The sequence below is a fragment of the Hyperoodon ampullatus genome (genome assembly GCF_949752795.1).
Source record: "Hyperoodon ampullatus genome assembly, chromosome: 1".
Taxonomy (NCBI): Eukaryota; Metazoa; Chordata; class Mammalia; order Artiodactyla; family Ziphiidae; genus Hyperoodon; species Hyperoodon ampullatus.
Genome location: NC_136914.1, coordinates 1,457,267 through 1,586,657, shown reverse-complemented (window position 1 = coordinate 1,586,657; position 129,391 = coordinate 1,457,267). Strand labels below are relative to the sequence as shown.

The 129,391-nt window shown below is 40.8% G+C and overlaps 3 protein-coding genes across 3 annotated transcripts; 2 read left to right on the top strand and 1 right to left on the bottom strand.

Annotated features, from left to right (window-relative positions):
- Window positions 1-15,897: 15,897 nt before the first annotated feature.
- LOC307070267 (toll-like receptor 2) lies at window positions 15,898-16,667 on the top strand (the record flags this gene model as incomplete). Its single annotated transcript, XM_079728550.1, is given in 2 exon segments — window positions 15,898-16,590; window positions 16,592-16,667. Coding segments are annotated over 2 exon segments (768 nt in total). The 5' UTR covers window position 15,898.
- An 8,820-nt stretch (window positions 16,668-25,487) lies between these two features.
- On the top strand, window positions 25,488-27,851 carry LOC307048161 (toll-like receptor 2; the record flags this gene model as incomplete). The annotated part of the gene is made up of 1 exon (XM_079697101.1): window positions 25,488-27,851. Exon 1 carries the CDS (start codon window positions 25,494-25,496, stop codon window positions 27,849-27,851), a length of 2,358 nt encoding a protein of 785 aa, XP_079553227.1. The 5' UTR covers window positions 25,488-25,493.
- A 4,385-nt stretch (window positions 27,852-32,236) lies between these two features.
- Window positions 32,237-111,455, bottom strand: RNF175 (ring finger protein 175; the record flags this gene model as incomplete). The annotated part of the gene is given in 13 exon segments (XM_079711013.1): window positions 32,237-32,352; window positions 32,355-32,356; window positions 41,711-41,790; window positions 41,794-41,812; window positions 44,841-44,971; window positions 49,606-49,726; window positions 54,119-54,226; window positions 70,081-70,170; window positions 76,140-76,192; window positions 76,196-76,228; window positions 97,740-97,881; window positions 100,631-100,668; window positions 111,405-111,455. Coding segments are annotated over 13 exon segments (984 nt in total).
- Window positions 111,456-129,391: the final 17,936 nt, after the last annotated feature.

Sequence of the window (129,391 nt, the reverse complement as noted above, 5' to 3'; positions counted from 1 at the left end):
CCGAGGTAGATCATATCCACTCTGTCTCTGAACAGCACCCCCTGTGGGTGGGATATACTCCACGCCCCATTGTCAGGCTTGGCCGGGTTTCTTGCTTTGGCTGTGAAATGTGGGCAGAGTGACTGTGCTAGTTTCCAGGAGAAGCTTTAACAGGCGCCGCATGGCCGTTTGTCTCATACTCTTCCCTTGTGCCACCGAAGGGCATATGCTCAAATAGAGGCTCGTCTTTCAGCCTGGGATTCAGAAAGAGACAACCAAATACCTACTCTCTCTGTTTTCTACAGAGCCTCCGAAGCTCATGGTATCGTAAAAAGCACATCATTGAAAGGTGACTATTTGCAAATGGGATCAGATCTCTAAGAATGACTGGATAGGAAGCTTCTGCCCAGTAATTATTCAAGGTGAAATGGAGAATTGATACATTCCGAAAGAGTACCTAAAATAATGCCAAGATCCAATACTCAGAGACCTATTACAAGTGACTTCTGAGAGAGCCAAGCTTTAAGGGAGCTCTGTCTGCCCCACCTACAAAGGTTGGGTTATGGAGTGTGTGGACTTTTGGTTTGAATGACAAAGTGTTGAGATAGTCTATTCTTAACAGAGCAACCGGAGCCGGAACTTTCAATATGTCAGCTCGTGTCACACGTGCACTCCATACCCACCCGTGGCTTTCCATGACACGTGAGAGCCATGACCCCCAAGAGCCTGCGTGACATGATTCCCACCACCCCGTCTCCCACACGGCTCTTCTTTCTCACTTGACTCCAAGCACTGGCCTCCTTACCGTCTCTCAAAGGCACCAAGAAAGCTTCTGCCTCCAAGGCCTTGCACCTGCTGTTCTCACCACCCAAAACACTCACTCCCCACATGTCCCCATGATACTCCCTCTCTCCCCTTAGGCTTCTATCCTGGTCTCACCTTATCGCCCATGTGGAGACTGTACTTCCTTGCCCTTTATCGCTTTTGTTAAAATCGAACACAGATGGAGACTAGACTTGAGAATTTCCTGAGTCATCATACAAGCAAAGCTTAGTTTAACTTAGTTCTGCAAGACAAATGAGGTTACTAATTCCTACTTAAGTTTTGCATTGGTTTTACTTCTGTTTTTTATGAACTTTTGAAGCTTTGGATAATGAATTTGAGCAGAAGTCACGTCGCTCCTGGTTTGAAGCATTTCAGAGTCAATGTATAACATTGATGTTTGCTTTCTTCTGCAGTGAGAGGGAAGACCACATGTTCCAGATGATTTGACCACAGGTTGGTGCAGCTTACATTAGCCTGAAGTGCTGAGTCACTACCTAGAGCAAAATTTCCCTGGAGACTTGTCTGGACCCTCAGTGGTCTCTGTATGTTTGTTACAGCAGCATAACCTGAGCTATCCTGATTGATACCCATTCCCACAGGCCATCAATCCCTCTCCCCTTACACTACTTTATTTTCTCCACAGTATTTATTATCACTTGATATGTTGCATATTTACATGTTTGTTTGTGGAGGTCATTAATGTTGCTCACCAAATATTTCCATCTCTCCGCCCTCTGGACATGTAGGATGGGGCCATGTTCCAGAGTTTCCCTTGTGCACAACAACTGGCCCCTTTGGACTCATCCTGGGTCCCAGTGTGACAGACAGACCCTAGGCTGGTCCCCACGATCCCTAAATCTTGGTGTTCAAGCCCTTGTATAATATTCTCCTCTTGAGTATGGGCAAGAGCTGTGACTTACTTCTCACCAATAGAATGTGGTGAACGTGATGGGGTGTCGGTCCTATAATCATGTCACGTTGTATAAGACCCCTGTCTTGCTAGCAGACTTTGTCTATGCCTCCAGCTTTGAAGAATCAGCTGTCATAAGTAAATTGTTGTATTGGAGACACTCACATGGCTCCTAGGAGCCAACAGTGACCCTGAGCGAGAAACAAATCCTCAACCCACGGCTTCAGGAAATGAATTCAGCCAAAACCCTGAGAAATATTGGAAGTGTCTCTTTTCCTGGTTTAGGCTGTGGTGAGAGCCCCAGTCAGTATCTGAATTTCAGCTTGATGAGACCCTGAGCATAGGACCCAGTGATGCCGCCATGTTGGCCTACCCACCCACCTGACAAGAATTAAGCTCCCTGAGGGCAGAGATTTGTTTTGTTCACTTCTAATTCCCCAGCATTGCTTGGCATATAGTGGGCACTCAATAAATATTTATTGGATGAATGAATAAATGGAAGAGAACTTTGTTTTGTTTAACTTAAGAGAGAAATACTTGCCTATAATAAATTATTCATTAAATATAACATGTTAAATATAATATGTTTTGAAAAGTCTAAAGCAACTAAAACTCTGTCATAAGTTTATTACTGAGTTCCAATTCTCATTATGCACAAGGATGATATGATTTGATCCATGGTAGGAACTAAATTTATGCTAAAACAAAAAATAGGATAATATAAAATGAGTGTTTCTTAATCCAGATAAATACAACAAAACTTTCATTGGTCTTAACCATGTCATGAGAAATTGACTGTTAGCATTTTTGCCAGACTTGGAGAGTATGTCTGGAATAGTCTGGTTTACAACATAGGCTATATAACGAACACAAAGTCACATAGTGGAATCTGGTTGTCAAATAAGAGCTTCAGAATGAAAGCCATGAGGACAGGCATTGATTTACAGTAAAGCCATTTCTCATGTAGGGAACTTCATAAGGATTTATTTCATAGTGATGGTTATAATTGTCCTGAGAAATGCAGGAAATTGGGACAGCCAGACTCGAACATGTGGATATTTTGTGACAGTGTTATACTGCAAAGTGGCTTCCCTTTGTCAACTGTCACACTTGTGGATTCCTTTCCTACTACTTGTGATAGGCACAATAATCGTCTCCCAAAGACGTCCACATTTTAATCCCCAGACCCTGTGAATATGTTATGTTACATGGCAAGGAGGAATTAAGGCTGCAGGTGGAATCAAGGAGGCTAATCAGCTGGTTTTGAAATGGGAAGATTATTCTAGATTCTCTGGGCGGGCCCAATATAACCATAAGTGTGTTAATAAGTGAAAGAAGGAGACCAGAGTGTCAGAGTCAAGGTCATTCCTTGACTGGTTAGCTTGCAATTGAGGTAAAACCTCAGATACGATCACTTCTGGACAGTGCTGTATTAGTTTCCTATTGCCGCTTTAACAAATTACTGCAAATTTAGTGTCTTTAAGACAAGAAAACATTTTTAATCTTATAGTTTTGGAGGTCGGACACTGGGCTAAAATCCTTTCTGGAGAAAAGTCCGTTTCCTTGCCTTTTCCACCTTCCAAAGGCAAGCTAACCAGTTGTCTTGTCACAGTCCCATGGATGCTGGCGGAACACAGGAGACCAGTGACAAAGGATAATTTCTTACAGCAATGGCAGCAGCTGGAGTCTCAGCATTTTGCATGGTTCACTGAGCCCAGATTCCCATGGGGCACGGTGACGAGGGCCCCGTGACACCTGCACACACAGTGGGGTGTATGACAGCAGAGGATCCCTGAGCTTGGGGAACGCAAATCTTTCCAACTGGGCAGTAAGCATGCCTGCTCTTTGCTCCCAAGGTAGGTACTACTGTATCTTCCAAAGCTGAAAAGTAGTAGGTAAGAATAATAAGCATGAGAACAGTGGTTTTAACTTACAAACTACTTTTCACATCCACCATCTAATTTAATCTTCTTAACAACCCCGTAAAAAGGTAACACTCCCAGGAAACTGAGGCCCAGAAACACTGACTGACACGCAGAAGACCACCGACCCAGTGAGGGTGGGGCCACCACTTCCTGTGGCCATTTTTCATGCTACTACTCTTGGCAAATCCACCTATTTGTGTAGCTCTTCACCCTTGGAAGGTATGAAGCTCAGAGTAAATAGTTTTTCAAGCTCTCACCCTGGTGACATGCACGTGGTAGAGACCGAAAGGCAGCTGATAGAAAGAACATGGGCTATGGAATTAGGTGACTGGAGTTCAGATCCTGACTGTGCTTCTTACTAGCTTCTCTGACCTCTATGGGCCTCCGTTTGCCCATCTGCAAAATGGGGTTCATAAATCTGTCACAGGGATGCTGAGAGGCTTCCGCCTTATGTGTGATGTTCATGTTGTCCCTCTTGGAATTACTTGCACAACTTATGTCTTCCCTGTCAGACTGTGAGTTTTTGTTCTCAATCGAAGTATGACGTACAATATTACATTAGTTTCAGGTGTAGGACACAGTGATCTGATATTTTTATAGATTATACTCCATGTAAAGTTCTTTTAGAATATTGGCTATATTCCCTCTGCTGTACAGTACATCCTTGCATCTTATCTATTTTACTCCTACGAGTGTGTACCCCTTAATCTCCCTCACTCATTTTGCCTCTCACTCACACGTCTCCCCTCTGGTAACCACCAGTCTGGTGTCTGTATCTGTAAGTCTGTTTCTGTTTTGTTAAATTTATTCCTTTTTAAAACTGTGAGCTTCTCAAGGGCAGGGGCCATGACTTTCTGCCATTCACCCCAGCAGCTAATTCCACGCCTGACAGAAGAACACGCTGAGTAAACGTTGTCAACACAAAGCCAACGTCTGGCCCCTCGTAGGCGCCTGACAGTCCTGCTCTCTTACCACCCTCCCTTTGCAGGCTGCCCCTTTCTGGGTTGGCTTCCCGCACGATGGCTTGTGCTGGGCATGGGGTGGTTCCAACAGGAAGCTCGGGTCCTCCAGAGCAGTCACTTTCATTTCCTAAAACTGAAATTTCTGGAAACATGTGATGCAAGAGTGGAACGTGACTGAAGTCACTCCCTGGCCAGCCTGCGGCAAGACAGAGTTGTCCTGCTCGCTTCCTGGCACAGCTGGGGTTGGTCCAGTTGCGCAAGTTTCTGAGATTTCAGGCAGAACAAGTCTTCCTGTGTGCCCGCGACGCAGGGAAGCTTCCCCAGCAGAGCTGGCCCGCGGTCTTGGAAGGAGAGCAGCGACCTTCCGCTCCCAGAGCAGTCCTAGGTCTCTCTCCTCCGAAAGGAAAAAGATGCTATTGTTGAGCCTGTGGGTGTGGCCTGGAGCCGTCCCTTGACAAAGAGGCAAAACGTGTTCTCAAATGAGGTTTTCCTGGAGTGGGTTCCTCCCCTCCCCTTTCCTGGACTCTATTCTCTGCTTCTGAGGGGGTCCCCCTCTTCCCTAATACTTTGCCTTCATTGTCTCAGTTGAACCTGTCTGAGGCCACACCCTTTGCTCCCAATTTGCACCTCCACCTGTGTCATCAAACCCTCATTTTCTGAGAGAAACTGAGCTTGCCTGGTTGGTAAGAGGGAAACAATGTTCATCTTAAAGTCGGAAGCCCCATAATATTTACATTCCTTAGTGTATTTACCTTTTATCAAAGGGGCTTATTCGTCCAAGTGAACACTTTCTATGGCATCATTTTCATACAGAATTTCTGGTCCTTTCCAGGTCCCTCGAGGAATAATTCTTTCTTGATAACGCCTGCTTCTTTGAGAGTGACACGGGGGGAGGGTCGGTGACTTTATATTTGGTTGACATTGGATAAGGTCTTTCCTCCCCTATTGGGTCTTCTGTCCTCATTGGACCAGAAGGATAGGTTTGAGATCTGATTATTTGAGTGGCAACAGTTATCTGGTAATTTTCCTGGCCGTCAGCTTAAGATTAGAAACAAATGCTTGTTTAGGAAAGAGTTGGGGGAAAAAAATCTACCCAGATATCCACACCCATTCATATCATTTAATTTTCTCTCGGAATTTTTATTATTTGCCAACACAGCTTTGAGTTCTGCAATTTCACGGGTCTAAGAGTTCCTCAGTCAACAGAGCTACAATCTGCTTTCTCTTCTCATCCACCCCATCACTGTGTACTTTTGTCACCTATTATTATTATTCATATGCTGAATCTTTGTGCACAGATATGGACAGGCAGCTTCATTTCTCCAGTTGATTTTCCACAAAATAAATACAATTATTCTTTTGGCTCTATTGACAAACAACTCATAGCACTCCCAAAGGCCAGGCATTGCTTGTGCTTTGCAGAAGGCACTTTGCCTAATCGTCATAACAACCGTATTAAGTTCATTTTACAGAGATGATAACTGGAGAGGATCACACAGTTAGCAAGAGGGCCCACAACCTCTATCTGTAACCACAGCACACACTGCCTCCCTACTGTACTTTCATGGAAGACCTGTTTTAAAAACACTTTGAAATATTATTTCTCACAACAAACAAGAGTCATAGTATCCTAGCTTTCTAAAAGTCAATCTGGACTGTTGGACAGATGGACAGGTAAGGGAGGACCAGACCCCACTGTAGCAATGGCAGGTTCATGGTTGTCGAGGTGATATTTCTGCTGTCCCTGCAGATTCTGGGGGCTTGGGGCAGGGGCCCCTTGAATCAGGAAATAGAAAGGTGGCCGTGGGCAGAACCAGTGACTGTGTGGGATTCCTTCCCCCGGACGAATGTTCTCATTATTTTTCTCCTGATCCATCAGCAATTGGATTAGACTGGCTGACCTACAGCAAACTAGAGCAGGAACTAAGTTCCCACAGTTTAAATGCCTCTTAAAAAATAATAGCTAACACTGAGCATGTACCAGCTTCTGGACATTATACCCTGGCTAAGAGTTATTCCCCTTTAACAGATGTACAAACTGAGTCTTGTGATCTGCTCAGTCATAATGCTAGCATGTGGAAGAGGTTTGAACCCGAGTCTCTCTGACGACAAAGCTCTGGCCCTTTTGCTCCATTGTCCCCATAACGCTGTGGATGAGGGGCAGGACTCTGTTATGCTGAGCCCTGGAAACCAGTCGGGTTCGGCTTTGGATCTGTGCTCTGTGGTGCATGGGCCACGGTTGGTGGCTGAACTGATTCAGTCCAGAAGCTGATTTATGGCAGCGATTCATGTGAGTCCTTTAGATCTGGAATAGCATATTTTTATGAACCTATATTTTAGTATGTATGCAGGAAATAAGGGAAAAGCTGTTATGAGCCAGGAAGGATAATGATCATGATCATGGTAATACCAGCTAACAGTTATTGATCTCTGTATGCCAGGTTTCTGTTAAGCACATTATATGCATAAACTCACTTAAACAGGAGGGAAAGTCAACTGGTATTGAGAAGGTCCCATACAATCATCATTTAGCTTCCTTCTCAAAATAGTAAATGGTATCATTTCAGACAAGGCTTGTTTTGCTTAAGTGTCTCATATGAGGAAATCACACTTGAATTGTGCAATGCATTTGGGCAACATTTGTATGAAGAAATCTTGCAACAAAATAGGGGCACTTACATACGCACTATGAAAAATCTAGCCTTTTCTATTATTTGAGGGTTCAGTCACATTCTCATTGAATAGTATTATTCTCATTGAGTAAAACTAGCAAGATTATGAAGCACAGGCATTTGTCTATGGAGATCTAGTGAAATGCATGGTGCAGGGGCTTTGAAATCAGACAGAGTGAGCTTCCAATCCTTCCTATGTCACTTGACAAGTCCTGAACCCTTCTGAGCCTCTTTAAATTTAAAATGCAGATAATACCTGCCTCATAGACTTGTTAAGGCATTAAACAAACATACATTAAACTTCAAGTGGAGATATTAACACAAGATCAGTCTTAGTATAAGCATCTACTCCCACTCCTCCATCCCGCTTTGGACCCTACCTGCCAAACTTGACAGTGTTCCCTGACTTCTCCTCCATTCTTCAAGCTCTATTCTGTGCCCCATTTTATGGTTCTTTACTTCCTGATTATCTTGATTTATTCATTTATTTGTTCAAAAGTTTTTATTGAACACATACTATATACAAGTCACTGGGTAAGCACTGAGAATACAATAGTGAGCTAAACAATTCTTTTTATGGCCTCATGAGAGAGGCAGGCACTAATCACACATGTGGGAGGATATAGTCACAAACTAAGCTAAATACTATGAAGGAAAGGAACACATATCTAGGCTGAAGAGTAAGGGAGGTGAAGGTGAGTGGAGACCTGAAGGAGAAGGGAGAGTGTCTATGGCAGGTGGTGATGGTGCAGGTGGAGGTGGTGGTGATGGTGTTGGTGATACTGTAATGATGGAGGTGATGGTGCAGGTGGAGATGGTGGCGATGGTGCAGTGGGGTTGCTGGTACTAGTGGTGGAGATGATGTTGGTGGTGGAGGTGCTGGTGATGGTGGGGGGGATGGTAGTAGAGGATGGTATCCACAGCACAGGGAACAGCATATGCAAAGGATCTGTAGTGGGTGGAAACTCCGTGGGTCTGGAAACCTGAAAGTCTGATGTGGCTGATGATGTGGCAGCACACAGACGGTGAGCGTGAGAAGAGGCAGAGACCAGAAGTTGAAGCACAAGCCACGCCACAGACCCTGCAGGAACTGTAGCATATGTTAAATACGTGGATCTTAATCCTAAGAACAATTTGGAAGCCACAGAAGAATTTTAAATTTGAGGTGGGGTGAAATGATCAGATTTGCATTGTTGAAAGATCATTCTAGATCTCTACTGTCCAGTAATGGTAGCTACTAGCTACACATGGGTATTGAACACTTGAAATATTGCTGGTCTTAGTTGGGAGGTGCTGTGAATGTAAAATACACACTGGATTTCAAAGACAGTGTAAAAAATGAATGTAAAATATCTTGTTACTTTTTGCATAATCTTTACATATTGGAATGGTAATATTTGGGGTTAAATATAATGTAATTAAAATCAGTTTTACCTGTTTCTTGCTTACCTTTTAAAATGTAACTACTAGGACATCTAAAATTACATAAGCAGCTCCCGTGATATTTTCATTAGAGGGGGCTGCTCTAGATGCAGCGTGAAGAAGGAGCTATGGAGAAGGTGAAGCAGGTGAGACCATCAGGAGGTTGTTTTCATAGTCCAGGCAAGAGGTGAAGGTAGCTCTAATTAGGTTGATGGAAGTGGGAGTAAAAGGAGTTGGATGGATTCGAGGTAAAATCAGCAGAACTAAGTCTTGTAGCAGATGCTTCTGGATAGATGGTGGTGCCACATGTTGAAATAAAAAACACTAAGAGAGGACCAGCCTTGGCAAGAAGTATCATGAGCTCAGATTTGGACCTGCTGAGTGGACATGCTCTGAGACAACCACGTGGATGCATGTCTCCAGAAGGCAGTTGTCCATCTAGGTCTGCTGCTCGGATGAGATATCTGCATGGCAGACTTAAATTTGAGAGGTATTGGCATAGAGATGAGCATAAATGAGACTCCTTAGGAAGCAAGCAGCCAGTGAGGAGTGGCCTAGGACCTAGACTTGGGAAACAGGGTAAGGGAGGATAAGTCTGAAAAGGAGCATCGAAAAGGAAGCCTAAGTATGTGGGGTCATGGAAGCCAAGGGAGAAGCAAAGAAGGAAGGAGTGTCAGCAAGGAGATTTGTTCTGACACGTTAGGCAACAGGAAGAATACAATGTATCTGGCAGTTAGCAGTATGGCGGTCATTGATGACCTTTGCAAGTGCTGGTTGGAGTGATAGGGGTGGAAGCCAGCTTGGAATAGACTAAAGACTGGGCAAGAGGTGAGGAAACAGAGACAGGAAGTATAAAGAGCTCTTTCCAGAAGTTACTCTATGAAGGAGGAGAGAGAGAGAAGCTTGAGGGAGATGAGAATTTGTTTTTGTTTGTTTATTTGAAATAAATATGGAAGAGACTTGAGTATGTGTAAATACTGGTAGGGATGATCTGGTTGAGATGGAGCCGTGGAAAATACAGGAGAGAGAAAGGATACTAAGCAGCACATCGTTGCTGAGATGACAGGGAGGGAGCATCTCGACTGAACCAGGTGGAGCTGGCGGCCATTCTAGGAGGGAGCCCTGTCCTACTGCAGCAGGCGGGAAGGGTGGGTGTGGGTAGGAGCTCAGCAGTGAGAAGTTGAGGGGATCTCTGTGGATGGCTTTAATTTCCTCCGCGAAATAAGAGGCAAAGTCATCCCCAAGAGCATGTGGGGAGGCAGAGAATGCCAGTGGCTGGAGGAGGGTGGAGGGTGAGGTGGGTTGGCTAGAAAAGTGTAATAAACGTGCCTGGTCTCCTCTAAGTCCATAGTGACCTTTCAGGTTTAGGACTTTGTCACATAGGAGGAATAGGAACATAAGGAAAAGAGAGTGGTGGCTCTAGAATTTCTATTTAGAAGTGGTGATCTGACTCAGGAGTGAGAGGGCTTGAAGCTTTTTGTACACTATTTTCCATTACATGATAGTGAGAAAACACCAACTGTTCATACGGAAGGGCAGGGAAGGCTTCTGGAGATTGGGGGGAGGGAAAAGCCCTCTCCTTCAACTCCGTGTTTGGTGACACCACTGGCAAGAGGGTTTGCGGGGGTGGTAAGGGTGTCTTGGAGATTCTGAGGTAAGAAAGGCTGCATCATCCCAACTTCCCCAGGACCTCCTGCTGGCACCCCCAGCACCCCTGTGCAACGGGAATGCATATTCAGACCATCTGGTGGCCACACCCAGGCTAGTATTTTCCCTGTAAGAAGGGGAAGAACCCAGCGAACCAGAAATTTGGGGCCAAGTATGACTCTCCACAGAATGCTTAGAGGATGGGAACCCCGGGTTCTGCTGACCCTTCCACCTGTGAGCTCCAGCTTGCACCAGGCATTGGCCTGAATCTACACTAAATAAGGAAGAAAGACAAAGCAAGAGATGACCAATGGGTTGGGGGAAGGGGAGGGACCAGTGGACTCTGAGCAAGATGCAGGAGGCTGAGTTAGTCATTTTGAACTTGGACAACTGTTTGTAATCCCCGGGTCCAGGGAGTGGCCGAGGTAGTGCAGGGGACGATCTCGGGGGACAAGGGGGTATAGGAACCGAGAGGTGACGGGTGGGTCATCTTTGTGAACAGTGAAGCAGCTGGGCTCCTGGAAGATCTTAAGAAGAAGTCTGTGGGCAGATGCCAAAGTCTTCGACAAGTGAGAGGAAGTAGGAGGTCAGCAGACGGTGAGAGACAGAGGAGGGTATGAGGGCAAATGGCGTCTGTGAGCTGGGAGTCTCAGAGGGACTGGTTTTCTTACAAAAGTTTGGGGAGATAAGTCAGTGACTCACACATTTGATCAGGGAGTGGAGTTCCTGGATCTGATGATGCCTTACCCTACCCTACCCTAACCCTAACCCTAACCATGGATCTAATCCCATAGATTTAATCCCATCATAGAAACCAACATTTAGTACAAATCATCTCTTAGTAATCTAAAAGGGCTAGAGCTGGCACATGGTAAATAATGTATACACAGTCAAATCTGTTCGAGTGATTGACAGCTCAAGGAAGCGGTAGCTGAGGGAAGAGCAGAAGGACACTGGCAGGACACACAGGATCAGACCAGAAGATGAGGCCGTAACTGACTCAAGCCGGAGGAAGCCGTGGCCATAGGCAGCAGAAGAGGAAGGAAGGACATAGCAAAGTTTTTCTTTGTTGTGACTCAAATTTAATTTTGTCAATGTTGGCTTTTTTTTTTTTTAAGTCCTCATAATTTTTTGTCTGCAGAAGAGATAATTCAGGAATTTGCTTTGGCTTTATGATTTAATATCTAAATAACTAAATTTGCCAAGTTAAAAATCTTGTCCTTCCTTAAGCTTTTAGGTTTGACTAACTATTCGTAAATCTACTAAATTTAAACATCAGTTTAAAAGGGACTTTGTCTTTTGTTTGGTCCCATTTACAAACTTAGCTAATTAAACTTTTAATTAATTTTAGCAGCATTTATAAATGTAATATATTTGATGTTCTCTTTAAGTGTCAATTGTTTGACTTAGTAAAACTTTCATGAGTTCTTAAACAATTCTAATATAACTAATACACTTATAAATATGGTAAAATTTAAGCTCTCTTAAATGTTTCAATGTATGACAAATGTTTCAATCTGTGTTTCTACAAACAATGAAAAATTTCAACTTAAAATCACAAGTATAAATGAAGTATACATTTTAAGTTGGAATTACAAGCTTGACCTTGACTCTAATAGACCAAATTTTTAAAATGTGACAAGTCTTTAAAACACAAATATTCATAGATTCATTAACACAAAATATTAATATAAATACTAATTATAAGTCTTCCAGAGATTGCATCGAGAAACTTTTTGGGTCAAGTATGACTGTCCATACAATGGCCAAGAAGACAGCAACCTCCAGGCTTTGAAAGATACTTACACACACGTAGGAAACCATTACATCATCATACACAATTTGGGAATTCATTCATAGAGAGGTGGCAAATGATATGGCCTAGGAAGCTGGCAATATTCTTGTCTGTGACCGTGACTAGTACACACTGAACCCTAGTTATGCTTTGTAACAGGACTGAACCTAGAGAAGGCAGTGGTCACACAGCTCATGTCCCTGGCTCTGAGTCATTATCATGAGCTCATTTTTTTCCATCCACATGGAAGACGGCAACTTCTACCCAGACTGACACATCACATGGTTGGATTTAGCAGTTATTTGATTCTTAAGATATTTCAATATATTTCCCAAGGCACTCCAAAGAACTTAGAAATTGATAAAATTCTGCCTTCTTTTCATATTCTTCCTGACTGATGAGGCCATACAGATATTAAAATGACACCAGCTGCTCGCTCATGGTTTTGTCTGACTCTGTGGTTGGAAACAATACACTATATTTCTTCATTCTAGTCTTTAAACAAGGTCAGCTATTGTGTGGCAAGGGTAGGAAGTTGGGGCGAGAAGCCACTGGTCAGACTTCTCTCCCTTGCAGTCCCACCTGTGTCTGCAATGTCCGTACTCCATTCTTCCAGAGCCAACTGTTGTTCTGAAAAGGCATGTCAATCCACCACTCAACAAGTAATATTTGGGACTTCCCTGGTGGTCCAGTGGTTAAGAGTCCACCTTCCAATGCAGGAGACACGGGTTTGATCCCTGGTTGGAGAGCTAAGATCCCACATGCCGCAGGGCAACTAAGCCTGCGCACCACAACTAGAGCCCACATGCTCTAGAGCTCCCGTGCCACAACTAGAGAGCCCTCATGCCACAACAAAAGATCCCACGTGCTGCAACTAAGATCCGAATCGGCCAAATAAATAAATATTTTTTAAAAAAAGCAAGTAATAGTTGATTAGTGCCTACTGTGTTCCCAGGGCTGGGAATACTTCACTGCAAAAGGGAGAACAAAGTCCATGCCCTCATGAAATTTACATCCAGCCATATTCAGCAGCTGTGTGTGAATTTGAAATCTCCTTTTCTATCATCTACTACCAGTCTTGCAACAGATGAAAATTATTTGCATTGTCCTTGAGAGTTTTGTATATTTGGACCTAACCTATACAAACTTACCTCATATATCATCTTCATGGTTTGGCCCTTTGCATCTGGGATAGTGCATCAGAGAACTTGAAGAAAAGTCTTTTTCCCTCTCTTTTTTCATTTTCCCAAGTTTTAGATTCCTGAAATATTCACAGATTCTCTAAATTAAAAAAAAAAACAAGACTTTTATGGACTTTCTGTTCTGAATTAACTTAAGTTTGATGCTTCCAATCCTCGGAGTTAGGTACCAAGAAGTCTGAAATCAATGTAGATCAGTCACTTGGGCTGACAGATGAAGCAGTCAATTTTACTCTAAGAGATTTTATTGGTCTTTGTTTCTTCTTTCTTTTTTTAAAAAATGAACATTTAGACCATTCTTACTAGGAATATCTTAATTTCTGGAATCACTATAGTCTGATGAGTTTAGTCCTGGAATGGACTTTGTAAAATTTGGGTGATGAATCGCTCTGATTACACATGGAGTGGTATTGCAAGGCAGAAAGCTGAAAATAAGCATTCCAGAAGGGATAAAGCCATCTGAATATAATATTAGAAGATTTTATGATATTATATTTCTAGGTAGTTTGGACTTCCTGAGTCACTTAAGAAACAATTTTCTTTCCATCAGGAAATATCTTAGTCAGGTCTCTTTTTGTTGCAAGTGAGAGAAATTAATGTAAACTTATTAAAGTAAAAGGAGATATTTTATAAGCAAGGCAGGATGACCTGCTAGAGAAATTAGGTGTTTTCTCCCTCCTTCTCTATGAGGCAAGCAAAAAGTTTGCTCCTCTATTTTGGAGGCCTGATATATCCATCCTTTGCTCTTGGAGAGAAGAGGATGTTTTAAAGTCGGTTTTATTGAGATAATTTATATATAATAACATTTATCAATATATAAAGTACAGTTTGATGAGCTCGACAAAGAGATACAGTCATGTAACCACCATTGCAATCATGATACAGAACATTTCTATCACCCCCAAAAGTCCCCATATGCCCCTATGCAATCAATCCCCTCCTCAACCCAGCTCCCTGATACCCCTGCTTTCTGTCATAGTTTTGCTTTATGTAGAATTTAAATCTAAATGAATTGTGTAGAATTCATTTAAATGAATTCTATAGTATGTATTTGTTTGTGTCTGACTTCTTTCACTTAGTATAATTCTTTTCAGATCATCCATATTCTTGCATATTTCAGCAGCTCTGCCTTTTTATTGTTGAGTGGTATTCTATTGTATACACATACAACGATTTCTTTATCTGTTCATGAGATGATAGATATTTGGGTCATTTCTAGCTCTGAATAAAGTACATGCTTTTGTGTGGACTTATTTTTCCATTTCTCGTGGGTAATTACCTAAGATTGAGATTGTTGCATCTTTAAATGCATATTTAATTTGATAAGAAACTGTCAAACTTTCCCCAAGTGGGTGTAGCGTTTTGCATTGCCAGCAGCAATGTATGAGAGTTTCAGTTCTTCTACATCCTCGGTATTGTCGGTATTGTCTGTCTTTCATTTTAGCCTTTCTAGTGGGCATGTAGTGGTATCTCAATGTGTACCCCCTGCCCGAGTTTTATTGAGATATGATTGACATGTAGTATTGTATTAGTTTAAGATGTATAACATAATGATTTGATATATGTATATATAGTGTGAAATAATCATCACAATATGTTTAGTTAAAATCCATCATTTCACAGTTATTATTTTTTTCTGGTGATGAGAACTTTTAAGATCTACTCTTAGCAACTTTTGAAGGTATAATAACAGTATTACTAAAACAGTATTACTAACTATAGTCACCATGCTGTACGTTACATTCCCAGAAGTATATATCTTATAACTGGAAATTTGTACTTTTTGACCACATATAAAGAGGTCAATTTCACTCTGAAAGGTTTTGTCAATCTTTCAAGTTTCCAAAATATTTAGAACTTAGAAATACTGCTCTTCATATGAGATCACAAGTAACAAAAGACACTCTTATACTCAGGCCCACAGTGAAAAAACTAATAGTAAAACAAGTTGAAGTAATTAAACAATAAGATTTGAAAATCAGTTATTGAATGTAGAACTGGAAGACTGTACTTCAGGAAAATGGAAAATGGGATGGCTGCGATTCCACGATCAGACCAGGCCCAATAGTAACTGTAATAACAACAGAGCTTAGCTATGAGAATTTTCCACAATGACAGAACTTTAAAAACATGCTTTTATATTAACTAAAGATATTCACAGTTGAAACTGCCAAAGCTTGCTTAATACCATATCTCCCTTCTCAATATTTAAAATCCACAGGATACTCGGATCTCAGTGAACATTTGATGGTTGGAGAATAACTGAAACAGTCAGTTCAAAGGTTCTCCCTACATACTTTGACTTTAAGACAAAATAATCTACAAACTCGGGACAATGTTGCTTTCTCTAGAAAAACCTGACTAACATTGATCTTTGTCAGTGTACACTTGGTTCTTTACTTAACTCTTATCAGTGGCCAGAAAAGGTAACATACTTGAATTTATCCAATGTCAAACTATACAATCTAACACTCAATGTTTCCCAGACACTAGGCATCTTAGATGTTAGCAATGTAGTCTTTTATTTTGTCACATCTTAAAGAACTTTACATTTTCAGGTACATGTCAAAGATGCTCCCAGGTACTTCCTTCTTCTTGGCAAGTAAGCAAGAAAATAAAACTTTCTCTAAGCAGCAACTTGATTCTTTTCAAAAACTGAAGACTTTGGAAGCTGGTGGCAACAGCTTCATTTGCTCCTGTGACTTCCTGTCTTTCACACAGGGGCAGCAGGCCCTGGCCCAGGTCCTGATCGACTGGCCAGAAGAGTACCTGTGTGACTCTCCATCCCCCGTGCGGGGCCAGCGGGTTCAGGACACCCGGCTCTCGCTTTCTGAATGCCACAGGGCAGCCGTGGTGTCTTCCGTGTGCTGCGCCCTTTTCCTGTTGTTCCTGCTCGTGGGGGTTCTGTGCCACCGTTTCCATGGACTGTGGTACATGAAGATGATGTGGGCCTGGCTCCAGGCCAAGAGGAAGCCCAGGAAGGCTCCCCGCAGGGACATCTGCTATGACGCCTTTGTGTCCTACAGTGAACGGGATTCCTACTGGGTGGAGAACCTCATGGTCCAGGAGCTCGAGCACTTCAGACCTCCCTTTAAGTTGTGTCTTCACAAGCGGGACTTCATTCCTGGCAAGTGGATTATCGACAATATCATTGACTCCATTGAAAAGAGCCACAAAACCATCTTTGTGCTTTCTGAGAACTTTGTGAAGAGTGAGTGGTGCAAGTACGAGCTGGACTTCTCCCATTTTCGTCTCTGACGATGCTGCCATACTCGTTCTGCTGGAGCCCATTGAGAAAAAGGCCATCCCCAGCAGGAAGGGTTTCAGTTGAAGAACAATTCTAGTTTTTAAAAGAAAAATATCTATAAAATGAAATATTCTCAGGTTTCAAAACTCAGCTCTATGGTGATTCGGAGTTTTACTATTATCATTTTGCATAGGCACTAATAAATAGTATTCTTCAAAAGTTACAGATGTTATTGAAATCTCTTCAAAGTAGAAAATTTTTGAAGAATGAGCATTTGCATACAACGATCTGTGTATTAGTGCAAGGATTACAGCAGATTTTCATTAAGTGATTTTTGACGGTTATATTTATTATTTTCTCTATTACAAAATATTTTATGTGAACAAGACAGTGTTTTTTGATAACTTCATTTTAGAATTTCAGTCAGATTCTCAAAAAATAGATACCATGAGAGTTACTTTTTACCGAATTATCTTTTCATACTGTGTTCATTTTCTAACTTAAAAAAAAAAAAACAACACGTCGTGTAGGCAGTTAGAGGAGGTCTTATACTGCAAAGAAGCTAAAGGCGTTTGGAGTCTCACCTGGGATTTGCCACTTGGCTCTGAGCCATATGACTTGAGGCAAGTTCTTTAGTCACTTGAACTGAAGGCGTAATAATATCAGAACTATTTATTTCACGTGTTATTATGAGACTCGGGTGAAAAGATTTATGTGAAAGTGCTTCGAAAACGTGAAGAACTGAACACGTATAAGGATGTGCCTGAGGGGCTTCCCTGGTGGTGCAGTGGTTGAGAGTCCGCCTGCCGATGCAGGGGATACGGGTTCGTGCCTCGCTCCGGAAAGATCCCACATGCCGTGTAGCGGCTGGACCTGCGCATCCAGAGCCTGTGCTCCGCAACGGGAGAGGCCTCAACAGTGAGAGCCCACGTACCGCAAAAAAAAAAAAAAAAAAAAAAAGGATGTGCCTGAGTAGAAGGTGCTAATAGCTTTGCTGAGAGTGTAGAGAAAAATTCACTGCATGTAGATGACATTGGTAGTAAGTTGTGGGTAAATACATAATTTGTACTTAACTTTGTCAGAATATTCTAATCAACTTTGGGATTACAAAGCAATAACATCAGTCAATCTAGGCAGCTTATCTAGAAAAGATATATAGAGAAAGAACAGAGGTTTTCAGTTTCAGGGCAAAAAAATGGGAAGAAGTTTTCTGAAGGACACACTTGAGAAATCATGAGGAAGAGAGGGGGAGATTTTGAAGTAATAAGAAGAAAGTGTTTCAGACAGCTGGAGAGTCTGGATGGTCAGGGATGCAGAGAAATGTCTCCACGGTAATCAGTAAACTGTATAGAAAAACAGACTTCATCCCCTCAAGTTCACATTCATGCCTATAGATTAAGTTTGCCTAAGGCTGGAGCCTTTGATGAAGACTAGGCATGTGGAATAGGGTAACACAAAGAACCCTGGGTTTAGGGTAAAATTCTGTTTTCAAATCTCAATTCTGCCACTTAGAATTTGCATGGCATTTCCTCCTGTGTCAAAGAGGAAACAGAATGCTTCTTCAGCCTCCAATCTCAATTTGGGAAGGTCAAATGTAATTATGAAAATAAAATATAGTTTATGAATAGTAAGGCAGCTTAATTTTGAAAAGGGAGCTAGTTTCCCTTAAAAACATGTCTCACTAGTTTCTGTGGCAATGAAGAAAGCCAATCTAAGACCGTTTTGGGAATTACCCACTTTGAGAAACAGGGATGGAAATGCGCAAGGGAAGGACTTAGGTTCAAAACCTTAGACATAAGGGGGAGCCCACGTCTTTTCAGGGTAAGAGCAGGGATGGGAGGTGGGTGCTAGGGAAAGTCAGCGCACCACCAGGGGACCGCCACAAGATTGATTTTTTAAAAAAATCTGGGCTGTCCTTATCTGCTCTTCAGGCAAAATCTTGCTGCGTTGGTTTGCATAGTGACTGGTGAGTTATTTTAATGCAGGAGAGAATAGACTTGCGGGTGGAAGTGGACCCTGGAGATATACTGACCGGGAAATTGTGTTTAAAAGGTCGTGGTGGGGGTGGGAGGTGAATGAGAGGCATGATTCGTGAGCCTGAATTTGGGCGTCCAAGGACGCAGAAGAATGGAGACGGCGTGTTTCAGGGCAGTAAGAGGCTCCGGGTGCCCGAGGCTTCAAGGAAATACTGGTTGGGTAATAAGCCTTCTCGCTGGTTTCGAAATCTAACTCTGTGCTGGGGGAATCCCACACGGAGGCCTTAAGCATCTCCCCACACCCTGGCCCCAGCGCCCGCCTCCGACCCGGGCCGGGCACCAGGCGGCGGTGGGGTAGCACCTGGGTCACGGTCACCCGACGGAGCCCGCGGAAAGGGAGGCGGAGGGCCCCAGGCCACAGGTGCCAGGCGCGCTCCGCGGAACGGGCAGTCCCCGCACCCTGGAGAAGGGGGCGCCGGCCACAGGCAGCGTCCCCGCGCACTCTTCCGGGGCGCGGGCAGGTCCCGGCCGGAGGCGGCAGAAGGCGCGGCCTGGCGGCGGCTGCGCAGTCTCCGGATACATCGGGCCGAAAACACGCTCGGTGGGCTTCCTCACTCCGCAGCCCTTCCCGGACCGGGCGGGCAGGGTCCCAGGGTGGCCGAGGCGCGGACGCGGACGCCGGGCATCCCTGCTTCCCAGTCGGCGGCACCCGGGACCCCAGTCGTGCGGCGCGGGCCCGGGGAAGGGGGGAGTCCCCGGCCCCGAGGCCGTCGACGCTCCTGCAGCCTCGTCTCCTAGGCCCCGCACGGGAATGTGGACACCCGCCCCGCCGAGGTGAGAGAAGCGGGGGCCTCACGGAAAGGGACGGGGGTGTGGTCGAGGTTCGCCCAGCCCTTGGCGTCCCGGTGCCCGCGGGCCGTGGCGGGGCCGTCCAGCCTCCGAGGGGGCGCCGCGGGGAGCTTCCGCGGGCTCCGCGCTGCGGGCGGCCACGTTCCGGGAGGCTCGGTGGCCGGTGGCTCCGGTTCCCGAAGGGTCGCCCTCTCGCCGGAGGCTCAGGGCGCCCCGGTCGCCCCCGCCCCTTCACTCGGAGCGGCGGTGACGAGGTTCAGGTAGAGGCTTTCAAGGTTGCATAGGTGCGTCCTGCTGGCGGTGCGTCTGCGCTCACTGCTTACCGCTGGGACCCGACTTCCAAAGATGGGATTTCGGCCACCAGGGCTCAGCAATGGGACGGGGTCAGGACTCGCATCTGCCTAGGACTCTCGCTCCCCAACCCCGAGCCTGGTCTCTGCTCTGGGGTGGGCTTCACGCCATTAAGACTTCGTCAACGTCTATAAATGGCAACTTGTGCTTGGAACTTGGTTGTCAGCCAGGATAGTGTTTTTCCTGTTTGGAAAAAAAAAAGGGGGGGCTGGGAGAGAGAGAGAGAAATTGTTCCGGGTGTAAACAATTCAGCCGGGTGAGATGCTTGTAATCTTGCGGAAGGTCTTGTCTGCACTGTTACTAACTCAGATCTTTACCAAAAAGCAGCTGGGAGATAGGATGGCTGACTTGAAAGTAGACACCAAAAAAAAAAAAAAAAAAAAAAAAAAGGCAAATATCCTGACCTGATTATTTGAAAATGACTTATTCACCAATATTTAAGTTTCTTCTTCCTGTTCTAAGCAGAGAACCTTTGTGTCTTCTTTAAACTTTTTATAATGTATCAATTTTATGAAAATTACCTGAAGTTGACAACATGTTTTGGAAGTTTCTAAGCCATCAGTTATTTTTTTCCATTGCTTTACTTAAGAATTTGGCTTGGTTAGTTAAATATCTTGTTTTGATTTCAGTGATTGAGCATAATTTATTGTATGTGGCACCTTGAGTGTGACCTTATAAAGATATTTCAGTAAATCTAAGTTGTACTTACTCCTCCCAAATAGGTTTGCTTGTCAAAAAAAAATTTTTTTTTTATCTCCACAATGTCATTTAAAATTTACATTACTTTTTCCTCATACAGGAAACCCATGTCTGAGTTTCTGAGTGCTGTCTTTCTTATCTGTCGTTACACTAAAAAAATCCACTTGTTGCTTCTTGTTGCCTACTCTTACCTGGTTTATTTTCCATGTGTTGAAGAACATTTGTTTTTGGGTACTTCTTTCAATGAAGGTCTACAAATGTCTGAAAATGTCTTATCTTTACTCTTGGATGATTATTTAAATGGGTATAGATGTCTAGACTAACAGGTATGTTTTCTCAGCCCTTTGAGGCTATTATTCCATCGTTTTGGGGCTAGATGAGGAATTTCTATTCTTTGGGATTCAATATGCATTTATAATTTGTAAATTTATGTTTTTCTTCAGTTCTGAAGAATTCTTAGTTATTATATCTTTGAATATTTGGATCCACACCAGCATATGTGGCAGGCCTGGGTTTTGATTTCTTATGGGAGATTTCTAGGAGGCTAGCTTCTAGCCAGGTGGCGACCCTGGGTCAGAGGGCAGAGATTTTTGAGGCCCCTGTTCACATATGGCGTAGCCTTTTCTCTGCGCTTGGCTTTATGGAGAGCCCACTGTCACTTCTCTACCATGCACTGCGCCACGAGTCCTTCTCCAGTCTGGCTTCACCCAGGCATCTCAGCCCTTGCCCTAAAGTGGGCGTCTGTCCCTGGTTTCACTCTGGGCCACAGGGCTTCAACTTCCTCTCAGCTCAGTCGGCTCTAACACCAGGTTTACTCCTCAGACTTCCATCCTATCCCGAGTCTTGGACTAATAATTCCTCAGCACTCTGGCAACTTTCTGAATTCTTTAAGCAGATGATTTTTATACTTTGTGCAGATCCACAGCCTTTGTTAGATCTGACTCCACTCCATCTAACTTGAGCCATCGCCTTCCCTTTCTCAGTGTCTTACATTGAGGAGTTCTCTGCCCCCTCCTATAGTGTATTGGGGAAATGGGAGGAGAGACAAGTAATTCTGACCTGAAGTGTCAAATTGTTAACTGTAGTTTTAGCATCATCCATAATTATTATTTGTTGAAAACCGACCATGTAATAGGTATCATATAATATGTATATGAAATAGCCCAAGATCTCTGCTCTTATAAATTTTACGTTTTAAAGAGAAAAAACCAGGAAAAATAAAAAATGAACGTATTTGACCTTAAATCTTAGCCAAAAATTGGTATAGATTTCTTAAGATTTGTGCAATATGTTACAAAGTGGAAAAAATCAAGTAAATTTTGGTTCTCCAGTACAATTATACTAAGAGGATTTTTTTTTTCAACAACCGATTAAGCAGAAAGACAGTGGGATAGACATAGTGCCAAATAGTAATAGCCATTTCATCTTAACCCTGTCAGTTTTAGAGGTGGGACAATGCTAGATCTGTGGCCTCTGTGGGTTAGTTTCTGTTGTCTGCTGTTTCTGCTTTTCTCATGCTTATCACCTTGCTTTCGTTAGTGCCCAGTTGTTTTTCATTTTTTACTGGACATTCTATTTGAAAAACTGTTTCTAGAAAGAAATCTAAAGGCTAGGATGATGTTTTATTCTTCTGGAGAACATTTTCCTTTGCTTCTGTAGGTACCCATGAGCACTAGCGTTCCAGAAATAATCTTAGTCCATATTCAGAGATCGAGGCTGCCCGAGCCATCCAGATAAATCAAAGCTGTGCTGCAACCTGTGAGGACTTACTTTCCTTTAGTTCAGCCTTCTCTATCCCGTCCATGACTGCCCCAGACCTGAACATTTAACTCCCTGCTTCCTAAGGCTGTCAAACGTGCTCTGCAGCCTGTCAGACTGTGCTTACTGTGTTCAACGCAAGAAAAGACAAAACTGAAAATTCTGGCAGAGAATTTGAAACTATAAAAATGTCATAGCAGAAGTGGAAAGGAACCAAATAGGAATTATATAGATGAAAACTGTAATAATCAAAAAATTTAAAAGCAGTGGATGGATTTAACAGTACATTAAACATAGCTGAAGAAAGGAAAATAAACTAGAAAATAGACAGAAGAAAATACCTCGATTGAAACTTCACGAGACAAAAGTATGGAAAGAATAGAAGAGAAAGAGACATGGACAATACAGCTAAACTAGGGTTTAGATGAAAATTCATGACCTGAAATGGATATATTAGAAATGAAGAATGGCTGAAAATTAATGAGGAAGCATCTATCTCAGGAAATTAGAATGAGAACCGTAAAATAAATCTAGAGAAAGCAGAAGGAAGTAAATAGTAATATGAGTAGAAATTAATGAAATAGAAAATAAATAGAGGCTCTATAGAGTGAGAAGTTGTTTATTCAAAAATGCTGATAGGACTTTCCTGGTGGTGCAGTGGTTGCGAATCTGGCTGCTAATGCAAGGGACACAGGTTTGATCCCTGGTCCGGGAAGATCCCTCCCACATACCATGGAGCAACTAAGCCTGTGCGCTGCAACTACTGAAGCCATGCACCGCAACTGCTGAAGCCCGTTCGCCACAACTACTGAAGCCTGTGTGCCTAGAGCCCGTGCTCCACAACAAGAGAAGCCACTGCAATGAGAAGCCCGTGCACCGCAACGAAGAGTAGCCCCTGCTCGCTGCAACTAGAGAAAGCCTGCGCGTAGCAACGAGGACCCAATACAGCCAAAAATAAATGGATAAAATAAATAAATTTTTAAAAATGCTAATGAAAATGATAAACCTCTGGCAAGACAATTGAGAAAGAAAGCAGGCACAAATATCATCTAAGGAATAGAATAGAGGTGCTGCAGACATTAAAACAATAAGAGGATGTAAGCAACTATGTCAGTAAATTTGAAAATTTGGAAGAAAATGATAAATTCTTTGAAAAACACAACTGACAAAAGAATAAAAAGAAAATCTGAATCATTCCGTAGCTGTTAAATTAATGTATTTAACAAAAACAAACAACAACAAAAACTGTATGAGGACATTAGGAGAAAGAAATTTGTAGGGCAATTTTACTTCTGAATATAGATTCAAAAATTCTAAACAAAATATTATAGATAAAATCCAGCAATATATAAAAAGGATAATACATCCAGACGAATGTGGGTTTATTCTAAAAATGCAACGTTGCTTTAACACAGACATTTATCCATTGTAGTCACCAATATTTATTAACAAAGTGAAGGAGGAAATGTTCTTATCTCAGTAGTTACAGGAAGAAAAAAAAAATTGATAAAATTCAACATTCACTAATCAAGACAATGAAGTAAAGGTATAAGGATTGGAAAAAGTAAATAAAGCCATCATTATACCTGGATGATATGATTGTGTATGTAAAAAATTAAAAGGAATCTACAAACTGTGAAATTACTGAATTAGTTTTGCAAGGTTGCTCAATGCATGATAGATATGTAAAGCTTAATTGGATTTCTCTCTCTGTATATATAGGTATATGCCACATATAAGTAATAATACTATTTTCAAAACTTCAAAAGTATCAGATGCCTAGAAATAAACCTCACAAAATATACTCAAGTCCTCTGTGTAGAAAATCATAAGACATTATTGTGATAATGAAGACCCAAATAAATGGAAAGATATATCATGCTCATGGATTGAGAGATTCAATATTGTAGTGATGTCAATAATTCCAAAATATCTATAGATTCATGGCATTGCCAGTTAAAATCAATGGGTTTGAGCTTCCCTGGTGGCTCAGTGGTTAAGAATCCACCTGCCAATACAGGGAACATGGGTTCAAGCCCTGGTCCGGGAAGATCCCACATGCCACGGAGCAACTAAGCCCGTGAGCCACAATTACTGAGCCCGAGTGCCACAACTACTGAAGCCCGTGCACGTAGAGCCCGTGCTCTGCAACAAGAGAAGCCACTGCAATGAGAAGCCTGTGCACTGCAGTGAAAAGTAGCCCCTGCTCACCACAACTAGAGAAAGCCCACGTGCAGCAACGAAGTCCCAACGCAGCCAAAAATAAGATAAATAAATGTATTTTTTAAAAATCAGTGGGTTTTGTTTTTGAAACTGATAAGCTGATTCTGTAATTTATAAGAATATGCAAAGCACCAAGACTAACTAAGACTCACTTAAAAGAAGAACAAGGAGGAAGGCCTTGCTCTCCTGGATATGAAGATATGTCATATATTTAATATAGTGTGTTACCTGTACAAGGATAGACAAATAGACATTGGATCAGATTAGAGATCCCTGAAACAGACTGACCCTTAGATGGACACATGAGTATTGGCAAAGGTAATACTGTTGATTGTTTCCCCAAAATGATCTTTTGAAAAATGTGCTGAGTCAAACACTGCTTCCTACACTTAGTTCACGGCAAATGAGAAGGTTCTGATGGTCTGATTGTCCCTCCGCCCAACAAACCACTTTGCTCTGCCTGGGGTTCTCAGCACCCCTTCCACCTGCTAGTGCCAAGTGCAAGACAGGTTGACAAGCATGGGACCTTTTTCTTTTGGTTAAAGAGCATGCTCCTCCTGGAGCTGTATTCAGTGAAAGTTGTTCAAGGAGAGCTGTGGTTTGGCACTGTGAGATCTCTAACGGGGGCATCAGGACAGGCAAGGGGCATGCTCCAATATAAGATCTGAAGTATACAAATACGAGGTTGTAAATCCATATGGTTAAGCCTAGCCCTTTGCTTAAACTGCTTGCTTTTTCATCCTCCCTCATTCATTTACTTTCATCTTTCAACCCACGTTTGGTCCTGCTGCATACTCCTAGATGGTACTGTGCCTTTAAGTCATTGTTCAGTGGCGGTCTGTTGCTGGATGAGTCAGGGAATTCATTTTTTATCCTTATTCATACATTCCATTTCCCTGTCAGTTATTTCTTGGTGTGTGTGTGTGTGTGTGTGTGTGTGTGTACGCTCGTGCTACATCTTACAAAACGTTTCTCAAGAACTGGAATTAAGCTATGTTGTCAAACACAATCACTCATTTGAGCCTCTTTTCTTTGTAGGTGAGATCACTGGACAATGCCACCTGCTTTGTGGACAGTGTGGGTCTTGGGGTCTGTAATCAGCCTCCCCAAGGAAGGAGCCTCTGACCAGGCTTCTTCTCTGTCCTGTGACCCCACTGGTGTCTGCGATGGCCACTCCAGATCTTTAAACTCCATCCCCTCAGGGCTCACGGCAGCTGTGAAAAGCCTTGACCTGTCCAGCAATGAGATCACCTATGTCAGCAACAGCGACCTGCGGAGGTGTGTGAACCTCAGGACTCTGAGGCTGGGGGCCAATGAAATTCACACAGTGGAGGAAGATTCTTTTTTTTCCCTGAGGAGTCTTGAATATTTGGACTTATCCTATAATCGTTTATCTTACTTCTCATCCTCCTGGTTCAGATCCCTTTCTGCCTTGAAATTCTTAAACTTACTGGGAAATTTATACAAAACACTCGGGGAAAGACCTCTTTTTCCTCATCTCCCAAATCTGCGAATCCTGAAAGTAGGAAATAGTAACAGCTTCACTGAGATTCAGGAAAAGGATTTCACTGGGCTAACTCTTCTTGAGAAACTTGAGATTAATGCTCCAAATCTGCAGACGTATGCACCAAAGAGTTTAAAGTCAATCCAGAACATCAGCCATCTGATTCTTCATCTGAAGCAGCCTGTTTTACTGTTGGAGATTTTTGTAGATATTTTAAGTTCCTTAGAATATTTAGAACTGAGAGATACTAATTTGAACACTTTTCATTTTTCAGAGGTATCCATCAATGAAACGAATACATCCATTAAAAAGTTTACATTTAGAAATGTGCAAATCAATGATGAAAGTTTTATTGAAGTTGTGAAACTGTTTAATTATGTTTCTGGAGTCTTAGAAGTAGAGTTTGATGACTGTACCCATGATGGAGTTGGTGATTTTAAGACATTGACTCTGGACACAATTAAATGCCTAGGTGACGTGGAGACATTAACAATACGGAAGTTGCATATTCCACAGTTTTTCTTATATCATGATCTGAGTAATATATATTCACTCACAGGAAAAGTTAAAAGAATCACAATAGAAAACAGTAAGGTTTTTCTGGTTCCTTGTTTACTTTCACAACATTTAAAATCATTAGAATATTTGGATCTCAGTGAAAACTTAATGTCTGAAGAAACCTTGAAAAACTCAGCCTGCGAGCATGCCTGGCCCTTCCTAAAAACCTTAGTTTTAAGGCAGAATCGTTTGAAATCATTAGAAAAAACTGGAGAAATTTTGCTTACTCTGAAAAACCTGACTAACCTTGATATCAGTAAGAATAATTTTCATTCAATGCCTGAAACTTGTCAGTGGCCAGGAAAAATGAAATATTTGAACTTATCCAGCACAAGAATACAAAGTTTAACCCATTGCATTCCCCAGACACTGGAAATTTTAGATATTAGCAATAACAATCTCGATTCATTTTCTTTGATTTTGCCAGAACTCAAAGAACTTTATATTTCCAGAAATAAGTTGAAGACTCTACCAGATGCCTCCTTCTTACCTGTGTTATTAGTTATGAGAATCAGCAGAAATATAATAAATACTTTCTCTAAGGAGCAACTTGATTCTTTTCAAAAACTGAAGACTTTGGAAGCTGGTGGCAACAGCTTCATTTGCTCCTGTGACTTCCTGTCTTTCACACAGGGGCAGCAGGCCCTGGCCCAGGTCCTGATCGACTGGCCAGAAGAGTACCTGTGTGACTCTCCATCCCCCGTGCGGGGCCAGCGGGTTCAGGACACCCGGCTCTCGCTTTCTGAATGCCACAGGGCAGCCGTGGTGTCTTCCGTGTGCTGCGCCCTTTTCCTGTTGTTCCTGCTCGTGGGGGTTCTGTGCCACCGTTTCCATGGACTGTGGTACATGAAGATGATGTGGGCCTGGCTCCAGGCCAAGAGGAAGCCCAGGAAGGCTCCCCGCAGGGACATCTGCTATGACGCCTTTGTGTCCTACAGTGAACGGGATTCCTACTGGGTGGAGAACCTCATGGTCCAGGAGCTCGAGCACTTCAGACCTCCCTTTAAGTTGTGTCTTCACAAGCGGGACTTCATTCCTGGCAAGTGGATTATCGACAATATCATTGACTCCATTGAAAAGAGCCACAAAACCATCTTTGTGCTTTCTGAGAACTTTGTGAAGAGTGAGTGGTGCAAGTACGAGCTGGACTTCTCCCATTTTCGTCTCTTTGATGAGAACGACGATGCTGCCATACTCATTCTGCTAGAGCCCATTGAGAAAAAGGCCATCCCCAAGCGTTTCTGTAAGTTGCGGAAGATCATGAACACCAAGACCTACTTGGAGTGGCCTGCTGATGAGACGCAGCAGGAAGGGTTTTGGTTAAATTTGAGAGCTGCAATAAAGTCCTAGGATCCTTCATTAATGGTCAGGCTTGGTCTGGTGATGATCTATCACTAGTTATAACTAAGTCCATTCTGACCCCATTATATGTAAACTATATGAATGAGGACTTGCTTACTGAAACAACTAAAACTGTTCAAAAACTATCAGATTGGAAAAACATGGTTCTGGGCTTTTCTTTATCCTATGAGAGAATCATGATCTCACTGCATTATTGATATCTGAATTATCTGTACCAATTGACTTAGTTCATTAGGAAACAGCAGAAATGAGCAGAAGATTTCAAATGACTGTGTCCGTCAGCTTTCTGCCAGGAGACTCATCCATGTCTGTAGAGGTCGTTCTCCATCTCCCCAGCTATCCCTTCTGTGCCTGACTGCTCTCAAGAGCAGTAAGGCAAAATGTTATTGCTGTTCTTAGAAAAAAAGTGCTGTGTGTCCCCAGTAAGCTTCACAGGATACAGAAAAACCTAGAAGGTGTATTTTCATATGAACTGGATCTGTCTTTCTCAGTATTTGATAAGTTTCTCCAGCCATAGTTGCTTGAGAGAGGGTATATAACCCCAGATGCAGTAAATTATGTATTTCTATGAAAATGAAACTATTGAAATAAATACTCTGTTTTGAAGAATTTGAAAGAAGCCCCCTATATCCCTGACTCAGATCTTCAGCCTTTAACTATGTGTGAAGTTCTAATTAGTGTCTGGTTACTCTGCTTTCAGCCCCATCTTCTAGTCGGCTTCCCTTGCATCATGTTGCTTTTTCCTTCTTTGAAAAGTCTTGTTTCTGATTTTTTCTCTTTCTGAAACATTATGAAAGTACGTATGAGCTAAATAGATTTTTAAGCAAGTATAGACCTAGAGGTTCCTCACAATGACTCAGAAATATTTGATACACAATAATTTAAAAGATAGATACTACTTCCATGTGTTAATTTTTAGAATCTAGATAATAAGACATTAAATTTAAAAGTGAGGAGCTATTTATGGACTTCATGCAACTCACTCCTTAAGCTGGGAACCACATGTGAATGGAAGGGACCTTGCTCAGTCTTCATCCAGAACTGGTCTCTGTGGTTAGTTGGGGTCTGGAATCAGAAGGACCTGGGTTAGTACGCATGTATCTTTGCGCAACTCAATCTGATCCCAAATATTGTCCTGTCCTTAAGATAAGGATAATAATAAATACATCGTAGGGTCTGATGTAGATGTCAATGTACAGTAATATCAGTAAAGCGCTGGCATGTGCCCCTGGATGAGGACCAACCCTATAAGAATGGGTACCATGGGGTACTCGCACAGGGTGACAGGTGCCTGTGGTAGGTGTTAGCTATTATTATTATTTTCCAAGAAGGAATTCCTCTTATATATTATGGTTTGTAAATGAATGTTTTTGTGTTACGGGTACTAGCAGGGATCTAGGGTATATTTTCTGTCGTTTGCAGAAAGTTATCCCAAAGAAATAAGTTCATTAAGTGCAGGACAGGCTTTAGTCCTTGGGAAACCCAAACAGTGGGTTCTTCTATCTCACACAAACTCCTGGGAGAGTGTAATGGAGTACCCAGCCTAAGAAAAAAATAGACAAGTTCAGGAGAAGGAGACTTGAGATGCCACAGAAACCAAACACAAAATGGACTTTTTGCTTTAGTCCTCTATTTCCTTCCTACATTAAGCACAACATTAATTGTCATGAGAACCAGACAAATTTAACGTGGACTTGACCTGTAGATTTAATTTCAATAATTTAAACAGCAATAGAAAAGCTTCATAATTAATTGATAGATTTAAAATAATATTTTTAAAATAATCTATTTTTCTCATTGCAAATGTTAAATTGTAGAAAATTTGGACAAGAAACAAAAGCATATAAAAGAAATTAAGAATCAGCTCTTATCCCTTTACCTTGAGATAACCACTGGTAACTGGGTAGTATATACATATTACTTCACAAAACTGAAACTAGATTTAATTAATTTATTTATTTAAAATTAATTTATTTAATTTATTTTTTTGGCTGCGTTGGGTCCTCATTGCTGTGCGCGGGCTTTCTCTAGTTGTGGCAAGCAGGGGCTAGTCTTCACTGTGGTGTGTGGGCTTCTCGTTGCAGTGGCTTCTTTTTGTGGAGCACGGGCTCTAGGCACGTGGGCTTCAGTAGTCATGTTATGTGAGCTCAGTAGTTGTGGTTCACGGGCTCTAGAGTGCAGGCTCAGTAGTTGTGGCGCACGGGCTTAGTTGCTCCGCGGCATGTGGGATCTTCCCGGACCAGGGCTCGAACCTGTGTCCCCACATTGTCAAGTGGATTCTTAACCACTGTGCCACCAGGGAAGCCCCTGAGATTAGAGTTTAAATGCCTAAACTGTGTAAAAGAAATAGCATCTTTATTTTTTTCTGATATTGCTTAGTAATTATCTAACATTTCTGAGGGTCATTCAGAATTCCATGAAGACACGTGCTGGTTTACTTGCCCAGAGTCCTAAAGGGTCTTCACTCAGCTCTCCATAAAAGGCAGATGGCAAATACATCAGAGGTGAATTTAAGGGCTCTGCTACAAAAGAAAAACTAATTTTTAGTTGGTGCTTTATCCAGCTGTGAGGTCTTTTATTTGTCTGTAGCCTGTAAGTTCAAGAATCTCGATTTATCTCTTTAATCCTTGCACATGCCTGATACGTAATAAATATTGAATTGTTGAAATGTTTGCTGAGTAGAGAAATAAAGCAGAGTTAAGTCTTCTAATAATCTGGATGATGAGCCAGTTGTAATACTGAAGCACTGAGCAGTTTCAAGAAAGAAAATTACCAACCAGAAAAATCTTAATGTGAGTTATTGTCATTACAACTACAATGGAATTTTATATAGCATTAAGTACGTTGCTGATATTTTTAAAAAGTTTATTGAGGTATAGTTGATTTACAATGTTGAGTTAATTTCTGCTGTACAGCAAAGTGATTCAGTTATACATATATAAATTCTTTTTCATATTCTTTTCCATTATGGTTTATCACAGGATATTGAATATAGTTCCCTGTGCTATACCGTAGGACCTTGTTGTTTATCCATTCTATATATAATAGTTTGCATCTGCTCACCCAAACTTCCAATCCAACCTGTCCCCACTTCCCCTCCCTACTGGTAACCACAAGTCAGTTCTCTATGTCTGTGAGTCTGTTTCTGTTTCATAGATAAGTTCATTTGTGTCATATTTTAGATTCCACATATAAGTGATATCATGTGGTATTTGTCTTTCTGTTTCTGACTGACTTCACTCAGTATGATAATTTCTAGGTCCATCCAAGTTTCTGCAGTGCGTCGCCAATGTTTCTGACAATAGATTTGTTTCTTTTCTACTTCATACAAGTGTAATGTCTTCAGGTATTGCAGAGTAGATGTCTGGTGTGATTTAGACAGTGTTAGCTGTTTAACAAATGACCAGTAGTTAAAAATGAATTAATTTTGGGGAGTTCAACATATTCTTGGGTTAATTTGTTCTGACTGGTCTTCCCAATTCTGTTAATTTTTTCTTTCTTGCTGGATTAATTCATTTGTTCAGCAAATATTTATTGAGTGCCTGTTATGTGCCAGGTGCTGCTCCAAGTGCTGGAGAGATAGTAGGGAACAAAACAGATAAAATTCCAGTCTTCATGGAGGTGAAGACAAACAGTAAACAAATGAGTCTATGATATGATTTCAGGAAGTCCTGTGAAGAAAACAAAAGTAGAGTATGGCCATGGATTGTGTGTGTGTGTGTGTGAACAGAGTGGCACAGAAGAAGAGAGTGCTTCTCTACCCTTTAGTGCAGCCCTTGGGTGGGCTGAGTGCATGGGGCAGCCCCAGGAAACCCGGTGTAGCTCTGGCCCATTGAGTGGGCTGCAACACACTGGTGCTAGAGGCTTCAGGAGTGATCTCTACACAGAAGGGCTCTGTGGTGCCAAAGCTGCCACGTGGTAACAAGCACAAAGAACAGAAAAGTTGTCCTTAAACCATAGATTTAACAACTCTGCCTACTTCTTTGAAGATGTTGAACTGATAAGAAGGTATTTGCTGTAACTCAATGTTGTACGTGAGGAGTACTTTGCAAACCTCTGAAACACGCCTCAGATGAGATCACTGTAAGCCAAAGTAGAGGTGGGATGTCCTCAGTGTGTTGTACCAAATGTGTCAGATGCTATGATTAGAAAATGATTGTAATTGGAGGGATGCAAAGCACGCTTTGTTTGTTTATTCCATTGCTCAGCTTCACTTTAAATTCTTTCCACACAAAGTGCCAGTTGTTATTCAGTTCTCTAAATTCTTGGGGTCATCTCTAAAATTAGAAAAGAATATCAATATTAAATGTAGGATTAAGGATTAGAAAATATTTCAACATGCAATACATTGCTTCCGGGTTAGGTGTGCCATGCTACTCCAGCCCTAGTGAATAATTAATGCCTTGGACGATTCCTATCGCCACGGGTTGCCAGGCCACCAGACAATGAAGCCAGCCCGGGATTTGTCCATATGAAAAGTGTGTGTGGAGGAGCTTCAAGACGGCAGAAGAGTAAGAGGCGGAGATCACCTTCCTCCCCACAAATACATCAGAAATACATCTACACGTGGAACAACTCCTACAGAACACCTACTGAATGCTGACAGAAGACCTCAGACCCCCCAAAAGGCAAGAAACTCCCCACATACCTGGGTAGGACAAAAGAAAAAAGAAGAAACAGAGACAAAAGGATAGGGACGGGACCCGCACCAGTGGGAGGGAGCTGTGAAGGAGGAAAGGTTTCCACACACTAGGAGCCCCTTCACTGGCGGAGACTGCGGGGGGAGGGGGCGGAAAGCTTCGGAGTAGCGGAGGAGAGCGCAGCAACAGGGGTGCGGAGGGCAAAGTGGAGAGATTCCCGCACAGAGGATCGGTGCCCTCAGGCACACACCAGCCCGAGAGCTGGTGAGGTCAGATCCCAGGGAGGGGACTGGGGCTGGCGGCGTGAACACAGACTGAAGGGGTTAGTGCACCACGGCTGTCCGGGAGGGAGTCCGGGGAAAAGTATGGACCTGCCGAAGAGGCAAGACACTTCTTCTTGCCTCTGTGTTTTCTGGTGCGCGAGGAGAGGGGATTAAGAGCGCTGCTTAAAGGAGCTCCAGAGACGGGCGCGAGCCACGGCTAAAAGCGCGGACCCCAGAGATGGGCGTGGGACGCTGGGGCTGCTGCTGCCACCACCAAGAAGCCTGTGTGCAAGCACAGCTCACTATCCACACCTCCCCTCCCTGGAGCCTCTGCAGCCCGCCACTGCCAGGGTCCTGTGATCCAGGGACAACTTCCCCAGGAGGATGCACAGCGTGCCTCAGGCTGTTGCAACATCACGCTGGGCTCTGCTGCCGCAGGCTTGCCCCGCATCCATACCCCTCCCTCCCCCCGGCCTGAGTGAGCCAGAGCCCCCGAATCAGCTGCTCCTTTAACCCCGTCCTGTCTGAGCAAAGAACAGACGCCCTCCGGCGACCTACACGCAGAGGCGGGTCCACATCCAAAGCTGAACCCCAGGAGCTGTGCGAACAAAGAAGAGAAAGGGAAATCTCTCCTAGCAGCCTCAGGAGCAGCAGATTAAATCTCCATAATCAACTTGAGGTACCCTGCATCTGTGGAATGCCTGAATAGACAACGAATCATCCCAAATAGAGGAGGTGGACTTTGGGAGCAACGATATATATATTTTTTCCCTTTTGCTCTTTTTGTGAGTGTGTATGTGTATGCTTCTGTGTGTGATTTTGTCTGTATAGCTTTGCTTTTACCATTTGTCCTAGGGTTCAGTCTGTTTGTCTTTTTTAGTTTTGTTTTGTTTTTAGTATAGTTTTTAGCCCTTGTTATCATTGGTGGATTTGTTTTTTGGTTTGGTTGCTCACTCCTTTCTTTTTTTTTAATACTTAAATTTTTTTTAAAAATAATTTTTATTTTAATAACTTAAATTAAATTAAATTTAATTTTATTTTATCTTCTTTCTTTCTTTCTTTCTTTCTTTTTCTCCCTTTTATTCTGAGCCATGTGGATGACAGGCTCTTGGTGCTCCAGCCAGGCATCAGGACTGTGCCTCTCAGGTGGGAGAGCCAAGTTCAGGACATTCATCCGCAAGAGACCTCCCAGCTCCACGTAATATCAAACGGTGAAAATCGCCCAGACATCTCCATCTCAATGCCAAGACCCTACTCCACTCAATGACCAGCAAGCTCCAGTGCTGGACACCCTTGGCCAAACAACTAGAAGATAGGAACACAACCCCATCCATTAGCACAGAGGCTGCCTAAAATCATAATAAGGCCACAGACAACCCAAAATGCACCACAAGATGTGGACCTGCCCACCAGAAAGACAAGCTTCAGCCTCATCCCCCAGAACACAGGCACTAGTCCCCTCCACCAGGAAGCCTACACAACCCACTGAAACAACCTTAGCCACTGGGGACAGATACCAAAAACAACGGAAACTATGAACCTGCAGCCTGCGAAAAGGAGACCCCAAACAGTAAGTTAAGCAAAATTAGAAGACAGAAAACCACACAGCAGATGAAGGAGTAAGGCAAAACCCAGCCAGACCTAACAAATGAAGAGGAAATAGGCAGTCTACCTGAAAAAGGAATTCAGAATAATGATAGTAAAGATGATACAAAATCTTGGAAATAGAATAGTAAAGATGATACAAAATCTTGGAAATACAAGAAACGTTTAAAAAGGACCTAGAAGAACTGAAGAGCAAACAAACAGAGATGAACAACAAAATAAATGAAATTAAAAATTCTCTAGAAGGGATCAATAGCAAAATAACTGAGGCAGAAGAACAGATAAGTGACCTGGAAGATAAAATAGTGGAAATAACTACTGCAGAGCAGAATAAAGAAAAAAGAATGAAAAGAATTGAGGACAGACTCAGAGACCTCTGGGACAACATTAAACATGGGAACATTCGATTTATAGGGGTCCCAGAGGAGAAGAGAAAATGAAAGGGACTGAGAAAATATTTGAAGAGATTATAGTTGAAAACTTCCCTAACATGGGAAAGGAAATAGTTAATCACGTCCAGGAAGCACAGAGAATCCCATACAGGATAAATCCAAGGAGAAACACACCAAGACACATATGACTCAAACTATTAAAAATTAAATACAGGGCTTCCCTGGTGGCACAGTGGTTAAGAGTCCTCCTGCTGATGTAGGGGACGTGGGTTCGTGCCCCGGTCCAGGAGGAACCCACATGCTATGGAGCGGTTGGGCCCATGAGCCATGGCTGCTGAACCTGTGCATCCAGAGCCTGTGCTCTGCAACAGGAGAGGCCACAACAGTGAGAGGCCTGCGTACCGCAAAAAAAAAAAAAAAAAAAAAAAGAAGAAATACTAAAAGCAGAAAGGGAAAAACAACAAGTAACACATAAGGGAATCCACATAAGGTTAACAGCTGATCTTTCAGCAGAAACTCTGCAAGCCAGAAGGGAGTGGCAGGACATATTTAAAGTGATGAAGGAGAAAAACCTAAAACCAAGATTACTCTAACCAGCAAGGATCTCATTCAGATTTGATGGAGAAATTAAAAGCTTTACAGACAAGCAAAAGCTAACAGAATTCAGCACCAGCAAACCAGCTTTACAACAAATGCTAAAGGAACTTCTCTAGGCAGGAAACACAAGAGAAGGAAAAGAGCTACAATAATAAACCGGAAACAATTAAGAAAATGGTAATAGGAACATACATATCAATAATTACCTTAAATGTAAATGGATTAAATGCTCCAACCAAAAGACTTAGACTGGCTGAATGGATCCAAAAACAGGACCCATATATATGCTGTCTACAACAGACGCACTTCAGACCTAGGGACACATACAGACTGAAAGTGTGGGGATGGAAAAAGATATTCCATGCAAGTGGAAAGCAAAAGAAAGCTGGAGTAGCAATTCTCATATCAGACAAAATAGAATTTAAAATAAAGACTATTACAAGAGACAAAGAAGGACACTACAAAATGATAAAGGGATCAATCCAAGAAGAAGATATAACAATTGTAAATATTTATGCACCCAACATAGAAGCACCTCAATACATAAGGCAAATACAAACAGCCATAAAAGGGGAAATCGACAGTAACACAATCATAGTAGGGGACTTTAACACCCCACTTTCAGCAATGGATGGATCATCCACAATGAAAATAAATAAGGAAACACAAGCTTTAAATGATACATTAAACAAGATGGACTTAATTGATATTTCTAGGACATTCCATCCAAAATCAACAGAATACACATTCTTCTCAAGTGCTCATGGAACATTCTCCAAGATAGGTCATATCGTGGGTCACAAATCAAGCCTTGATAAATTTAAGAAAATTGAAATCATATCAAGTATCTTTTCCGACCACAGCACTATGAGACTAGATATCAATTACAGGAAAAAATCTGTAAGAAATACAAACACATGGAGGCTAAACAACACACTACTTAATAATCAAGAGGCCACTGAAGAAATCAAAGAGGAAATGAAAAAATACCTAGAATCAAATGACAATGAAAACACAATGACCCAAAACCTATGGGATGCAGCAGAAGCAGTTCTAAGAGGGAAGTTTATAGCTATACAAGCCTACCTAAGAAACACGAAACATCTCAAATAAACAACCTACCCTTACACCTAAAGCAATTAGAGAAAGAAGAATAAAAAACCCCCAAAGTTAGCAGAAGGAAAGAAATCATAAAGATCAGATCAGAAATAAATGAAAAAGAAAGGAAGGAAATGATAGCAAAGATCAATAAAACTAAAAGCTGGTTCTTTGAGAAGATAAACAAAATTGATAAACCACTAGGCACACTTATCAAGAAAAAAAGGGAGATGAGTCAAATCAATAGAATTAGAAATGAAAAAGGAGAAGTAACAACTGACATTGCAGAAATACAAAGGATCACGAGAGATTTCTACAAGCAACTCTATGCCAATAAAATGGACAACCTGGAAGAAATGGACAAATTCTTAGAAATGCACAACCTTCCGAGACTGAACCAGGAAGAAATAGAAACTATGAACAGACCAATGACAAGCACTGAAATTGAAACTGTGATTAAAAATCTTCCAACAAACAAAAGCCCAGGACCAGATGGCTTCACAGGAGAATTCTATCAAACATTTAGAGAAGAGCTAACACCTATCCTTCTCAAACTCTTCCAAAATATAGCAGAGGGAGGAACACTCCCAAACTCATTCTACGAGGCCACCATCACCTTGATACCAAAACCAGGCAAGGATGTCACAAAGAAAGAAAACTACAGGCCAATATCACTGATGAACATAGATGCAAAAATCCTCAACAAAATACTAGCAAACAGAATCCAACAGCACACTAAAAGGATCATACATTATGATCAAGTGGGGTTTATCCCAGGAATGCAAGCATTCTTCAATATACGCAAATCAATGTGATACACAATATTAACAAATTGAAGGAGAAAAACCATCTGATCATCTCAATAGATGCAGAGAAAGGTTTTGACAAAATTCAATACTGATTTATGATACAAACCCTCCAGAAAGTAGGCATAGAGGGATCGTATCTGAACATAATAAAGGTCACATATGACAAACCCACAGCCAATATCGTCCTCAATGGTGAAAAAGTGAAACCATTTCCACTAAGATCAGGAGCAAGACAAGGTTGCCCATTCTTACCACTATTATTCAACATAGTTTTGGAAGTTTTAGCCATATCAATCAGAGAAGAAAAAAATAAAAGGAATCCAAATTGGAAAAGAAGAAATAAAGCTGTCACTGTTTGCAGATGACATGATACTATACATAGAGAATCCTAAAGATGCTACCAGAAAACTACTAGAGCTAATCAATGAATTTGGTAAAGTAGCAGGATACAAAATTAATGCACAGAAATTTCTGGCATTCCTATACACTAATGATGAAAAATCTGAAAGTGAAATTAGGAAAACACTCCCATTTACCACTGCAATAAAAAGAATCAAATATCTAAGAATAAACCTACTTAAGGAGACAAAAGACCTGTATGCAGAAAATTATAAGACACTGATGAAAGAAATTAAAGATGATACAAATAGATGGAGAGATATACCATGTTCTTGGATTGGAAGAATCAACATTGTGAAAATGACTCTACTACCCAAAGCAATCTGCAGATTCAATGCAATCCCTATCAAACTACCACTGGCATTTTTCACAGAACTAGAACAAAAAATTTCACCATTTGTATGGAAACACAAAAGACCCCGAATAGCCAAAGCAATCTTGAGAAAGAAAAACGGAGCTGGAGGCATCAGGCTCTTGGACTTCAGACTATACTACAAAGCTACCATAATCAAGACAGTATGGTACTGGCACAAAAACAGAAATATAGATCAATGGAACAGGATAGAAAGCCCAGAGATAAACCCACGCACATATGGTCACCTTATCTTCATAAATAAAGCAAGAATATACAATGGAGAAAAGACAGCGTCTTCAATAAGCGGTGTTGGGAAAACTGGACAGCTACATATAAAAGAATGAAATTAGAAGGCTTCCTAACACCATATACAGAAATAAACTCAAAATGGATTAAAGACCTAAATGTTAGGCCAGACACGATGAAACTCTTAGCGGAAAACATAGGCAGAACACTCTATGACATAAATCACAGCAAGATCCTTTTTGACCCAACTCCTAGAGAATTGGAAATAAAAACAAAAATAAACAAATGGAACCTATTGTAACTTAAACCTTTTGCGCAGCAAAGGAAACCATAAACAAGATCAAAAGACAACCCTCAGAATGGGAGAAAATATTTGCAAATGAAGCAACTGATGAAGTATTAATCTCCAAAATTTACAAGCAGCTCATGCAGCTCAATATCAAAAAAATAAACAACCCAATCCAAAAATGGGCAGAGACCTAAATAGACATTTCTCCAAAGAAGATGTACAGATAGCCAGCAAACACATGAAAGAATGCTCAAGACCACTAATTTTTCGAGAAATGCAAATCAAAACTTCAGTGAGGTATCACCTCACACAAGTCAGAATGGCCATCATCAAAAAATCTACAAGCAAGAAATGCTGGAGAGGGTGTGGAGAAAAGGGAACACTCTTGCACTGTTGGTGGGAATGTAAATTGATACAGCCACTATGGAGAACAGTATGGAGGTTCCTTAAAAAATTACAAATAGAACTACCCTATGACCCAGCAATCCCACTACTGGGCATATACCCTAAGAAAACCATAATTCAAAAAAGAGTCATGTAGCACAATGTTCATTGCAGCTTTATTTACAATAACCAAGACATGGAAGCAACCTAAGTGTCCATCAAGAGGTGAATGGATAAAGAAGATGTGGCACATATATACAATGGAATGTTACTCAGCCATAAAAAGAAACGAAATTGAGTTATCTGTAGTCAGGTGGATGGACTAGAGTTTGTCATACAGAGTGAAGTAAGTTAGAAAGAAGAAAACAAGTACTGTATGCTAACACATATATATGGAGTCTAAAAAACAAACCAAAAGATGGTCATGAAGAACTTAGGGGCAAGATGGGAATAAAGATGTAGACCTACTAGAGAATGGACTTGAGGATACGGAAAGAGGGAAGGGTAAGCTGGGACAAAGTGAGAGAGTGGCATGGACATATATACACTACCAAATGTAAAATAGATAGCTAGTGGGAAGCAGCTGCAGAGCACAGGGAGGTCAGCTCGGTGCTTTGTGACCACCTGGAGCGGTGGGATAGGGAGGGTGGGAGGGAGGGAGACGCAAGAGGGAAGAGATATAGGGATATATGTATATGTATAACTGATTCACTTTGTTATAAAGCAGAAAGTAACACACCATTGTAAAGCAGTTATACTCCAATAAAGATGTTAAAAAAAAAAAAGCATGTGCGCTCCGAGCTGAATCTCAGTTAAGTAGGTTGCTCTACCTACAGCCATGTAGCAGAGTCATTGTCATTTACACTACACCGAATTTCCAAAAATAAATCGAATCCATCCACGTTAAAATCCGCAAATATCATAATCCCAAGCAAGAATAAAAGGCAAGGGTCACATACTAAAAGAAAGAGGAAAGCGGGGAATGCTTACAGTGGAGAACCAAGAATAATGGGAACTACCGTCATGAGCAAAAACAGCTCTGGGTTCTCCTGCCTTCAGCTCATCGGAGGGAACTCATTGTATATTACAAAGGAAAACATTAGTTCATAGATAATACGTACGTTATCCTGGTATCTTTGATAAATTGTACTAAGGGAACTTAATACCTGGTATCTCTGTTAGCAATGTTCCACACAGAAAGGCAGATTTTTCACATGTAGCTTTTCTCTTACACTGAGTCTCAATAAAGAGTACATGTATTTCTTTAGCTGCCTTAGAAGAATGACGATTGTTGTTAGGATGTTACATTCAGAAATAAAGTTCTGTATCTCATAGGGAGAAAAAAAGAGTACATGTAGTATTCAAACGTTTCTTCTCTCAAGATCATTTCTTCCTCTCAGAGAAACCAATTGTCCTTTGTTATTTAAATGATGGTTAAGGTGACGTTTATGATCATACCACCAATTTTATAACACAGATTTATGTACTGCAGTTTCATGAGTAAGTTATTAACCAAAAGCTGTTCTGGACTCGTGTTACGATGAGTGGAGGGGAGGAAGGCACATGACGGGCCGTCAGCCTCGCCTGTGCCCGCCTCGCACGGGCTCTGCGAGGAAGGCCAGGCCTGGGACGGGAGCTGGCGGCCGCAGAGGGTGCTCTCTGCTGAGATCCAGGGGCCCACGCACGCTGCCTCCTCCACTGCCCTGCTTGCAAGTCGTTCCTTGGTTCGCAGTCCCCAGAGATGGGGGCGTTGCTGCCAACGCTGCCGGTTCAAACTAAACACTTAGGGTTTGAAGAGTCGGCGGGGCAGGGAGCAGGGTGGGGGTCTCCGTTAGCACTGTGAACGCAGGTGACTGGAACTCAGGAGGAACAGCAAGGCTGTCACTTAGGAGAAGAGCGAGTACTTGGCAGGCGGAAACCATCCCCTCAGTGCTCTTCTGCTTAAGGGGGGATAGGTTTTAGTTCCATTTACGCCCCTGGAAGATATACACGATGGTCTTGGGCCAGTGGGGGGTTGAGGGCTTGTAGTCAGCTCTGGATGGGGACGTTCCCTTCCTGTGACCTTAAGGAGATTTGGGTTTATTCAGTTGGGGATCCCTGCTGTCTATAAAAATCCTTTTGCTGCCATTTGTCGAGCAAATCTGTAGTAGGTCTTCACTCCTTTCAATATTATTATTACTTAGGTTAGCCTAAGAAAAGATGAGCTGTAGCAAGGAATTAAAAAAGCCAATAGTCAGGGGAAAAAACCCCTACTCATGTCTGGAAATAAAACAATTTGGTACACCTTCAAAATACTTTTCTATTCTAGCTCACGTTTGGGGTCTTTACAATTTCAATTCTAATCTATTTGTCTCCCCACCCACTCGTCCCATCCACGTGTTACCTATCATCTCTCTATCTGTTTGCCTATCTATCTATTATCTATCTATCTATATCTATGTCTATCTCTCTGTCTACCTACCTACCTATCTTTTCCTTCCATATATTCACCTATCTTTTGTAATGTCCCATCACATTTCCACTAAAGCCCTAATAGTGGAATATGTGGAATATAAAGAGTAGAATGTATCTTTTTGGCATTTAACTTCCTAACTAGAATGGTAATGTAGGCACAGGGGAGAAAAGAAACCAGAAAGTTGTTTTGAAATAGGTGGTTAGGGAGAACAGAATGTTTTCTGCTGTACCTATAATGAAGATAAGGAAAGTTTAAAGAATACATCACCAGAAAAACATTTAAGATAATATTTCATAACTTTATAAAAAAGGATACGGGTTATTGATCATCCTCTTCAAATCGACCGTCTCTTTGCAGTAAGGGCACGTCTGCTTTTTACCAACAATACACCAACCTCAGATGCAGAATTCATGAAACCTTAGGGATCTTGTTAGGGAAGCTTCTGGATATTAAAGGGCAAGGTCTGCTTCATCATGATGTAATGGAAGTGATCCCACCTGTAGGGCGGAGTGGTGGAGGTGGGAATGGCTCTCGGTTATGACTCAGTTGTGTCCATCACTCTGTTAGGGAGATTCTGCAGGACAAGGGAACCACCAAGTCCCAGAGGAGCCTGGAGTCAGAGCTGCAATAGCTTATGACCCTGAGGAATTTACTGATCTTCTTGGCCTTACGTGTTCTTACCTCACTCGATTCTTGTGATTAAATTAGATAAAGAATGTGGACATGCTTTTTTACAGGAATGTCTTACGTAAACATATCATTGTATTTCTCTGTCTCGCTTATCATGCATTTTTCTGTGTTTACCGTAACATCTCTCCATTCAGCTTTTTGTGCACCTCCTCACTACCTACTATGTATGTAACCAGACTTGTCTTAGGCGCTAGACAAGTTTAAATTATTTGTGGGCAAGAATTTGTACAAATATTTCTGTTAGCTTCATAAGTTTTTTCTCAACTTTTTATTACTGATAAGGGGCCAGTTATTTTTAATAGAATATAAACCTATAATGAACATCGAAAACTCTAGGCATTTACAGATTCAGTTGTATACAACCCCTTGTCTAGAAAGTTTGACCCTTTGGCCCCAAAATTGCCAGTGAACTGTATGTTTTTCTGCAGCACCAGGGACGGAGTCTTACAGAGCACAAGTCACTCTGTGCCATGACTTTCTGTGTATTTACATGTCTCTCCTGGGCAATATGTTACCTGTGGGACCATGACTCATTCATCTCTGTGCTCAGCACCTTAAGCAGTGCCTAAGGGCCTATTTATTGAACATATATTTGAATGAATCATTCAAAACCGATTACTTTTGCAAATTTATTTCCCCCAGGTTCCACAGCTTATAGATTTGGGTAAAATGATTAACTATAATGAGATCCATCATGTTGATTTATTTCTATAGTCGTTGACCCCAGTGTGGCTTTCTGGATCAAGATCACACGATGTTCTCTCTGGCCTGCTATGCACCTGTGTGAACAACAATGATGTTCCCTCTCTAACAGACGGAGGGTATGAAGGTGGAGGCAAGTCAAGGCCATGTAGATGATTCCTCAATATTAGATCTGTGTGCAACTAAGGGTTCCCACTCTTTTATGTTCTTGGCGTAGGGGTCACTTTTGCAACATGCTTGGGTTAACATACAGTGTGTTATAACAAAGATTCTGAATCAAAACCCATACAGCTCTTCATTCAAAAGGGCTGGAGTACAGCCCCATCTTCCAGATAGGTATGGAGTTCAGGGGTCATCGAGCCAGCATCGAAATGTCCATCTCCTCTTTAATATTCTCTTTTATCTTCAAAATCTCATCTGCAAAGCTTCCACACTGGCAGAATTGCCGCAGAGCAAGACTCAGATTCCTGCCCCCTTGTTAATATGATTCCGGTTTGCCCACTCCTTGTTAATATGACTCATGCTAAAATGGAGCATTAATAATACTCCCTGCAAAGCAAATTTAAAGGTGACTGCATTTTCGATTACATATGCACACGTGTACAACAATCCCTAAGGGCTTTTAAAGGTGAAGAGAGAGAAAATACTTCCACTTGCAAATGGCAGAAGGGGCTCTGTTCCAACATTTGAAAAGTAAATCGTATTTAAAACTAGGACCAGACTTGGAAAATTTCTACTAAGAATGATAGTTTTTTTGGGAAAAGTATCACACTGAGAAACCACATAGACTTCCACATGGAGTATCTTCGTGTTTCTCACCTTAAAATGTTAAGACTTAAATGTTGGAATAATACATTTCAGATGCATTTGGTCCAGTTTTTGACTCTCAGGATTGAATAAATGGAATCTGTCCAGATTAAACAGAATCAAATCATGAGTGCTGCACATCTAGGGTATTACTGATTGAGTTAGGTGGGCTTCAGAGGAAAAAGACAGATGGTTTAACCACCTCATAATGCCAGAGCTTTGAACTGAGTGCATAGCAATATTATAAAATTGATATTGTACTATAAAATAAAGATAAACGATGCCTTCTTTTCCCTCTCTTAAAAAAACAATTAAAATACTGATTGTTGGCCAATGCAAACACAACTCTGCTATCCAGAGTTACTTGCTCAGGCAGGGCAGGATGCTGGGCTCTTGACCTCAGCATCTTTCAGCACAGTGGAGATCTTCCTCATGGTTACTGGAGTCCCAGAGGATGCTGGTTTCCAGGCCCAGGCTGGTCTGGTCCCTAATACCTAAAGATCCCTCAGCCAGTAGATAGCGATTTGGGGTACAGCCCATAGGCAGAGGAACCAAATAGTCCAAGAATTGGATGCTCACGTTTTGGTCCCTCCTTGTGTATCTTAAGGTGTCCTGCTGCCTATGACGTTATCCTCTTTTCGAGACCAAAGCTGATACTTGGCTTCCCCCATCACCACTGTTGACACAAGCAGGTTCCTAAGGATTATTTCCAGGCAAAGAACACCACTTTGTCATTCTTGTTCCTCTGAGACTCAGACACAGGCTCCACCTGGAGAGTCCTGAGTTCCTCCCTGCACCTGAAACTTCACTCTGTTTTTCACTCCCCAACCCTTTCTTTCTCTTGTCCTTCTTGGCTACCTGTTCGCTTATAGCTTTGCCAGCTTTCCCAGCCAGCCTCTGCACAGATGCTGCAGCCCTCCTGTCTGTGTGGCATAAAGATTCCTTTAAAAAAAAGAAGTTACTGGATGGGGAGGAGGTTCACCTCCTGCTAATTAAGAGCAGTTCATTATTCAGCAGGGATTCCCAGAAAGTCTCAAAAAAAGATGAGTGGGAGGATAAAGGCTTGGGGTTTGGGTATGAGCATTAAGCAAGGCAGAGGGTGGGGGTAAGGGGAGGAAAGGAAGGAAGGAAGTGATGAGACAATCTTCCCTGACTGGCTATCTTCCACGTCTGACACAGATTATCTAAAAATTGCCTCCTGGCACTGGCTTGATGAAGACCAAAGGGTCTCCCGTGGAAAGGATACACATGCTTGCACGAAAGCTGGTAAGTGTTTTCAGTGAGTCCTTCTTCATTGAGCACCACGATGATCTGCCCACAGGTGGCACAGATGTTGTCTGACAAGCTCCTGGTGGGCATCCCACTGACTCTGTAGAACTGTTGGAGGAAAGGCCCAGAGCACCACCATTCTCGGAGCACAGGGAAGCCACTGCCAGGCTTGGGAACATAGTCTTTACTGTTTCTCTGTTGGTTTAGAACTTGAAACACTTTTTCCCATAGGGACAATGCTACTGTGGGGTAAAGGTTTCTAGGCAAAACCCCGCTGAACCCCAAATGGACCCAAAGCACATCGCTAATTATAACTACCTAACCTCCCCACCAAGGAATCCTTTGAGAGGAACAGTTTTTATCCAGAGCTGTAAGTTCAGACTCACACGGGAAGCTTTTTCAGCTCACCCAGAGCCTGACCCTTCCCTTTATTTTCCTGGAGACTCTGATTCATAGATCTGGAGTAAACCCAGGCATCTATGTATCTTTTAATTAATTTTAATGTAATTAAAATTTTAATATAATCCCAAGTGATTATACGGAGCACACAGACTAATCCCATTAGAAGGCAATGCATCCAGAACCCTAATTTAAGACACTGCGTCTCCCCAGGGCTGCGGATGAGGAGTGATTCTCAACATTAGCAGCACATTAGAATGTCTCAGAAGCTTTTTTAAAAATAAAATATTTATTTTATAATAGCTTTAAACTTAAAGATATGAAGATAGTACAGAGTTCCCATACCAAGTTTCCCCTATCAGTAACATCTTACATCAGTATGGTACATTTGTCACAATTAATGAGCCAACATTGATACATTATTATGAAATAAAGTTTATACTTTATTCAGATTACTTGATTTTCCCTTAATGTCCTTATTTTATTTCAAAACCCCACCTAGGATACCATTAATTTTCGTGTCTCCTTAGGCTCCTCTTGGCTTTGGCAGTTTCTCAGACTTTGTTTTTTTTCTGACTTTGACAGTTTTGGAGGCAGGTATTTTGTAGAATGTCCTTCAATTGGAATTTAGCTGATGTTTATTCTCTTGATTACGCTGGGGTTATGGTTTTAGGGAGGAAGATAACAGAGGTGAAGTGCCATTCTTACCACACTGTAGCAAGGGTACATGCAGTCAACATGACGTCACTGTTGATGTTGACCTTGATCACCTAGGCTGAGGTAGTGGTTGTCAAATTTCTCCACTATAAAGCTACTCGTTCTTTTTTTTTTTTTTTTTTTTTTTTGCTATATGCGGGCCTCTCAGTGTTGTGGCCTCTCCTGTTGTGGAGCACGGGCTCTGGACGCGCAGGCTCAGCGGCCATGGCTCACGGGCCCAGCCGCTCCACGGCATGTGGGATCTTCCCAGACCAGGGCACGAACCCGTGTCCCCTGCATCGGCAGGCGGACTCCCAACCACTGCGCCACCAGGGAAGCCCAAGCTACTCGTTCTTTTACTTCTTTTTATACTGTACTCTTTGGAAGGAAATCATCATCACCATGAGCAGCCCACACTTAAGGAGTGGGAAGTTATAAGTTATGCTCCACCTCTGTATTAGTCAGCGTTCTCCAGAGAAATGGAACTGATAGGATATGCATGAGTGTGTGTGTGTGGAGAGAGAGAGAGAGAGAGAGAGGGAGGGAGAGACAGAGGGAGGGAGGGCAGGGAGGGAGGGAGAGGGAGAGAGAGACTCATTTTAAAGACTTGGGGCTGGGAAGTCTGAAACCTGGAGGGCAGGCTAGCAGGCTGTAAACTCTGCAAAGAGTTATTTCAGACTTAAGGCAGTATTCCTTCTTCTCTAGGAAACTTCAGTTTTTGCCCTTAAGGCCTTCGACTGATTGGCTAAGACCCATCCATATTTTCAAGGGTATTTTCTTTCCCTTAAAGTTAATCATATCTACAAAATGCATTCAAAGCAACACGTAGACTGGTGTTTGATCAAACAACTGGACACCAGAGCCTAGTCAAGTTGACATATAACATTTAACCACACAACCTTCTTAAGGGTGGAATATCTACATAAATTATGTGGAATTCTTCTACATAGGAGATTTGTCTATTCTCCTCTATTTATCTATCTATCTATTTATTTATTTATTTAATTTATCTATCCAATCATTTATTTATGTCACTATGGACTCATGGATATTTATTCTATACTTTGAGTTATAACCCAATACTATTACTACTACTACTATCTACTATTGTGTTGCTCAAATTGTTTCAGCTTTGGCCATTGGGATCTCTTTCAGTTGGCTTCTGTGTCTTTTTGACATATCCCCATCATTGTGGGTTTTGTCTTGTGTGGGTTTTTTTTTGAGCACTTCCTTACTTTCTGACACTACAATATACTCCAGGCTCATATTGTATATTCCCTGCCAAGATCAGAGTCAGCCATTTTTCCAAGAAACACTGCTTCCCCTTATTATAGAATGGTATTAGAAACCAAGATCTGGGTACTCGGTGTGACTCGGTGTGTCATTGCTTCTATGGCTTCGTAGCTGACAGAGCAAGGAAATATGTCTGTATATACTAACCCATGTGTATACACATATCTATAAATATTTCTATATGTATCATCTACATTAAGATACATTAAGCTAAACATGAGTTCAGACTGATGACTTTGACTCATCCATTACTACATAGATAATTCTAGCTTTTTCTCCTTGCTTGTATGTAAGCTTCTGAGAGTAAGACATGTAGCTCCCACAATCGGTCTTCCATTTACTTGGTAATCCAATTCCAGAATACATGTATAGTGGTATCAAAATTGTTAACCCATAGCCCTGAGGGAAACTACTTTATGAACTAGCATACAGTGCTTATGTATATTTCCTTTTGCTTTTAATCTTAGATCTCCACTCATTTCAAAGTGACTTAGGTCAGCACTTTCTCCCCACCCCCTTCAGTGAGGTTATTTCATACATTTGTAATACAGTTAAACTCTTTTGTCACAGTCTACATTCTATCCTGGCATTCCCTGACATCTTAAATGATTTTTTAAGATTGGCATACATTAAGGTTTACCCTTTCCACTATAAAATACTGTTGATTTTGACAAAGGCATAGTGTCACGTATTCACCATTAGAGTATCATACAGAATAACTTCACCACCCTAACAAATTACCTGTGCTTCACACATTCAACCCTGCTCCCTCCCTAACGCCCTGGCAACCACAGATCTCTTTAGCATCTCCATAGCTGTACCTTTTTCAAATTGTCATAGAAGTGGAATCGTGTAGTATGTAGCCTTTTCAGGCTGGCTTCTTTCACTTAGCAATATATATTTACAATTCATCCAAGTTTGGCATGGCTTAATAGCTCATTCCTTTTCCTAGGGAGCTTTTAAAACAAAGCAGATGCATTGGCTCCACTCCCAGAGTCTGACAATTAGTGTGGGGCTTGGGCGCTGGGGTGAGAATGGAGAGTGCTCATCCTTTGCTTCCTCTTTACCTCTGTCACATGTGTGCATGCACACACACACACACACACACACACACACACACACCATCAGTTTAAGTCAAAGATGGCTGTGCCAATGGCTTGAGGCAAGGGTTTTTATGTATCTGGTGGTTGGAAAGAGGATGACAGGAGATGACAAGATGTTGAAGACTGGTGGGATGGGGTCAGGTGAGAAATCTCCAGGATGTTGGTGCTTAAAGACTTGGTTGTCTTGCCAGGTTAAGTCTCTTCTTCCTGGTCCACTGGAGAACAGAGGACATACAACTCTTCTCTTCCTCTCCTGTCCCTAAACAAGCACAAGAGAGTTTGGGAATTTTTTAAAGGGGGGATGGCTCTGGTTTTTGTTGGAGGAAGTAGGAGTGAAAATGCTCCCTCCTGTGTTCACCTTAAACCTTATAAGAAAAGCTGTTGTCTCAGAGATTACACATGGCAGGTCGATTCCAGAATTTCACTATAGAAGTTGGATTCCAGGCTCTAGGAAAGGAGTAAGATGGAGCCTACAGAGATGGGGGATGAAGTCAAGGTCTTGTTTACTCAGTCCTGTCCCATAAAGAGAGGGAGAACAACAGTCCAGAAGTTCACTCTTCTCTTGCCACTCACACTGGTTTTTCCATTTTACATCTGGCTGTGTACCAAAAGACTGGTAGAGGGCAGAGATGTGGAATTTCTGAAACCACTGGGTCTTCCCTGGAGCCCTTAGTATGCAAGTTTTTAAGAGATGTGCATGTGTTAGACACAGATGGATACTCCTAATATCTGAATTTGGAATCCATCTAACCAGAAAGTATGTCCATTCTGAGTTTTATTTTTAAGAGAGTTAAAAAAAAACTATTAGGGATTTTTTTAAATTCCAGGGAAGAATATTACAGTTAGAATACATTTAGCACACTTTTTTGTCTTCTACTTCTTCAAATGCTGTATAATGATAACTGCTGCATAATAATAATGATAACATCATATCTTTATGATGAGTATTACTCTGAGGCATTGGTTGATTCTAAAGTGTTTTATGTGCATCAGATATGACTTTTATTTGCATTAACAGAGATCAAGTGTTTTTGTTATCGCTGAATTTTTACTAATCCTTTATATGTTGGCAATTGGAGTATGCTAGACATGGTTACTTCCAGATAATCTGATGCCATGAGAATCCAGGGAGCAGTTGGGCTGACAGAACCAAAAAAGACTTATCTATTTTTGAAAATGGATGCAAATGTGTAAGATGAGACCATTTCTCCATGTACCATAGATGATTTCAAAGAATGAAAGCAATGCTTCCCCTATAGTAGAAGCCATGTAATCTGAGCAGATCTCTGCAAAGTCTCTCCCCATTACTCCATAGTAGAGGCCATAGAACAAGGGCACGATGCCCAAATCCATGGAATCTCTAGCCTTGATTCTATTGAAAACAACAGTGAAGGGAAGTAGGGATGTGGCATTTGTGGGGATGGATGAGGGCTGCAGCTTGGAAAGTATTCGGTTGGCCAAAAAGTTCATTTGGTTTGGTCAAATACCCCGAACGAATTTTTTGGCCAATGCAGTATTTCCTGCCATGGTATCTAACAGAGCCTTGGTGATATTTCCCCCCACTTATTTGTTTAATTTTTTTTTTAAATGAAAGATTTTAAAATTCTCTCAATTCCATTCAAATTTTACTACTCAGGGCTAAGTGGACAAAGTCATTATTGAGAGTGTTTAAAGGCTTCTTAGGACTGCAGTGCTGAGACAAGCCAACTCTAACCAGCAGTTCTCAAGCTTGGCTGCGTGTAGAAAAACCTGGGCAGCTTGTAAAAACCTCCATCCCCAGGCTGCACCCTGGGCCAATTACATCAGGCTTTCTGGGGTTGGGGCCTGTGCAGCAATATTTTTGGAGGCTCTCCAGACACCAGGTGATTGCAGTGGTCCACTAACATTAGGAACCTCTTTAATAGTCCAGTGGTTTTCAGCCCTAACTGTAGATTGCAATCACCTGAGGGAGATTTAAACATATACTGATACACGAGCCCACTTTCAGGGGCTGTAATTTAAGTGGCCTGAGGTGAGGTCGGGACAGCAGCTAGGGTTGAGAATCCCTGCTATCAAACTTAGATTTTACAGAATGCTTTCAAATACTTTATCTTTCCTAAAAATATTTGAGATAGATATTATTATCCCCAATTTACCTTTGAAAAAACGGAGACTTAGAAAAAATGATTTGCTTAACATGACAATTGGTACAAAATGAAACCAGGAATTAAGTGCAAATTTTGAGGCCCTTTGCTGCCCTGCCGTGGTTGCCGTGTGTTAATAAAAAAAACCTTTTGCAAGTTGGATCATATTTCAAATGCACTAGGATTCTCTATGGAAACCCCTATTTCTTTTTTAAAGGTAAAGGTTTCTTTAAAAAGTAAATGATTAGTATCACCTCACACCAGTTAGAATGGGCATCACCAGAAAATCTACAAACAACAAATGCTGGAGAAGGTGTGGAGAAAAGGGAACCCTCACTCATTGTTGGTGAGAATGTAAATTGATACAGCCACTATGGAGAACAGTATGGAGGTTCCTTAAAAAACTAAAAACAGAATTACCATTTGACCCAGCAATCCCACTATTGGGCATATACCCAGAGAAAACCATAATTCAAAAAGACACATGCACCCCAATGTTCACTGCAACACTATTTACAATAGCCAGGCCATGGAAGCAACCTAAATGCCCATTGACAGACGAATGGATAAAGAAGATATGGTACATATATACAATGGAATATTACTCAGCCATAAAAAGGAATGAAATTGGGTCATTTGTAGAGACGTGGATGGACCTAGAGACTGTCATACAGAGTGAAGTAAGTCAGAAAGAGAAAAACAAATATTGTACATTAATGCATATATGTGGAATCTAGAAAAATGGTGCAGATGAACAGTTTTGCAGGGCAGAAATAGAGACACAGATGTAGAGAACAAACGTACGGACACCAAGGGGGGAAAGCGGGGGCGGGGGGGCGATTGGTGGTGTTGGGATGAATTGGGAGATTGGGATTGACCTATATACACTAATACATATAAAATAGATAACTAATAAGAACCTGCTGTATCAAAAAAAATAAAAATTCAAAAAGAAAGTAAATGATTATCTTCTAATGTAATGTCTGGACCTTAATCATTGCACTTTTGATGTGCTATCTCTGTAAGCAGTCTCAAATACTAGCAATGGATGTAGGTGGGTCTGATTGAGTTGGGAAGGAAGTGGAGAGAGGAGAGGCGTTGGGTAGTCTGTCTCTGGAACCTTCTTCTGATAGTTTTTGTACTCTTAATTTGAGGAAGAAATGGTAAAGGCAGAGAGCTGTGTAGACCTAGAGGGCAGCCATCTTTTGGTAATGTGAACCGGGAATTCCAACACAGTGGGTGGTTTCATCCTTTCAATATTTGAGAATAGGGGCAGTGAGGAAGAATGAAGATGACCTTCCCTCCATACCCAGAGGAGCAAGTATTTATAATCTAATTGATAAAAAGTGTAGCAATGAACTCGTTTTTCCACAGAAAAGAATCTTAATACCATAATGCTCAACAAAAATTAATAGTGAAAAAATAGTTCCTTCCCATCTGAAGGGTTAGATTCTTTGAATGCCTCACTATAGGAGAATTCCTGGTTAAGGATCTTAAAATTGTATGGATAATAATCTTGGGGAAACTCTATTCCCAAGTAACTTCATAAAAGTCCTTATGAATACTTTTATGTTCATTAAAGTAATACAGACAGTGTGCTGAAAAAATAAATCAGTGTCTTTCTACAGCTTAAACTAATAATAATAGATCTGTACAGTTATTTTCTATCCCTTTCCTGCTAGAGAATGGTAGGAGTTCCCACTCTGAAAGTTTCATGAAATACTTATAAAATCAGATTGCTATGTTGCCATAGGAAGAGGCTTTCCTCCCAGGGCTGGTTCTCCGTCTGATTGTCTTCCTTATTTTATTTATTTATTATTATTATTTTTTAAAGTAGTTTTTAAAATTTATTTTATTTTTGGCTGCGTTGGGTCTTCATTGTTGCACGCGGGCTTTCTCTAGTTGCAGCGAGCTGGGGCTATTCTTCGTTGCGGTGCACGGGCTTCTCATTGTGGTGGCTTCTCTTGTTGCAGAACATAGGCTTTAGGTGTGCAGGCTTCAGTAGTTGGGACATGTGGGCTCAGTAGTTGTGGTCCATGGGCTCTAGAGCACAGGCTCAGTAGTTGTGGAACATGGGCTTAGTTGCTCCACGGCATGTGGGATCTTCCTGGACCAGGGCTCGAACCCATGTCACCTGCATTGGCAGGCAGATTCTTAACCACTGCACAACCAGGGAAGCCCTGTCTTCCTTATTTTATGAGTTAAGGGTTGCTGACCTCTGCCTCTGAATTTCTGTTAAGGTCCTAGAGATTTAGAGTAACTTTGATGTGACAGATCTTCCAGGCAATTTTTCATTTGAGATGTTTTCCATGGCTGTGCGGTATGTCTTACATTCCCTTTCTAGGACATAGGTTGATTACACAGCCTCAGCTCTGCCCGTGAGACCCTCACCCATAGCACATCTCAGCAACCATCTTCGCAATGGGAGCACGGTTCTGAGTCATAGATATTATTCCAATTTCCTTTATTTCTCCTTAGACTTTCTTGTTTTTTTATCTCTTCACCTCTCTTTCAGTGAAAGTTTCAGTACTCAGTTTCCTCTTTTCCTAACTGCTCCCAGCAAAAGGGATTTCATGGATACCAGAAACAAAATTCTAGAGCAGTGCTGTCCAGTGGAAATATAGATTGGACAAAATTAAAAGTTTTCTTGTAGCCACACTAAAAAGGTAAAAAGAAACACATGAAATAATTTCACCAATACAAACAGAGCACTATCATCTCAGCATGTAATCGATAGAAAAATTATTTTCTTATGCTGTCTTTGAATTCCAATGTGTATTTTAGACTTACAGCACCTCTTATGAAATCCAATGTGTATTTTAGACTTACAGAACCTCTTATGTCATAATTTAAGTGCCCTGTAGTTACATAGGCTAGTTGCTACGGTATTGGATAGCATACTTCTAGAGGTTTTAAGGAAGAAGATCTATAGAAGGAAATGACACTTCAGAAATTTGTGGAAGGGAAATTTGTAGTTCAGTAAGAACTACTCTACCATAAATGTCAGCCGACTTTTTTTTTGTTTGCTTGTTTAAATTTATTTATTTATTTATTTATTTATTGGCTGCATTGGGTCTTTGTTGCTGCGCGCGGGCTTTTCTCTAGTTGTGGCGATCAAGGGCTACTCTTCGTTGCAGTGCGTGGGCTTCTCATTGGGTGGCTTCTCTTGCTGCAGAGCAGGGGCTCTAGGCATGTGGGCTTCAGTAGTTGTGGCTCATGGGCTTTAGAGCACAGTCTCTGTAGTTGTGGCACACAGGCTTAGTTACTCAGCGGCATACGAGATCTTCCCGGACCAGGGCTCGAACCCATGTCCCCTGCATTGGCAGGCGGATTCTTAACCACTGTGCCACCAGGGAAGCCCTGTCAGTCTGCTTTTAATGGTGATCTTTTAAACTTATAGACCACGTATAGATTCTCCTTAAAGCTTATAATTTTGGGAAAACTTTTAAATCTGTGGGTTTTCTCTTCCTTTTCTCCTGGTTTTCCCCAGTGATATCTACGATACCAATGATAGGCCTATAAACAACGTGTGCATGGAAAAGTATAGGGCCAAACGTGGCTTCCAGAGACAGAGAACTTGACCAGGTGAATGTTATAAGCAAGTGCTTGGAGATATGAATGTCTTAATTGGAGATACTTACTTGAAAAATAAATTGAATCCACACATTGTAAACATGATAGCCAAATAACCCACAGCACCAAATGCACAGCTGACTTTTTGGATAAGAAGAAACCATTTGTAGAGCAATCTGTGGAGTAAAAAATAGGGAGAAGCACAAAACACGATGTACTATAAAATATTTTACCTTTTTAGAACATTGTTATAAGTCAATTTTTAGTTTCTAAAATTCTATTCATTATGCAATATACAGAACATGAGTATATTATATCAGCTAAACCCCGTAATAATCTCTTTTAATCCACTATCAACAAGCAGTATATAAAGAGTACTATCATGCACATGTGTTTCTGTGTATATGCATATGTAAATTCACTGTGACTTATTTATGTTCCTCATGTAAAAATGGCCTTCAGGACTGGTTATTCTATATGGGACCTTGCCTACCTTCCTCTCCTCCTTTTCTCATTTGGCCCTAGGTTAACTTAGAGTGGTTTTGGCAGGAGTACCTTGGGGGCAAGCAAAAGATGGGAAGAGAAGTCTAGAGGGGAGACCTCCAGGAGTTTCTCTTCCCTCCTGCTGCCCCAGCCCAAGGGCAGGCATCACCAGCCCTCACCCCATCACCTCTCCACTCAAACAGCACCCCACCCCCCAGTCCTGGAGCAAGAGTGCTTCAGACTTGTTTTTCTGCTATGTGGATGGGTCTTTTGTGTGTCCCACACTCACCATGATGACTTCTAAGGCCTTTCCCTCTTCCCACAGGGTCCAAGTGGAGAAGGAAGAGTATGGAGATGGAGGGCAAGAGTGGAGATGATCTAGAAGGAGCCATGTACCCTGTTCATCTCATTCCAGGCAGTAAAAGCACTTAGAAAAACTACAGAAAGGCCACACGGCTGCTTTGTGCCTGAGAGAATGTGGGAAGAGGATGGGGGCACAGCTCCATTCCTGGGACACTGTGGTACAAGGACCCTACCCACTGGAACAAGAAAAGAGGGTGGAAGGAGGAGACCTGAGGGGCCCAGGCTTGGTGCCCAGAGAAGATAGGGGGTGCTGGCACATTGCACACAAGGGTGAACAATGGCAGGGGACCCTGTTCGCCCTCAGCCCTTTCCCTCCTCATCCTCCTGAAGCCCCTCTCCTGTATTTCACCCCAAACTTCATTCAGAGTTTCCCTCGAAAGACCTGGCTCCCCCTTTTACCTCTGACCCCTGGAGCCCTGTCCCCAACTCACACCTTCCCCAACTTCCTCCCTGTTGGAGACATTGCACCAAATGCTTATGTTCTATGGTATTACTGATGCAATGTTTCAGCATTATTTAATTTATTTTTAAAAAATTTTTATTGAAGTATAGTTGACTTATGATATTATATTAGTTTCAGGTGTACAACATAGTGAGTTGACATTTTTATGCATTACGAAATGATCACCCCTATGAGTCTGGTTACCATCTATCACAATACAAAGTTATTACTATATTATCAACTATACAGGCAGACCTCGCTTTATTGCACTTTGTAGATACTGCGGGGTTTGTTTTGTTTGTTTGTTTTTTACAATTTGAAGGCTTGTGTCAACCCTTCGTCGAGCAAGTCTATATGCGCCATTTTTTCCAACAGCATTTGCTCACTTTTTGTCTCTGTGTCCCATTTTGGTAATTCTTGCAAGATTTCAAACTTCATTATTATTATATTTGTTATGATGACCTGTGATCAGTGATCTTTGATGTTACTATTGTCATTGTTTTGGGGTACCACAAACCACACCCATGTAAGATGGCAAATTTAATTGATAAATAGTGTGTGTGTTCTGACTGCTCCATCCACTGGCCATTCCCCCATCTCTCTCCCTTTCCTCAGCCCTCTCTATTTCCTGAGACACAACAATATTGAAATCAGGCCAATTAATAACCCTACAGTGGTCCCAGTGTTCAAGTGAAAGGAAGAGTTGCGTGTCTCTCACTTTAAATCAGAAGCTAGAAATGATTAAGCATAGTAAGGAAGGCATGTCAAAAGCAGAAGTAGGCTGAAAGCTAGGCCTCTTGCACCAAACAGTGAGCCAAGTTGTGGATGCAAAGGAAAAGTACTTGAAGGAATTTAAAAGTGCTGCTCCAGTGAACACAGAAATGAAAGTGAGACAGCCTTATTGCTGATGTGGAGAAAGTTTTAGTGGTCTGGTTAGAGGATCAAACCAGCCACTACATTCTCTTAAGCCAAAGCCTAATCCAGAGCAAGGCCCTAACTCCCTTCAATTCCCTGAAGGCTGAAAGAGGTGAAGAAGCTACAGAAGAAAAGTTTGAAGCTAGCAGAGATTGGTTCATAAGATTTAAAGAAAGACGCTCTCTCTGTAACACAAAAGTGCAAGGTGAGTCAGCAAGTGCTGCTGCACCAAGAAGCTGCAGCAAGTTACCCAGAAGATCTAGCTAAGATAATTAATGATGGTGGCTGCACTAAATGACAGATTTTTCAATGTAGACAAAACAGCTTTCTATTGGAAGATGCCTTCTAGGACTTTCACAGCTAGAGAAGAGAAGTCAGTGCCTGGCTTCAAAGCTTCAAAGGACAGGCTGATGCTCTTGTTAGGGTTTAATGTAGCTGGTGACTTTAAGTCGAAGCCAATGCTCATCTACCATTCTGAAAATCCTAGGGCCCTGAAGAATTATGCTCAGTCTATTCTGCCTCTGCTCTATAAATGGAACAACAAAGCCTACATGGCAGCACATCTGATTGCAACACAGTTTACTGAATACTTAGTACTCCTCAGAAAAAAAGATTCAAAATATTACTGCTCATTGACAATTCACCTGGTCACTCAAGAGCTCTGATGGAGATGGACAATGAGATTAATGCTTTTATGCCTACTAATACAGTATCGATTCTGCAGCCCATGAATCAAGGACCAATTTCAATCTTCAATTCTTATTATTTAAGAAATACATTCCATAAGGCTATAGCTGTCATAAATAGTGATTCCTCTGATGGATCTGGGCAAAGTAAATAAAAAACTTTATGCAAAGGATTCACCATTCTAAATGCCATTAAGAATACTTGTGATTCATGGGAACAGGTAAAAATATCAGCATTGACAGGAGTTTGGAAGAAGCTGATTCCAACCCTCATGATGACTTTGAGGAGTTCAAGACTTCAGTGGAAGAAGGAACTGCAGAGGTGGTGGAAATAGCAAGAGAACTAGAGTTTGATGTGGAACCTGAAAATGCGACCAAATTGCTGCAATCTCCTGATAAAATTTGAACAAATGAGGAATTGCTTCATATGGATGAGCAAAGAAAGTGGTTTCTTGAGATGGAAACTTCTCCTGGTGAAGATGCTGTGAAGACTGTTCAAATGACAACAAAGGATTTGGAATATTACATAAACTCAGTTGATAAAGCAGCAGCAAAGGTGTGAGAGGACTGACTCCAATTTTATGTGTTTGTTTTTTTTGCGGTGCGCGGGCCTCTCACTGTGTGGCCTCTCCTGTTGCGGATCACAGGCTCCGGACGTGCAGGCTCAGTGGCCATGGCTCACGGACCCAGCCACTCCGTGGCACGTGGGATCTTCCCGGACCCGGGCATGAACCCGTGTCTCCTGCATCGGCAGGCGGACTCTCAAGCACTGCGCCACCAGGGAAGCCCTGACTCCAATTTTAAGAGAAGTTCTATGTGGATAAAATGCTATCAAACAGCACCACATGCTGCAGAGAAATCGTCCATGAAAGAGTCAATCGATGCGGCAGACTTCGCTGTCTTATTTTAAGAAATAGTCACAGCAGCCCCAGCCTTCAGTAACCACCACCCTGATCAGTTAGCAGCCACCAACATGGAGGCAAGACCCTCCGCCAGAAACAAGATTACAACTTGCTGAAGGCTCAGATGATAGTTAGCACATTTTAGGAATACATATTTTTAAATTAAGGTATGTACAACGTTTTTTTGAATATATTTCTATCGCACACTTAATAGGCTACAGTCTAGTGTAAGCATATGTAGTGTAAACTTTTATGTGCACTGGGGAACCAGAAAACTTGTGTGACTCACTCTATTATGAAATTCACTTTATTGCAGTGGTCTGGAACCTGACACAAAAGGTATGCTTGTACATTGCATTCCTGTAACTTACTTACTTTATAACTTGAAGTTCATACTTCTATTTTTAAAAAATTATTTTAATTATTTAATTTATTTTTGGCTGCCTCGGGACGTAGCTGCAGCACGTGGGATCTTCACTGAGGCATGTGGGATCTTCACTGAGGCATGTGGGATCTTTTGTTGCAGTGCGAGACCTCTTCATTGTGGTGCGTGGGCTTCTCTCTAGTGGCGAGCAGTTTTTCCTCTTCTCTAGTTGCGGCGCGCAGGCTCCAGGGTGCATGGGATCTGTAGTTTTGACGTGCAGGCTTAGTTGCCTCGAGGCATGTGGGATCTTAGTTCCCCGACCAGGGATCAAACCTGCGTCCCCTGCATTGTAAGTTGGATTCTTTACCACTGGACCACCAGGGAAGTCCCAAAGTTTGTACTTCTTAATTCCTTTCACCTATTTCACCCATTCCTCCACTCCCTTCCCCTGTGGCAACCACTAGTTTGTTCTCTGTATCTATGAGTCTGTTTGGTTATGTTTGTTCATTTGTTTGTTTGTTTTTACATTCCACATATAAGTAATATATGGTATTTGTCTTTGTCTGACTTTTAAACTTAGTATAACACTTTCTAGGTCCATCTATGTTGTCCAATCAAAATACAAAATTCGATACTTTTAATGGCTGAGTAATATTCCATCGTGGGCATATACCCCATCTTCTTTATCCATTCCGCTGTCGATGGACACCTAGGCTGCTTCCATATCTTGGCTATTGTAAATAATGCTGCCATGAACATGGGGGAGCACACATGTTTTTAAATTAGTGTTTTTGTTTTCTTTGGTTAAATACCCAAAAGAGGAACTGCTGGATGGTAAGGTAACTGTATTTAAACATTTTTAAAAAGAACCTCCATGCTGTTTTCCATAGTGGCTCCACCAGTTTACAGTCCCACCCACAGTGCACAAGGGTTCCCTTTTCTTCACATTCTTGCCAAGACTTATTACTTCTTGTCTTTTTGATAATAGCCATTTGACAGGTGTGAGATAATATCTCATTATGGTTTTGATTTGCATTTCCCCAATGATTGATGTTGAGCATCTTTTCATGTGCCTGTTGGCCATCTGTATGTCTTCTTTGGAAAAATGTCTATTCATGTCCTTAGCCCACTTTTAAAATGGATTGTTGGTTTTTGATGGAGTTGTATGAGTTCTTTATATATTTGGAGATTAACCCCTTATCGAACATATAATTTGCAAATATCTTCTCCCATTCAGTAGGTTACCTTTTCACTTTTGTTGATAGTTTCCATTGCCATGCAAAAGCTTTTTAGTTTGATGTGGTCCCATTTGTTTATTTTTGCTTTTGTTGTCCTTGCCTGAGGAGACAGATCAAAAAAATATTGCAAAAACTGATGTCAAAGAGTGTACTGCCTATGTTTTCTTCTAAGATTTTTATGGTTTCAGGTCTTACATTTAAACCTTCAATCCATTTTGAGTTCATTTTTGTATATAGTGTAAGAAAATGGTCCAGTTTCATTCTTTTACATGTAGCTGTTCAGTTTTCCCAATGCCATTTACTGAAGAGACTGTCTTTTCGCCATTGTATATTCTTGCTTCTTTTACTGTAGATTAATTGACCATATTAGCATGGGTTTATTTCTAGACTCTCTATTCTCCTCCACTGATCTAATTGTCTGTTTCTGTGCCAGTACCATACTGTTTTGATCACTATAGCTTTGTAGGATGGTTTGAAATCAGGGAGTGTGATACCTCCAGCTCAGTTCTTCTTTCTCAAGATTGTTTTGGCCATTTGGGGTCTTTTGTAATTCCACACAAATTCTAGGACTATTTGTGAAAAATGCCATTGGTATTTTAATAGGGATTGCATTGAATCTGTAGATTGCCTTGGGTAGTATGGATATTTTAACAATATTAATTCTTCCAATCCATAACCCCAGTATATCTCTCTACTTGTGTCATCTTCAATTTCTCTTATCAGTGTCTTACAATTTTCTGACTACAGGTCTTTTACCTCTTTAGGTAGGTTATTCCTAAGTATTTTATTCTTTTTGATGCTATGATAAGTGGGATTGTTTCCTTAATTTCTACATCTGACAGTTCATTGTTAGTGTACAGAAATGTAACAGATTTCTTTGTATTAATTTTATATCCTGCAACTTTACCAAATTCATTATTGGGCTCTAGTAGTTTTCTGGTGACATCCTTAGGATTTTCTATGTATAGTATCATGTCATCTGCAAACAGTGAGAGTTTTACCTCTTCCTTTCAAATTTAGATTCCTTTTATTTCTTTTACTCCTCTGATTGCTGTGGCTAGGACTTCCAAAACTATCAATATGTTGAATAAAAGTGATGAGGGCTTCCCTGGTAGCGCAGTGGTTGGGGGTCCGCCTGCTAATGCAGGGGACCCGGGTTCGTGCCGCGGTCCGGGAGGATCCCACATGCCGCGGAGCGGCTGGGCCCGTGAGCCATGGCCACTGAGCCTGCGCGTCCGGAGCCTGTGCTCCGCAACGGGAGAGGCCACAACAGTGAGAGGCCCACGTACCACAACAAATAATAATAATAATAAAAAATAAAAATGATGAGAGTGGGCATCCTTGTCTTGTTCCTGATCTTAGAGGAGAAGTGTCCAGCTTCTCACTGTTGAGTATGATGTTAACTGTGGGTTTGTCATAAATGGACTTTATTATGTTGAGGTATGTTCCCTCTATACCCTTTGTTGAGAGTTTTTATCATAAATGGATGTTGAATTTTGTCAAATGCCCTTTCTGAACCCATTGAGATGATCATGTGATTTTTATCCTTTGTTTTGTTAATGTGGTGTATCATGTTGATTGATTTGTGGATGCTGAACTATCCTTGCATCCCTGGAATAAATCCCACTTGATCATGGTGTATGTTCCTATTAATGTATTGTTGAATTTGGTTTCCTAATATTAATTGAAGATATTTGCATCTATGATCATCAAGGATATCAGGCTGTAATTTTCTTTTTTGGTAGTGTTTTAGTCTGGTTTTGGTATCAGGGTATTACTAGCCTTGTAGATTGAGTTTGAGAGTATTCCTTCCTCTTTAATTTTTTGGAATTGTTTGAGAAGGATTAGTATTAACTCTTCTTTAAATGTTTGGTAGAACTCCCTGTGAAGCATCTGGTCCTGGACTTTTGTTTGTTGGAAGTTTTTTGATTACTGATTCAATTTCATTACTAGTAATTGGTCTTTTCAGATTTTCTATTTCATCCTGATTCAGTCTTGGAAGATTGTATTTTTCTAGCAATTTATCCATTTCTTCTAGGTTGTGTAATTTGTTGGCATATAATTGTTCATAGTAGTCTCTTATGATTGTTTGTATGTTTGTGGTTTTGGTTGTAATTTCTCCTATTTCACTTCTGATTTTATTTATTTGGGCCCTCTCCTTTTTTCTCAATGAGACTGGCTAAAGGTTCATCAGTTTTTTTTTTTATCTTTTCAAAGAAACAGCTCTTAGTTTCATTGATCTTTTTAATTTTTTTAAGTCTCTATTTCATTTATTTCCACTTTGATCTTTATTATTTCCGTTCTTCTACTAACTTTGGCCTCTGTCTAGTCTTCTTTTTCTAGTTCCTTTTAGTTGTAAATTTATGTTGTTTATTTGAGATTTTTCTTGTTTTTTGAGGTTGGCCTGTATTGCTATGAACTTCCCTCTTAAAATTGATTTGCTGCATCCCATAGATTGTGGATCTATGTGTTTCCATTTTCATTTGTCTTGAGGTGTTTTTTGATTTTCTTTTTATTTCTTTGTTCACCCATTGGTCGTTTAGTAGCATGTTGTTTAGTATCCATGTGTTTATATTTTTTCCAGTTTTCTTCCTGTAATTGATTTCTACTTTTATACTGTTGTGATCAGGAAAAACACTTGATATGATATTGATCTTCTTAAATTTATTGACACTTGTTTGACACATGGCCTAGCATGTTATCTACCCTAGAGAATGTTCCATGTGCACTTGAAAAGAATGTGTATTCTGCAGTTTTTGGATGCAGTGTTCTATATATATCTATTAAGTTCATCTGATCTAATCATTTAAGGCCAGTGTTTCCTTACTGATTTTCTATCTGGCTGATCTATCCATTGATATAATTGGAACAGTAAAGTCCCTTGCTCTTACTGTACTGCTGTCGATTTCTCCCTTTATGTCTGTTAATATTTGTTATATTGTATTTAGGTCCTCCTAATGTTGGGTGCATAAATATTCACAGATGTTATATCCTTTTCTTGGACTGACACCTTTATAATTTTGTAATGCCTTTCTTTGTCTTTCGTTTTAGTCTTTGTTTTAAAGTCTATTTTGTCTGATATGAGTATTGCTACCCTAGCTTTCTTTTAGTTTCCATTTGCATGGAATATCTTCCTCCATCCTTTCACTTTAAGTCAGTGTGTGTTTTTAGATCTGATGTGAAGCCAGCATATAAATGGGTTTGGGTTTTTTTAATCCATTCAGCCACCCTATGTCCTTTGGTTGAAACATTTAGTCCATTTACATTTAAAGTTCTTATGATAAGTATGTACTTATTGCCATTTTGTTAACTGTTTTTTGTTTTTTTGTAGTTCTCTGTTCCTTTCTCCTTCTTTTAGTCTCTTCCCCTGTGGTTTGATGATTTTTAGTGTTAGGTTAGAGTTATTTTCACTTTATTTTTTGGTATTTCTATTGTGGGTTTTTGGTTTGTGGCTCATGAGTTTCATATACATGTAACCATATATATATATGTGTGTGTGTGTGTGTGTGTGTGTGTGTGTGTGTGTGTGTGTTAAGCTGATGGTCACTTATTTGAATACATTTTAGAAGTACTACATTTTTACTCCCCTCCAGCCCATGTTTTATGGTTTTGGTATCAAATTTTATATCTTTTCACTTTGTGTATCCCTTAACTACTTATTGTAGTTATAGTTTATTTTACAAATTTTGTCCTTTAACCTCCATACTACTGGTGGTTGATACACTGCCTTCACTATCTATTTGCCTTTACCAGTGAATTTTTTTTCTTTCACATATTTTCTTATGTCTAGTTATGGCTATTTGTTTTCCACTTAAAGGAAAGCCATCAACATTTCTTGTAAGGCTTGTTTAGTGGTGATGAACTCTTAGTTTTTGCTTATCTGGGAACCTCTTTATTTCTCCTTCAATTCTGAATGATAACCTTTCTGGGAAGAGTATTCTTGGTTGTAAGTTTTTTTCCTTTTAGCACTTTAAATATATCCTGCCCCTCTCTTTTGGCTTGTAATGTTTCTGCTGAAAAATTGAGGGATTCCTTGTATGTCACTTATTTTTTCTTGCTGCCTTTAAAATATTCTCTTTATCTTTAACTTTTGCCATTTTAATTATGACATGTGTTGATGTGGATCACTTTGGGTTCGTCATGTTTAGAATTCTCTGTGCTTCCTGGATCTGCATATCTGTTTCGATTTCCAGGTTAGGGAATTTTTCAGTCATTATTTCTTCAAAGAAATTTTATGTCCCTTTCTCCCTCTCTTCTCCTTCTCAGACCCCTGTAACGTGAATGTTAGTATACAGGATGTTGTCCTAGAGGTCCCTTAATATATCCTCTTTTTTAAAAATTCCTTTTTCTTTTTGTTGTTCTGATTGGGTGATTTCCACTATTCTGTCTTCCAGGTCACTGATCCGTTTTTCTGTATCATCTAATCTGCTGTTGATTCCCTCTAGTGTATTTTTCATTTCAGTTTTTGTATTCTTCAGCTCTGATTGGTTCTCTTCCTAACTATATGATGAAGTTCTCACTGTGTTCGTCCATTCTTTTCCCAAGATCTGTGAGCATCTCTATCACCATTAACTCTTTATCGGGTAAATTACTTATCTCTGTTTCATTGCTTTATTTTTTCTGGAATTTTATCTTGTTCTGTTCTTTCAAATTCCTTTGTCTCCTCATTTTGCTTGGCCTTTTGTATTTGTTTCTATGAATTAGGTGTAATAGCTACCTCCCAGTCTTGAAGGAGGTGACCTTGTGCAGCAGCACCCCTGTGTGGACTGTGTGTGCTGGGCAGCTTTGGCAGGTTGGCTAGGGCTGCAGTGGCATGGGTTGGGAATTTCCTAGGGCATGCTGGGGCTGGGCTGCCTAGGCAGGATGGTTGGAGTGGGTATGGGCTGGGGCCAGTGCTATTTTAAAAGATACTGTGCTTCCAAAGAAAGAAAACTACAGGGCAATATCACTGATGAACATAGATGCAAAAATCCTCAACAAAATACTAGCAAACAGAATCCAACAGCACATTAAAGGATCACACACAATAATCAAGTGGGGTTTATTCCAGGAATGCAAGGATTCTTCAATATATGCAAGTCAATCAACGTGATACACCATATTAACAAATTGAAGGAGAAAAACCATATGATCATCTCAATAGATGCAGAGAAAACTTACGACAAAATTCAACACCCATTTATGATAAAAAACCTGCAGAACATAGGCATAGAGAGAACTTTCCTCAATATAATAAAGGCCATATATGACAAACCCACAGCCAACATCATCCTCAATGGTGAAAAACTGAAAACATTTCCACTAAGATCAGGAACAAGACAAGGTTGCCCACTCTCACCACTCTTATTCCACATAGTTTTAGAAGTTTTAGCCACAGCAATCAGAGAAGAAAAGGAAATAAAAGGAATCCAAATTGGAAAAGAAGAAGTAAAACTGTCACTGTTTGCAGATGACATGATACTATACATAGAGAATCCTAAATATGCTACCAGAAAACTACTAGAGCTAATCAATAAATTTGGTAAAGTAGCAGGATACAAAATTAACGCACAGAAATCTCTGGCATTCCTATACACTAATGATGAAAAATCTGAAAGTGAAATCAAGAAAACACTCCCATTTACCATTCAACAAAAAGAATAAAATATCTAGGAATAAATCTACCTAAAGAGACAAAAGACCTGTATGCAGAAAATTATAAGACACTGATGAAAGAAATTAAAGATGATACAAATAGATGGAGAGATATACCATGTTCTTGGTTTGGAAGAATCAACATTGTGGGGCTTCCCTGGTGGCGCAGTGGTTGAGAGTCCGCCTGCCGGTGCAGGGGAAACGGGTTCGTGCCCCGGTCTGGGAGGATCCCACATGCCGCGGAGCGGCTGGGCCCGTGAGCCATGGCCGCTGGGCCTGTGCGTCCGGAGCCTGTGCTCCGCAACGGGAGAGGCCACAACAGTGAGTGGCCCACATACCGCAAAAAAAAAAAAAAAAAAAAAAAAAGAATCAACATTGTGAAAATGACTCTACTACCCAAAGCAATCTGCAGATTCAATGCAATCCCTATCAAACTACCACTGGCATTTTTCACAGATCTAGGACAAAAAATTTCACAATTTTTGTGGAAACACAAAAGACCCCAAATAGCCAAAGCAATCTTGAGAATGAAAAAAGGAGCTGGAGGAATCAGGCTCCCTGACTTCAGACTATACTACAAAGCTACAGTAATCAAGACAGTATGGTACTGGCACAAAAACAGAAAGATAGACCAATGGAACAGGATAGAAAGCCCAGAGATAAACCCATGCACATATGGTCACCTTATCTTTGATAAAGGAGGCAGGAATGTACAGTGGAGAAAGGACAGCCTCTTCAATACGTGGTGCTGGGAAAACTGGTCAGGGACATGTAAAAGTATGAGATTAGATCACTCCCTAACACCATACACAAAAATAAGTTCAAAATGGATTAAAGACCTAAATGTAAGGCCAGACCCTATCAAACTCTTAGAGGAAAACATAGGCAGAACACTCTATAACATAAATCACAGCAAGATCCTTTTTGACCCATCTCCTAGAGAAATGGAAATAAAAACAAAAATAAACAAATGGGACCTAATGAAACTTCAAAGCTTTTGCACAGCAAAGGAAACCATAAACAAGATCAAGACAACCCTCAGAATGGGAGAAAATATTTGCAAATGAAACAACTGACAAAGGATTAATCTCCAAAATTTATAAGCAGCTCATGCAGCTCAATAACAAAAAAACAAACAACCCAATCCAAAAATGGGCAGAAAACCTAAATAGACATTTCTCCAAAGAAGATATACAGACTGCCAACAAACACATGAAAGAATGCTCAACATCATTAATCGTTAGAGATATGCAAATCAAAGCTACAATGAGATATCATCTCACACCCGTCAGAATGGCCATCATCAAAAAATCTAGAAACAATAAATGCTGGAGAGGGTGTGGAGAAAAGGGAACACTCTTGCACTGCTGGTGGGAATGTGAATTGGTACAGCCACTATGGAGAACAGTATGGAGGTTCCTTAAAAAACTACAAATAGAACTACCATACGACCCAGCAATCTCACTACTGGGCATATACCCTAAGAAAACCATAATTCAAAAAGAGACATGTACCAAAATGTTCATTGCAGCTCTATTTACAATAGTCAGGAGATGGAAACAACCTAAGTGTCCATCATCAGATGAATGGATAAAGAAGATGTGGCACATATATACAATGGAATATTACTCAGCCATAAAAAGAAAGGAAATTGAGCTATTTGTAATGAGGTGCATAGACCTAGAGTCTGTCATACAGAGTGAAGTAAGTCAGAAAGAAAAAGACAAATACCGTATGCTAACACATATATATGGAATTTAAGAAAAAATAAATGTCATGAAGAACCTAGGGGTAAAACAGGAATAAAGACACAGACCTACTAGAGAATGGACTTGAGGATATGGGGAGGGGGAAGGGTAAGATGTGACAAAGCGAGAGATAGGCATGGACATATATACACTACCAAACGTAAGGTAGATAGCTAGTGGGAAGCAGCCGCATAGCACAGGGAGATCAGATCTGTGCTTTGTGACCGCCTGGAAGGGTGGGATAGGGAGGGTGGGAGGGAGGGAGATGCAAGAGGGAAGGGATATGGGAACAGATGTATATGTATAACTGATTCACTTTGTTATAAAGCAGAAACTAACACACCATTGTGAAACAATTATACTCCAATAAAGGAAAAAAAAAGATGCTGTGCTTCACTGAGTTCTGGTTAGAAGGGACCTTATGAAACATGATTTAAATGGGGGTTTGTGGTCTTGCCTGAGGAATGATTTGTCATTTACATGATTTCTATGATGAAATGCTTTCTTCACTTCAAGCAAGTGACATACAAGAATTATCTAGACAGCATCTTCTCCTATAGGTGTAATCCTGCCTCATCAGAGGGCTCAACAATGGAGAGTTACTTGGAGCAGGAAACCCACATGGGCTGCACAAGGTGTCTTAAATCACTATGAGGCTGTGTCATCTCCAAAGGGAGCCAGAAAGGGCTTTTGGGGTCTTTTTGCCACAGTGACTCCTTGGGCCATCTGTCCTCATGACTTGCCAGTGCTGAGCACTGTGGAGCATCGTCCAGTGCATCAAGATAAAGGCAGAAGTTAATGTTGCCAGAAAGGGTGATGATGGGAAAATTGGGAAAGTGGCAGCTCTGAGAGGATATCCCCTCCAACCCTCACAACATTGGCAGCACCAGAGTGGGCTTCCCTGAACTCCACATGTACTTTTTGCCCATCTCAAGGTTGTACCAGCATTAGAGGTGTGTCTGATTAATAACTGTTTAAACTGCAGTGTTTCTCTGTGCAAAGCAGCTGATTGATGTAATTAAGCCACAGCATGTTCTTGGGGCAGAGGCTTTGCATTCCAGTAGTCTGTGGCTTCATTCTGGGCTCCCTGGCTTACTACCTGTGGGAACTTGGCCACCCTATTTAGCATTTCTGAACTGTGATTGCCTCATTTATGAAGTGAGGAGGGTAGCACCAGATCCTAAAGCAGTCCCGAAGATTATGTGAGAAAATGTAGTAACTCAATATGTCATATTGTTGTTATGGTTGTGTTATGTTTTCCAAATGTACCCTCCCTCCCGCCACCCAAATCTTCCTGCTTACTGGCGGTATGAGTTTGTAAAGCCCAGAACTTCCTTGCTACTCAGATTACACTGGATGCAGATGTGCTACATTAGATATTGTGTTGATGTCAGAGCAGCCTCCAAAAAGGGAAGCTTGGCCTTAAGTTGGAGTTGATGTGATCGAGCCCAGCTCTTTGTGGCTGGCCTGTGGCCTGTTTTTGCGCCTGAATATAGCTTGACAGACAACCCAACTATAGTAGAGAGGAAACCCACTTCCCTTTCTCTGTTCTCTTTTCCACAAAGGAGCCCTGGTATACTCTGGGAGTGGAACAGCCAGTTTTTAAATGGCGTTGGTACTGGAGACTCTTCTTGGGTTTGCCTTCTGCCCCATGCCAATTTGCTCCGACCAGCTTTCCTCGTTTGTCATGAAATCCTGCACTTCCAAATGGAACATAGCTCATATGAGACTTACCTATAATATGATGAATAAGCAACGATCCATAAAGATCCTTAGGGTGTACTACCTCTCATGAACTGGAGCTTCTTTATCCAGGAAGAAATGGGACCCTAATGAGCCTCTCCCATTGTCTCTTAAGATGTCAGTGGAGCATCTTTGCTCTCAGACTGTGTCAGTGCTCAGAGCTGAGCAGCCCGAAGAAGCTGGAGTGGGAGCATCGTGAGCATGAGCAGCAGACAGCATGGGCCCTGGCCATCTGAGATATAGGAGCTGTGAAGTGCCATGAGGCCGCATTTGGGTATTTTTGGTATTGGAGTTCCTCTTCATGTGCACAGAAATACAGCACTTAGCTCAGGTAATTCATTATACAGTAGAAAATTGAGCCATTCTCATTGAAATAGAATATGGATTATGTTCAGGGGATGAAAACAAGTAAATTTCAATTCATCCAAAACTTAGATCCCTTTCACAAGTTTTAAACAACTTATATTTTGTAAGAAGGAGAAAAGGTACCATATGTCCATTTACTGATGGATAAACCAGGCCCTACAAAGGCTGTGTAAAACTCCAAACTGGCCAATTTAGAAGGTCTCTTAATACCACCCTAAAGCTCTTCCCCAAATGGGATTAAATTAAGATACTCATAAACCAGAATTCATTTATTTGAATTTCAATCTTTATCTTTACATTTATTTATCTGGTTTCTCTCACAGAATATATATTCCTTCTCCAAAGTAGAAGAAAAAATTGGTATTTATCTTTCCCACTTTTCTAGAGGATTAAAAAAGAATACCTGAATGGCTAAAAAATCATAAAAATATTTCATAGAAGCTTATGATTTATTCTCTTACACAGATCAAAATTTGACATTGCCTTATTATCATTGAACACTACACATTTTCTCTTCATCTCAACAGTTTTATCTGGATCGGATTCAGATCTTGTTCAGAACAAGAACACAGAGAGCAAGAAGAAACTTGTGGACACATTATGAGATTATAAGCCCTTTGGAAAGATTTGTGAATGATCTGATGGAATTAGATGCATTTCAAGAGGTTGGCAATGGTAATTAAAATGAGCACTGGAATATTAAAGCCTCATTTGTTATGAGAATAATAGCTTGTCCATTACTCATGATTTATCAGACATAAAATACATACATAGTTGTTAGAAGTACAAACTTCTAACTCTTGCTTTATGATAAAATGTATGTAATGTGACTTAGCATGGGATCCAATAAAATGTTGAGGAAAAAGTCAACATGCAAATAGTGCTCTAAAAAATTTAAACAATAGTTTCACTTCTCTTTCTCCAGGCCTTCACTAGCTGATGTCTAAAATAATAAATTTCACAGACATGTTGGAATCACCATTAAATAGGAATGTGAATGCACAGCGGTAGAGCAAATCTCCAGTTTTGCTACAAAGGGTCAAAGAGGTGTAATACCCTCCTCCCCATCAGGAAAATGGAAATTAAATACACTTTCTAATGGTTAAATTAAGGGTGTGGTGGGGAAAGAATGAGTGGAATACAAACTGTGGTGTTCTCCCTGAGAGGGGTTTTCGGGTAGCACTGAAGAGGACGTAGCTGGCAACAACTGAGAACATTCCCCACATAGACAGAAATCACCACCAGTAAAGTTTTTTTATAACATTTTATTGGAGTATAATTGCTTTACAATGGTGTGTTAGTTTCTGCTTTATAACAAAGTGAATCAGTTATATATATACATATGTTCCCATATCTCTTCTCTCTTGCATCTCACTCCCTCCCACCCTCCCTATCCCACCCTAGAGAGGTGGTCACAAACCACCTAGCTGATCACCCTGTGCTATGCGGCTACTTCCCACTAGCTATCTATTTTATGTTTGGCAGTGTATATATGTCCATGCCATTCTCTCGCTTTGTCACAGCTTACCCTTCCCCCTTCCCATATCCTCAAGGCCATGCTCTAATAGGTCTGTGTCTTTATTCCTGCCTTACCCTTAGGTTCTTAATGACCTTTTTTTCCCCCCTTAGATTCCATATATATGTGTTAACATACGGTATTTGTTTTTCTCTTTCTGACTTACTTCACTCTGTATGACAGACTCTAGGTCCATCCACCTCACTACAAATAACTCAATTTCGTTTCTTTTTATGGCTGAATAATATTCCATTGTATATATGTGCCACATCTTCTTTATCCATTCATCTGTTGATGGACACATAGGTTGCTTCCATGTCTTGGCTATTGTAAATAGCGCTGCAATGAACATTTTGGGACATGACTCTTTTTGAATTATGGTTTTCTCAGGGGATATGCCCAGTAGTGGGATTGCTGGGTCATATGGTAGTTCTATTTGTAGTTTTTAAAGGAACCTCCATACTGTTCTCCATAGTGGCTGTATCAGTTTACATTCCCACCAACAGTGAAAGAGTGTTCCCTTTTCTCCACACCCTCTCCAGCATTTATTGTTTCTAGATTTTTTGATGATGGCCATTCTGACCGGTGTAAGGTGATACCTCATTGTAGTTTTGATTTGCATTTCTCTAATGATTAATGATGTTGAGCATTCTTTCATGTGTTTGTTGGTAATCTGTATATCATCTTTGAAGAAATGTCTATTTAGGTCTTCTGCCCATTTTTGGATTGGGTTGTTTGTTTTTTTGTTATTGAGCTGCATGAGCTGCTTATAAATTTTGGAGATTAATCCTTTGTCAGTTGTTTCATTTGCAAATATTTTCTCCCATTCTGAGGGTTGTCTTTTGATCTTGTTTATGGTTTCCTTTGCTGTGCAAAAGCTTTGGAGTGTCATTAGGTGCCATTTGTTTATTTTTGCTTTTATTTCCATGTCTCTAGGAAGTGGGTCAAAAAGGATTTGCTGTTATTTATGTCATAGAGTGTTCTGCCTATGTTTTCCTCTAAGAGTTTGATAGGCTCTAGCCTTACGTTTAGGTCTTTAATCCATTTTGAGTTTATTTTTGTGTATGGTGTTAGGGAGTGTTCTAATTTCATAGTTTTATATGTACCTGTCCAGTTTTCCCAGCACCACTTATTGAAGAGGCTGTCTTTTCTTCACTGTATATTCTTGCCTCCTTTATCAAAGATAAGGTGACTATATGTGTGTGGGTTTATCTCTGGGCTTTCTATCCTGTTCCATTGATCTATATTTCTGTTTTTGTGCCAGTACCATACTGTCTTGATTACTGTAACTTTGTAGTATAGTCTGATGTGCAGGAGCCTGATTCCTCCAGCTCCATTTTTCTTTCTCAAAATTGCTTTGGCTATTCGGGGTCTTTTGTGTTTCCATACAAATTGTGAAATTTTTTGTTCTAGATCTGTGAAAAATGCCAGTGGTAGTTTGATAGGGATTGCGTTGAATCTGCAGATTGCTTTGGGTAGTAGAGTCATTTTCACAATGTTGATTCTTCCAAACCAAGAACATGGTATATCTCTCCATCTATTTGTATCATCTTTAATTTCTTTCATCAGTGTCTTATAATTTTCTGCATACAGGTCTTTTGTCTCCTTAGGTAGGTTTATTCCTAGATATTTTATTCTTTTTGTTGCAGAGGTAAATGGGAGTGTTTTCTTAATTTCACTTTCAGATTTTTCATCACTAATGTATAAGAATGCCAGAGATTTCTGTGCATTAATTTTGTATCCTGCTACTTTACCAAATTCATCGATTAGCTCTAATAGTTTTCTGGTAGCATCTTTAGGATTCTCTATGTATAGTATCATGTCATCTGCAAACAGTGACAGCTTTACTTCTTCTTTTCTGGTTTGGATTCGTTTTGTTTCTTTTTCTTCTCTGATTGCTGTGGCTAAAACTTCCAAAACTATGTTGAATAAGAGTGGTGAGTGTGGGCAACCTTGTCTTGTTCCTGATCTTAGTGGGAATGTTTTCAATTCTTCACCATTGAGGATGATGTTGGCTGTGGGTTTGTCATATATGGCCTTTTTTATGTTGAGGAAAGTTCCCTCTATGCCTACGTTCTGCAGGTTGTTTATCATAAATGGGTGTTGAATTTTGTCAAAAGCTTTCTCTGGGGCTTCCCTGGTTGCGCAGTTGTTGAGAGTCTGCCTGCCCATGAAGGGGACACGGGTTCATGCCCTGGTCTGGGAAGATCCCACATGCCGCAGAGTGTCTGGGCCCCGTGAGCCATGGCCACTGAGCCTGCGTGTCTGGAGCCTATGCTCCGCAACGTGAGAGACCACAACAGTGAGAGGCCCGTGTACCACACACACAAAAAAGCTTTCTCTGCATCTATTGAGATGATCATATAGTTTTTCTCCTTCAATTTGTTAATATGGTGTATCACGTTGATTGATTTGCGTAAATTGAAGAATCCTTGCATTCCTGGAAAAAACCCCACTTGATCATGGTGCACGATCCTTCTAATGTACTGTTGGATTCTGTTTGCTAGTATTTTGTTGAGGATTTTTGCATCTATATTCATCACTGATATTGGCTTGTAGTTTTCTTTTTTGTGACATCTTTTTCTGGTTTTGGTATCAGGGTGATGGTGGCCTCGTAGAATGAGTTTGGGAGTGTTCCTCCCTCTGCTATATTTTGGAAGAGTTTGAGAAGGATAGGTGTTACCTCTTCTCTAAGTGTTTGATAGAATTCGCCTGTGAAGCCATCTGGTCCTGGGCTTTTGTTTGTTGGAAGAATTTTAATCACAGTTTCAATTTCAGTGTTTGTCTGTTCATAGTTTCTATTTATTCCTGGCTCAGTCTGGGCAGGTTGTGCATTTCTAAGAAATTGTCCATTTCTTCCAGGTTGTCCATTTTATTGACATAGAGTTGCTTTTAGTAATCTCTCATGATCGTTTGTATTTCTGCAGTGCCAATTGTTACTTTTCCTTTTTCATTTCTAATTCTATTGATTTGAGTCTTCTCCCTTTTTTTCTCGATGAGTCTGGCTAATGGTTTGTCAATTTTGTTTATCTTCTCAAAGAACCAGCTTTTAGTTTTATTGATCTTTGCTGTGGTTTCCTTCATTTTTTTTCATTTATTTCTGATCTGATCTATATGATTTCTTTCCTTCTGCTAACTTTGGGGGTTTTTAAATTTTTTCTTTCTCTAATTGCTTTAGGTGCAATGTTAAGTTGTTTATTTGAGATGTTTCCTGTTTCTTAAGGTAGGATTGTATTGCTATAAACTTCCCTCTTAGAACTGCCTTTGCTGCATCTCATAGGTTTTGGGTAGTCATGTCTCCATTGTCATTTGTTTCTAGGTATTTTTTGATTTTCTCTTTGATTTCTTCAGTGATTTGTTCGTTATTATGTAGTGTATTGTTTAGCCTCCATGTGTTTATATTTTTTACAGATTTTTTTCCTGTAATTGATATGTAGTCTCATAGCATTGTGGTCAAATAAGATACTTGATATGATTTCAATTTTATTAAATTTACCAAGGCTAGATTTGTGATCCAAGATACAATCTATCCTGGTGAATGTTCCATGAGCACTTGAGAATAATGTGTATTCTGTTGTATTTGGATGGAATGTCCTATAAATATCAATTAAGTCCATCTTGTTTAATGTATCATTTAAAGCTTGTGTTTCCTTATTTATTTCCATTTTGGATGATCTGTACATTGGCGAAAGTTGGGTGTTAAATTCCCCTACTATGAATGTGTTACTGTCAATTTCCCCTTTTATGGCTGTTAGTATTTGCCTTATGTATTGAGGTGCTCCTATGTTGGTGCATAAATATTTACAATTGTTATATCTTCTTGGATTGATCCCTTGATCATTATGTAGTGTCCTTCTTTGTCTCTTGTAATAATCTTTGTTTTAAAGTCTATTTGTCTGATATGAGAATTGCTACTCCAGCTTTCTTCTGATTTCCATTTTCATGGAATATCTTTTTCCATCCCCTCACTTTCAGTCTGTATGTGTCCCTAGGTCAGAAGTGGGTCTCTTGTAGACAGCCTATATACGGGTCTTGTTTTTGTATCCATTCAGTCTGTCTATGTCTTTTGGTGGGAGCATTTAATCCGTTTACATTTAAGGTAATTATCGATATGTATGTTCCTATTTCCATTTTGTTAATTGTTTTGTGTTTGTTATTGTGGGTCTTTTCCTTCTCTTGTGTTTCTTGCCTAGAGAAGATCCTTTAGCATTTGTTGTAAAGCTGGTTTAGTGGTGCTGAACTCTTTCAGGTTTTGCTTGTCTGTAAGGTTTTAATTTCTCCATCAAATCTGAATGAGATACTTTCTGGGAAGAGTAATCTTGGTTTTAGGTTTTTCTCCTTCATCACTTTAAATATGTCCTGCCAGTCCCTTCTGGCTTGCAGAGTTTCTGCTGAAAGATCAGCTGTTAACCTTATGGGGATTCCCTTGTGTGTTTTTTGTTGTTTTTCCCTTGCTGATTTTAATATATTTTCTTTGTATTTAATTTTTGATTGCTTGATTAATATGCGTCTTGGCCTATTTCTCCTTGGATTTATCTTGTATGGGACTCTCTGTGCTTCCTAGAGTTGATTAACTATTTCCTTTCCCATATTAGGGAAGTTTTCAACTATAATCTCTTCAAATATTTTCTTAGTCCCTTTCTTTTTCTCTTCTTCTTCTGGGACCCCTATAATTCGATGTTCATGCATTTAATGTCCCAGAGGTGTCTGAGACTGTCCTCAGTTCTTTTCATTCTTTTTTCTTTATTCTGCTCTGCAGCAGTTATTTCCACTATTTTATCTTCTAGGTCACTTATCTGTTCTGCCTCAGTTATTCTGTTATTGATCCCTTCTAGAGTATTTTTAATTTCATTTATTTTCTTGTTCATCATTGCTTGTTTCCTCTTTAGTTCTTCTAGGTCCTTGTTAAGTGTTTCTTTCATTTTCTGTATTCTATTTCCAAGATTTTGGATCATCTTTACTATCATTTTTCTGAATTCATTTTCACGTAGACTGCCTATTTCCTCTTCATTTGTTAGGTCTGACGGGGTTTTGCCTTGCTCCTTCATCTGCTGTGTGTTTTTCTGTCTTTTCATTTTGCTTATCTTACTGTGTTTGAGGTCTCCTTATTGCAGGCTGCAGGTTCATAGTTACCACTTTTTTTGGTGTCTCTCCCCAGTGGCTAAGGTTGGTTCAGTGGGTTGTGTAGATTTCCTGATGGAGGGGATTAGTGCCTGTGTTCTGGTGGATGAGGCTGGATCTTGTGTTTCTGGTTGCAGTTCCACGTCTGGTCGTGTATTTTGGGGTGTCTGTGGCCTTTTTATGATTTTAGGCAGCCTGTCTTCTAATGGATGGGGCTGTGTTCCTGTCTTGTTAGTTGTGTGGCATATGGTGTCCAGCACTGTAGCTTACTGGTTGTTGAGTGAAGCTGGGTGTTGGTGTTGAGATGGAGATCTCTGGGAGATTTTCGCCGTTTGATATTATGTGAAGCTGGGAGGTCTCTTGTGGAACAGTGTCCTGACTTTGGCTCTCCCACCTCAGTGGCACAGCCCTGATGCCTGGCTGGAGCACCAAGAGACTGTCCTCCACATGGCTTTTGGGAGGTCTGAGGTCTTCTGCCAGCATTCAGTGGGTGTTCTATAGGAGCAGTTCCACGTGTAGATGTATTCCTGATATATCTGTGGGGAGGAAGGTTATCTCCACGTCCTACTCTTCTGCCATCTTCTCCTGTCTCCACCACCAGTGAAGTTTTATTGTGAAATACTAAGGGACAACCCACATCTGCAACAGGGTCACCAGCTGTCAGAGAGATAAACAGAAAGGCTCCTTCAGTGACTGAGGGCCAGATGGCATATCTACTATTACATGATTCAGAAGCTACTCTGGGGCAGGGGGAAGCCACCTTCACCATCCTGTCTGGAACATGCACCTGGCTCAGCACCCACCTGCAAGCTGCTCTGTACATGCACAGCTATGGAGGGCACAGTTATTTGAACATTAGGATGGGAAATAATCCAAAATATCCATCTTCTGTCACCTCCTTCTCCAGATATTTCAGATGAAAGGAACTTTAGGGTACAACAGCTATGTGATTTTGGACAAATGAGCTGCACTTTAGTTGTAAAATCGGGGGCCACAATGTCTGCTTCCCCTATGTTGACTGAGGTGGGGAACAAATGAGATTACAGCTGGGAAAGTGCTCTGGAAGCAGTACTGGGCCACAGGGAGCCGAGCGGCTGTTGTTACAGCACATATGCACTGTGATGGCAAAGGAGGGAGTGGTGTCGATGCAGCAGCATCTGGGACTCTCCTGCCTGCTGTCCCACTGCACTCTGCAGGGCTACTCTCACATCCCTACTGTGGGGTTACCTTGTCCCTGATGATTGGATCTGCAACCCACCATATTTTTTCTTGTCTCTTCTCTTCAGTTATTGGTGCCCTGTCCAGGCAGCCCCAGATGTGGATCAGACTCTTTTGTGTCCCTCTGTGTGTAACCCCTTTGTGGCCTATACCACTGACCTGAGTCCAAGTAGCCTTCAGAGGGTCATTTAAGTTGGCTGGCCTCAATCCCACTTGGCAGGAAGCAGGATAGACTGTGCTGATGGGCTGTGGGGTCAATGACTTGTTATGGTTACCATAGTGACACTCTTACTCTATAGATCAGGCCTAATGTCAACTACACACCTCCTTATAAAAAGCATAATAGTAATAACCTTTGATCTTTTATGTTTTATCACATTCAGACTAACCACCTATATATGTTCAGACCAATATACGAGGAGGCTGCCAAAGAGGTTTTGTCTCAGGTGTAGACTTTAATAGGTAGTGGCACCTGGCAATACTCTGTTGAGTAAGATTTTGAGCTCGGGTCTTAGTTTAGCAGTAAAGAGTATCATGATCAGTTAATTATGTCTGCCAGTGATGTGGAAAAAGTTGCCAGAGCACGCATGTCACATGTTTGTCATCTGAGTATAAAAAAGACTGATGTCATTTGTTTGTTTACTTTCTTCATCTTTGTGATAAAAAGAGGTGGCTTAGAAAAAAAGTTTGTGAGTATATTTTTGGGTCCTTTAATAAGAACTTGGTTATAATAGTCTCAAGGTCAATAACCAAAATTATTTGATAGAACTTCAAGATTTAAACCAAAAAGGCCCAAGGCTACAGCCATTCTTCTTTCCATGTCAAATAAGAAGACATCTTCCAGGCTTTTTATTCTTTTTATTTCTTCATCTCATAAATGGCCTGGATCTGAAGTCTTCTTAGAGTGGCTGTAAATCTTCTTTCAGAGAACACTACAGTTGTTATTATATATATGTATTTGAACAAAAATACACACAGATCAAATCTGAAGTAACTATTTGGAGAGTCAAGGAAAAAAATCTTATAATAACTTACCTTTTTTTGTCTTTAAATTACAGGCAGTACTTTCAGGGAAGAGTAAATACTCTTTACTTCTGTCCAAATTAGTCAGATCATTGCTTTAATTTTCCATTCTACTTTGTGGGTACTGCCAAAGCTTATGAATGAGTTTGCACCTTTGTTTCTGAAATTGAGATAAAGATATATATATCTAAACAGGAAAAACAGGCTTTACTTAAGGAAGTAGAGTAGTTTTCATGAGGGCCACAAACCACATGCTAGGTAACCAGGACTCAAGATATGTTTCCTTTAGCACTCAGCGTCAGCAACTTTGACTCTACTGGTGATAATGAAAGTGTGCAGCCCCTTGAAAAATCTCCTCTGTATCTAGATCATTCATTTCCCATAGCTGATCATAAAGATTTTTAGCTATGATAAATGATAGATTTTGGCTTTTTCTTAGTTTATTACTTCTGATATTAGAAGAGGACATGGACATAAACTCCACCTTTCAAAATCTGATCATCTCTCATTTGCATTTTTCATCTTTTTGTTTTAAGAATTTGATTCACTTTTATATCTACCCCATAAAATGCTGATTTTTTTTTAAATAAAAAGTTAAGATTCAGTTCAGTTTAATTTAGTGAAACTACCATTCTCCTATGTTTTATACTTTAGATTATAAGTCAAAATTTACAAGACTAATCCATTTCCTCTAATCAGTGGAGCTACACTCTTTTACAGTTTGAAGTGACGACTGGACTATATTCTTATAAAACTAGTTCTTTCCCTGTAGGTCTATAAGTACAACCTATTTCTAGAAGATGCCAAATTTCTCTTACTTGGTGCCTGGATTTAATTAACAGTAAATAACAATGTTCAAATGTATACACATGCTACTTTAAAAAAAACAGCCCTTGGAGATCAGAAATAAAAGGAAAGCAAAATATCATTATAATGTATTGTGTATGCAAATATTTAATTTCTTAACTATCTTTAAAGTGGATACCCAGTGCCGTGTTTTCTCAACATGCAAGGGGAAAGGTCAGAAGTTTGCATGATGAATTCAATAATTGTATGAGAACTCATTTTGAAATGAGGGCCACATTTCAGAGCAATTTAAAAGATTCTTTATCAATTTCCAGAGCAGTTAAAACTTCTCATTTTTAATAATAACTGCCACATATGAAATGTAGGAATGTTGTGCCTCATAAATAAATGCATGAAATATGTGAAATTGAGGCACATGCATGCAAAGGAGGAAACCTGCCAGCTGGGACACATTAATAATGCCAGAGGGGTCACCATCTGGGCATGTGTGGATAAAACACATCTGCATTCCTGGCAAAGGGCAGCCTGTGCATCTGGATCACATCACCCCGTCCTCCCCACCCACACATCATGGCAGGAGGAATTTCCTGACGAATAAGATGCTGCTGAAAGGTACCATGTTTGTTCTTGCAGCCATGCACATAATGAATCTGAAAAGAACTGCTAATCAAGTCAAAACAAAGGAGTCTTTTCATTTGTCTAATTGTACAGAATGATGAATGAGTCACACAGTATGAAAGAAAGAAAGAAAGAAAAAGAGAAAGAAAGAAAAAGAGAAAGAAAGTTGTGTTATGCCCATTCCCTTTGCGCTACAAATCCCAAACTATCTGCAACCATTTGTAGTGTGTCTGTGTGTATTTGTATGGGTGGGGCTGGAGGGAGAGCAGAGGGATGCTCAGAGGTAAGCAGAAAATTATAATGTCCTGGCTCCAGGAAATACTGCTGCTATCAGTTCAAAGTCAATGAAGGAGAGTGTGGACAAATCGAACAAGTAAAAATACGGAATCCTGGCATATGAAGGGCTCTTAGAAATTCACTTGCTCCATATTTCTATCTTCAAATCAATTGACTGTTGATTTTGCTACTTAAATTCTTAAAGGAGATTCTGCAGTGGCATATATGTATGCATGTAAGTATGTATACAACTATGTATGTATTTGTGTATTAAAAAGATTCGAATAGATAACACTTTATTGGTACAATAATATGTTCTAGTGTTTCACAACTATTAATAGGCAGGAAGTTTGATTTAAATAGAGCAAATTTTCAATCTGTGGCAAATTATTTGCCTGTGTATTGAGGCAAGTTAACAGTGTATCTGAAGCTGAAATTCTGTGTACTTACTCATCAAGCCTTCTGTTGATTTGAAGAGCAGTAGAAAGATTCTTTTTTGGTGCACCCTCCTCCATTTCCTGGAGATACGAAAAACAGGATACATAAAAGAAGGTGGCGAGGGTGTAGTTGAATGAAATTTTAGTTTTAATTAAATGCTGTTAAAAGCATTTGGGAATGATTTAAGTCTGAGGCTTTGCCTATGTCTATACTGTATCAACATTAGCAGCTGGAAAGAGAAAAATTCAAATATCCAGATGTTCAGTCTATGTTGTGCTAAAAATGTGATCGTGTATTTACAAACATTCAGGAATTTAGTAGTATCTCAAACAAAATATGAAAAATTTTCTACTAGAAAGTAGAAACTTTTTGGCATCACCTAGGAGCAGTTAATGTTATATTTTTCAACTTTATTTTCTTAATAACCTACTTCCTTTGCTTTAGGTATTTATGATAAGCTGCTCTGATGTACACAGCTCCTATAGACCATACAACAGAATTAGTCTAGACAAATTAAATGAGCACTTCAGAAGACAGACAAATTTGTTAAAAGCTGTATCTAAAAAAATTCTGAGCTTTTGGATTGGTCTCTTGCCTCTGAAGTACCTGGTCCAAATTATGCATGAAATAATGTGAAAGTAATAATACTTTATGCATAATAAATAATACCTTCAGAGCATAAATATTATGTATAAATAATTATAATACCTTCAATGTACAAAGCTGTTCACACATATTATTGTGTGTGTACTTCCTACTTTTTTTTCTAAATTCCTCCCTTTTTTATCTGTAAACTCCCACTCCCACCATTTATCATTGATTGACTGAATTGTTCCATCTCAGTACACAAATATAGGAGTATCAGGATTGTTAACCTGTACCCCACGGGAAACAACCTTACCCACTAGTGATCACATGCAGCTCTTATTGCCTTCATCTTACAGACTCCTCTCATTTCCAAAGGCACTCAGAGTAGCACCTTTCCCCCTGATTCCCTTCAATGTGGTTGTTTCACACACTTGTAATGCACTTAGATTTTCTCTTCACAGTCTGCATTTCTCCCTGGGATTCCCTAAACTTCTTAAATGATTTTTTAAAATTTGCATACCTTAAGGTCTGCTTTTGTGCTGTATAGTTCAATGGGATTTGACAAATGCATAATACCTTGTAAGCAAAATTACAGTATCATACAGATCAGTTTTACTGCCTTAAATTCCCATTTCACTTCCTTATCCTTATCCTTTTCCTTCCCTGAGCCACTGGCAACCACGCATCACTTTATTGTCTTTGTTTTTGCATTTTCCAGAATGTCATATAATTGGAATCATACAGTATATAGCCTTTTCATATTGGCTTGTTCCTCCATGTATTTTTGTGGCTTGATAGCCCATATCTTTTTACTGCTGACTAATGCTTCATTGTATGGAGGCACCACAGTTTGCTTATTCATTCATATTTTAAAGGACATCTTGGTTGCTTCCAGTTTGGGGTGATTTTGAATAAAGGTGCTATAAATATTTTCATGCAGGTTTTTGTGTGAATGTAGGTTTCAATTCAATTGGGTAAATACCTAGTAGTGATCGTTGAATCATAAGGCTACATTTAGCCTTGTGGGAGGCTGCCCAGCTGCCTTCCAAAATGGCTTTACCATTTTGCATTCCCACACAGCAAGAGTTCCTGCTGCTCCACATCCTCATCAACATTTGGTATTGTTAGATTTTTTATTTTAACCATTTTAATAAGCATGTATTTGTAACTCATTATTGTTTTAACTTGCAATTCCCTAATGACAAATGATGATGAGCTTCTTTTCATATGCTTATTTGCCATCTGTATATCTTCCTTGATGAGCTGTCTTTTTAGATATTTTGACATTTAAGTGAGTTGATTTCTTTTTTTTTTTTTTTTTTTTTTTTTTTTTTTTGTGGTACGCGGGCCTCTCACTGTTGTGGCCTCTCCCGTTGCGGAGCACAGGCTCCGGATGCACAGGCTCAGCAGCCATGGCTCACGGGCCCAGCCGCTCCGCGGCATATGGGATCCTCCCAGACCGGGGCACGAACCCGTATCCCCTGCATCGGCAGGCGGACTCTCAACCACTGCGCCACCAGGGAGGCCCGAGTTGATTTCTTATGATTGAGCTTTAAGTATATTTTGGATAGCAGTCCTTTATTAAGTATGTATTTTATAGTTAGTTTCTCCCAGTTTGTAGCTTGTCTTTTCATTCCCTTAACAGTGTCTTTCACAGAGCACTTTTTACTTCAAATAAAATCCAACTTACCAATATTTTCTTTCCTGGATCATGCTTTAGGTGTTGTATCTAAAAACTCATCACCAAATGCAAATTCATCTAGATATTTTTCCTATGTTATCTTCTAGAAGTTTTATAGTTTTGCATTTTACATTTAGGTCCATGATCCATTTTGAGTTCATTTTTGTGAAATACATAAGTTCTATGTCTAGATTGTCTAGATTATTACTTTTTTTGCATATGGATGGCCAATTGTTTCAGTACCATTTGTTGAAAGATATCCTTGCTCCATTGAATTGCCTTTTTGCTCCTTTGTCATGGATCAGTTGACTATATTTGTGGGGGTCTATTTATGGGCTCTCTATTCAGTTGCATTGATCTATGTGTCTATTCTTTCACCAATACCACACTGTAGTCATTACCACAGCTTTATAGTAAATCTTGAAGTTGGGGAGCATCACTCCTCCAACATTGTTCTTCACTGTTGTGCTGTCTATTCTAGGTCATTTGCCTTTTCTTATAAATTGTAGAATCAGTTTGTCAATGTTCACAAAATAGGTCTCTGGGATTTTGATTGGGATTGTAGAACCTATAGATCAAATTGGAAAGAATCAACATCTTGACAATATTGAACTTTCCAATCCATGAACATTGATTATCTTTCCATTTATTTTAGATCTTCTCAGTTTTTGCGTATAGATCTTGTACATATTTTGCTAGATTTGTACCTAAGTATTTCCTTCCTAGGTATTGCAAATGGTATTGTGTTTTAATTTTAAATTCCAGTTATTCATTGCTAGTATATAAGAAAGTAATTGACTTTTGTATATTCACCTTGTTTCCTGCAACCTTGCTATAATCACTTATTATTTCCAGAAGTTTTTCGTTGATTTTTTTGGAGTTTTCCATAGAGACAAACATGTCATCTGCAAACAAAGATGGTTTTATTTCTTCCTTCCCAATCTGTGTACTTTTTATTTCCTTTTTTTGTCTTATTGTACTAGCTAGGACTTCCAGTACAATGATGAATTGTGGTGATAAGAGGAGACATTTTTGTCTTCTTCCTTATCTTAAGGGGAAAGCATCCAGTTTCTCACCATTAAGTATAATGTTAGGGTAGGTTTTTTGTAGATATTCTTATCAAGTTGAAGAGTTCCCCTCTATTTCTAGTTTGCTGAGAGTTTTTATATGAATAGGTGTTGGACCTTGTCAGATGCTTTTTTTACATCCATTAATATAATCATGTAAGTTTTCTTCTTTACCCTCTTGATGTGATTGATTGCATAAACTGATTTTTAGTTGTTGAACCAATCTTACCTACCTGGAACAAATTCCACTTGGTCATGGTGTATAATTCTTTTAATGCATGGTTTAATTCAATTTGCTTCTATTTTGTTTAGGATTTTTACAATTATTTTCATGAGAGATACTGGTCTAGAGTTTCTCTTTCTTGTAATGTCTTCATCTGGTTGAGGTATTAGGATAATGCTGGCCTCAAGGAATGCATTCTGATATATTTCCTCTGCTTCAACTTTCTAGAGATTGTAGAGAATTGGTATCATTTTGTCCTTAAAAGTTTGGTAGAATTCACCAGTGAAACCATCTGGACCTGGTGCTTTATGTTTTGGAAGGTTATTAATTATTGATTCAATTTTTAAAAATAGATATAAGGCTTATTCAGACTATTTCTCCTTATGAGAGTTCTGGTATAGTTTGAGTCTTTCAAGGAATTAGTCTATTTCATCTAAACTTGTAGGCATACAGTTGTTCATAATATTCATTTATTTGCTTTTTATGTCCATGAGATCAGTAATAATGACCCTTTATTCTTTTCTTATGTCAGTAATTTGTGTTCTCTCTCTTATTTTTCTTTGTTAGCTGGCTAGAGGTTTATTAAATTTATTGATCTTCTCAAAGAACTAGCTTTTGAACTAGTTTTGAACTCTTCTCCTCTTAGCATGACTTGTAATTTTTGGTTGAGAAGTTCTTATTGAGGTTCTTATTTGGGTAGTAAGAACATTTAGTGTGAGATTTTGTGTTAATTTGGCTAGCAGTTGGGCTGTGTTTGATGTTTGCTATGTGTTAGAGGATTCAATTTCCATTAGTATACGTGTTTGTGTCTCCCTTTTTGTCACTGGTGTCCCTAGAAATGCATTCTTGTGTAGCTTGCAGCTCTTTCAGCTGTAATCCACTGTTATACTGGATGCTTGATGATATGGGGGTCAGGTGGTGGGCAGTGGAAGTGTTCTATTATTCTGTGATTAAGCCTTGGTCTTTTAGTAGTCCCCATACTACGACCTTCACAGTGTTTCTGAACTTTTTGTTTTCCCCTGAGGTGAGACAGGAAGGCTAGAGGGGCCTGGAGTTGGGTCATTTCCCTTTCTCCACATTGGCTAAGTCTCTGATAAAATCTTTTCCCTTGCGGTGCAGGTCTTTGTCATGGTGAACACTCTGGGTCTAGTTCAAAATAATTAACTTTTCCCCTAACCCTGTCAGAAGCACAAAAGTTCTTCTTGGCTTTTTACCATGAGAAGAATTGGTGGGATCCTTGGAGGTAAAACCTACAAAAATATGGGCTGTCCTTAAGACTGTGGCCCCAGGAGTTTCTCACTCTTACACTGGCCTAAACTCTACTTCCAGCAATTCTTCCAAGTTACCCATTAAGTGTTTCCTCCAGTTTATGGCTCTTGCAGCTTCTGCTCCCAATAAGCAGATCTTAGTTTTGAGTGGCTGTATTCATCTGTCTTTCCAGTTTTGTGGGTGATGGCTTTCCCTGTGACCTCAATTCTCTGAGAGGTCCAGGAAAAGTCACTGACATTCAGTTTGTTCAGCTTTTTTTTTTTCTTGTTATATGGGAGTGATGACTTTCAAGCTTCTTACATATTAGAGCTGAAACTAGAAGGCCTTCCTATTTTTAAAAATTCCATCAATTTTAAGATCAGGAAACAGGATCACTGTGGTAAGATGAGTAGCTACAGTTGTCTAACTACTAATACATCTCACAGAACCAGCCCGGGGAATACTCCTAGACAAAGCAGATGGTAGAGTAGGAGGGTGTGCTAAGGCAGGGTACACAGGTGTGATGTTTGAAAAAACAATACATCAAAATCTCCTAACAGAGAATGTAATTTAATGGGGGGTGTCTTCATTTTAGCTTTACAAAAGCATTCAGAAAAGGACTCTTTTATTAGTAAACTGCTTTTACAGTGTATGATTAAATTTGCACAAATGTTATATACAAGTCATATCCCTTGAATGTATTCAGAGTCAACTAACGGTACTGAACACTCATTATGTATCTAGATATTCTCACAAGGAAATATTCTGAATCACAAGTCTGGGAGATGAGCTCTTATCTGCAGTGTTTGCATTTTGCAGATTAGGAAACTGGGATTCAGAGATATTGAAGGAGCTGATCCTTGATATGAGAGAAAATAACTAGTGAGGTTGGATTCTTGTCTCCTCTCTGCAACTAATTAGTATGACCTTGACCAAGTTATTTAATCTCTCTGAACTATATTTTACAAAGGGAAGAAAAAAATTATTATCTCCCAGGGTAACTTAGATAGTGTACAAAAAGCACTTATTACAACTGTAATAAGATGTAATAGTTATATATAAATTTATATATAGTATTTTGTATATTAGTATATTATTATGGTGATATAATAATTATTATTACTATGGAGTAACTATTATTATAGTAATTATAATTAGGTTATATATAATAATATACTACAAATATACTGGTGGAAGTTACAATATCAAATCATGGAAATAAACTTCACTATATGGCCCCTTATAGAAAAGAGTCAGGGAGAGGACCTTCAAGATGGCAGAGGAGTAGACGTGGAGATCACCTTCCTCCCCACAGATACATCAGAAATACATCTACACGTGGAACAACTCCGACAGAACACCTACTGAACGCTGGCAGAAGACCTCAGACTTCCCAAAAAGCAAGAAACTCCCCACATACCTGGCCATGTGGCTGACAGGGTCTTGGTCCTCCAGCCAGGTGTCAGGCCTGTGCCTTTGAGGTGGGATGGCCAAGTCCAGGACATTGGACCAACAGAGACTTCCTGGTCCCATGTAATACCAGTAGGTGACAGCCCTCCCCAGAGATCTCCATCTCAAAGATAAGACCCAGCTCCACTCAACACCCAAGTTCCAGTGCTGGATACCTCATGTCAAACAACTAGCAAGACAGGAACACAACCACACCCATTAGCAGAGTGGCTGCCTAAAATAATAATAAGTTCACAGTCACCCCAAAACACATCACCAGATGCGGTCCTGCAAGAAAGACAAGATCCAGCCTCATCCACCAGAACACAGGCACTAGTCCCCTCCACCAGGAAGCCTACACAACCCACTGAACCAACCTCAGCCACTGGAGGCAGACACCAACAACAACGGGAACTACAAACCTGCAGCCTGCAAAAAAGAGACCACAAACACAGTAAGTTAAGCAAAATGAGAAGACAGAGAAATGCACAGCAGACGAAGGAGCAAAGTAAAAACCCACCAGACCAAACAAATGAAGAGGAAATAGGCAGTCTACCTGAAAAAGAATTCAGAGAAATGATAGTAAAGATGATCCAAAATCTTGGAAATAGAATGGAGAAAATACAAGAAAGGTTTAACAAGGACCTAGAAGAACTAAAGAACAAACAAACAATGATGAACAACACAATAAATGAAATTAAAAATTCTCTAGAAGGAATCAATAGCAGAATAACTGAGGCAGAAGAACAGATAAGTGACCTGGAAGATAAAATAGTGAAAATAACTACTGCAGAGCAGAATAAAGAAAAAAGAATGAAAAGAATTGAGGACAGAGGGGAGACCTTCAAGACGGCAGAGGAGTAAGACATGGAGATCACCTTCCTCCCCAACAAATACCTCAGAAATACATCTACATGTGGAACAACTCCTGCAGAACACATACTGAGTGCTGGCAGAAGATCTCAGACTTCCCAAAAGGCAAGAAACTCCCCACGTACCTGGGTAGGTCAAAAGACAAAAGAAAAAACAGAGACAAAAGAATAGGGACGGGACCTGAACCTTGGGGAGGGAGCTGTGAAGGAGGAAAAGTTTCCATACACTAGGAAGCCCCTTCACTGGTGGAGATGGTGGGTGGTGGTGGGGAAGCTTCAGAGCCATGGAGGAGAGCACAGCAACAGGGGTGCAGAGGGCAAAGCGGAGAGATTCCCGCACAGATGATCGGTGCCGACCAGCACTCACCAGCCTGAGAGGCTTGTCTGCTCACCCGCCAGGACGGGTGGGGGCTGGGAGCTGAGGCTCGGGCTTCGGAGGTCAGATCCCAGGGAGAGGACTGGGGTTGGCTGCGTGAACACAGCCCGAAGGGGGCTAGTGCGCCACAGCTGGCCAGGAGGAAGCTGGGAAAAAGTCTGGACCTGCCTAAGAGGCAAGAGACGATTGTTTTGGTGTGCGCAAGGAGAGGGGATTCAGAGCACCGCCTAAATGAGCTCCAGAGATTGGCACGATCTGCGGGTATCAGTGCAGACCCCAGAGAAGGGCATGAGACGCTAAGGCTGCTGCTGCAGCCACTAAGAAGCCTGTGTGCAAGCACAGGTCACTATCTACACTTTCCCACCCGAGAGCCTGTGCAGCCTGCCACTGCCAGGGTCCCATGATCCAGGGACAACTTCTCCGAGAGAACACATGGCGTCCCGCATGCTGTTGCAACGTCATGCCGGTCTCTGCCACTCACCCCACATTCAATAACCCTCCCTTCCCCAGGCCTGAGTGAGCCAGAGCCCCCTAATCAGCTTCTACTTTAACCCCATCCTGTCTGGGGGGGAACAAGACGCTCTCAGGCGACCTACATACAGAAGCAGGGCCAGTCCAAAGCTGAATCCCAGGAGCTGTGCAAACAAAGGAGAGAAAGGGAAATTTCTTCCAACAGCCTCAGGAGCAGCAGATTAAATCTCCACAATCAACTTGATGTACCCTGCATCTGTGGAATACCTGAATAGACAATGAATCATACCAAAATTGAGGTGGTGGACTTTGGGAGCAACTGTAGACTTGGGGTTTGCTGTATGTGACTGACTGGCTTCTGGTTTTAGGTTTATCTTAGTTTAGTATTTAGAGTTTATTATCTTTGGTAGATTTGTTTATTGATTTGGTTGCTCTCTTCTTTTTTAAAAATATATAGATATACATATTTTTTTTCCTTTTTCTCTTTTTGTCAGTGTGTATATATATGCTTCTTTGTGTGATTTTTGTCTGTATAGCTTTGCTTTTACCATTTATCCTAGGGTTCTGCCTGTCCTTTTTTTTTTTTAAGGATAGTTTTTAGTGCTTGTTATCATTGGTGGATCTGTTTTTTGACCTGGTTGCTCTCTTCTTTCTTCCATTTTTCTTTTTTTTATTACTTTTTAATTTTTCTATTTTTAATAATTTTTAAAATAACTTTATTTGTTTTTATTTTAATTTTTTATTTCTTTCTTTCGTATTTTCTCCCTTTCAATCTGAGCCGTGTGGCTGACAGGGTCTTGATGTTCTGGCTGGGTGTCATGCCTCTGCCTCTGAGGTAAGAGAGCTGAGTTCAGGACATTGGACCACCAGAGACCACCTGGCTCCACATAATATCAGACAGTGAAAGCTCTCCCAGAGATCACCATCTCAATGCTAAGACCCAGCTCCACTCAACAACCAGCAAGCTACAATGCTGGACACCCTATGCTGCAAAACTAGCAAGACAGGAACACAACCACACCCATTAACAAAGAGGCTGACTAAAATCATAAGTTCACAGATACCACAAAACACACCACCGGACGTGGTCCTGCCCACCAGAAAGACAAGATCCAGCCTCATCCACCAGAACACAGGCACTAGTCCCCTCCACCAAGAAGCCTACACAACCCCCTGAATCAACCATAGCCACTGGGGGCAGACACCAAAAACAATGGGAACTATGAACATGCAGCCTGTGAAAAGGAGACCGCAAACACAGTAAGTTAAGCAAAATGAGGAGACAGAGAAATATGCAGTAAATGAAGGAGCAAAGTAAAAACCCTCCAGACCAAATGAAGAGGAAATAGGCAGTCTACCTGAAAAAGAATTCAGAGTAATGATAGTAAAGATATCCAAAATCTTGGAAATAGAATGGAGAAAATACAAGAAACGTTTAACAAGGACTTAGAAGAACTAAAGAGCAAACAAACAATGATGAACAGCACAATAAATGAAATTAAAAGTTCTCTAGAATGAATCAATAACAGAATAACTGAGGCAGAAGAATGGATAAGTGACCTGGAAGGTAAAATAGTGGAAATAACTACTGCAGAGCAGAATAAAGAAAAAAGAATGAAAAGAATTGAGGACAGTCTCAGATGCCGCTGGGAAAACATTAAATGCACCAACATTTGAATTATCGGGGTCCTAAAAGAAGAAGAGAAAAAGAAAGGAACTGAGTAAATATTTGAAGAGATTACCATTGAAAACTTCCCTGACATGGGAAAGGAAATAGTCAAGTCCAGGAAGCACAGAGAGTCCCACACAGGATAAATCCAAGGAGAAACGCACCAAGACACATATTAATCAAACTATCAAAAATTAAATACAAAGAAAAAATATTAAAAGCAGCAAGGGAAAAGCAACAAATAACATACAAGGGAATCCCCATAAGGTTAAGAGCTGATTTTTCAGTAGAAACTGCAAGCCAGAAGGGAATGGCAAGACATACTTAAAGTGATGACAGGGAAGAATCTACAACCAAGATTACCTAGAAAGGATCTTATTCAGATTCAACAGAGAAATTAAAACCTTTACAGACAAGCAAAAGCTAAGAGAATTCATCATCACTAAAACAGCCTTACAACAAATGCTAAAGGAACTTCTCTAGGCAGTAAACACAAGAGAGGGAAAAGACCTACAGTAAAAAACCCAAAACAATTAAGAAAATGGTAATAGGAACATAAATATCATAATTACCTTAAATGTAAATGGACTAAATGCTCCAACCAAAGGACACAGATTGGCTGAATGGATACAAAAACAGGACCCATATAGATGCTGTCTACAAGATACCCACTTCAGACCTAAGGACACATACAGACTGAAAGTGAGGGGATGGAAAAACGTTATTCCATGCAAATGGAAAGCAAAAGAAAGCTGGAGTAGCAATTCTCATATCAGAAAAAATAGACTTAATAATAAAGACTATTACAAGAGACAAAGAAGGACACTACATAATGATCAAGGGATCAATCCAAGAAGAAGATATAACAATGGTAAATATTTATGCACCCAACATAGGAGCACCTCAATACATAAGGCAAATACTAACCACCATAAAAGGGGAAATTGATAGTATCACAATCATAGTAGGGGACTTTAACGCCCCACTTTCACCAAGGGACAGATCATCCACAATGAAAATAAATAAGGAAACACAAGCTTTAAATGATACATTAAACAAGATGGACTTAATTGATATTTCTAGGACATTCCATCCAAAAACAACAGAATACACTTTCTTCTCAAGTGCTCATGGAACATTCTCCAAGATAGGTCATATCTTGGGTCACAAATCAAGGATTGGTAAATTTAAGAAAATTGAAATCATATCAGTTATCTTTTCTGACCACAGCCCTGAGACTAGATATCAATTACAGGAAAAAAAAAACTGTAAAAAATACATACACATGGAGGCTGAACAATACACTACTAAATAACCAAGAGATCACTGAAGAAATCAAAGGGAAATAAAAATATACCTAGAAACAAATGACAATAAAAACTTGATGACCCAAAACCTATGGGATGCAGCAAAAGCAGTTCTAAGAGGGAAGTTTATAACAATACAATCCTATCTCAAGAAACAAGAAAAGTATCACATAAACAACCTAACCTTACACCTAAAGCAATCAGAGAAAGAAAAAAAAAACACCCCCCAAAATTAGCAGAAGGAAAGAAATCATAAAAATCAGATCAGAAATAAAGGAAAAAGAAACAAAACAATAGCAAATATCAATAAAACTAAAAGCTGGTTCTTTGAGAAGATAAAAAAATTCATAAACCATTAGCTAGACTCATCAAGAAAAAAGGAAAAAGACTCAAATCAGTAGGTTTAGAAATGAAAAAGGAGGAGTAACAACTGACACTGCAGAAATACAGAGGATCATGCGAGATTACTAAAAGCAACTATATGCCAATAAAATGGACAACCTGGAAGAAATGGACAATTTCTTAGAAATGCACAACCTGCCAAGACTGAACAAAGAAGAAATAGCAACTATAAACAGACTAATCACAAGGTCTGAAGTTGAAGCTGTGATTAAAAATCTTCCAACAAGCAAAAGTCCAGGACCAGATGGTTTCACAGGTGAATTCTATCAAACATTTAGAGAAGAGCTAACACCTATCCTTCTCAAACTCTTCCAAAATATAGCAGAGGGAGGAACACACCCAAACTCATTCTACGAGGCCACCAGCACCCTGATACCAAAACCAGAAAATGATGTCAGAAGAAAAGAAAACTACAGGCCAATATCTCTGATGAACATAGGTGCAAAAATCCTCAACAAAATACTAACAAACAGAATCCAACAGCACATTAAAAGGATCATACACCATGATCAAGTGGGGTTTATGCTAGGAATGCAAGGATTCTTTAGTATAGGCAAATCAATCAATGTGATACACAAAATTAGCAAACTGAAGGATAAAAACCATATGATTATCTCAATAGATGCAGAAATAGCTTTTGAGAAAATTCCACACTGATTTATGATAAAAAACCCTCCAGAAAGTAGGCATAGAGGGAACCTACATAATAACATAATAAAGACCATATATGACAAACTCACAGCCAACATCGTTCTCAATGGTGAAAAACTGAAACCATTTCTACTGAGATCAGCAAGAAGACAATGTTGCCCACTCTCACCACTATTATTCAACATAGTTTTGGAAGTTTTAGCCAGAGCAGTCAGAAAAGAAAAAGAAATAAAAGGAATCCAAATCGGAAAAGAAGTAAAACTGTCACTGTTTGCAGATGACATAATACTATACATAGAGAATCCTAAATATGCTACCAGAAAACTAGTAGTGCTAAACAATGAATTTGGTAAAGTAGCAGTTTACAAAATTAATGCACAGAAATCTCTTGTATTCCTATATACTAATGATAAGAAATCTGAAAGAGAATTTAAGGAAACACTCCCATTTACCACTGCAACAAAAAGAATAAAATACTAGGAATAAACCTACCCAAGGAGACAAAAGACCTGTATGCAGAAAACTATAAGACACTGATGAAAGAAATTAAATATGGTACAACCAGATGGAGAGATATTCCATGTTCTTGGATTGGAAGAATCAACATTGTGAAAATGACTCTACTACCCAAAGCAATCTACAGATTCAATGCAATCCCTTTCAAACTACTAATGACATTTTTCACAGAACTAGAACAAAAATATGACAATTTGTATGAAAACACAAAAGACCCTGAAGAGCCAAAGCAAACTTGAGAAAGAAAAATGGATCTGGAGGAATCAGGCTCCATGACTTCAGACTATACTACAAAGCTACAGTAATCAAGACAGTATGGTACTGGCACAAAAACAGAAATATAGATCAATGGAACAGGATAGAAAGCCCAGAGATAAACCCATGCACATATGGTCACCTTATCTTTGATAAAGGAGGCAAGAATGTATAAAGGAGAAAAGACAGCCTCTTCAATAAGTGGTGTTGGGAAAACTGGACAGCTACATGTGAAAGAATGAAATTAAAACATTCCCTAACACCATACAGAAAAATAAACTCAAAATGGATTAAAGACCTAAATGTAAGGCCAGACACTATAAAACTAGTAGAGGAAAACATAGGCAGAACACTCTATAATATAGACCACAGCAAGATCCTTTTGACCCGCCTCCTAGAGAAATGGAAATAAAAACAAAAATAAACAAATGGGACCTAATGTAACTTAGAAGCTTTTGCATAGCAAAGGAAACCAAAAACAAGACGAAAAGACAACCCTCAGAATGGGAGAAAATATTTGCAAATGAAGCAACTGACAAAGGCTTAATCTCCAAAATATACAAGCAGCTCATGTAGCTCAATATCAAAAAAACAAACAACCTAATGCAAAAATGGGCAGAAGACCTAAATAGACATTTCTCCAAAGAAGATATACAGATTGCCAACAAACACATGAAACGATGCTCAACATCAGTAGTCATTAGAGAAATGCAAATGAAACTACAATGAGGTATCACCTCACAATGGTCAGAATGGCCATCATCAAAAAATCTACAAACAATAAATGCTGGAGAGGGTGCGGAGAAAAGGTAACCCTCTTGCACTGTTGGTAGGAATGTAAATTGATACAGCCACTATGGAGAACAGTATGGAAGTTCCTTAGAAAACTGAAAATAGAACTACCATATGGCACAGCAATCCCACTACTGGGCATATACCCTGAGAAAACCATAATTCAAAAAGAGACATGTACCAAAATGTTCATTGCAGCTCTATTCACAATAGCCTGGAGATGGAAACAACCTAAGTGTCCATCATCGGATGAATGGATAAAGAAGATGTGGCACATATATACAATGGAATATTACTCAGCCATGAAAAGAAGTGAAATTGAGCTATCTGTAATGAGGTGGATAGACCTAGAGTCTGTCATACAGAGTGAAGTAAGTCAGAAAGAGAAAGACAAATACCATATGCTAACACATGTATATGGAATTTAAGAAAAAAAAAAGTCATGAAGATCCTAGGGGTAAAACAGGAATAAAGACACAGACCTACTTGAGAATGGACTTGAGGATATGGGGAGGGGGAAGGGTAAGCTGTGACAAAGCAAGCGAGAGGCATAGACATATATACACTACCAAACGTAAGGTAGATAGATAGTGAGAAGCAGCCGCATAGCACAGGGAGATCAGCTCGGTGCTTTGTGACCGCCTGGAGGGGTGGGATAGGGAGGGTGGGAGGGAGGGAGACACAAGAGGGAAGGGATATGGGAACAGATGTATATGTATAACTGATTCAGTTTGTTATAAAGCAGAAACTAATAAACAACAACAACAACAAAAAAGAAAACAAAACAAAACAAAAAGTCATGTACTTAATGTTCATTGCAGCACTATTTACAATAACCAGGACATGGAAGCAACCTAAGTGTCCATCAAGAAATGAATGGATAAAGAAGATGTTGCCCATATATACACAATGGAATATTACTCAGCCATAAAAAGAAACGAAACAGTTATTTGTAGTGAGGTGGATTGACCTAGGGTCTGTCATACAGAGTGAAGTAAGTCAGAAAGAGAAAAAGAAATATTGTATGCTAACACATATATATGGAATCTAAAAAAAAAGAAAAGGTTCTGAAGAAACTAAGGACAGGACAGGAATAAAGATATAGACATAGAGAATGGACTTGAGGACACAAGGAGGGGGAAGGGTAAGCTGGGACGGAGTGAGTGAGTGGCATGGACCTATATACACTACCAAATGTAAAATACATAGCTAGTGGGAAGCAGCCGCATAGCATAGGGAGATCAGCTCAGTGCTTTGTGACCACCTAGAGGGGTGGGATAGTGAGGGTGGGAGGGAGACACAAGAGGAAGGGGATATGGGGATATATGTATACGTATAGTTGATTCACTTTGTTATACAGCAGAAACTAACACAACATTGTAAGCATTTATATCCAATAAAGATGTTAAAAAAAAGATGTAAAAATTAAAAAAAAATAAAATAAAAAAAGAAAAGAGCCAGGAACCTCATGAACATGTTCAAAGCTCTAGCACTGGTAGGTCCTACATAATCTTAAATGACAAGAGAAACAAGTTAAAAGTTAGGTTATTTTTGGATGATAAGGCTATTTAGGTCAGCTTTTGTGGAAACTTGTTCAGCAAATTCCATCCCAAAGATATTAAACTGAGCAGTGTATTAGGTTCAGGTTTTTGGATACCATTCATGCAGAGCACAATAAAAAAAGCTGGAAACCAGTGCTGGAATCAGCTACTGGTGCTCTGGGAACCGTTTCCAGGCCCAGTGTTTGCAGATGTCACCAAGAGTTCCTGAAATGGCTGAGTTCTGATGTTGGCTCTTGTAGTGAACCTCCAAGTAGGGATGCACAGCATAGGGCAAAGTCAAAGCTGCAGCATGGGGAAAGCTCAGCCTCACGTGCTGGCTCTCACCTTGAGCTAAAGATTGTCCTCAGAGACATGCAGGGGAAGGCGGCTACTCCACCTGTTCCTTTGGGGCAATACAGTAATAGATGGACAGATGGGCAAAGGAGTAGAGAATACTCCACTGTATCTTCAGCTGTATCTATGAGCCAACCCAGAACAGTTCCAATGGCTCCACAGTTCCAATGAGACCCATATCTGTCCTTGACCCCTAAGGGCATCTTTAGACTCCTGGCTTTGTCAAAGTGCCAGACTGGGTCATCTTAAGAGATGCCATGATCACAGTCACCTGGTTACCTCCAAGGTATCCTTAGGACCACAGAGGCCCTCTGGGTAGCCATAAAATAGCACAGCTGTGTGACAGAAGGAGACAGAAACAGGAACCTCAGGGAAAAGTGGGGTGACGAAGGGAGTCTAGTTTGGGGGGGAGTGGAGCACAGTCAAAAGCAACGTCCCTGGAGAGGCGTTCTAGGCAGTACAACTCGTGTAGTGAGCAACAGGAAACAACTTGGGAGACCACTCCAGCTAACCAACAGTTGTAGCCTGAGCCACCAAGGGTCGGAACCTCCAATGGCAACAAGCCTTCAAGGGGCCACTGACTCATGGGCAGGTGTATCTGTGGTATAGCCAGTGTGTGAACTCCACATTGACGGACGCAGTGAAGAAAATTTGTCCAAGTGGAATATAGAGGGTGTTCATTTTAATTGACAAGGCAATGGTGACATGGCAGCACATGGATGCATTTGCTTCAGAGAGTTGACACATGAGCAACTTCGTCAAATACAAGACAAGGACATATTCTTTTTGGCATAAGTACCTCAAAAATCATCAAATAAAAATGGCGGAGGAGTGGTGGGACACAGTACAAGTCAGTTGGCTCATGTGATGTTTCCTTTCAAGGGGGATTTCTTTCTATGTAAAATCCACATCTGTGTCATCATGGAAACGGCCAAAAAAATCTAATCCAGAGGTAATTAACAGTTATAAAGGAAGGATGGAACAGGGCTATGAACCTTTTCATTAAAAAGCCAGGTTTCTTCTTAAGGACTCTAGAAATTCTATGTTAGTTATTTCCATTTTGAAGATAAGGAAACCGTATATTTAAGGGGCTTTTCTTTGATATAAGATAACTAATGAGGTTTTATTCTCATCTCCTTCATTGAAGAAAATTTGTCCAAGTGGAATATAGAGGGTGTTCATTTTAATTGACAAGACAATGGTGACATGGTAGCACATGGATGCCTTTGCTTAAAAAACAAACTCCTCCCCCCAAGATTCCCCTTTCTAAATAAATGTTCAAAATTACCTAAATTTAAATATTATAGGGAACTCAAAAGAATTCCTTTAGATCCCATGCTATGTAGGAAGTAATATTTATGATGGGTAAAAAGAAAATAAAATACTGGTCTAAGCCAGCCCTTCATATGTCACAGGCAAGTCTTCTTATACAACGACCGACCGGTCCAAGACCCGAACCATGGAGAGCATTAATTGAGGACCTTTCTCCTCTGCAACGTTTCTCCACTCAGGCCATACTCAGGTCTAAACCATTGGTTCTCAGCATGCGGTCCCAGGACCAGTAACATCAGTACCACCTGGGAACTTGTTCGATGTGCAAATTATTTGGCCCCTATTGAATCAAAAACTCTGGGGGTGGGACCTGGGAATCTGAGTTAAGGAGCCCGCCAGGTGATTCTGATGCACCCTAGGATGTGAGCACCACTGCTTTCCACATTGCAGTAGCCTGGTCTCAGGTCCAGCAAGCCCGGGGTATGACTCTGAGGCCATGAGATGGGAAGGCTTCAGTGGGCGTGCTTGGGTGGGATTGGTCTGTGACAACAGGATCCCGCTCTGTGTGGCCAAGGTCAGTGCAGTGTCTACCTTATCACGCTTCCTTGGATATGGAAACCATCAACGCCAAGACAGTTTATTGCTAATGAAGCAAAGTTAGACAGACTCAGTCTTTTGTTTCTGCCATTCCTAATCCTCCTGTCCTGGGCCACTGGCAGAAGTAGCTCATGGCCCAAAGGAAAATTGGGTTTTACGTAAACCAGGGTTTCTCAATCTTGGCACTATTGACATTTTTGTCACGAGGAGCTGTCCTGTGTATTTTCAGCGGCATCCATGGCCTCTACCCACTACATTCCAGTAGCAGCTTCTATCCCCTCTCCCCTCCCGCTAAGACGTGACCATCACAGATGTTTCCAGATGTTGCTTCCGAGAGCAAAACTGTACTGGGCTGAGAGCCACCAACTGAAACCAAACCATTTCCTTCAAAGTGGTGACAAAGGAGGGATGCGGTGGGAAGAGGAGCAGGCTCCCAGCGGCCCCCGGGGTGACTCACACTGTAGGAATGACCACGCTTCTGTCTCCACTGCACCAGCACTATCTGGGCGATGACCAGGGCACAGAGGAAGATGAAGATCATCTCCATGTGCGTGGACTCATGGCCCCGGTGCATCCTGTACACCCTCTGCTGCTGCAGGCTGGAACCAGCAAAGGAGGTCAGCTGAAAAATCCCTCAACTCCGGCACATTTAGCAGAACAAGACAAATAGGTGGGACTCATAAGAAGCAACTGAGAATTTCAAAGGTAGGGTTTTTGAAGCTTTGTTTACAAAGTTTTCCAAAGTCCTTCTTGGTTCCTCCCTTTGCCCTGGGCTTGGGGAAGGGACAGTGGAGAGAAGGAGGCTGAGTTTGTCAGCAAAACCAATTCCTCTCCGCCCTTAGCTTTCCCACGTGCTTTTGGCCTCAGCCTTGTCCTTTCAAGGAAAGTGATGGGGCCAAAAGCTCACTGAAGGGCCCTGGGAAGACCTGGGTTCTAGCCCCTGATCTGCAACGTGGATCGCCTTGGGAAAGTCACTTATTCTATCTGAGCCTCAGTTTCCTCATTTGCCAATCTCAAATAATGATCCCTCTGTACCTCGCAGGATTGGTCTAAAACTGTAAAGCAAATATACATTTTATTTGTACCTATATGAGGAATAATAATTGCTGTTAGGTTGAATCATATGAAATTGCCATTTTTGAAAGTAAAAAAAAACCCCAGTCAAATATTGGTAATTTCAAGTAATTGCTAACATTCTCAAGTACAAGGATATCCTGCAGATGGTGCCTGTGAAGAGAATATTATCCGCGGGGTTACAGAAGACTCCTGAGTTGTATAAATCATTTTCATTATAAGGAGAAAGAAGAGGCCTAAGTATTATCTTAGGCACAAACATTCAGAGGATGGCTAAATGCTTCAGTGTTTAGTTGGACTCTTAATTTTATACAATGGTAGAGAAAACCACTAAAATATTAGGTCATCTGGTTTAACTTCCTACAGCAGAAGTGGTCTCTAAGAGAATCTAGAGCAGGGGCTCTTGACCTGGTCTGTGAGTTGGAAATCACTGGGGAGCTTTTAAAAATCACAGTGCCCAGGCTGGACCCCAGATCAATGAAGTGAGCATTGCTGGGTGTTCTGGGCTGAACTGGTTCCCCTCAAAATTCATATGTTGAAGTCCTAACCCCTAGGACCTCAGAATGTGACTGTGTTTGAAGAGGGGGTCTTTAAGGAGGCAATTAAGGTAAATAAGGTCGTTAGGACGGGTCCTAATCCAACATGACTGGTGTCCTTATATGTGAGGGCACAGACTGCCACAGGGAAGACCATGTGAAGACACAAGGAGAAGGTGGCCACCTGCAAGCCAAGGAGAGAGGCTTTAGAAGAAACCAAAGCCTGCCGACCTCTGGATCTTAGACTTCTAGCCTCCAGTCTGTGAGAAAATAGATTTCTGTTGTTACAGCACCCAGTCTGTGGTGCTTTGCTATGGCAGCCTGAGCAAACCGATAGAGATTTCCAGGATGGGATCCAGGCATCAGTAATTTTTAAAGTTCCCTGTGTGATTTTAAGGTGCAGCCAAGATTGGGATTCACTGGCCTAGAGGAGAGAGCAGTCCGGGATCAAGATTAGGGAAAAGGGGGAAAAGTATGAATCTTGCCAATCAATTATTTTATAAATATTGGTTAGCATTATCTTTCACCCCAAGTGGGGAACCATCGGTCACAAAATCTCTCAGTGTCCACTTATGACTGGTCACAATATATATTTAGTTAGAGCACTGATCAGAAAGCACTCCAGGGTAACATTCTGTGACCTTTTAAAGGCACTTGTTGTGTACCTGGGTTGAGTCTTTGTCTTTACCAGCAAGTCTACAGAGCTGCCTCAGTAAGAGCCCCATCCAAATCCCAGGGGTGCCCCCTGCTGGAGAATGCACAAAAATGAGCCCACAGACCCTCATAAATATTCCTGCTTGAGTTCAACTTTTCTGCGATAGAATCTGAGGATGTTAGTGCTGGGAGGTGCCATAGATGTACTGAGACCCCTTCATTTATCAAACGAAGAAGCTGAAATCTGCATCAGGTAAGCAACCTGAATAAAATTACATGGCTATTAGTTTCTGTGTTGGAAGCTGAGCTTAGGAGCCGAGAATGATTTCTAGAAGCTCTTTAAAAAATATATTCATTCTTCTGAAGAAATGGGAAGTGCAAAAAAAATAAAAGGGTACAAGCACTTAGTTATAGTTTTTACAGCCCCAAATCCCAAATAACTATTTAATATTCTCTGTAATGAGTGGACTTCAACTTAGGCCATGTAGATAGAAGAGTGAATTTATCATCAGTGTAAAATAGGGCTTGCATAGATATCAAACAAAATATACTTTATGACATTAATCTATTTTGTGCATGTACAGTAAAATGCATCTCAGATGGTTAACCTATGTGGAAGTACTTTGGGAAGTATAAAGTAGTGTACAAATGTAAGAACTATTTCTACTTTGATTAGGAATACATTCATAATTGATAACCATAATGCAAAAAAGGAGGAACATTTCACTTTTATTTCATTTGGTGCCCATAGCGGTCCAATGGTCCCACAGTAGGTACCATAGCACAGGAGAAACAGCCTATAAAGAAAACCAGATGTGTCTTGTGCCTCAGAGGACAAGGACATATAAGGACATGTATTGAGGGACATATGCATTTGTGGGACTGCATGGAGCCTACTGCAGAAAACAGATGAAATCCCTGTGGTTTTGGTTTATAAAATCACTGTGCACACATGACCATGCTAACCCACCTTCTATCCTGGGAAATTTATAAATAAAATGATGGCTTCATTTAATTTCTCAAACTGTTAAGATGGAAGTCTAATTTTTAGTATATCAGCTATAAAAAAATACAAATCACTTACTTCCACTCATCATCTGCAGAAAGCTTTGTGTGAGAGATCTGAAAAACATAAAAAGGGCCCTTCTCAAATTTTTCTTGTTTTCTTAGCTTGTATTTTACAGCATTACATGAGAAACCCAAACCATGAAAAAGAGTGATGTTTCTTAGTACTGGAATAATTTAGGATGAAAGTGCTAATAAAATATTTGCTTATGGAACAAAAACACACATACACATACACACCCTAAACAAAACAGTAATCAGGTCACTATTAATAAATACTTGATTCTTCTGTCTAAGGTCAGAGAACCAGATGAGGCCCCATCCATTCCTGTGGTTTTGTTTGGCAATTCAGTCAGGGTTGTAGGGAGTGGCCGCCTAATGGGCAATGTTACCCTGGCTTCTGGTATACTATCTGTGAGTTGGAGAACCTCTAAAAAACATCTGTTTTGCTGGTGTCTTAAATGATGCCAGTGAGTAAATATCATCTCCAAGTTCAAGGTTTTAGAGTCAGAGCTGACCAGCTACTTGTTTGCAGCATTTTTGTGTCCTCCTGTTAATTTAATTTAAACCCTGACCCCAGGGATGGGGGGTAATGTGGCCTTGCCCTTGCACACTGAGCGGGAGAGCATAGAGACCATCCCCAGGAAGTGCTTTAGGCTGATCTACAGAGTGTTCCCACATGCTGCCTGCCTTCCGTTGGTCACTACTAATCCACTACATTGGGTCATTTGAAGCCTTTAAGGCCAATCTTCGAAAAGACATCATCGTATAACCTTCATGGAGAACACAGGCTGCTTAATCTCTAGTCCAGGGGCATCAAAAGCTAAAAATCCCTAATGATGGCAAAGAAGAGAAGGCAAATAAAGCGTCTGTTACACAAATCTGACGTTACCAGCTTTTTTTCCCTTTGTTTTCTTCAAATGGCATAAGCAATTCTGACAGATGGAAAGAAACAGCGCCATCCATATTTCAGGCTAGGCTTTCTCTGACTTGAGGTCAACAGGTTCCATAAAACACCTATGCCTTGGTCAGAGGCTGGAGGGGTTCCCCTATAAGAGAGTTGAAAGCTCCAGGCGATACAGCTAAGCAGAGGCTTGGGCTGTATCTGCACAACGCGAGGGCTGGCTGGATGATGCCAGGAGAGGAAGTGGGTGAGGCAGCAGGGGATGCTGGCAGCTTCTCCTGGGCTCTCTGCCCACTGGTGGTCCCACCAGGTGGTCCCTGATATCCAAATGGAGGTCACAGCACCTGGGCTCAAGGCTGATTTCCAGGAGCAAAACCTTAGTGGCAGCCCTCAGGGAAGAGCGGTACCCGAGTCCCCTCCTTTGTCTTGATAGGGCCCACTCGTCTGACATCTGCTTTGGGGGAGAAAACACTGGATGGGCTTGGAGCCCTGAGCCATGCAGCCACCCAGCACCACCCAGCACTAAACATCGAGCTGACTGGGGCTTTGGGTGACCCAGGGCACATCACCAACCTGTGTTTGTCTCCATTTCCTTCTTAGAGACTGGAGATTGACATAAAAGCTGCTCTTGTCTACTTCACTGGAGTACTGTGAGTATAAATAAGACAATAGATGAGAGTTTTGTAAGAAGGTGCTTCATCCAAGGGCCAGTTATCTCAGTAAAAGTTGTAACCAAAGACTCCCTGGGTCCTTTTCCTTTTGCTATTCAAGATCTTTGGATTCACAGTGCTTTTTGTTGAGATAACCTTATAACAGGGAACTGGGTTTTTTGGTGAGAGGATAAATTCCCTTTGACTTTTACAAGCAATATAGCCCTGGGCATAAATGTGTAACTATCTATCAGATTCTAAGCCCTTTTTTTTTTCATTGAAGTATAGTTGATTTACCATATTATATTAGTTTCAGGTGTACAGCATAGTGATTCAGTATTTTATAGATTATACTCCATTAAAAGTTATTACAAGATAATGCTATAATTCTCTGTGCTATACAGTATAACCTTGTTGCTTATCTATTTTATACAGAGTAGTTTGTATCTCTTAATCCCACACCCCTAATTTGCCCTCCCACCTCCCTTTCCACTTGGGTAACCACTAGTTTGTTTTCTATATCTTTTAGTCTGTTTCTCAAGTCATTTTAAAAGAAGTATGATAAATTATTCTACAGAAGACCAGGAAAGCTTAGGGAGTGGAAATTATAGCTGAAAAGATTTCTGCTAAATATTGGATACAGTTAAGGACTTCCTTAGATCAGGTGATATTGAAACAATATTCTTATTTCCTAGGGAAAAAGCAAACTATGATGATGATGGAAATGATAATGATACGCTTAGAGACATCTCTTTCCTAGTAATAGTTCCCTATAGTACAATATTTTTTTCTAGGGTGGAATCTACTTTTCGACAATTTTTTTCTGGTATGTAAGCGCAACTGGGATCTTAAGAGAATTTATTTTGGAAATTGAAATGACGCTAAGACTTATGCTTATCTGAAAGATAAACATAAGGATAGCCAGGAAAATTCAGAAGAAGAGTAAAGACTTGGCCTATCAGCCACTGAAATCTACAATACAGCCATAGAAATTAATTGAAAGCATTACTGGCCCAGGAAAAAGAAGACAGATGAGTGAACAGAACACAGAGGCCAGGAACAGACCCAACTACATAAGATAAGCAGTGAGAAATCAGTGAGAAAGAAATGGATTGTTCAATAAATGGTGCTGAGACCATTAGCTAGTCATTTGGGAAAAATGTAAAGCCGGATCCATACCCGGCTTCAGAAGGATCAAATATTTAAATGTAAAAAGGAAAATCTTAAAAGGTCTAGAAGTAAACATGGGTAAATATTTTAATAATCACGCAGTGAAGAAGGCATTTCTAAGTATGACGTGGAGCCCAGAAATTGTAAAGTAAAAAAATTGATGAATTTTGAGGACATAAAAATCAAATACGTTAGATCACCTATATTTGAAAGACAAATTAAACTGGAGAAGATACAACATATGTGAAGGCAAGAAGTGAATAACCTGAAGAGAAAAAGAGCTTTTACAATTTAATCCAAAACAGACAAAACATTTCCAAAGGGCAAGGCACATGAACAAGAAATTCATAAAATACAAATAAAAATGGCTCATTTATGAAAAGTTGTTTCAACTCACTAGTAAAAACTTTGGAAAAGCCTTTGTGAAAGAAGACTGATTGTGCTAAAGACCCTTGGGAAGGCTGAGAGGTGGAGGGGTCCTAGCACTTCTGGAAGTGTGGGTGCAGCTGGGTGAAAACAGAAGGTTCAGTTAAGAGTGGTGGGAGGCTTTGTGTCCTTCTCCCCCGCACCCCACCCCTAGGGCAATTGGACGGGGCTCAGAGGCCCAGGAGCTCGGAGGGAGGGTGGGAGCATTGAAAGCCTGTGTCTGGAGGAGGGATCCCAGCCCCATCCTCTATCAGGCCCCACGGGCATTGCCTTGCTCTACAAGGCCCTGTGCATCTCAAACCTGGAAACACAAAAACTTTTTTTGTCTTTTCTAACTAACTCTTAAGAAAATATTTTGAAAGTTTTGTTGCTGGTTGAGTAGAAATTGACGGAAGAGGGCTGGTGTAGGGTGGAGGCCCTCAGGTGGGTTGAGGGAGAAGCGTGGAAATAAAGAACAGCCCCAGCCCTGGGAAATCAGACATAGAGTTTTTAATTTGCCCACCCGCCCAGGCCATCCGAAGCTGGTGTCTAAGCAGATGGGGTCCCCCTTGTAACCGCACTGCGTCTCTCCCTCCACTGAGGTGGGGTTAGTTTGGAAGGAGCTAGGAACAGCCTGGAAATCCTAAGTCTGAGAAGTGACGAAGTAAGGTGTGCGGGGGGGCCCTTCCTACCCCGGGTCCTTGAGGCGTCTGATGGGACCAGTCCTCCTCCCTGGTTTCCGTGCTGCAGTCGGTTGAACTATGTGCCTCCACGTCTGCCACCCCATCCCAAAGATATGGCCAATTCCTAACCTCTGGTATCCATGACTGTGATCTTATTTGGAAATAGAGTCTTTGCAGATGTGATCAAGTTAAGGATCTTGGGATGGTATCATCCAGGATTTACAGTGGGCCTTAAAGCCAACGGCTGGTGTCCGTATAAGAGAAAGTCAGAGGGAGATTTGACACCCAGAGACACATAAGCACAGAGGCGAAACATGCAGGAGGAGGCCACGTGAAGACAGAGGCAGAGACCGAAGATAAGCAGTTATAAGCCAAAGACACTTGGAGTCCCCCGAGGCTGGAAGAGGCAAAGAAGGATTCACCCTAGGGTCTTTGGAGGGATCATGGCCCTGCCTATATGCAGGTTATGGACTTCTGGCCTCCAGAACTGTGAAAGAGTAAATTTCTAATTTTTTTCCCTTTTCTGTCAATATTTCTTTTATTTTCTGTATTTTTAAAATAATTTTTATCAGAGTACAGTTGATTTACAATGTTGTGTTAGTTTCAGGTGTACAGCACGGTGATTCAGTCATACATATACATGTATCTATTCTTTTTCAGATTCTTTTCCCATATAGGCCATTACAGAGTACTGAGTAGAGTTCCCTGTGCTATATACTAGGTCCTTATTAGTTATCTATTTTATATATAGTAGTGTCTGTATGTCATCCGAATCTCCCAATTTATCTCTCCAGTAAATTCCTATTGTTATGGCAGCTCTGGGAAATGGATACACGCATGTCCAGCCCCAGCAGGTCTTTATACACTCCGGTTTGCAAGCAGCGGGGTGGGTGGGGAGGGCATGACCCCTGTAAGCTCTGGGTCAAGCAGGCTGCACAGGTCCCGGGTGGACCCTGCAGGCAAGCCTGGCAGAGCAGCTTGGCTTATAATCTTCAGACGTGTGGCATGTGGGACTTTATTTGTACTCTTGCCCTGGGCCTATCAGATGTGGGCCTGCCACTTGGCTGGGGATGCTGGCTGCCAGGCAGCACATGGAAGACCAGAGGACTCTTTGTAAAACCATCCAGGACTAGAGAAAAAACTTACAGATATGGACCGTCATTATTCTTCCCGTGAAAAGGCCCAGGTAGGTCCCCTTCCAGCGCAGCCTGCCTGTCAGCAAGTTCTCTCTGCTTATGGGAGCTTCTGAACAGTGTTTTAGTGTCTCCCCTTAAATATAAACAGATGGCCAAAGATCACCAAGTCCTTGAGTCAGGAAAGGGTTCTGCAATGATGACAAGGATCCCAGGCTTTAAAAATGGAAACAAACAAAAGCTCTTAGAAATGAAAAATTTGAGAACAGAAATTAAAAATCTAATGGAAAAGTTGAAGATAAATTATGAAACTCCCTCAGAAAGAATAACCAAAACCACCAAAGGAGATGGAAAACAAGAAAGAAAATATACGAAAATTAGAGAATCTGGCCAGGAAATCTCAAATCCAAAATAGAGTAGTTCCAGAACAAGAGAACAAGATAGCTGAGAGTAAGAAATTTAAAAGAAATTCTACAAGAAAATTCCCAAGGATTGAAAGACATCTGTTTTCAAATGAAAGGACTCACCAGGTGCCCAGCACAATAAATGATAAAAGAGACGTGTCAAGTCACACCATTTGGAAATTTGAAAATTGTGGTTCAGAAGGAAGAGCCTATTCAGAGAGAAAATGCAGGTCAAATGTAAAGGATCAAAACTCAGGATGACACTGACCCCTGAACACCATCTCCACAAGTTACAAAGAGAGCAGAACAAAGTGTTCAAACTTCCAAGGGAAAATTACTTCTATAGACAAACTACCAATCAAGTCTGGAAGCAGAATGAAGATATTTATGGACATGCAACATTTCAAAAACATTCATCTCCCATGTGTCCTGTCTCAGGAGGCTCGACTAAAACAACAGAGTAAATTGAGAAAGAGAAAAACTGGATTTCCAGGAAAGAGGGGTGCAACCAGGAGAGTCCCCTCCAGGTGAAGGGACGCCCCAGGAGGACGGTGGAGGGGGATCCAGGACTGGTGTCTGGGCCTCAGACTGGGGATGCGGCCAGCCTAGACTGGACCAGGCATGGGGGGTTTCACCAAGTGCATCTCCAAGAAAAAGATGAAGCTGAGAGATCAGCCAGTGTGTTCTGGCACGTTGAGAAGATCCATACAATTCCAGTAGTGGATTTGGGGATGAATGGTGACTGGTACACAGAAAACTAAGGAAACCAGAACATGAAACTCCAGGGAAAGCAGAATAGTACAGAGTGCATGTGTAGCGACCCGCCGGGGAGTGACTAGTATTCACCTGAGTCGCTGACGTAGGCAGTGAGTGAAGACTTAGCCAAGATGTGTGATGTAACTAAACTGAGAGGATGGAAGAAAGGAAAGCAGTGGGGGTCGGGTGGACAGGCTGGTGGGAGAGAGGATAGTTCTCATCATCCACAGTAGGGAATCAATCAGATAACACCAGTGACTAAAAATCAAGAAATGCCGCATGATCATGTTATTGAAAATATGGAACACATACCAGAAAAAATGGGTGGAAGGGTTGAAAATTGTTGCCTCTGGGGAGTGGAAATCAGGAATGGGGAAAGGTGAGTGAAAGTGGGGGTGCTTTTTTTGTTTGTTTTAAGTCTTACAGAATTATGTATGAGTTTTTAATTTGGGATGTACAAAACTTTAATAAAAATTAACAATAAAAAGAAAAAATTCCCATAACAACAAGGTATAATTTTCATCGAAGAGAATGAAAAGGGTGAAAATAGCCCTCTCACGCATGTCACGTGTGGATGTACATTAAGACAGTTTCTCTGGAGAGAAATTTGGCAACCCATATCAAAATTGTAAGTGTTTGTCTGTTCTAGTGTGGAATGTTCTAGGAATATTCTCTCAGGAAATGAAGAGACAAGGAAGGATGACACAGGTGTTCATGTAATTTTATTTATAATATTGCAAAAGTGGCAACAATCTATGTGTCAGTGTGTGGGGGATCAGTTAATGAGTTATGGTATCTCTCTGCAAAGGAAATCCATGTAGCTCTTTAAAAGGATGGGGCGGAGCTGTATCTATCACCGCAGAAATATTTCCATGACGTATGGTTAAGAAAAAATGCATGCTCCCAAAACAGTTGTGTATAATATGAGCCTATCGGTGTAAATGTGCAGTTATATAGAATGAAGAACAGAGACATCCAGAAGAGAGAGAGATCCAGAACAGTTACCAAAATGTAACCATGACCCATGGGTGGTGCTGGATCTTGACTTCTTTTTTTATATCTGTCTATATTGAATGTATTCTACATGAACACATCACTTAAAAGAAATCAAGCAGTCGTGTTTACTCGCCCCTTCTCCTTGTCTGTCAGTTGCCAAGCCCTTTTCTTCCTATCCCTGCATCATCATTCCAATCGACCTCTCCTCTCCTTTTAAGCCAAATCTCACTTTTGAGTTCTGGATTCTTCTACTGAAGTGACTCCTACACAAATCCACCTGGATGTCCCTCAGGCACACGAACTCAACCTGCCCCAAACTGAATACATTAATTTCACCCAAACTGCTCCCATTTCAGCGCCTCCCACCTCCCCCAATAGCCCCATGTCCCATCTACCCAATCGCTCAAAGCAGAAACCTGGGGCACCATTGTTGATCTAACCCTCCGCCTCCAGCCTGTCACGCTCCCATTGACACTACCTCTAAAGACCTCGCAAACAACTTCTTTCCACCTCTATGGCCTCTGTACCATCCCTGTTTTCATTCATTCAACAAATATTTATTGACCACCTCCTGTGTGCCAGGCACTGGGTGGGGCTGGCATACAATGGAGAATAAGACAGACGAGGTTCTGTTCTCATGAATGGAGGCTTGTGTGCGACAGAAAGCGTGGACAATAAACAAATAAACAAAACAATTACCTAATGGAGTAAATCCTAGAAGAAAATAAGCACAATGTGTGATAAAGCATAACCGGTGGTGGGGGAGGGGTCCTGACTCTAGATGGGGGGCGGGGAAGGAGATGGAGATGGAACCAGGCACCAGGGCGCTCCACTCCTCCCGGGGCCCTTGCCTTCGCCTTTCCCCTCTTCAAACAGTGAGGTGATCTTATCCAAAGCCACCTGATCACATTAGCATCCCCCTGGCCACCCTTGTTAATGTCCCTCACGAGGCCTCGTGTCTCTTTCTGGCCTCACTTCCGTCCACTGCCCCTGCACACCCTCTGCTCCAACGGAGCAGAACCTTCCGTCTCCTGAATGCTTTTTCTGCACCCCCAGCCTCCCTGTGGGTTGCCCTGGACCCACGTCCTCCAGGAAGCCCTTCAGGTTTGGCCCATGAACACTTGCTGCCCTGCACCGTCACTGATGACTATTTCTGTGTCTGAATCTGCAGGAGGGCAGGGCTGGGCCACCCCCCACCAATGAACCCCCACTGGTGTCTGTTCTTATCCTTTCTCACCCCAGCTGCTACCTTTCCCTTTCAACCCTTCCCTCATGACAATCCATCCGATAGAAGAATCTTGCTAAAACGAGTGGCAAAAGCAGAACAGTGAACTCAAACTACTGATGTCCCTGGGGCACACGTGAGCGGGAGGGAAGGGTGTTAGGTTTGGAGCGCGGTGTCCAGCGATAAGGAATTCGTTTTACAGGAGGAGGACAATATTCCTGTGCACAGAGGGGATGGGAGGGCCGTGAGGCAGAAGTGGGTCTTCTCGGGGGACGATAGAGCCTGCAAAGCAGACCTCAGTCAAGCAGAGGAGGGAACACATGAATCCACACTCTCTGCTCTCTTGCACCCCAACTTTGAGGCATCTCAAAAGCACGTGAGGTTAGCTGGCTCAGCAGACCCCAGGGGTGCCGCTGATCTGGGGGGAGGAGGATGGTGGGGAATGGGGCGGACCTCTGCCACAGAGAGGTTGGCTGGGAGCTGCGCAGACTGCGTCCCAGGTCATGGGGTTGTTTGCTCATTCGTCCACTCATTCATTCTTTCAGTGAATATTTCTTGACGTCCTGCCATTTGCCAGACTATTTTCCGTGCTGGAAACCTAGTAGCTAGTAAAGCAGGTGAAGTGCCTGCTCTCTTGGACCTTGGGAGGTGATGGAGGCTCTTAGAGAAACAAATACACAAATAGACTACTTCAGGTGGCAATGGCGATGAAGGAAAATAAAACAGGGTGAGGTTTAGAGTGAGAGGGTGATATAATATATAGGGGGGTTAGTAAATTTTTACTGGGTGCTCCGTAACCCTATCTCTTTTTCTTTAGTTATCCCCGGCTCTTATAAAGTCTGGTTTAAACCAGCACTTCTCAAACTTTGATGTGCAGTCACCCAGGGGTCTGGTTAAAATGCAGATTTTAATTCAGTACGTCTGGGGTGGGGACTCAGACTCTCACTTCTAAATAACTCTCAGGTGACACCTTGGCTTCTGGTCCCTGGACCACACAGCTCTGCCTTTGGGGCTAAGGAGAAAGCTGTGGGTCCCTCCCAGTTAACAGAGGGACCATGTCTCCTGAGGGCGACAGCAAGACAGTGATGTCAGACTTAAGGGAGAGCAAACGGCAGCAGCAAAAGTGACCCTTGCCAGTCTTCTGCCCCTCCTGGTGTGCAGAGGTCTTCATCCATAACTCTCTCTGGATGATCCGGGTTTGAAACCAGCAAGGAAGCCATGGAGTTTCCTTAGAGCTTCTCCATTTTGGAGACAAACTCCCAAATGCATAGTGCGGGACATGAGGCTTGCAGCAGCCTAGCTCTCTCCCTTATCTTTCACTACAAGCCTTCATGAACCCTGGATTTCTACCAGGGTCACAGTGAGTACTCCTCCCTCTCCCCTTTCCCCAGGGTCTCCATCCCCCAACACTGTTCTTCACCTCCAAGCAATTTGGTACTGCTGTTCCCTCCTTTTAGAATTTCCATTCCCCTCATGGCCACAAGGCCAGATCTCACCCATCCTCCAAGGACCAGCTAAAAATGCCATGCCCCCCACCAGCCTTGCCCATCCCCGCTGCCAGGAGCAATCCCTTGTTTCTTAGAAATCCTACAAAGCTTCACGTGAACCTGTTTTGGTTCAGTAATTTCTTCCTCCCCTCAATGAGTTATTTGTGTCCTAGTTTTACTTTCCTTCCAGGATGTGAGCTCCGAGAGGAAAGGCCCACCTCTAATTGTATTCTTCCCCACCCACCCAGCCCAGTTCCCAGTACCTGGTCATGACCTAAGAATTGTCCTATGAATGAAAAATAAATGAACGATTGGGTTTGAAATCACCACCAGCAGGAGGAAGAACGTGCTAGCCCAGTGATTCTCAAAGCTCGAGCAGTAGCACCCCCTGGGAACTGGTTAGATTGCAAATGGTCAGGCCCTACCCCAGAGGTGAGGCTTGGAGACCCTGGGGGCAGAGCCCAGCAATTGATCTACATCTACTTTTTAACCAGCCCTCCAAGTGGCTCTGACGCTTGCTCCAGAGTGAGAACCATAGAGTCGAGCCTGATGTACATCCATCATTCCTCAGCTGTCCTCCTCCAGTGCCTCGGCCTTCACCCGGTTCTGCCAGGGAGCAAGGAGGAGAGAGGGGTGCAGCCAGCACGGAGGGCAGGGAATGGAGAGGGCTGAGCAGAAGGCTCACGCTGGAACAGACAGAGTGGGTGGGGAGACATGGAGGGAAGGAGGAGGAAAACAGGGGAAGGGGAGAAGGAAGGGGAGAAGAAAAGGAAAGAGGCAGAGAGGGAAATGGGGAGGAGCTCAGCCTCCTGGGGTGGGGCGGGGCGGGGCGAAGAGACAGCATTTTCCAGAAGGTCATCCCTCCCTCCATCCCTGGCCAGTTCACACCGGGTGCTGGCACGGGACCCTGGAGACCTATCTGTGCAGGCCTTGGGACCCCAGCCCGATGTCCCCCCACACCCGCACCCCATGCCCGGTACTTGCTCATGCTGGGGGGACGCCCCCAGCCCCAACGTCGCCCCCGCGGCCATACCTCTGGCACACACAGCTGCTGCCGAGGGTCTCCGAGTCCGCGGGTGGAGGCTGCCCAGATGCCCAGCCCCAGGCAGTGCGGTCCCGGTACCAGCACGGGGAGCCTCCTGCAGAGCAGGGACGCACATGATGGTCACCATCACCACTGAGGAGACCCTCTGGGTCTCGGGACCCTCTACAGTGTAGCCATTCCATCAGCCGCCATGGCTAGTGAAACGTCCTGTGCCCCTTCCCCCTTCCCGTGCTCTGGGCTGGACCCAGCGGCTCTGTTACCAGGCTACAGGAAGGATAAGATGTAGGGAGTCTAAGAGTGAGCAGTGGAGACGAGAGAGGAGCGAGGACGAACGAGGTCGTTTTCTCCTCAGTTCTCTCCCTCAGAAGGGTTTATCAGAAGACAAGAGTTCAGGTGATGGTCCACATGCCCAGAGACTGACCCTCTGCTGCCTGCCCAGCCCCCTGACCCTTCCTCCTCAGTTATCTGCAGCCTCAGTCAGGTGGGACAGCTCCCTGGTAGAGTCCCATCGGCCCCTGCACAGATGACAAAGGAGGGAAACTCCACTGTGGGAGAATGCAGAGCCCCTTCACCGCTGTGCTCCTCCAGGACCTGGGCCTTCCCCTGGGAGATCACCCGAACTCTTGTCTTCTGGGTCCAGCCCATGTAATTTTCAACTTTGTTTCCCAAATCGAATGGTTGGCAGCTGACTCCGTCATCGATGGGGAAAAGATGAACTTTAGTCCTGTTGTTTAGCTGTAATTTCTTCAGCATGTTAGCCCCAGTCTGCTACCCCCATCCTCTCCTGGTCTAGAGTCCCGAGGTGATTGTAATGATGTAAGAGAAGAAATGAGATAATGTCATAAAGGTGCTTGAAAAACAAGGTGGAGTCAAGACTAGATAGACAAATATGGTATATTGTACAGGAAGAGAGAAATAGACCCATGGGACGGAACAGAAAGACTCCAAATGGACACATGCATTGACAGGAACTATTTTTATGAGAAAAATGGCAAATCAGCAGCGAAAGGATGGACTGGGTAGTAATTAGCTTATCCATGTGAAAAAAGTTACAGCATAACAAGACAAACAGATGGTTTAAAAAGCAAAACTTTAAGAAGACAATTTAAAAGAATATCTTTGTCATCTCAATATAGTAAAGATATATTAAACAAGAGTCAAGAAGACCAAACCATGAAGGAAAAGATTCATAAGTTAGTCTACGTTAAAATGTAAAATTTCTGGGCTTCCCTGGTGGCGCAGTTTTTTCGAGTCTGCCTGCCAAAGCAGGGGACACGGGCTTGTGCCCCAGTCCGGGAAGATCCCACATGCCATGGAGCAGCTGGGCCTGTGAGGCATGGCCGCTGAGCCTCTGTGTCCGGAGCCTGTGCTCTGCAATGGGAGAGGTCACAACAGTGAGAGCCCCACGTACCGCAAAAAAAAAAAAAAAAGTAAAATTTCTGTACAATGGAAAGTTGCCATTAAAAAGAAGCAAGCTGAGAGGACAGACAGCAGAAGTAAGAAGAACTACAACCCTGCAGCCTGTAGAACAAAAACCACATTCACAGAAAGATAGACAAGGTGAAAAGGCAGAGGGCTATGTACCAGATGAAGGAACAAGATAAAACCCCAGAAAAACAACTAAATGAACTGGAGATAGGCAACCTTCCAGAAAAAGAATTCAGAATAATGATAGTGACGATGATCCAGGACCTCAGAAAAAGAATGGAGGAAAAGATCGAGAAGATGCAAGAAATGTTTAACAAAGACCTAGAAGAATTAAAGAACAAACAAACAGAGATGAACAATAAAATAACTGAAATGAAAACTACACTAGAAGGAACCAATAGCAGAATAACTGAGGCAGAAGAACGGATAAGTGACCTGGAAGACAGAATGGTGGAATTCACTGCTGTGGAACAGAATAAACAAAAACGAATGAAAAGAAATGAAGACAGGGCTTCCCTGGTGGCTCAGTGGTTGAGAGTCTGCCTGCCAATGCAGGGGACACGGGTTTGTGCCCCGGTCTGGGAAGATCCCACATACTGCAGAGTGGCTGAGCCCATAAGCCATGGTCGCTGAGCCTCCGCGTCTGGAGCCTGTGCTCTGCAACGGGAGAGGCCACAAGAGTGAGAGGCCCGCATAACACACACACACACACACACACACACACACACACACACACACACAAAGAAATGAAGACCACCTAAGAGACATCTGGGACAACATTAAACGCAACAACAGTCACATTATAGGGGTCCCAGAAGGAGAAGAGACAGAGAAAGGACCAGAGAAAATATTTGAAGAGATTATAGTTGAAAACTTCCCTAATATGGGAAAGGAAATAGCCACCCAACTCCAGGAAGTGCAGAGAGTCCCATACAGGATAAATCCAGGGAGAAACACACCAAGAAACATAGTAATCAAATTGGCAAAAATCGAAGACAAAGAAAAATTATTAAAAGCAGCAAGGGAAAAATGACAAATAATATACAAAGGAATTCCCATAAGGTTAACAGCTGATTTCTCAGCAGAAACTCTACAAGCCAGAAGGGAGTGGCATGATATACTTAAAGTGATGAAAAGGAACCAAGATTACTCTACCCGGCAAGGATCTCATTCAGATTTGATGGAGAAATCAAAAGCTTTACAGACAAGCAAAAGCTAAGAGAATTCAGCACCACCAAACCAGCTCTACAACAAATGCTAAAGGAACTTCTCTAAGTGGGAAACACAAGAGAAGAAAAGGACCTACAAAAAAACCCCAAAACAATTAAGAAAATGGTAATAGAAACCTACATATCGATAATTACCTTAAACGTGAATGGATTAAATGTTACAACCAAAAGACACAGTCTCACTGAATGGATACAAAAACAAGAGCCATATATATGCTGTCTACAAGAGACCCACTTCAGACCTAGGGACACATTCAGACTGAAAGTGAGGAGATGGAAAAAGATATTCCATGCAAATGGAAATCAAAAAAAAAAAAAAGCTGGAGTATCAATTCTCATTATCAGATAAAATAGACTTGAAAATAAAGAATGTTACAAGAGACAAGGAAGGAAATTACATAATGATCAGGGGATCAATCCAAGAAGAAGATATAACAATTACAAATATATATGCACCCAATATAGGAGCACCTCAATACATAAGGCAACTGCTAACAACTATAAAAGAGGAAATCTACAGTAACACAATAGTGGGGGACTTTAACATCTCACTTACCCCAATGGACAGATCATCCAAAATGAAAATAAATAAGGAAACAGAAGCTTTAAATGACACAGTAGACCAGATAGATTTAATTGATATTTAAAGGACATTCCATCCGAAAACAACAGATTACACTTTCTTCTCAAGTGCGCATGGAACATTATCCAGGATAGGTCACAACTTGGGTCACAAATCAGGCCTCAGTAAATTTAAGAAAATTGAAATCATATCAAGCACCTTTTCTGACCACAACACTATGAGATTAGAAATGAATTATAGGGAAAAAAACGTGGAAAACACAAACATAGGGAGGCTAAACCATACATTACTAAATAACCAAGAGATCACTGAAGAAATCAAAGAGGAAATCAAAAAATACCTAGAGACAAATGACAATGAAAACACGATGATCCAAAACCTATGGGATGCATCAAAAGAAGTTCTAAGAGGGAAGTTTATAGCTATACAAGCCTACCTCAAGAAACAAGAAAAATCTCAAATAAACAATCTAACCTTACACCTGAAGGAACTAGAGAAAGAAGAACAAACAAAACCCAAAGTTAGCAGAAGGAAAGAAATCATAAAGATCAGAGCAGAAATAAATAGAAATAGAAACAAAGAAATAGAAATAGAAACAAAGAAAACAATAGCAAGGATCAATAAAACTAAAAGCTGGTTCTTTGAGAAGATAAACAAAATTGATAAACCATTAACCAGACTCATCAAGAAAAAGAGGGAGATGACTCAAATTGATAAAATTAGAAATGAAAAAGGAGAAGTTACAACAAACACTGCAGAAATACAAAGCATCCTAAGAGACTACTACAAGCAACTCTATGCCAATAAAATGGACAACCTGGAAGAAATGGACAAATTCTTAGAAAGGTATAACCTTCCAAGACTGAACCAGGAAGAAACAGAAGATATGAACAGACCAATCACAAGTAATGAAATTGAAACTGTGATTAAAAATCTTCCAACAAACAAAAGTCCAGGACCAGAAGGCTTCACAGGTGAATTCTATCAAACATTTAGAGAAAAGCTAACACCTATCCTTCTCAAACTCTTCCAAAAAATTGCAGAGGAAGGAACACTCCCAAACTCATTCTATGAGGCCACCATCACCCTGATACCAAAATCAGACAAAGATACTACAATAAAAGAAAATTACAGACCAATATCACTGATAAATATAGATGCAAAAATCCTCAACAAAATACTAGCAAACAGAATCCAACAACACATTAAAAGGATCATACACCATGATCAAGTGGGATTTATCCTTGGGATGCATGGATTCTTCAATATATGCAAGTCAATCAATGTGATGCACCATATTAACATTGTTAATATTAACATATTAACATATTAACATGAACACATACACAATGTTAACATTATTAACATTAACATAAAAACCATATGATCATCTCAATAGATGCAGAAAAAGCTTTTGACAAAATACAACACCCACTTATGATAAAAACTCTCCAGAGAGTGGCCATAGAGGGAACCTACCTCAACATAATCAAGGCCATATACGACAAACCCACAGCAAACATCATTCTCAATGGTGAAAAACTGAAAGCATTTCCTCTAGGATCAGGAACAAGACAAGGATGTCCACTCTCACCACTATTATTCAACATAGTTTTGGAAGTCCTAGCCACGGCAATCAGAGAAGAAAAAGAAATAAAAGGAATACAAATTGGAAAAGAAGAAGTAAAACTGTCACTGTTTGCAGATGACATGATACTATACATAGAGAATCCTAAAGATGCCACCAGAAAACTACTAGAGCTAATCAATGAATTTGGTAAAGTTGCAGGATACAAAATTAATACACAGAAATCTCTGGCATTCCTATACACTAATGATGAAAAATCTGAAAGAGAAATTATGGAAACACTCCCATTTACCACTGCAACAAAAAGAATAAAATACCTAGGAATAAACCTACCTAGGGAGACAAAAGACCTGTATGCAGAAAACTATAAGACACTGATGAAAGAAATTAAAGATGATACCAACAGATGGAGAGATATACCATGTTCTTGGATTGGAAGAATCAATATTGTGAAAATGACTATACTACCCAATGCAATCTACAGAATCAATGCAATCCCTATCAAGTTACCAATGGCATTTTTTATGGAACTAGAACAAAACATCTTAAAATTTGTATGGAGACACAAGAGACCCCAAATAGCAAAAGCAGTCATGAGGGAAAAAAGCGGAGCTGGAGGAATCAGACTCCCTGACTTCAGACTATACTACAAAGCTACAGTAATCAAGCCAATATGGTAGTGGCACAAAAACAGAAACATAGATCAATGGAACCAGATAGAAAGCTGAGAGATAAACCCACACACCTATTGTCAACTAATCTATGACAAAGGAGGCAAAGATATACAATGGAGAAAAGACAGTCTCTTCAATAAGTGGTGCTGGGAAAACTGGACAACTACATGTAAAAGAATGACATTAGAACTCTCCCTAACACCATACACAAAAATAAACTCAGAATGGATTCAAGACCTAAATGTAAGACCAGACACTATAAAACTTTTAGAGGAAAACATAGGAAAAACGCTCTTTGACATAAACCATAGCAAGATCTTTTTTGATCCACCTCCTAGAGTAATGGAAATAAAAACAAAAATAAAGAAATGGGACCTAATGAAACTTCAAAGTTTTTGCACAGCAAAGGAAACCATAAACAAGACCAAAAGACAACCCTCAGAATGGGAGAAAATATTTGCAAATAAATCAATGGACAAAGGATTAGTCTCCAAAATATATAAATAGCTCATGCAGCTCAACTTTTTTTTCTTTTTTGTGGAACATGGGCCTCTCACTGTCGCGGCCTCTCCCATTGCGGAGCACAGGCTCTGGATGCGCAGGCTCAGCAGCCATGGCTCACGGGCCCAGCCGCTCCGTGGCATGTGGGATCTTCCCGGACCGGGGCATGAACCCGTGTCCCCTGCATCGGCAGGCGGACTCTCAAGCACTGCTCCACCAGGGAAGCCCCGTGCAGCTCAATATTAAAGAAACAAACAACCCAATCCAAAAATGGGCAGAAGACCTACATAGACATTTCTCCAAAGAAGACATACAGATGGCCAAGAAGAACATGAAAAGCTTCTCAACATCACTAATTATTAGAGAAATGCAAATCAAAACTGCAATGAGATATCACCTCACACCAGTTGGAATGGGCATCATTAGAAAATCTACAAACAACAAATGCTGGAGAGGGTGTGGAGAAAAGGGAACCCTCTTGCACTGTTGGTGGGAATGTAAGTTGATACAGCCACTATGGAGAACAGTATGGCGGTTCCTTAAAAAACTAAAAATAGAATTACCATATGACCCAGCAATCCCACTACTGGGCATATACCCAGAGAAAGCCATAATTCAAAAAGACACATACACCCCAATGTTCCTTGCAGCACTATTTACAATAGCCAGGTCCTGGAAGAAACCTAAATGCCCATTGACAGATGAATGGATAAAGAAGATGTGGTACATATATACAATGGAATATTACTCAGCCATAAAAAGGAACAAAATGAATCATTTGTTGAGACGTGGATGGATCTAGAGACTGTCATACAGAGTGAAGTAAGTCAGAAAGAGAAAAACAAATATCGTATATTAATGCATATATGTGGAACCTAGAAAAATGGTACAGATGAACCGGTTTGCAGGGCAGAAATTGAGACACAGATGTAGAGAATAAACATATGGACACCAAGTGGGAAAAGTTGTGGGGGGTCGGGGTGGTGGTGTGCTGAATTGCGTGATTGGGATTGACATGTATACACTGATGTGCATAAAATTGATGACTAATAAATACCTGCTCTATAAAAAAATAAATAAAATAAAATTCAAAAAAAAAAGATGTGGTATACACACACACACAAATAAAAAAATAAAAATAAAAAGAAGCAAGCCTTGGACCAAGGGAATATATTTGCATTTATGTAGCTGTCAAAGGATCAGTGCTCAGAATAAACAGAACTGTTAGAAATAATTTTTTTCAAAAAATGTAAATCATTAGAAAATGGTCAAGGGATGTAAACCAATTGGAAGAAATAGTTATAAGATGTTTTTGTAATTTAAAGAGAATTAATTACTGCATTTATGTATATAAGAGTTAATCTAAAGTGCATGCTTCACAGAGATGCCTTGTATATGTTAAATTAGCGAATGCAAAGTGTGTCCCTTCCACCTGCCCACCCATTCTGACCATCTATTAATTTCCCCGTTCTCTGCTGAGAACAACCAAACTGCTGATGGCTGATGGTGCCCCCTAATGGTTTGATCTTGCAAAAGACCACTATATTGCTTTATAAATGATCTTTTCCAAGCAACTTTCTTTTTCCCTGTGCCCCTTTTCTCTTTCTCATGTCCTTCTCATAGTGATAGATAAAATTTGTATTTCATCTTCATCATTACAGCTAAAATGGGTGATTCAGGATGTCTTCAGCCAGGTGCAGTGCTGGTCACATGGAGTAGGAGCTGGAGGGAGGGAGTCTAGGAGCCTGGCGGGGCCTGTCCTCTGTGAAGGGCTGGCAATGGCAGATTCAGTCTAAATGGGGCAGGGGTGTCAAGTTCAAAACCATCCAGGCAATGTGAGTAATCAACGGCTTGCCTGGTCTCAAAAATCAGTATTAAAAGAGGCGCCAAAAGTTCTGCACTTCAGTGATTCTCGGGGTCAGGGGCAGCCTGGGTCATTGATGGGGGCAATCATCCCTTAAAGGAAAGCGACCCCAAAACCAGGTTCTACCTTAGAAGATGGAGTGGCTGCATAGAGATAATTAGGCTGACTTTCCACCCCGGCACTTCAACCCCCATCCCTTCATCCCCCTCTGGAGGATAGGTTAGTCTTCAGGTGTAGACACTGGCAGAAATCACGCAAGCTCATCTGATTGCCAACTGCCTGGGCTCCTGACTACAGTAGTTGTGTTCCCAGGGCCCTCAGCCTCACGGGGTAGACCTTTACATTTTCCTTTAATTAAATCTGCTTTTGCTTAATCACTAGTACTCAAGACAAATGAAAGATGTTCAACTTTATTATCTCATTCTTTAATTATTAGTATTGTAACATTATTGACTTCTACTCTTTTGGCTAAAATGTTCAGTATTTAGCTATATTATGGTTACGTGGAGTTTTGTGAGCTGGCGTGTGGCCCTAATCACCATTTATAACATCGCTGCTTTGGGAAAGTGTATTCTGCCTTTCAAACCACAGCCTTCCAAATGCACATTTGGAACACAATCCACTTGTGAGCTTGGAACTCTCTGTACTGATGTCTCTTGGCCCAGAGCAGCCCCACTACCAAATGACATGTGGTTTAAAGTTCATGTAACAGCTGGTTCATTTAAATAATGTTAGCTGGAGCTTAGCTTTCAGGTTCTCGGGTTTCTGGTTAATTTAAAATCGAGGTGGCAGCAGAGTCGCAGTGATCAAACAATAGCATGTATGGGGCTCCCGCTTCCTATAGAGAGATGGCACATCCCCACTCTTCATGGTTTTCCCTGCAGGTTTTAGGACTAAGCCTCTTCTGAGGGCAAGCTTTCCAGTTCTGCTGAATAACTGATCTTGAAAAAGAAGACCTCCTTTTAAAAACCAACTATACTTTGAAGCCTGAAAGTTCAACCTGGGTCATTTCGGTTTATTGAGTACAGGAGCCCTCTCAGCAGGAGGAAAAACCACATTTAAATCCTTGATGGGGGTTCTTCCCTCTCCTCTCTCCTTGTTTTCTTTTCCCAGTGCCTCCTCTAAGAAGTCTCATCTTTACTAAGTTGGAAGCCAGACATCCTGTCCCAGGCAAGCCAGCCTCTCCCCTGTCCTATCAAAAGAGTTAATACTTATCAAACACCTACAGCATGCCATGCTCTGGGCTAAGCAGGCTACATGTCTAATATCATTTAATACTTAAAATGACCCCCAGTGACAGGCTTCAGCATCTCCATTTTGCAGATGAAGCCATATAAGTTAGAAGAGGGTAATTGTTTCATCTAAGAATGCTGAGCTGCGACACTGCCCCGCTAGTGCCCTAATCCCTGGGTGGGGTGGGAGGTGCCCTGCTTCATGGGGGTGCCCCCAGGAAACCCCGTCCTGGTGTGGAAGTTGTATTTGTCATTTCTAGTTAAGACCAAGGACTTGCCATCGTAATTCCTCTACCTCAGGTTAATTGCCAAGATCACGTTGCACCTTTGTTCCACAAAAGTCACATTCTTGTGAAAGAGAAGTACTAACATTCCTATTTTCTCTTGACTTGAGATATTTGTCCTACTTGGGGGCTTGGAACAAGATCAGTTATAAAAGCAATGCCAAGAGGACACAGTTATTATTTTCTGGAGTAAAAAGCCTTCCAGTGTACCTTTCTGGCCTTACTTACTTTGCTCCCGGCCTGCCATAATAGCTAAGACTTTTTCTAGTGCCTACCAGTGCCAGGTACTTTACATATACTTAATCCTCAAAACCGCCCTAGGAGGTAGGGCTCTTACCATTACTTACAATTAAGGACAAATAAGGGCTTCTGGGCCATCCCCTCTGCTTATAATGCCCTTTCCTTTCCTCGTTTGGATCTGCCCAAGTTCCACCCCTCAGCCAAGGGCCTGGACAACTTTGTTCTCTCACCAGGCTTTCCCAGATCCCAGGTGGGAACACATCTCTCTCAATCCTGTGCTCCCACAGCTTTTTGCATTTGCCTCTCTATTCCAGACTGCTTTGTGTTCAAGGTGCTGGCACATATGTCTCTGTCAGCCACCAACTGCAAAGGCTTGGAGAGCAGAGACCCATTCTCATCTTTATTCCACCTCTGCATCTAGCACAATGCCCGGCCTGGAGCCAAATGGAATTGGTGGTGTGGTCACATTCCCAGGACGGATGTTTTCATTTTTTCTTTTTTTTTTTAACATCTTTATTGGAGTATAATTGCTTTAAAATGGTGTGTTAGTTTCTGGTTTAAAACAAAGTGAATCAGTTATACATCTACAAATGTTCCCATATCTCTTCCCTCTTGTGTCTCCCTCCCACACTCCCTATCCCACCCCTCTAGGTGGTCACAAAGCACCGAGCTCATCTCCCTGTGCTTTGTGGCTGCTTCCCACTAGCTAGCTATTTTACATTTGGTAGTGTATATATAGGACGGATGTTTTCCCTTAGCCCATCGCCTGCAGAACTTCCTTGAGGAAGGGGATGGAGCTGCTGTCACTGTGGCCGCAGACTTTCGCCATCTACCCATTACAGGACCATCGAGAATTCTGTACATCGATACGGACTTAAAATAATAGGCCTAAACTGTGCCCTGAACATAAATCCATCCAGTTCAGAATGTGTGTATACTACTTGCTTTATGATGTGGCATTGTTCACCAGGGCAGGGACATACTTTTGCCATCACTTAGAGATGCTGACATGGGGTTGGGAGAAGGAAAGCCGTGCCTGGTTAAGGCTTGAGTCTGTTCCATTCTTCTTGTTATTTTATCCTTGTGTCGAAGGAACATAAATTTTGGTGTTTAGCCACATAACTGCTGAAAATATGTGGCACATGAGTGTTGATGATATAGTTGCTTTTCTAATTTATTCCATAAATGCAGTAATCCTAGCACATCATATAATAGTTGGAATAGTGCATGGATGGAAATAAAACACATATTTATATTATTTTAGAGTATGAGAGAAATGGAATATTAGTGTCTTTGGTTGGTTGTTGTTGATTGTACCTTTTTTGCAGGGGAGGATGAAGGATTTCAATTATTCCAAGTAACTAAATGGTTATAAACAAAACTTTGGGGCTGAGCATGTTGTCTAATTATGGCTATTTTTAAATTTTAATATCTTGGCATAAAATTACTTATGTATGTTTAATTTTTATAGCAAACATATTTTGCTAGGTCTCAAAAGAAGGAAACTTTTAGAAGCTATCCTAGATACAATAGTTAGTGTATAACTTAGGGAATAGTTTGACTTTACCAGTTTAAGATTTTCCTGAAGATATCTGCCAGAATGACTGTAGTCTTGGGGATGACTTTAAGAGAACAACTCAAAGGAAGTTTCATGTGGAGACAAGCGTGTGTGATCCCAGTGCACAGCAAGACTTGATTCCATGTCCTACTTCCACTGCTGGCTCTCTAGAAGTTTTTGGAGACAGGGTCTTTATCATTTCCCCTTAGTTGCTATTGTGTTCATATCCTAAGGCATTATTAATGTGAAATAAGGATGAAAAATCTCTTGGGAATATGTCTTCTGGGTGAAGAATCAGCAAAGAGAATGGTCAGAGCTGGTAACATGAGCCTGAAAAACTTGTTCATTTACTGGACTTGGGGGAAGTTAAGTATCTTTGCTTTCCAAATAGCCTGAGGAATGGAAAGGACAGCAGCAAACTAGAAATAACTCCCAGTGAAAGCTATTCATAAAAGGAAGATAAGGTTGTGGAAGGTGAAGTTAAATTTGGTTTAACACATGTTGATTTTTTTTCAAGTATGTTCAGTATCATTTTATTGACATTTGAATACATAGGTTGAAATAACTGGAAAAAGATGTTGAAGGCAGATCATGATAAGGCATACATTGAATAAAATGATAATGATAACAATAATAAAAATCAACAGTCACTGATTGCATTGATATGTTATACATTGAGTTAGGAATTTCAGATAATTAATTATTTATAGTCATTTGTATCTGCATATTTATAGCAGCAATTCTGTGAAATGGATTAAGAAATGCTTGTTCTAATTTTACAGATGCGTAAATTGAGGATATATTTTAGGCATTTTATTTAAGGTCTTCTGGATTGAGTGTCTGCCTTTCATACAGACTTTAGTTAATTTAACACATATTGATTTTGAGGCCTCTCTAGGCCACACAGGCAGAGTAGTCCACAGTGAGAGACAAGTATACTCAGGAGAAAAATAAGAGATAGAGATAGAGATCTGGTGTTGGCCAAATTCACTCTATAGAATGAATGGCATTGTCTTGAAAGGCAATGTGAAAACAGAAGGCAGCCCAGGAGTATAGTTGTTCGTTAAGACAATGAGTTTCAGAATCAAACAAGCTTCAAGTGTCACTTACAACATACACAGTATGTCACTTTAAGCCTTAGGATACCTGACATTGTTTTTTAATAATAGACTTGAGATATAATTCACTACTATACAATTCACCCTTTTAAAGTATATGACTCAGCAGTGCAACTATCACCACTATATAATTTCAGTACATTTTCCTCACCCCCAAAAGAAACCCCATATTCATTAGATGTCACTGCCCATTTCCCCCTTCTTCCACCCACTAGCAACCACTAATCTACCTTCTGTCCATACAGCTTTGCCTGTTCTGGATGTTTCATATAAATGAAATCACACAATATGTGGCCTTTTGTGTATAATGTTTTCATTTAGCATAATGTTTCAGGTTGTAACATGTAACAGTACTTCATTTCTTTTCATGGCCAAATAATATTCCATTATACAGTTATGCCACATTTTGCTATCCACTCAGCAACTGATGGATTTTTGGGTTGTTTCCACTTTTTGGATCTTATGACTGACGCTGCTATAAAAATTCAGATACAAGTGTTTTTGTGGATATATGTTCTCAGTTCTCTTGATTATAACATCTAGTAGTACAATTGCTCTGTCATATGGTAACTCTATGTTTAAGATTTTAAGAAACTGCCAAACTGCTTTTCAAGTTAGCAGTACCATTTTACAATCCCACCAGCAAAGCATGAGGGTTCTGATTTCTCTACATCCTCTGACTTTTTGTTTCTAGCCATTCTGGTGGGTGTGAAGTGGTATCTCACTGTGATTTCGATTTGTATTTCCCTAATGACTAATAATGTCAAATATATTTTCATGTGATCATTGGCCATTTGAATATCTTCTTTGGAGAAATGTCTTTCTTTGCCCATTTTTAAATTGGGTCATTAGTCTTTTTATTGTTGAGTTTTAAGAGTTCTTTATATATTCTGGATATCAGTCCTTTAGCAGATATATGATTTGCAAATATTTTCTCCCATTCTGTGAGTTGCCTTTTAATTATTTTGATGGTATGCTGTGAAGTGCAAAAGTTTTGAAATTTACCGTTTTTTCTTTTGTACCATGTTTTTGGTATCATATCTAAGAAATCATTGCCTAATCTCAGATTGTAAAAGTTGACTCCTGTGTTTTCTTCTAAGAGTTTCATAATTTTAGTTCTTATATTTAAGCCTTTGATTCATTTAAAGTTAATTTTTGTGCATAGTGTGAGGTAGTGGTCCAACTTTATTTTTTTTTGCATGCAGATGTGCAGTGTTCCGGGTACCATTTGTTGGAGACTATTCTTTCCCTATTGAATCATTGTCTTGGCACCCTTGTCAAAACTAAATTGACCAGGGCTTCCCTGGTGGCGCAGTGGTTGAGAGTCTGCCTGCCGATGCAGGGGACATGGATTTGTGCCCCGGTCCGGGAATATCCCACATGCCGTGGAGCGGCTAGGCCTGTGAGCCAAGGCCGCTGGGTCTGCACGTCTGGAGCCTGTGCACCGCAATGGGAGAGGCCACAACAGTGAGAGGCCCACATACCACACACACAAAAAAAATTTAAAATAAAATAAAATAAAATAAATTGACCATAAATATAATGGTTTATTTCTGGACTCTCAGTTCTATTTTTTTGACCTACAGTTCTATTCTTCTGTCCTTATGCTGGTACCACACTGTCTTGATTACTGTAGTTTTGTATTAGGTTTTTAAATTGGGAAGTGTGAGTCCTCGAACTTTCTTCTTTTTTTCCAAGATTGTCTTAGCTATTTTCGGCCTCTTGCATTTTCATGAGAATTTTAGAATCAGCTTGTCAATTTCTATAAAAAAGTAGCTGGAATATTGATAAGGATTGTATTGAATCTGTAGACCAATTTGGGGGAGTATTGCCATATTAGCAATATTAAGTCTTCCAATTCATGAACATGGATGTCTTTTCGTGTATTTAGTTCTTTCATTTGTTTCAATGATGTTTTATCATATTCAGTATAGAAATCTTGCACTTCATTTGTTAAATTTATTCCTAAATATTTTCTTCTTTTTAATTCTATGGTAAATGGAATTGTTGTCTTAATTTCATTTTTGGATTGTTCAATGCTAGAGTATAGAATTACAATCGATTTTTGGATGTCGATCTTGTATTTTAGAGCCTTGTTGCTCTCACTTGTTAGTTTTGATAGTTTTTTCGTGGATTTCTTAAGATTTTCTGTATACAGGGTCTTGTTATCTGCTAATAGAGGTAGCTGTTTTCCTTCTTCCCTTCTGCTCTGGATTTTTGTGCTCTTCCGCTCTCTTCTTTTCCCTTCCCTCCCTTCCACTGTTCACCTTCCTTCTTTCTTTTGTTTTGTTTTCCTTTTTTCCTTATCATGCTGGCTAGAATTTTCAGTACTATGTTGAGTGAGCGTGCTTAGGGTGGATATTACTCTTTTTTCCTCCTGATCCTAAAGAGAAAGCATTTATTTTTTTCACTATTAAGTATGATGTTGATTGTGGCTATGTAGCTGGCTTCATCAGGTTGAAAAAGTTCCCTTTTATTCCTAGTTAATTAAGTGTTTTTATCCAAAAGGTGCTGAATTTTGTCAAGTGTTTTTCTGCATCTATTGATATGATCATGTGGTTTTTGTCCTTCATTATATTAATATAGTGTATTACATTGATTGATCTTTGTATGTTAAACCAAGCTAGCATTCCTGGGATGAGCCCCACTTGGTCATGGTGCATAATCCTTTCAATATGTTGCTAGATTGTTGAGGCTTTTTGCATCTATATTCATAAGGAATATTGGCTGGAAGTCTATTTTCTTGGGATTTCTTTGTTTCATTGTGGTATCAGGGTAATATTGGCCTCATAGTATGAGTTGAGAAGTGTTCCTTCCTCTTCTATTTTTTGGGATGAATTTGTGAAAGACTGATGTTAGTTCTTCTTTAATATGTGTTAACATTATCTAATTTATTGGGTTAAAATTGTTCATAGTATTCCCTCATAACTTCTGTGAGGTTGGCAGTAATGTCCCTCTTTCATTCCTGATTTTAGTAACATGGGTCTTCTCTCTTTTTATTTTGGTCAGTCTAGCTAAAATGTTGTCAGTTTTGTAGAGTTCTTTAAACAATAAACTTTATTTTCATTTATTTTTTCCATTGTTTTTCTATTCTCAATTTTATCAATTTTTTCTCTAATCTGTGTTACTTACTTTCTTCTGCTCACTTCGGGCTTAGTTTGCTGTTTTTGTTTTTTAAGGTGGAATATTAGGTTGTTGGTTTGAAATCTTTCTTCTTTTTCAATATAGGCATTTACATCTATTTCTCTCTGAGTGTTGCTTTAACTGCATCTTACATGTTTTGGTATATTGAGTTTTCATTTTCATTCAACTAAATTTCAAACACACTTAAAAATGTGGTGTTTAATTTTCACATATTTGTGAATTTCCCAAATTTCCTTCTGTTATTTATTTCTAATTTAATTCTTTTGTGATTGGAGAACATTCTTGACATGGTTTTGGCCCTTTTAAATATATTGAGGTTTCTTACATGGCTTAACACATGGTCCATCCTGGAGAATGTCCCGTGTGCATTCACTTGTGTGTTGAGTTTGAGGATTTTGGAGCTGATCAAGGAAAGACCGGAGCATGAGATGGCTGTGGTGCACAGTGAGCTTATTGGGCAATATTTGGACAGGGCTGCATGTGAGGGGAAGAACCTCACAGCAGAAGATCTTCCAGAGACAGGGGCCACCATCCAAAAGGGGAAGAGGGTAAGTGAACTCCCAGAGAAGATGGAAATGGAGAGGGGGCTTATGTGTCAAGGTGATGTCACTCAGCAGCAAGGTAGGGGGGTTTCTGCAACAGAGAGCTCTGAGGGGCAGCAGTGGTTCCGGGTCCTTTATGCCTACAGGGTTTGTCTTCTCTATGGTTTGCAGATATTGGGTGCAGTTTTGCAGGGTATACAAAGCAGGCAGGCTCTAAAGGCTAAAAATATGTTTACTTTGGATATATTTTAAAGCAATTGGATATATGTAAGAGTTTGAGTTTGGCTTTGGGTTGATGGTGCCAACTTCTTGTGAAAAAGTAAACAATGTGAGGACCAATATACAGGGGTCACTTATAGAACACTTTGAGAAAAATGTGTATTCTGCAGTTGTTTGATGGAAAGTTCTATAGATGTTTGTTCGTCTGGTTGGCTTATAGTGTGTTGGAGTCTTCTGTTTGCTTTTGATCTTCCAGCTATTTGTTCACTCCCTTGCTGAAAGTGGGTTTTGAAGCTTCTATTGTTGTTGAGTTGTCTGCCCACTTTGTCCCCTCCCACTTTCTCCTTTGCCTAGATAACTCCTTCTCATACCATAAACAGTCATTCAAGATTCAGGTTTTTGGTCTGGATCTGCTGAGCAGGGGGTAACTTTACTGGTTTGGGTTGGTTTTAGTTTAAATTTTATTTTCTAGCCTTTCATCACAGGCCAGTGTGCACATTCTAATCCTCTGAAGGACAAGAATTTAAAGGAGCTAGGCCAGGAAGCATGAAGGGACCATGTTACACTCAGAACCTCTCCCCTTTCTATATCAGCAGTAAGTCAGTGTTCAGATTGTTAGAAGTCCAAAACACTAAAAATATTGTTATGACCTCCCCACATCACCCCCATATTTTCATTCTGAAAACAAACAAAAAACCCCCCCAAAACAAAAAAAAACCCCACTAACTTATTTTAAAAGGTATAAGTAAGCATACAATGGTTTGGTTTTCTTCTATGGTGACTATGTTGATGCTTTTTTAAAAAATCAAAAACCAAAATCAATGCTTTTCCCCCAGTTGTCCTGTTTTTAGAACCCCTGCTTTACTGGCACTCTAAACACAATGTGTTGCCCACCACAGAATCAAGCACTGCAAGTCTCCTTTGCCCCTTAGGGCCTGGGTGGCAAGCATCTGGGGCGTGGCTACCACTCCCTCTCCCCAAGCCCGTGGTAGATACCATCAAGGCCACATTCATATCCTCTTCCACTGAATGTCTGTTAATATCTTTACCCATTTTCTAAATGCATTGTTTGATTTTTTTTACTTTTGACTTCTGAGAGTTCTTTATATATTCTAGATACAGGTCTTTTGTCAACTATGTGGTTTGCAAGTATTTAATCTGTAATTTATCTTTTCATTTTCTAACAGGGTCTCCCACCTCCCCTATGTTGAGGTATGATTGACAAACAAAATCGTACAATATTGAAAGAGTACAATGTGATGATTTGATATACATTTAATGGAGTTTTCTTGAATAGCAGAAGTTTTACATTTTGAAGAGGTTCCATTTATCAGGTTTTCCTTTTATGGATTGTGCTTTTGGTATCAAATTTAAGAACTCTTTGCCAGGTCCTAGGTCTTGAAATAATAAATTTATCTTCTGTTTTTTCAAAAACTTTTATAGTTTTACATTTAAGTTCATGATCAATTTTGTGTTAGTTTTTGTATACCATGTAAGGTTTAGATTTTTTAATTTTGCCTATAGGATATTCAGTTGCTCCAGCACCATTTGTTGAAAAGGCCATCCCTACTCCATCATGTTGTTTTTACATCTTTGTAAAAAATGAGCTGGGTTCATTTCTGGGTTCTGTATTCCATTCCATCGATCTATGTGTCTATCCCACAGTACCATACTGTGTTCATTAGAGAAGCTCTAAATTAAGCCTTAATATTAGGAAG